A 144179-nucleotide genomic window follows, 5' to 3' on the forward strand; every position below is an offset into this window, starting at 1 on the left:
GATGCTATCTCAAGGAAGCACATTAATGATCGATATTTGAGGATGAAGCACATGCATCTGTACCCATATGTGCATACCCCCCCCACACACACACACACTCACGAAGAGTAGTGTGTTGGTTTGGATGTGAAATATTCCCTGTAGACTGTGTTTCAATGTTTAATCCCCAGGTGGCAGTGTTGTTTGGGAAGTTTGTGGGGTATGTAGGAGGTAGAACCTTGTTGGAGAAGGTGCATCACTGGGGGTCAGTCTTGGTGTCTTATTGTCCAGCCCCACATGGTGCTTTCTACTTCTTCTATGCTGATAGGAAGATGTGATGGCAGCTATCTGCTCCTGCCATGCTTTCCTATCCATGACGGACACTTGTTGTTGCCAAAATAAACCCTTTCCTTCCATAAGCTGCTTCTGGTGGGGTATTTTGTGCCAGCAACAAGAAAGTAACTTATACAAGTAGTAAAGGACAAATAGACCAAAAAGGATATGAGACATATAGAAAACAAAAAGCACAATGGCAAATGGTAAATCCAACTCTATCAAAATAACATTAGCCAGGCATGGTGGCAAACGCCTTTAATCCCAGTACTCGGGAGGCAGAGGTAGGAGGAATGCTGTGAGTTCAAGGCCACCCTGAGAATACAGAGTGAATTCCAGGTCAGCCTAGACTAGAGTGAAACCCTACCTCGAAAAAACAAACAAAAAATCAAAATTAACATTAAATGTGAACTATAAATTCAATCAAAAGGCATTTTATATATTAGACTAGATGTATATAAAACATTCAATTATATAATGTCTACAGAATGTACATTTTATATTCAAAGATAAAAAATGAGTTGAAAGTAAAAGTATGGGAAAATACACATCATATTGTAGTGGCTATACTTATTATCAGGCAAAAGACTTTAAAACAAAGAGTACTAGAGATACAGATATTTGATAATGATTAACATACAGATTTATATTTTGGGAGGTCACAGGAAGAATCATCTGTGATTAAATAGTGACTTTCCTTCCCCCATGTCACTCCCACCTGGGACATCAGGATGTCATCTATTTTGGAAACAGGGCCTGAAAAGATATAATCAGCTGAGTTGGAGTCAAAGTGGATTACAGTGGGCAATAAATCCAGCGGCTGATGCTTTTATAAGGACATGTGAATCTGACAGACAGAAAAGAAGGCTCATGTGACCACAGGAATAGATATTGGCATAGAGTAACTACAAGTCAAAACCTACAAGGAGCCACTGGAAGACAGGAAGCGCCTTCACAGGGTGTGTGCGTTTCTGTTCACATGTTTATTTCAGACTATAAAAGCTGTGAGGGAATGCATTCTGTTGTCTTTAAGGCAAACCATTTGTGTACATGTGTTACAAGAGCTCTAGGAAACAAATACTCCCACCCTGAATTACTGGAATGAATACCTTCTGTAATGAATATATCCATTATTGGAAGTAGGGTATTGAAGTCTCTATTACTGTCAATTTCTCTTTTCAGTTCTATTGATTTTTGCTTCATATATTTTGAGGCTTTGCTATTAGCTCCATAAATGTGTATAATTGTCATTTCTGCATGACAGACTTCCTCTGACCCTTGTATCATTATAAAATGTCTCTATCTCTAAAAACATTTTGCTATAAATTATAATGGAGTCATGTTTGTATAGCACATTGGCTCTCTTCTGATTGCTGTTTATATGGTATATCTTTTGGGAAATATACATCTGGTGGGTGGGGCTGTGAAGTGAACCTAGGTCTTCACATATTCTATGCACACATTCAAACACACTAAGTTATCCCTGGCACTCTTTTTGGTTATTTTTTGGCTTATGTTGTATGTGTTTGAATATGACACATATCTCTACCACATACTTTGTTCTTCAAAATCCAGTCTGACAATGTCTTATTTTTTATTGTTTATTTCAGACAGAGAAAGATGTAGATCGAGAGAGACAGAGAAAGAGAGAGAGAGAGGGAGAGAGAGAATGGGTGTACTAGGGCCTCCAGCCACTGCAAACGAACTCTAGACGTATTTGCTACCTTGTGCATCTGGCTTTATTTGAGTCCTAGAGAATGGTCCTTAGGCATTGCAGGCAAATACCTTAGCCACTAAGCCATCTCTCTAGCACATGACAATGTCTTCTTGTTTGGGCTGTTTACTCATTCTCTAAGACACTTAGATGTTGAGGTTTACTTTTCAATATTTCAATTTTAGAATTTTTTAAGGTTTTTATCTATCATCATTTAATATATTGAAAATCTGGCCAGGCATGGTGGTGCACACTTTTAATCCCAGCACTAAGGAGGCAGAAGTAGGAGGATTGCCATGAATTCGAGGGCACCCTGACACTATATAGTGAATTCCAGGTCAACCTGGTCTAAAGCAAGACATACCTCAAACAAACAAACAAACAAAAAATCTGGAAGGAAGCCAGCTCCCAGCTGGTCAGCCTGCATAGTGCTGGAAAGTGGTACATGAGCTGCTGAGGGAAAATGGCCATCGACACCATGAGAAAGCAGGGACACTGCTATGTGAAAAACAACCAGCCTGACAAGATGCACACTCCTGTGCAATGGTGACACCAAGCCTAAGAGGTTAGCCAATGGCTTTCTGATTGGCTAAGAGATCTGCTCAGTGGAAAGGAACCCATAGATGGAAATGTAAGTCATAGCAAGTCAGAATGCTATGGAGACCAAGATTATGGGCTCCAGTGAGAAGTTCCCACTAGTTTGTGGCCAAAAAAAGAGGTTACATCCATCAAAATCTCTTTACATTGACAATGTTTATCCCCTTGAGCCTATGCTGCTCTCAATCTCCATTGTAGAATCTTTGTTTCTTCTTCAAAAAGCAGAAAGAACTGAGGGCAACCAAAAATCTATCAACAAGACAAGAAAAGATATCTGTCTCCTTGGCAGGAGATGAACCACCCCTAATACATCAGCTAGGGCCCATGTGAAACCACAGAGGAACTGACGTGATGAGCAAGTTGCTGCTTCCATGGTGACCACGCAACCTACACCAGGGTGATGGAGACAGACACTGAGGACACTCAACACATACCAAAGCAGAAATCCAGAAGCTGCTGAGAACTCAGCGCTAAAATAGACTTATAACACACCTAGCATGGCTTAGGAAATTTGTTGAGGAGGGGTGGTAGAGAATATCCAGAGGCATTGCCTCCCCCGTGACTGCCTGCTGCTGTCTCAACTCATCACCCACAACCCCATGGTGAATACCAGCAATCCCACTGAGGAGGGACCTCAGTGGAATGGGGAGAAGGAGGGAAATGATGGTACCAACATATAGTGTAGTCATATAAAGTTTCTACTGAAGCTGGGCATGGTGGCACACACCTTTAATCCCAGCACTCAGGATGCAGAGGTAGGAGAATTACCATGAGTTCGAGGCCACCCTGGGACTACATAGTGAATTCCAGGTCAGCCTGAGCTAGAGTGAAACCCTACCTCCAAAAAGAAAAAAAAAAGTTTTTACTTAATAAACAACAACAAAAGATACCAATAAAAAAATTTAAAGCTGTCAGAAAAAGATAAAAAGCCCAGGAAAGACAGCGTGCATCTGGGAAACATTTTCTTCATGAGAACCTGAGACTGAGAGAGAAAAAAAGAGGGCAATAGAGAACATGGTCAAATTACAGCATGTTCTTATATTAAAGTTCTCATAAAAATGTGTTTACCAAAGGAAAAAAAGGGTTAGAATCAGAACATTTTAAGCACAATGATATGAAAGCGTATATTATTGTACATGGGACAGAGGAATCCCATGTCATTTATCATCTAGAAAACTCCAAAGTGCACTTGTAAGAGAATGAGAGATGTTATCATTGACTAACATTATGAAGAAATTCTAGAATTAAAAATATTTATTATTTATTTGCAAGCAAAGAAAGAGAGAAAGAGAGAGAGGGAGAGGAAACAAGAATAAATAGGCACACCAGGGCCTCCTGCCACTGCAAACTCCAGACGCATGTGCCACCCTGTGCATCTGGCTACATGGGTACTGGGGAATCAAACTTGGGCCATCAGATTTTGAAAGTAAGCACATTCAATCACTCAGCCGTCTCTCCAGCTCCAAATTACAGAAATTTTAACTGCCCATTTCCTTTGTTCTTTTGGGACAGGAGCTATTGGCCTTGGCCTGGCAACCCTCCTGCCTGTCTCCAGCATTCTGGGATTACGGGCAATGCTACTACACCTGGCTCTGTTTGACTTCAACAAACAGATTCTGTTCCTCATCAAAGCCTCTATTTGACTCATTAGTTGACCCTATTTTCAGTCCATCTCTGGTCACACTAATAACTGGGTCATCTGTGGATTTAGTGTTTTGTTCGGTTTTGTTATGAGACAGGGTTTCAACACGTAACCCATGCTGGTCTGGAAATTACTATGTTGCTCAGGTTAGCCTCAAACTCTTGCTCATCCACTGTCAGCTTCCCAAGTGCTGCAATTGAGGCATACACTGCCACACCTAGTTCCGACTGACTTAAACAACCCCAACATGGATTCTCATGAAATCAATCAAACCTATTTTAATGAATTTTTAATGTTTCAACATAGGTTTCGGTATGTCACCCCCACCCCCTTTTCCTTAGGTCCCACCTCAGTAGGGTTATTGGTGTTCACTGCGGGGTCATTAGGGCCTCTATCTCTGGGGGGAGTTGCATCTCAGGGTTTTTCTACCTGCCTTATGACTCCTAGAATCTTCCCACCCACTCTTCCACAACAGTCCCTGAGTCTTGTTAGGTGCGCTATCTGTTGGTGTTTTCTCTGTAGCTTCTGTGTTTCTGTTATGATGTGTTTCAGTTGAGCAGTGTTTGTTGCCGTTTTCCTGGGTGTCGATGTCAGGCTAGCATTGGGAGCTGTTTCTCCGTACTTTCTTCAGGACTTCAGTAAATGTGACAGAGGTGGCACATCTCCTTGGGGGTATTCAGCTGTCTTCTTTTGTTGGTGGATCTTGGATCTGGATCTCTCCAGTATTGTCTGCCACCTGTAAGATAAAACAGATTCTCCGACCAAGGCTGAATCAAACCTATTTTTAATTCCATCTCTAATAAACACTAATAGTTAGGCTCTCTGTGGGTCTGGGTGTTGGTTTTTTGTTTTGTTTTAGGACAGAGTTTGAACATGTAGTCCAGTGTGACCTGGAACCTGCTATGTAGCTCCCATCAACCTGGAACTCTTAATCATTCTGCCTCAACTCCCAAGTCCTAGGACTGCAGGCAGCCACTACTGTGCTGGATTTGCGAATCTATTATAAATGCCCTCATGGTTTTTAGCATTCCAGAAGTTGTGATAGATTTTATACATGCTTTTCTGGAGAGGGTCACTCTATTTCCTAGTGGGAAGAAAGGGTGCTGTAAGGTAGGCTACATTTATCCAGTCAACAATTCAGGATGTCTTGAGCCACACTGCAATTTAAGTTTAATTCACTCTGATTTGTCTCTTTCTATCACCAGACCTCTGTGTTTTTATGTTGTTTCATTTTCTTTTGCTGTTTTAGTGGAGATTGAAGCAAAGGCCTCACACGTGCTAAGCAAGTGCCTTACTGCTAAACTACATGCCTTGGTTCGTATATGAGATCCTGGCATTTGTACTGATGGCTATCTTCTTGAGAGGTCCTCAGAATTTTTACTTGCCCAATACCATGATGCAATAAAAATATCAAAGCCAAAACCGGGCTAGAAAGATAGGCTAGTAGTGATTAAGGCACTTGCCTCTGAAGCCTAAGGACCCAAGTTCGATTCCCCAGTACCCACATAAGTCAGACGTTCAAGGTGGTACATGCATCTGGAGTTCATTTACAGTGGCTGGAGGCCCTGGTGTACCCATTCTCTATTTGCCTCCGTCTCTCTCTGTCAAATAATAAAAAATATTTTTTTCAAAAAGGAAGAGCGACATGAGTTTGAGGCCAGCCTGAGGCTACATAGTGAATTCCAGGTCAGCCTAGGAGACTCTATCTCAAAAAACAAAACAAAACAAAAACATTTGCTCTGGTTTCCTCTTTCCTCTCTCCCTATTTCTCCAAGCTTTCTGCTCTGAGCACTCCATGAACACTAAGAAGAAAACCATTAATGGCAAGCTCACTGAATCTCTGCCTTTCTGAGGTCTTTGCTCTCCCAAGTGCTAGTTGTTTTAGTGGCCTTTCTCTTTTTGTGTGTCCAGCCCTGAGTGGTCACCATAATTTGCTTGCTTCTCTCATTCTTTTCCTGGGCCCTTGCCCTAATTTGTGTCCCCAAACTGGTTGAGTACGTAAAGAAACACACACCTGCAGAATGTGTATTCCTGCCTCTGGGTATCTCTGTACCAGGGGTCCTCAAGACCACGTCGCCATGCCACCTCGGCAGGATACCACGTGCAGCGGGGTTCACAGCTGTGATTTATGATCACAACACCAAATCAGCCAAGGGGAAAGGAAGGTACACAGGTGAGATCTGGAAGAAAGGAGGCATACGCTCCCAATAATCCTTTCCCTGCAGAACCACACAGCCTGTGCTTGACTGCTCCTGCACTGAATTGTGACAGGCTAGACTTACTGTCCAAGGTTTGTATTAGGTCTGGTTGTGGGGTCAGCCTCTGCCTCGCACATATCATAATTCAAGACTCCCCAAAGGAAAGAAGGCATTCAGCACAAGCCACTTTGCTTTATAAAAAGGAAAACACCTTATTTACTCAGGTAATGCTGTGAACATTCCTGTTAGCCAAGTTTTTAAAAATATTTTTTTATTTTTATTTATTTAATAGAGAGAGATATACAGAAATAGGCAGGTAGAGAAAGAGAAAAAATATAGGTATGCCAGGGCCTCTAGCCACTGTAAACTAACTCCAGATGCGTGCGCCCCCTTGTGCATCTGGCTTACTTGAGTCCTGGGGAGTCAAACCTGGGTTTTTCAGCTTTGCAGGCAAATGCCTTAACTGATAAGCCATCTCTCTAGCCCTAAGCCAAGTTTTTAAAGAGGAGCCCAACCTTGCAGATTTGGGCTCATGGAGTCAGCAGTGGCTTCAAACTGAAGTTTTAAGCAATTTGATCAGGTATTGTTTGTGTGAGTGTTGCTCCGCTGTCGTCTCTGGGTTGGTTTTTCCTCTCGGGTGAGCACTGTATTTGAGAAACTCTAGAACTTGATCGTTTAAAATGATGGGCTATGTCTTCCACTCTGCAGAGTACTTGTGTGCTTATTACTAGACACCCAGATGATTACTTCAATACAAATTCGGAAATTGGGATGAGGACGGGCGGGGTTTCATTCAAGTCTTTCTGCGCAGGCCAGGCTGTCTCTGATCTTGCCTCAACCTCCTGAGTGTTGGGGCTACAGCTGTGCACCTCCATACCAGCAACTGAGACGATTTGAGGCTGCACTGAATTTCCTGTATGTCTGTGGGAGCTGTACTTTCAGCACATTTTTGCTTCTGTGGTAGATTTTTTCCCAAGGTCCTAACCCAAGAGTTTCCTCTGCCCTCTCCCATGGCTTGGTAGGCACTGTTATCCAGTTTTCACCTCCTAGGGCAGAAGCACTACTTATGTCCTGAAATGGCACTCCTAGAGTCAAATGCCCAAAGCTTGAGTCCTTTGGTTTTCAGGTCTTAAAAAGTTTTTGTTCAGATTATATGATTGCCAATGGGAAATTTGATGTTAGTTCCATGTTATGCCAATATTTAAAGTGCAATTCTATCTCCACCTTACTCCTCATGCTTGAAAATAAGGCTCTTGAGAACTATTTTGAGAAAACTCTCTATGGCAAATGGAGCTACAACTGCACGTGGAAGATGGCATTCAGGGAAGACAATCTAAACCCACGTTTAGAGTGAAGCCCTATGCCCCTCCATGAGAGATCGGATACACACCAACCTGCTGCTAAGCCACCAGGTCACTTTAGAGGGCAGCATACCATGGTCCGTCCCTGTTGCTGGGAGTGGGAGGTGGGGGGTGGGGGGTAGCTGGCCGGGCAGCCCTGAGGACGGCTTAAATGAAAGGAGGCCCACCTTGCTGGGATCTGGGTGTAGTGCTGACTGTTCCCATGCTGACTGGACAGGATGATGTCCTCAGTCTATCTACCCTGACTAGCTGCTTATTCAGCACCTCCTTTATAAGGCGCCTGTGCTCAGCATCTACGTGGGAGACAATTATTCTTACGATCTGAGCCCATTTCAAGAACTCCAGCTTCACTTCTAGCTGCCAAATTTGATCCCTCACCCTCTAATCCTATTACTTGTATGTGCCCCATCACCTGAATGATGGCTGCCTTTAGAGCATACTTTGAGAAACACTGTTCTCCTCTCTCCACATTAGCAAGCACATATGTATGCTATACATATATACACACACCCATTAATTACTCCACACTTCTATAATGAAAGTAGGAGCATATATAGATTTGCTTTTGTGTTGTTGAGGCAGGATCTCTCTCTAGCCCAGACTAACCTGGGATGCACTCTGTAGCTGGCCTAGAACTCAAGGAGATCCTTCTACCTCTACCTTGAGAGTGTGAACTGTGAATCTGCACACTCAGCTTCACATTCATCCATATGTACAAACTCAGCCACCCCTCTGTAAATGCACATTTAGGTTTCTGGCTTTTTTCCTATTACAAACAATGCCCAAATGAATACATCACATGTTCATGTTTATATATTTGGGCCAAATTTTATGCTGGGTATAGAATGGAGCAGATAGCTAGAAAAGCAGGGTTGCTAGGGTGGAGGGAATGTGTGTAGATCCTGCCGAATTGACCATTAATTCATTTGTACCCACTTTTAGTCCCATCAGCTGTCTCAGAGATGATTTCCTCAGACCAGTGCCAAAACTAGTTCCAGTGTTTTGATCTTTCTCAATCTGACATTCTAAAACAACTTTATTTTAATTTGGATTTTACTGTATTTCAATAGCTGAAGAACCAACATTCTGAAACAATTATCTCACATTCTACTAAACATATCACCATTTTAGAAAACTCTTGATTTTTATTGTATTTTAAAACTTCACTCTATAAGAAGGAATTTCAAATATATGTCTACTTAGCAGTACTTTAGTGTTTTATTTTATTGATTTTAACAACAAAAAAGAGCTGTAGCTGGAGAGATGGCTTAGTGGTTAAGCATTTGCCTGTGAAACCTAAGGACCCTGGTTCGAGGCTTGATTCCCCAGGACCCACATAAGCCAGATGCACAAGGTGGCACATGCATCTGGAGTTCATTTGCAGTGGCTGGAGGCCCTGGTGTGGCCATTCTCTCTCTCTTTTTCTCTCTCTCTTTGCCTCTTTCTATGTCTGTCGCTCTCAAATAAATAAAGAGCTATAATACCTAAACTTAAGGTCTGGCTTTGTCTCCAAGCACTTAGGTAAACTTGGGTAAGTCACCTGACTTGTTGAGAACTTCAGTTTCCTCTTGTAAAATGTACTGAGTGAAAAACTTGAGTGAAAAATACTAGCTATGACTAGCACCACAATAACAATAAAAGAGAAACGCTAAATGACCAACATTATAGCCTTTTATAATTATAAATATGCTTATATTAACAAAATCAGATTCCATTATATGAGCAGACTTTTTATTAGGATCACTGGAGTCATTAGAAGCCTGCATATTTCCGAAGGTCTCATGCTCTGGCTTTTATAAGTCTAAGAGTCATTCAGGAAATATTTACTTAGCTCCTTTAGACTAGATAGAATTATTCAAATATATAATCAACTATCCACCACAACTGTTTTCACATATCTCACAGTGTCTTCTTTCTAAGTATACATAACAATGTGACTTGTGTTATGCCACTGAGGTTTCTTGGGAGCCAAGAAATGAAATTCTAAAAATTTTCTATAAAAGAATACATGGGAAAACTTACCCTACTTTTCTAAAGCCGTCATCAACCTAGCTCCATCATTAACTGCAAAAGCCAGCGCACTGGGGGCCCAATCTCTGTACTCAGAGATGAACCCAGAGTTAAAGGCAAAGAAGCATCCTCTGAACTTGCCTGTGCTTCTGGTGTGGTAAACTAGCCAGTGCGGCTGGACCCAGGAGCTCCTCCTCTGTCGGTGGACACTATCTGATTTCCTAAGTTCCTCAAGTAAATCACAAAGCCAAGAATGATGCCTTGTCCTGTGCTTACCCTTCTATCTCGCCGTGGCTCAACTCACCCAAGTTTTCCTTTTGTATTTGCTCCTCCGTATCGTGATGCTTGCAATTTTTTATAGCATTTTTTAAATGAATGAATGATCTGGAAAAATATTTTTTCAGTTTTTATTTCAATAAAACAAGAGGCAATACTTAATGTATAAAGTATGCATATGGAGAATGAACATTTACACAAAAGTACAAAACTTCAAAAACCTCAACTCCAGTTTAGTTCCACAGTTTAAAAACTTAAGAAACACATTAGATATCTAAAAGTCATGTTTATTCTTCAGGAATGTAAACTCTAGGAATACAATTCGAAACAAGTGCATTTGCTAAGGAAAGGTTAGTATCACTACATGATTATGAGATCAGAGTACACAATACATTCTGAGTGACAGAAAGCAACAATATGTGAAACAGTATCTTGAGTTTTCTAGTAAAAACTTCATATTAATATGCAAGTCCTCTACAGCTCTACTGTAAAAAAAAAAATAAACCACAAAAATAACTTCAAAAAGTTTCACTGTTAGTCTTTTTAGATATGCACAAGTTACAAAGCATGGAAGACAACAAGTTATGCACTCTGATGGAGAGCTTAACAGTGTTATGTAACATAAGTCTGAAATTTCACTATGCAACAAATCTAATTTACATTCATGCTAATTAAAGGACTGGAGTTTAGCTTCTCATTCAAAAAGTGGGAAGACACTATTATACATCAATTTGTATCTACAATGCCTATAATTTAAGTATTCATTAAATTGTTTTTAAGACTTTTTTTCAGGTATGTTATTCAGCATGTATTTGATGTGCTTTCCTTTAATAGAGGTTTACTGTGACTATCCTCTTAGATATTAAGCTGCCTTAATTACTTGTTTAAAATTATATTTCAGAGTAAAGTTTTTCCTCCATAGTTTAGCATTTAACACTTTAGTCATATTCTTGCAAAATAGGAAAAAAATCCCTAAAAACTAGGAATATTATCAACTATTTTGGTGTAAAATATATATCTCCCTTTAACTCAGTGTTAAAAAAAAATGAACATTTGCTGAGCAATAGCTTCACAACTGAAAAAGGGCAATGAAATACTGTCCCTTCAAACAAAGTTTAGCTTGTAGAGAATTTTTGCTCTTCAAGACTACAGAGTACAACTTCAAAGTTTGTGTTGTATACAAGGGGCCTTAAGGTGCTTTCCTGTAGCCTCTGAGAGAGGAAGACACAGGCGCCAAAGCCCCTTCCCCCTTAAAAACTCTACTTGCTCCTCAGATTGCAAGAGGCTAGTGCTGGGTCCAACTTCACCAGAACACCGTGCATTTGGATTTCAAGAGCAAGAAGAAGGCTGGGTGATTTCAAGAATCCCTCGAAGTGTAAACTATGGAATGGAGCTCAAATTCTGCTTAGGTCCTCTGAACTATGGGATGCAAACCCCTGGTTATGTGTAGAATCCTGCTCTTGATGAATGGTTACTATGGATCCACAGTAGGTATGTCACCAAGAGGATCTTTATAGCAAAGTGACCTACAAAGACCCCACCTTTCAAATTTAAAAGGCAAAAGGGGAAAGAATAGTGAGGACAATAACAATTGTTGCCACAGGTAATATCACCTGACTTTTATAACTGTTATAAAAGCCTTCAATGTACAATTCTTATTTGAAATAGAATCAAAAGTACTATAAAAAGATTTTTATTGTTAACATAACTCCACACTCCAGAAAATCAACTGGCCTGAACCATTTGGAGCAAAAATTCAGAATCACTCTGTTTAACCTTTACAGATTTTTTTTTAAAAGAATGGACACATGCAAATTTGTTGTGCATTGTACAACAGTTTGGGTACAAAAAGGGTAACCTTTCCTATTTAAGACTTAGAGCCATCTATAGATGTTTTCATTTACAACTAATAAGAAATACAAAGTGTTATATCTTACTGCAAAAATAAATGAGTATCATTAGGAATTCAGAATTAGAAGACTTAGGAAGTCATGTGTCAATGTTACTACAAAGTTAGCTGTCAAAACAATGAAGATTCTAATGATTTACTATCTAATACATTTGCTCTAGAGTTGTGAGATCACTGAAAGTCTTACATATTAGCCAAGTGATTTGCACTCTGACACTCTCTTCACAAATATTAATGTTATAACAACCATTTGGGGATCTTGTTAACATGCTGGTTTTGATTTGCTAGATCTGTCCTTGAAATTCTACATTTTAAACAAGATGCCAGGTGACACCGAAGGTCTTCACATCACTTGAGTAGCAAAGGTCTTAGTCTAATTTCAAATCAAAAATGGTTCCATCACAGGAGTATATTAAAATCTAATCCATCATTTATGTCAGCTAATCTTTCTTTAAACATACCCTATGCTTAATGTAGCAAGCACCTCAACTTCCTTAATACTGATTTTAAAAATCAGTCCTTAATAATACTAATACTGTTAGTAACTACGCCTAAGGAAAATCCTTTGTTATAGAATTATAAAAAGACAACAGTAAATTCACAGTGACATTTTACAAATAGTTTCAACTATATATGGCATTACTATTAAATTAGTCCAAGACCAACTGTCACTATCTAGTTGCTTTACAGTCTCTGATATCAATTTATGCCAATACATCTTAAGTTCATTCTACTTCTAGAAGTAAAATGTAAAAATGTATTCATGTAAGAACCCACACTATATTCAGGTCTAATAAACAGAACTACTTTACAATTTTTGAAAAGTTAGGTTTAAACGGGTAGGCAAACAGTTTGATCAAAACTGTATAAAATCCAGAGTATAAATGTGTTAGCACTCTTCAACACATGCAGGTTTTTCATAGATTTGAGCTGTGCATGTGCAGGTTCAAGAGGGAAGCATCAGCATGTTCTCCTCCTGAGTATGGTTAGAGACCGTGAATAAGGAAGCCTCAGCGTACTAAAAGTGAAAGGTTCCAAGAAATGAAGAACTTCTTCGGCCTCCCAGCCTCTCCCGGCACCTTACTCTCTAGCCTTACTTTCTCTCTCACTCCAAATTATTACATAAGCATAGTAGCTTTACAGTTACTCAAACAACTGAAAAGACCACCACTAGCAAACACCCATCTAGAGGTCACACAGTTTGCTAGAACTACATGCAGGTTTATCTAGCTTCTGCCTTGTTGCCTTTCTTATTTTAATGCTTTTTATGGAGGGCAAATTAATTATTATTTCTATATCATAACAACCCTTAAAGTAGATCTTCTCACAAATAAGAAATATACTTCACTTTTCTTATGTTAAACAAATGTAAGCAAGCCTAAATTAGTTGATATACAAATGTCCTTTGTCCATATTTCACTCTTTATTTTCTTTCATAACATTTTGTAGTTGAAAATTTATCTAATTTCCTTCATTTGCAGACAAACAATTCACTATTACACAGTTGACATTGGTATCTTGAGAGCTTGCTGCAAAATTTACAACGGCTTCCAATAAGTCTTCAGTGAACTCTAAGAATCCAAACTAATGAGGATTTCCAAGGCTGAGCAGTCCAGTCATTCATTCAGCACTCTGGCAAGCTACACTTCAGAAACTAAAAGGGACTCTCACCTGGTGAATCCAGACTTCACTTCAAATATTATCTACCAGCAATCTCATTTTTGATACACAAATGTTCTCAAAGATACCAACAGAAATTCTCCTAGCCTTTCCCTAGAATTGCACAACATTCTAGGCCACTTCAGGCAACTTCTAGTGCTTTGAACAATTTGTTCTAATCTTGACGATGATCTGGTTACCAGGCACTTTTCATACTCATCATTTTTTGTTTCCTCATATGCCTGTTGCTCAGCATGGCTTCACAGAAGGCCAGCAGAAGAAATGTTCTTCTGCTCCATGCTTTATACAGAGTTCCCTCACACGGAGACTCCCTTGAACTCCCAAGGCATATACACAGCTACTATAATAGGAGGTATTAAAAACAAACTCACAACCTCACAGGAGATATAACCAACTAAATCAGACAAGTGCTAACAATTTACTGTCACACTGACATTCTGAGAGCAACAGTGTCAAGCAAAAACAACAACAACAGACTTGAGCCAATGGCAGGAGAACCAAGAAGTAACAAGACCACATTCAACTGACTGCAAACTGGACATTAGTCCCTTCATGAAGTCAAAGGAGCCCTCAGAAGTTAAAATATCAGGGCTCCTATCAGGACCAGGCATGAAAGACCTGGGGCACTTTCATAAAGAAGCAGTCATACTTCCAGATTCACTGGTAATAGAAGAATAAGTTATAAGTTAATCTGTGGACAGAGTAATGCTAATACTAGGAGGTCTCTGCTGACCTGCTTGATACTTCATTGGAAGTTCCGTCCTTTCTGAAACATAAATAAGCTTTTCTTCTTGGAGACTACAAGCAGAAAACCTATTGGCATCTGTCCCAGTCCCACAGCCAACAGTAGGCGGTGGGTTATGTGGGGCAGTGACACCGCTGACCTGTTCAAAGGACTTACTGAACACAGTGGCCGCAGTCTTAGCCAGACCATGGCTGCTGGGCTTTGGCAGGGACTGGCTGGTGGTTAATGTCAGTCTCTTCAAAGAGAGAAGCTCAAGATTCTCACTTTGGGCTCTCTGAGTTTGTTTTCGAGCAAAGTGATCTTTGCAAGATTCCCCTGCAGTTTCTCTCTCTTTTCCTCCAGTTTTGCTTCCTCCTGACCGTCTCTGGTTCTTCCCTACACTTGTCTTGTTACTACAATTGTGACTACTGTTTGATAAACCCGACTGGCTGGTACTAGACGCAGCCCTGGAATAAAATCCCTCGTCAACTTCAGATATCTCCATCAGTTCTTCAGGACCTGTTAATTCTGTATCTCCTAAACAAAGAGATGATAAAAGATTAATTAACATTAAGTATCTTAAGCACTTTTTAAAGATCAATACCAAAATCAATTCTACTTAAGTCAATTAAATGTTAGCATAATTTCATAAAGCAACTGATTATGGAACAAAATCAAAGGATGAACTGGAATATTTTATAAAATACCAAACTATATGCTACTGTAATTAAATGACAGTAATTGAGAGTATATTAAACAAAAAGCATGCCATAAGCCACATCCCCTGTGTTTTTAAAGAGTTCTCCTATTATGCATGCAGAAAGTCAGAAACCATTAGAAAAAAATATAATACATTAAAAACTAATACTAGTAAAGTGGAATAAAATGAAAGCTCTTACTAAGGAACTTAAAATAAAATATCTTGAAGGCTCTACTCCCCATCCCAGATATTTTACAAATTAAAAAAATCTACACAATAAATATATCACAAGCTCAAAACTTGTTAAAATTCCAAATATATTATGTTTCATATCATAGATAGAAAAGTATTTCAGATGGAAAACATAAGCAGAAAATTACTTTGGAAGCAATTTTCTCCCTCAGTTTCCATAACAATTTGCTCAGAGACAACATAAGTATGACCATTCCAAAGAGCATTAGGAGTCATTGAGAAATTGTGATGCACAAGTCATGCATTTTGATTATTAGATGACATGCAAATTTTGTGTGATTGTGCAACTGTTGCTAAGCATGCATCAGTGGCCCTTTGCCTCGAGATACCTTGGAGTGCAGCTATAAAGTGCTGTGCTAAAACTGCACTCTGCCAGGTGAGGTTATTCCATCCTCCATCATTTTTCTTACAGATTTTTGCCTCCTGATCTCTGGCAAGCCTTTGCTCTCAGTTCTAGGGTCTGTGGCTGTTTCCTGTACACCCTGCATATGCTGGGCATCAATCTCTCCTAGTGCTCTGCCTTTCTCCCCATTCCCGGTTCTTTCTCCGGACACATTTGTGACACTAATCTCAGGAATGACAAGGATGCCCACTTCAGTAGTATCATTATTGTTGTCGGGTTGCTCTAGAATTGAAGATGATAAGACAAAATGATGGCTGAAAGCAAAACAAAATAAAAATGCAAAACAAGAAAAACAAAAGACCCAAAATAAAAGCTGGACATCCGAATGTTATAAATAAAGCCAAGCTGACATTGTAGACGTCTATGGTTTACAACACCGTGACAGCGCTGGACACAACAGCCATGGTCCTTCACTTTAAGTGACAAAGCAAATCACAGACCATCACCTTTTTTTAGATTTTTTTCATACATATTTCACATAGACTATGGAACACATTTTTAAAAGTATCAATAAAATTTAGTTCTTGCCAACAATAGGAACCAAGTCACTTAGAAAGTCCATTGTATGTACTTTTAACATTCCATTTTTTTATTAGACTACATTGAGACTAACTTAATCAACCATGATACTTAGGCAAAATATTGTTCAGTCACGGTTATAATGCCACAGCTACAGCTCTAATTTTTTTTTAAATGTTTTTAATTATTTGAAAGGAGAGAGAGAGAGAAAAAAGTGAGAGAGCACATGACAGAGAATGGGAAACTGGGTGCACCAGGGCCTCTTGCTGCTGCAAATGAACTTCAGATGTGTGTAGCACTTAGTATATATGGCTTTATGTGGATACTGGGGACTTGAACTCCAGTCCACAGGTTTGGTAAACAGTGCCTTTAACCAGTAAGCCATCTCCACAGCCCACAGCTGTAAGTTTGTGTCATGCACCCAGTGGAAGACAGGGTCTTACATGTTAGTCAACATGATGTAGCTATGGGATAATTGAGCAGTTGATGTCTTTAGACTTATCCTGAGCCCATAAATTTAGTATAACTTGTGATAGCTCACTATTACTATGGAAAAAATAGAAAATATATACAGAAAAACAGATTAGCTCAGTAATTTATTATGAGAACAGCCATTATAACTCAAACAAATGAACAAAAATCATGGCTAGTTAGTATCTGTAGACATGATTTTATTATATGTCTTAAATTATAAAGGCATGGTTTTATTTAAAGCTGCCAAGTAGATATCTGTAATACATGGGAAAAAATAATGAATGGACCAATAAGTAAAAATTAAGCTTCAAAACAGCACAAGATGAAAACCAATAGGTACTTTCTAAAAAGGCAGAATACAAATCTGCTTGAGAGACATCATTTTCTGTTTTCAAAACTATTTTTAGTGACTGGCTCCCCAGACCCTCTCTAAGGGTGCTAGCGTCTGAGAAACTGCATCAGGCAGCAGAAGAATGAAGCCAGAGCCATGTATCATGTATTCCTGAAAGTGACCTGGCTTTGCTGCACAGTGGTGTCACCTGGGCATCTTTGAAAACTGTGGGTACTAGGTTCCTGACATTGGTACAAGGCATGACTTCACAGCATTAGGAATTTTGAAAGCTCCCTGGCAACGAATGTGTAGCACTTTGGAAACAATGCTCTGTTCTGATTCTTTCAGACTCTGGAAACTTAAATGTTGTTATGGTTGCCCTCCACCCCGTATCTAGCAGCAAGGTGCACTGCTGCAGGTCCTCCCGGCAGAGCCCCTGCTGCCCTGGGAGGGTAATCCGCTGTGTTGGTATATAATTATTCTCCCTTAATCTCAGACTTCACACACAAATTCTTTAAACAGTTTCTCATTCCTCAATAGGCTACAAAGATCTTGGTGAGATCTTAGTCCCTGCTGCTTCTGAGTGCTTGTCTGAAAAAGCTCAATGATACTAAGATTTTTCAACTAAGCCTATTCCAAGCCACTAACAGTGATCTTCAAAGTGAGGGCAAATGAATTCTTATTAAGATGCCAGAGGTCACTACAACTGAGAGTAAAATCACCATGGGGCTGATGGGTGGCAGCCAGTATTTGATCATTTACATTGCAGAAGGCACTTCACAAAAGAACATTAGCAGGACCTTTAGTCCCAAGAGCAAATAATAAGTGTTGGAAGTTACCCACACATAAAAAAATTAAATTTAGTAAAACTTGAAAATATACACATAGGCATTCTAATAGAACAGAGAATCCTGAATGGCACCAGTTTTATTTCGCTTACTTTTTATGGCACATATTTATTAATTCCCTAAACAGTATGTTGGTGAGCCTCGGAAGTAGGTCAAATCAAAGATTCCCATTTACATAAAAGGAAAATGAAGAGAAGACAATGCTTCAGACAGCACATTTAGCAAGGAAGCTAACCAGTGAAATCTTCTGACTTCAAATGTCCATTCTCACCTGCCATGATTTATTTACTTGCATCAATGTGAGTTAAAATACTCTAACATCTCCCAACAATGTTTATGATATTTGTTTAGATTCTTGGTCATTTCTCAGAAAGCAAATAATTTACTTTTGCTGAACAAAAAGCCAAAGCAAATGGATTTTAGAACTCCTAAAGAGGTCATAATTCAACCTTAGCTTATTTTTTTTATTTTTAATTGGTTTCATTCTTTGAAATATGCCAATAAAAGTAATTAAAGTGGCTCTTCAGTGGTGGAAATGTGAGAAAAATTGTGAAACCACTAGGAGACTGTTATTTAAAGCTACACTAGATAAGTGAATTCTTAATCCTATTGATCAGAGAAGTAGTATAAAGATTTGTAGCTGAAGAAATCACACTTTAAAAATCATGAAATTAAATAGCATGTAGAAAAATGAGATCAAGTGTTTTTCCATGCGAACAAATTCTTGACTAACTAGTTGATGTATGCTATCGCTCATAAGTGGCAACAGAAATTTTAAACTGCTTATTAAACTCATAAAAAGGAAAGCATGAATTTCCGTACAGAACAAGAAAAGATGATTCTCTGACATTAGAGTAAAGAAAGATGATTCTGTAAACCAAACACCTGATGCAGGATCTTCCTCCTTAATCCTTTTCAACTTGTTCCCACTCCACCTCTGTGACTCATATCACCCCAACCTGACTTATTGGCCTCCTGGCAGTTCCCACATGTTGCATGCTTGCCTCAGGTAGCTGAAGGGCCCATCTCCTTACTTCTTTCAGGTCTTTTATCAAAAGCCTTTTTTTTTAAAAAAAAATATTTTAGCTCTGGCCCTGTAATTTTAAAAATATTTTTATTTATTTATGGGGGGGGAGAGATACAGAAATAGGCAGGTAGAGAGAGGGAACAGGAGACAATGAGCATGCCAGGGCCTCCAGCCACTGCAAATGAACTCCAGATACATGTGTCCCCTTGTGCATCTGGTTTACATGGGTCCTGGGGAGTTGAACCTGGGTCCTTTGACTTTTCAGGCAAGTGCCTTAACTTATAAGCCATCTCTCCAGCCCTCAAAAGCCTTTCCAACAGAGCCTTCCTTGACCAACTTATCAAAAGTTTCAATACTCCCTATATTTCATATATCATCTTCCTTATTATTTTCTAGCACTTAGCATTAGTAACCTATAACTATTTATCTTGCTAGCTAGTTGTAAGGTCCATAAGAACAGGGATTTCTGTCTAGTTGCTGCTTCATTCCTGAAAAAGTAGCTTGTGAAGTAGGACATACATACATACATACACACACATACATATACACAAACATACATATATACATATATACATAGTGTATTGAATGAATCACTTACTATGAGATAAAATTATTATTGAAAAAATAAAAGGAAAAAACATACCAAAGACATGAAAAGAGAAAACTTGGAACATGTTACTTTTCCCCTCTCATCCAGTCAAGGAATATGAAACTTTAGGTAAAAATGTGAGGCGCTGAGGATTCAATGACCACAAATATGTTTTACCCTTCCTGCAAAGTAGAAGCTAAGAAAATAAGAAAAACTGAATTGCAGAAAATGCAAAGTAGTAAGAATAGTGGGGTAACAGTGGGCAGGGTTGTAAGAGAGAGGCTGCGGTGGACAGGTGGTTGGGAAAACTGTGGTTTGGGGATTTTTTTAGTTGAGCTGCCATGTGAAGAGAACTCAAACTGATACTTATTCATCTATGAATATATGCAGTGAGCAGTCATTGACAGGTATACATCTAAACTGCTTGCATCTTTTTTTAAAAAAAAATTTTATAGGGCTGGAGAGATATGACTTAGCGGTTAAGGCACTTGCCTGCAAAGCCTAAGAACCCCAGTTCGATTCTTCAGGTCCCACATAAACCAGATGCCCATGATGGCACATGAGTCTGGAGTTCATTTGTAGTGACTAGAGGCCCTGGCATGTCCATTCTCATTCTTTCTCTAATAAATAAATAAATAAATAAGTAAATGCTTAAAAAATATATTTATTTGTGGCAGTATACTGGGCTCCATAGAGAAAGTGCTGGGGCAAGTGAGAGCGGATGTGCAACTAGGTAACTCTTGGGCCTCGTTGAGGAAAAAAAAAAATCAACTAAAGATGGGCAAAGGAGACCCTAAGAAACCAAGAGGCAAAATGTCATATGAATTCTTTGTGCAAACCTGCTGGGAGGAACACAAGAAGCAGCATCCATGTGCTTCTTTCAACTTCTCAGAGTTCTCTAAGAAGTGCTCAGAGAGATGGAAGACCATGTGTGCTAAAGAAAAAGGAAAGTTTGAAGACATGGCCAAGGTGGACAAGGCTTGTTATGAGAAAGAAATGAAAACTTGTAAACCTCCTAAAGGGGAAACAAAAAGAAGTTCAAGGATCCCAACACAGCCAAGAGGCCTCCTTTGGCTTTGTCCTGTTCTGAGTAACACCCAAAATCAAAGAACACCCAGGCCTATCCATTGGTGATGTTGCAAAGAAACTGGGAGAGATGTGGAACAACAGTGCCGCGGATGACAAGCAGCCTTATGCAAAGGAAGCTGCCGAGCTGAGGGAAAAGCATAAAAAGGATATGAAAAGGATAATTCTGCCTACAGAGCTAAAGGAAAACCTGATGCAGCCCCCCCCCCCAAAAAAAGAGTTGTCACAGGTGAAGAGAGCAAAAAGAGAAGGAAGAGGGGGAAGATGAGGAAGGTAAAGAAGACGAGGATGAAGATGATGATGAGTAAGTTGGTTCTACACAGTTTTTTTTTCTTGTCTATAAAGCATTTAACCCCCCGTGTATACAACTCACTCCTTTTAAAGAAAAAATTAAAATGTAAGGATATATAAGATTTGCTTTTAAACTGTTCAGTGTCTTTTTCTTAATAATTAATAAATTAAAATTTAATTTATTAATTTATTAAATTAATAAAACACACTAACGATGTGTCTTAGACAGCCCTGTCCTGGTGGTATTTTCAATAGCCACTAACCTTGCCTGATACAGCATGGGGGTTGTAAATTGGCAAGGAAATTTAAAGCAGGGTCTTGTTGGTGTACTACACAAGTTAGTTATATATGGGGATGGTGGTAGTTTTTGTTTCTTCTTCAGATGTATTTGATGCAGCTTATATGAAATAATTGTTTTCTGCTAAAAGAATAGCCCTCTATAATTACAAAAAAATTGCAGCTGTTTTGTTGACATTCTGAATTTGTCTAAGTACATACAATTTTTTAATTAAAAATTACTTATTTGTGAAATACACACACAACAGAAAGATAGAGAAAATGAATGAATGAAAGAATGAATATGGCCATACCAGGGCTTCCTGCCACTGCAAATGAACTCCAGATACATGCACCACTTTGAGTATCTGGCTATATGTGGGTATTGGGAAATGGAACCAACCAAACCCCAGGCCATCAGGCTTTCTAAGCAAGCACCTTTTACTGCTGAGCCATCTCCTCAGCCCCACTACTTGTATCTTTACTGGCTTCTTTTAAAGTTTAGAAACATTTGATGGTAGAGTATTACAGAGGTTAAGAGAAGGAAAGAAGGCAGGATTCCTGTGCAGCAGGAGGGGTCCCGAGTGGATAATTCCTAGTAGCACTTTTCAGTCACACAAGTCACGCTGTGCAGCACACAACTGCAACATGAAGTGGGTCCCAAGTCAAAAAGAAAAGCACTGTTGCCAAGTTCAACCCTGGCCAGTAATTTGCCAAGCAGATTTGAAGAAATCCAAGCTGCCATGGGAACAGACAAGGAAGTAAAAGGCTATACTCACAAGCAAGGACAAACACCAATGGGAAACATGGGACCTCTGGTTCCCAAAGCTGGCATAGACTTCCCAGGTCAGCAAGAGGCGCCTGAGCCTGGAGCACTCACACCAATGGTCCTGGCAGTTCGTCTACTCACTGGAACTATCACCTGTTTTCTTCAGTATGAATGTTTGTTGTTTACAAAGTAAATGACACAATTCTCATTTTTGAGGTGTATCCAGACATCCTAATAACTTCTTTTTATGTCTAAAGTTAAAAAGCAGACATTGAGTATGGCAGCACATGGATCCTTTGTGATTCTTAAAGATCCCCATGGCCAGAGACGCAGATAAGGTAAGCCAGCCACACCGGCCACAAAACTGTACAGACATTTCTTCCTTAGTACATAGCCGGCAGTAAATCCTCAAACAAGGTAAAGGAGGTCATGTTCAATAATAAAAGATTAAAACTTGCCTAACAACAGTAAGAATTATGTAATTATTCCTACCGAAAGTACATAGAACCATAATTTACAAACACTTGTACTAGCCTCGTAAGAACAATAATTCTGAACTATTTTCCTGTACTGTGTAGAATTTTTATGTTGCTATATCTGGAAACAGAGTAAGATTCTTGTTTTCTTCAAAATTGACTAAGCCAGGTTCTCTACATAGTCTTTTCTCTCTTAGACCTAATGTTCACATGTATCAAAGATACCAAAATATTTTAGTCTTTGGTTAATATATCTTTAAGTCATATAATATTGCCCATGAATATAAAATTTAATATGAAAATGAGTTAAAATTCATGGAATGCATGATCAGAAACACTATTTTGGGTCCAAATGTTTTATTAACTATATTGGGAAAGGAAAATTATTCTTCAAATAGCATCTTAGACTCTGAAAGCATTGGAGCTTTATCAAATGATACTAAAAACATTTTACTCTTTTATAAAGCTGTCAGATTTCTAAATCGCCATAATATGTATAAATAAATATTCAAATAAAACATAAGCCTTCTCCTTCTTCCCTTCTGGACAGGATCTCACAATGTAGTCTAGGCTGACCTACAAGTCACTATGCAGACCAGCTGACTTCAAGCTTCCCCAGTGATACTCCTATGCCAGCCTCCCATGAACTGGATTACAAGAATGAGCCCATATGTCTGGCTGAGCATTACAAATTTCTAATGTTTTTAAAATACTGACACTAATAGTGATGTGTCAGATAATAAATTTAGAGTACTATACTTCAGAGTTACAGAAGTTACAAGAAAATTTATAAACTCACTGTTCATGTTATATAACATGTATACTTTGTCTTTCATAGTACTCATACACCAAACAAGTTTATCTCAAATTAAGAAAACTCGGAGGCTAATCAGATGGCTGTGTAGGCAAAGTGCTTGCTGCTTAAGTATAAGGAACTGAGTTAGGATCCCTAGCACCCACACAAGTGCCAAGCATAGTGGCTCATGCCTGTAACCCAGCACTGGGGATCCCCAGGTTCACTGGCTCGCTACTCTAGCCAAACTGGTCCAGTGAGAGACCTTGTCTCAAAAAACAGAGATATCCTATTTTGACCTCTGTTCCCCCAACATGTGCCCACACACATACAAACATGCATACACACAGGAATACCACACATATGCACAAATAAAATAAAAATAAGAAAATTCAAATTATAAGTCTTATGAAATTACTAATCATTTGAATAGCAAGTTAGCTAATAAATAATTAACAAGAAACAATTATTGTATAGTAAATAAAACAGTTCTTAGTTAATAAAGAATTTGATAGTTCTTAGTTGATAAAAAAACAAAAGTCAGCCAAGATGGGCATGTTGATGTACTCCTTTATAGTCCCAGTACTCTGAAGACTGAGGTGGGAGGATCACAGTAAGTTTAAGGACAGCCTGGGGCTACAGAGTGAGCCCTAGATCATCCTGGGCTGGAGTGAGAGCCTGCCTCACAAAAAAATAATACTATAAATAAAATCAGCCTTGATGTGGTGCTTTTTACTTGTTTCATCACTTCACAAATACACAAGTAGAAAGAATGAAAGGTAGTAATGAACAGTTGGAATTCTAGTGTGTAGGGTTTTTTATTAGAGACAAGTTGGCACATGTTACAAGTATTCATTATTTGTAACCGTATGTTAATCCCCCAACTTAATTAGAGGACTTTTATACAATAACCAGTGTTAGTAACTATTTTTAAAGAATGGAGCTACTTATGTAGTTCCATGTGAAGGTAATTTTTAAAAAGTAGAATGAGTCATAATGGTAGTTGTAGTTGTGAGGTACAACAACAAAAAATAATAGTTAAGGCCGAACATGGAAGCACACACCTTTAATCCCATACTTGGGAGGTTGAGATAGGATGGCCATGAGTTTGAGAGCACCCTGAGACTACAGAGTAAATTCCAGGTCAGCCTGGGCTAGAGCAAGACCCTACTTCAAAACAACAATAAAATAAAATAACAGTTAAATTTGGTCTGGGAGAGGGGTAGAAAAGTCCATGGTAGTAAGTAAGTATAGGTTGTGTAGTAAAATCTTGGTGCACTGGAGACCATTCAGGGACTTGAGAAATGTGGCTCTCAGAGCTGCACAGTACATAACAAAGCCAGCATCTGTCAAGAATGACTACAGGAGTGATTAGATAGCTCACTTGGTACAGTGCTTACCTCACAAGCATGAGGAGCTAAAGTCAATGCTCAGTGCCTGTGTCAAGTGCCAGGTGTGAAGACAAGAACACCCCTGGGGCTTGATGACCAGCTAGACCAGCCTAATTGGCAAGCTCAAGATCAGTGAAAGACGCTGTTGTAGTTACCTTCACATTGCTGGCACAAAGCGCCCAACCAAAACAGCTGATAGAAGGGAAGGATTTATTTTGGCTTCCAGACTCAAGGAGAAGCACCAATGATGGCAGGGGGAAACGATGCCATGAACAGAGGGTGGACATCACTTCCTAGCCAATATCAGGTGGACAACAGCAACAGGACAGTGTGCCAAGCACTGGCAAGGGGAAGCTGGTTATAACACCCATAAGCCTGCCCCCAACAATACATTACCTCTTGTAATTCCCAAATTGCCACCAGCTGGGGACCTCGCATTCAGAACATGAGTTTATAGGGGACACCTGAATCAAATCACCATACATCCTGTCTCACAAAAGGTAGACTGCATTTGTGGGGAACAACACTCAAGGTTGTCCTTTGGCTTCCATATGCATGCACAGACACACACCCACCAAAACATCACTACAGCATTAAAACACAAGCTATTTAGCTATTATGAGTGTTTTTTGGTGTGTGTATGATTTGTGTATGAGTATGGGTGCATGTGAGCCATGGCATGCATGTGGAGGACAGGGGATAACCTCGGTGATGGTCTTCACCTTCCATCCTGTTTGAGGCGGGGGCTCGCTCATTGTCGCTCACCACTATGGCTGCCAGGCCAGTTGGCTTGTGAGTTTCTGGGAGATTCTCTTGAGTCTGCCTCCCATCTTGCTGCAGGTGCACTGGGATTTAGACACCTGCCACAGATTCCAGCTTTGCCATGGGCTCTGGGGATCCAAACTCAACTATTCATGCTTGCATGGCAGGTGCTTTACCACTGACTGAACCACCTCAGCCCCATGGTTATTTCATTTATTTATTTATTTGAGAGAGAGGGAGAGAGGGAGAGAGGGAGGCAGACAGAGACAAAGAGAATAGGTACACCAGGACTTCTAGACAACACTAACTCATTCCAGATGCATCTGGCTTACGTGGGTACTGGGGAATTGAACCTGGGTCCTTAGGCTATGTAGGCAAGAGCCTTAACAACTAAGGCATCTCCAGATCCCCATGATTATTTCTTAAAGGAAATAGATATTTAAGTAATTTTATTATTTGCCTTATCAAATATTTAATATCATATGTTACTTTACCTACTTGTAGCTATTTTTTTTTAAATTTATTTATTTATTTATTTATTTGAGAGCGACAGACACAGAGAGAAAGACAGATAGAGGGAGAGAGAGAGAATGGGCGCGCCAGGGCTTCCAGCCTCTGCAAACGAACTCCAGATGCGTGCGCCCCCTTGTGCATCTGGCTAACGTGGGACCTGGGGAACCGAGCCTCGAACCAGGGTCCTTAGGCTTCACAGGCAAGCGCTTAACCGCTAAGCCATTTCTCCAGCCCTTGTAGCTATTTTTAATTGGAATTTTCACTTTGATTTTTATATGGTCATAATTTATTCCCAGTTTAATGCTTTTCCAAGTTTATTATTTTATAATCTTCCTATACTTGCATTTTACTTTCCAGTGATGACTTGTAGACAGCCCTCAGTTTAAGGCAGCTTGAAAATCCAGTTGAAAGGGGCACATTTGCTTTGAATCATCCACCATTCATAGAATAAACACAATATGATTTAAAAATAACATTCAATAGTTATTATGACATGATGACCCTTCAGAGTCAAAGCAGTATGTCTACATTGTAATTTCAGTTTCCAAACATATGCACCAACATAAGCTTACAGAGTCAGTAAAATTTCCTCAAAGATTTAAATACATTTAAAAATTTTGAAAACAATAACATTGACTTAGGTCATGTCAGTACAATGTTAAAATAATCAAGTGAAAATGGGGAGAATCAGGTGAACATGTTACTAGTGGTCAAACAGAGTTCTCCAAAATAATATCTTTGTTGAACCTACTTATTTTTTTTAACCATTCCATTTAGTTAAAATTAGGAAGAACTACACGGTCATAATCTAAATTCTGGGGCCTCACAAAGGTTCCACTGGTGCAGGTTACAGACGGTAGAGGTGGCTATGAGAGAGAACCACAGCAGACCAGACACCTCTCATACTTCCCACTCAGCTTGCTGTGACCATGAAACTGCTCAAAATAAACCTATGAATTAAAAAATAAAATACATGGCCAAGAAAATAACAGAACTGGTTACTATACACTTCTGGAAGTTTGGGATTTGTGTTCTGTAATGTATGGAAATGTTAAGAAGAAGGATCCATTAGGATACTTTTTATTGAAATATAAGCTGTAGACCGTTCTTTAAGAAAGGAATGCCAAAGCCAGGTTTGGTGGCATAAACCTTTAATCCCAGCACTGGGGAGGCAGAGGTAGGAGGGGTGCCCTGAGTTCAAGGCCACCCTGAGACTACATAGTGAACTCCAGGTCAGCTGGGCTAAAGACCCTACCTCACAAAAACACTAAAAAGGAGAGAGAGAAAGAAAGAAAGGAATGACAGTTCCATGACGCTTCAGAGAATCCTGAAATACATTCTAGAATAGCATAAAAAAAATTTAAAGTTATCAGTAATTAATCCTGTTTAAAATTGTCTGGAGAGATAGTTCAGTGGCTAGGGCACTTGCCAGAGCCTAACAAGCCTACTTCAATTCCCCCATACCCACATAAAGCCAGATGCACAAAGTGACACATGCAGCTGGAGTCCATTTGCAGAGGCTGGAGGCCTTGGGCATACCCATTCTACTTGCCTGTCTCTTTGCTATCTCTCTCTGCTTATAAATAAATAAAGAAGTTTAAAAATTTTTTCAAAATTAATTTTAAAAACACTGGAATACAAATTTGGGCCAAGAAGATAAATCACAGAATTTTCTGGTACTTATAATAGAAAAAATATGATTAATTGTTGAAACTTATGTATTTTTGCTGTATAATAATTTAAAAATATATTTTCTTATGTATTTGCAAGCAGAGAGAAACAGAAGAGAACTAGAGAGAATAGGCACTCCAGGGCCACCAGCTACTACCAATAAACTCCAGACACATGTGCCACTTTGTGCATCTGCCTTTATATAGGCGCTAGGGAATCAAATCCTGGGTTGTTAGGCTTTGTAAACAAGTGCCTAAACTTCTGAGCCATCTCTCCAGCCCATATACAATAATTTTTATGACACATATATAACAAACAAACCAATGTGCTCACATAGTTTACTTGCATATATTCTGTAATAGTGAATGAAGACAGAAAATGAACAGAAAGCCATGCCTGCCTGCCTCAAAGGGAGATGCTCACTTATTCCTCTCCTTCTTTTATCTGGCATAAGGAAAAGAAGGGGGGGCAGGAAAAGCAGTAAGAGAAAATAAAATTTAAAAAGGAAAAAGAAAGAGATTAACAGAAAATAGAAATGCTTTGTTTTGTTTTTTTGTTGTTGGTTTTTATTTTCACAGCTTGGAAAACAGAAAGACAAAAGGGAAGAAGTAGACTACTCCTTAAACTTCTTAGACAAAGTACTAGGTTAGGGTTGCAAATTCTTTGTTCCTACTGTGTAGGGTTTAGGGAGAAATCCCTCCTCCCATGAGGCTTGCTGTGAGAATAGGGAAATGAGTGAAATGAGAATGTATGCAGGGTTCTGTAAAATAGAACAACTGTAAATGTCTTCATGCAGTCATGTACTGAGCTTATACCCTACAATACTGAACTTCATTGTGGTCACCCTGGATCTACCTGTGCCTTAACACTGTTCCTAAAGAAAGGTGTTTATATTTTCTTGAGTTTATGTATAAATATAACACAACATATGTAGTCTTATAAAGCAATAAAATTAAAACCTTTTAATTTGAAAACTGTCTATATATTTAGGAATGACATCAAAGATATCTATCTTCTCCACAGGAAGTCAGGGCTGGCTAGAGAACCCAGAACGAGAATACATCTAAGCAGACAGCAGGGACATGAAGACAGAGAATAGAAAAAGATTGTGTCAGCAGAACATGGTAACTTAATGAAACTACTGCTCTATGTAGTTGGTATGGTTTAGATAGGGTAAAAGTGTGCCCTTCTCAGGGTCTGCATGCTTAGGGTCAAGATATGGGAGGTGGTAGAATCTTTCAGAAATGAGGTCTGATGAGAAGTATTTTGGTATTGGGGGTGCTATCCTTTGCAAATAACTGATGTGGGATCATGGTCAGGAGCTGAGACAATGGGTTGCTAGGAAGTAGGCCACCCACAGAGCTGGTGCCTCATATGGCTATCTTCCTTTCCACTATGCTGTGACCCAGACAATGGGGACCCACAGGAAGCCAGAAACAGATGAAGGTGCCTCATTTTAGGTTTTCTTCCTCTAAAACCTACACTAACTAAACCTTGGTTATTTTTAAGTACTCAGCTTCAAATATTTTTGTTACAGTATCAGAGAACACCAGGACAAAAGGAAAAACAAGACTAGTTTTAAGAAGAAAATTGGAACTTGCTGTAGAGGCAAGTAAGGAGGACTGAACTAGGACTGATTATTGCCCAGTGGGTTGGAGGAGCTCTTAGTGCAGAAGGTCACCTTATTCTGTATTGCTTATGCATATGACTTCTTTCTTTTTATAGTTCATTCTCTTCTGTATCCTCATCTATGACATGTTTGTTATCACAGACAAGAGTTGCTCAAGTGTTAAGAGCTGTGAAAGCTAAATAAACAAGGAAGCAGATCACGAAAGGCTACTTTAGAGAAGCTCTAGCCCTAAGACAGTCCAAACCTGACAAGTGGCAGCCAAACTGGAACTAGAAGACCTGTAAGAATTTCATCAAAACAGTATAGTCAAGTAGCCTTTGCTCATGTCTTGATAACTTTTCTCCAACAATGTATTTCTGGAAAATAGCTTCAATTTTATTACAGGGTACATACTTACTCTCTTCTATTAAATCCACATCTGGACATGCACAGACAGACAGACAGACACACTCACACAGACATGGGAGCTTCCATAGTTTTTTATTTTAAAGTGTAGAGCCTACATTTCCCTCCTAACTCTCAATATGGCCACCTAAACAGTAAGAAGGGAAAGTGGAAATAAGTTAACATTCATCCTTGTATTTTCTGTAGCAGCAGTTTGAGAGTGATCTGTCCGCAGTACCCAATAGCTGGTTTGTTACCTCTGCACCCATTTTCACATGTTAATGTCAAAGCAGACTCACTGTGTGAGTACCACCTTATCCAACTGAAGTACTTTCTATATGAAATCTAGTGTTATTTAACAGCTTGACTTTCACTGAAGAAAGTGAAGTATGTTTAGGCTTTTTATGTTTAAAGACATCTTGAATGTTTGTGTATTTGCCTTGCTAATGACCAGACATCACCACCTCCATTATGCCTTCCTGTTGGACTTTCAGGACTTGTCACACGAGCTTCAAAAAAAGAGTAAGATAGAAACAGAATAACTTCACCCACGTTTCTTTTTTATATATAATTACTAGTATCTCTGAGTGGGGGAATGTCAGCCCTTCTCATCACTGGCCTTCTACTTCATGATCCAATCTCATTCTTCTCACTTTCCCATTTGTTCTATAGGACCCACAGGGACAGCTGATACAATCACAGTATAACAAAAGGAGCTTCCGTTTTCACTTCAGATAGAGAAAATGAAAACATCTAATACATGTTTCACCTAGGTAAAGGAGTAGCTTTTTGCATCCTCCCATCCAAAGGTCACCTTCTGAGGAAGATGATATCAGTCCTCTTCTTAATACTGATTCTGGCCACTACAACTTCAAGATAGGGGGGAAGTTTTAAAAAAGAAGTTAAATAAGAAAAACATTAAAAGAGAAAATATGAGCAATGGGAAAGCACTGATAAGGTATAGTAAATGAAATTAACACTCAACAAGATTTTAAAAGAATAAAACGAAGCAGATAAAAAGGAATATTAACAGAAAAGAAAAAAAATCTTGAAAGAAAATGAGCTTAAAAATGAAATGCCTAGCACTGCATCAATACTATGGCATTCTTTACCAGAGTCTAGACAACATGTTTAAAGCTGCTCTTAGCTCCTCCAAGTCAATGTGCAAGTTTACTGCTAAGCAGCTGACTGAAAAAAATTTTTAAATAAATTTTCATTAATGCATCTAACTTATGTGCTCCATCCATATCTCTTTGTTCTCTTTTGGCCTGGACCATGCATGAGGACTTGAAGGCGACTCAGTAGTCTTTTCTTCCAGGCTGCAATGGTACCACTTACTCCTTATAAGTTCTAGTACGATGATTACAGACAGCCATGGAAGAGCCACCAGTGCTCACATCTGAAGAGTACATATTTCTTACCATGTCTCTTCCATCGGTGACCTCTTATTGACATGCTGGTAACTGCATTTCTTGATATCCTAGAGGAAGTTGGTGTGACTTCAACTTGAATACACCTTGTGCCTTCCTTATTAGATTTCATGGCACCATGAGGCAATGAAGCCTTTATTGCATTAGCAACCTGAAAAAAAAAGTTTAAGATCAATATTCACAGGTGTGTTTCTTTAGTGTTAGACAAAGCAGAGGCTCAGTGCTAATAGGTCTATAAAAAGAACACTCCACAGTATTGTATAAGGTGACACTTAAATCCTCTAGAATAAGGCGTAAGAGGATCAGAAGAAAGCTTATGTTTAAAAACAATATGAAAGGCTCTCTCTCTCTTAAAAAAAAGATGGCTGGAGAGATGGCTTAATGGTTAAGGAGCTTGCCTGTGAAGCCTAAGGACCCATGTTTAACTCTCTAGGCCCCACGTACACCAGACGCACAAGGTGGCACACGTGTCTGGAGTTTGATTGCAGTGGCTGGAGACCCTAGCATGCCAATTCTCTCTCCCTCTCTCTCATTTAATATGTGTGTGTGTGTGTGTGTGTGTGTGTGTGTGTGTGTGTGTATGAATTAAGTTTAAACATTTTCAAAATATTAAGTTAGTTTAATTGTTTTCAAGTTTTATATATACCCTTTTAGTATACAAATTTCCAACATGACAAAGCATGAATTGCTGAGTATTTGTAGCCTATTAATACACTGGAGATGACTACCTTTCAATGTATAGTGCTAAACCAAAAAAAAGGGATATATTTGAAATTTTACATAATGAATTGAAGCACTTACCAGCAGTGGCTCTGGATATAGTTCAAGCTGGGCTCTGTATATAATGTCATCCAGTGCTTTTTGAGCTACATCCCATTCTCCATTATATCTAAAAAATTAAGGGATTTAAATTTTAAAAATTATTTAAAATACTCCTACATAACTAACATAATAATATGAGGAGCTACTTATCTTCCTTAAGGAAAGCAACAGACTACATTAGCACATGCTGAACATTCTATTCCCCATAAAAATGTATTTTTAAATCACTGAATTCCTATTATCTGAAAGCCTATTAATAGCAAAGAAAATTTTATACATGTACATTTATTCTCTAAAGAACATGATTATTTATAGAACAGAAATCAAAAACCTAAGGCAATTTCAAAGCACCTTACACATACAAAGCGAGCCAGAGTATAATAAATTACATACAACAGTGTTCAGAACACTTTATAGTCAAATTACTCTGCAATTCCTGCAGTTTTTAATGAGAACCCATCATGATGACTCAGTATCCTGAGGAGCTATTTCTTTGCATTCTGGTGGCTCTTTAGAAGGGTACACAATGCATATCACAAATAGGAAAAAAGAAATAAGAAAAATCAGGGTGTGTATGTGTGTGTGTGTGTGTGTGTAATGTATGTGCATACTTTTCAAGGACATGCTGAATCCTTCCTAAAAATCACCTGGATGATAAAAGTAATTAGAGGTTAACAAAACAAAGAATTACATCAAGAGTATACTGCCCAACAAGGAAAACATTACTTCCATTCTAAAACTAAGATATCTCAGGTTGTCTTCAAATTCATAATTTTTCATGAAACCAAGGCAACAAACTAGCCTTAACTCTAAAAAAAAAGTGGGATATAAGGTAGCATGTAAGTAGATTTCAGCTGAACTTTTAAAAAGACTCCTAAAACCAAACTGCTAGAAGCCAGCCTCCAGTCCAGCAGGAGAACACACAATTTCTAGGAGCATAAACAGAAAAGAACTTTCCACCACCTCACAGGCTTTTCAAACAACACTTCTGAAAGCATGCACAAGGAATACTGGGAAACAGGGCAGGGGACTACAAAAGGCAGCCCTTGTGATGGAGGCCAGAAGGAGCAGAGTGGACACTCCCATTGGAAAAGAACCCGACCCTATTCTCATGTAAACAAAAGTTTCACCGTTTTTAGGGAGAGAGAAGCAAACCCTATTGTCCCCAAGCATGGGTAAGCACCAATAATGGCTCTCAGAGAAAGAAAAAGAAATACAAAACCTCATTCTGTGCTGAGCTGTCTAAGGGCTGCTTACCATGGGAGGAGGGGCAGGAAAGCGAAGAATCAAGGGACAAGGAGTCTGTCTGCCTAGACCAGAGGAAGAACAGAGAACACTGTCTGCCACCATCACCAACAGTCTAGCGGACAACATTCTACTAAAGAGAAGGGTCTAGAACTTCAGGGGATCAGGCATACAGGGAATGTTCAACCCTGAGAATGGAGCAAGAAGGTGGAGAAAAATCCATCAGCAACCCAGCTCCCACCCTGAATACCAGGTAGCAGGACAGGATTTTGAAGTGGTACCTGAAAGGTAACCATAGCAACAACAAAACTCCACTAGCAGCCCAGAGAAAGAGTCATGCACATTTTCAGGCACAAATCATATTTACATCAGTTTCTACTATCCCACTGTGTACAAGCATCATGAAAAATCAAAAATTACAAGGCATAAGCAACAAGAACCCTGTCTATAGATAAAGTAATTAACAGACCTACACTCAAGGCTGGGGCTATAGCTCAGCGCAGAGTACTTGCCAGCACATGCAAGGCCCGAGTTCTAATCCCTAAATTCAGAGGCAGCCCAGATTTTGAGGTTACCAGGGTAATATATATTAAATATGATTAACAGTTTAAATGCTGTGATGGAAAATATAGACAACCTGTACAAATAGAGGGTTCAGAAGAGACAGGATCTACGAGGGGTGGGGGAGAATCAAGTGAAACCCAGTCATAAAAGAAAACCCCTGCAGAGGCTTCACAGTAGACATCAGTTCTACTAATTCAAGGAAAAAGTGAGTACACATGAGACAGGAGTTTCTCAAAACAAAATGCAATGAAAAATAATAGAACATGCAAGAAATGTGCGACAACATTCATGATCTAACATGAAAGGTCAGAAAAGTTTAAGGGCCTCTATTTTAGCTCTGAGCATGGGGGTGCATGTTCTGGGGAGTAGAAGCCAGAGGATCAGGAGGATAAAGTTGGAAGGCAGCCTGGACTACATGCGACCCTGTCAATAAGGGGGGAAGTGTATTCTGAGCTGTGGAACAGCTCCACAACTACTCAGCTCTGCTACTGCAGCGCAACAGCAGCCGTGGGCAAGGTGTAAACGTGTGAGATGACTGACTGTTTCAGCAAAGCTCAACACAAAACCGGCAGCAGGCCAGACCTGACCCACACCCTATAAAATCTGCCTTTACTCAAGAAGCTTATAATCTTCCAGTGGATAATGTGAAGTACAGTACCATATGTAAGAGAATTACACACTAAAAGCTAGAGCTCAAAAAAAAATATACCAGTACCAATGACACTATTTATGACCAAGTACCAACATTAAAAATTAATAGTAAATTAATAACACTTTCAGGAAACAGATAACAATAGTAATTAGGGGTTTTTAAAACCTATTTTGAGCTAAACAGATTGCTTAGAGGTTAAGGTGCTTGCCTACAATGCCTAAGGACCCAGGTATGATTCCCTAGTACCCACATAAACCAGCTGCACATGGTGGTGCATGTATCGACTTTGTTCATTTGTAGTGGTTAGAGGCCCCGATCTCTCTCTATATATATCTCTCTTTCCCTCCCTTCCTATTTCTGCCTCCTTCTCTTTCTCTCATAAATAAATAACCTATTTGAAAATTACAGCAAAACAAAAACAGTAATGAAGAGTGGGACTATGAATATATTACTGTAAATTGCATTCATTTTCATACTAACCTTGACTTAAAGAAAAAAGGTAAAGTATTTTAATTGGTTTCAAATTCTTCACAATTTTAAAACATATGTTTTAAGTAATAAAACTATCGTCAAAAATTTGATTCTTATGCTCTCAGAAAAGTATGTTGACTGTTTATTGAGGTTTCAACAATAGGTTGACAAACTGCAATATACCAAGAAATAAAAAGTATGCTTTGCATGTGAGATAAACTTACAAGGCAAAATAAATTCCTGTTAACATTTGCACCATAAATCCTGAAGAAACTTGTATCCTGCTACTTATGCCTTTGTATTTTCTTACTTGTTGTCGAGGATATCCACAAACACAGATTCTAGAAAGACCAAAATAAACATATTTGTAAGATTTTAGGTAATTTAATGATTATATACCAACATAAAAATAACAAACCTAGTGTCTATGAAAAAACAACACTTCCAAACAGAACATTTGTCTTTAACATGTCCCTGAATAAATTGAACTGGGAAAAAATTATAAAGCTAGAGGCAACCTGATATATACAGTAAATAAATCAGGCTCATTTACTATAGGTTTACAAATTTTGTCCAATTCAAATTGTCAGTAAATTTTGGAACATTACACAGAACTTGTTATAAACATATCCTTAGTATAAGTTTAATACCTGACTGTGGTAGTTTGAATAGACAGCCCCCAATATATTCAGTGTCTTATTAGTTTGTAGTTTATATTTGTAGCCACCTGCCTGGAAGAGGTGTCACTGGGCAGATCTTAAGGTGTGGTAGTGGGTTTGAAATTCCAATCTAAAGAGATGCAAAGTGCTTAGTTCCACCTGGAGACCCAAAGATGTTTTGGATATACCAGGACTGCAAGGATTACCATGGACAGCACTGTTGGCCTGGGATGGAAGTGTTCCCTGGCTACTCTGCCCAGCTCAAGGGGTGAAATTGGAAAAGCCGGAGACTGTCAGTCTCTGATTATATTGAACCTGAACTGCAGAAGTTTGAGTTTGTTTGATGGTTGAGTTTGCATTGTTTTAGTCTCTCCTTGCTATGCCTTATACCAGTTGAAAATGTTTATTCTGTGCCGTTATATGTTGGAAGTATTTAACTTGTTTGATTTTACAGGACTCACAGCTAAGGAAGAACTTAAATCTCAGAAGAGACTTGAGACTTTGAAACTATCTTAAGTTGGTCAAGACTCTGGGGATCTTTGAAATTGGACTGAATACAATTTACAATGTGTGATAGTTTTGAATCTATTGGATACCAGGAGCAGAATATGGTAGTTTGAATGGATGGTCCTCAATATATTCAGGGTTTTATTAATTTGTAGTTTGGATCTGTAGCCACCTGGCTAGAGGAGGTGTCACTGGGTGGATCTTAAGGTGTGGTGGTAGGTTTGAAATTGCAATCTAAAGATATGCAAAGTGCCTAGATCCACCTGGAGTTCCTGAAGTGTGCTGTGTAGCTTTTGGCTTTGGGCTTGTGGCTTCTCTTTCTATGCTTGGGCCTGTGAAATCAGGGCCAGTTTCTTCTGCCATTATGGAACTTTTCCTGGATCTGTAAGTTTCAATAAATATCCCTTCTTCCATAACTGTGCCTGGTCTGGAAGTTCATCTCAGCAGACCTGAAGCTGTCTACTACACTGACAAAGTTCTTTATATAAACTACAGGATCAAAAACATAACTATTAATTAGGCCCAAACTTCATGTAAAACCTATGATAAATTTAAGATACACTTAAAAACAATGCTAAAAAAGGAATGGAACTAAAATCCAAGTGGGCTGGGGAAATGGCTCAATGGGTAAAGTGCTTGCAAGTGCTCAGACCCAAGTTCAATTCTCAGAACTCTTCTAAAAATGGAAGGCATGGTGGTGTGTACTTCTAAAAATAAATAAAATATAAACAAGTGGTTATATATCTTTATATCCTGATACATGATGCCTGAAGGAAAATACTAAAAAAAAACAAATTTTATTATTTTTTTCAGTGCAACTAACAGAAACAAAATAAAAGCATAAAGAATGCAGCAGTGAAAGTTAAATACAAAATGCATTATACTAACTAGGAAGCCAACTAATAGTCCAAAAGAGGAGACCAATTCTAGCAAACATTTGGAGTACTAGGTTGCAATTAAAACAGTGTACTTTGGGCTGGAGAGATGACTTAGCGGTTAAGCGCTTGCCTGTGAAGCCTAAGGACCCCGGTTCGAGGCTCGGTTCCCCAGGTCCCATGTTAGCCAGATGCACAAGGGGGCGCATGCATCTGGAGTTCGTTTACAGAGGCTGGAAGCCCTGGCGCGCCCATTCTCTCTCTCTCCCTCTATCTGTCTTTCTCTCTGTGTCTGTTGCTCTCAAATAAATAAATAAAATTTAAAAAAAATAAATAAAAAATAAAACAGTGTACTTTATAAGAGCACTTAGGGCTGATGTAGCTTAGTAGCAAATGCTTTCCTAGTATGTGTGAGGCTCTGGGGCCATCCCTAGTACTGGGGCTTTAAGAAGTCATATAGCATAACACATACAATATAATCTCAGGTTGTAAGAAACATATCTATTTCTCAAAGAAAACATATACAAAGTCATAGTTACTTCTGATCTGTGGGAGTATAGACTTGTTTTCATCCTTTATGCTTATATGTATTTCCTAAATTTTCTGATAAACATGAACCACTGCAGTCAGGTTTGTACTGCCGGCAACACCCAACCAAGGTCAGCTAGTGGGGAGGGGAAAAAAAAAAAGGTCATTTTGGCTTGTGGACTCAACGGGAAGCTCCATGATGGCAGGGGAAAACGATGACCTGAGCAGAGGCTGGACATCACCTCCTGGCCAACATCAGATGGATAACAGCAAGGGAACATTGGCTGTAACACTCATAAGCCCACCTCCAACAATACACTGCCTCCAGGAGGCGTTAATTCCCAAATCTCCATCAACTGGGAACCTAGCATTCAGAATATCTAAGCTTATGGGGAACACCTGAATCAAACCACCACATATGTATTTCCTAAATTTTTTGATAAATATGACTTTTTTGTTGTTTCTTTGAGGTAGGGTCTCCCTGTAGCCCAGGCTGCCACTATGTAGTCTCAGACTGCCTTCAAATTTACAATGATCTTCCTACCTCTACCTCCAAAGTGCTGGGATTAAAGTCATGTACCACCATGCCTGGTGTAAACATGAACTTTTAAGATAAGCAACAAATTTCTATTTTTAATTACTCTAGTAGAAAATAGCTGCTTTCTTATAATGTGTTCTGGTTGATAATAACCTTCACTTAATATAGCACTAACCAATGAAATGCAATTATTTAACCGCTCCCCTTCACTACTAGGTACTTAGTATTTATTCCCTCTACTCAATGAATCTAAGCCTCCCCCCGTAAAATGTGTAAGTACCATGGACTGGTTCAAAAATATCTTTCTTGAGAGAGGAGCTTACAAGACCCTACTCCTTCAGGATTAGCCATTGGCAGTGAATGGTTGGTGGGGAGGGGGAGTTGAGAAAATAAAAGGTTTATTGAGAGGGGATAATAGTAATGGGAGTGAATCTGATCAAAATACATTATATTCACGCAAAAATTGCCCCCCAAAATTCTTAAGAAGGCCATGAATTCAAAGCATAAATATAAGCTCGTTTGAGGTTGAGAGGGTCTCAGAATTTTTCAGAACCAAAAACAAAAAGTTGGGAAACTGAGAAAAATTAGTGCACATGAAATAAAACCAACTCTAATTTTGTTTGGCATTACACAGCATAAAGAACAACAAAAAGTTATACCCAAACTAGAATACTCAGCTTACTCTCATTTTCACTGACTTCCTGTTTTATTTTTACCTTTACAGTGAGATGGTAGTAAATACTAGAGAACCACTGTGTGAAAAGTCAGGATTTTTCAATTCATTCATTATTTATTCAGTAAATGTTTGGAGCAGGGATAAAGATGTCCTTCTCACAGGGATTTATAATCTAATCACAGGAATGTGTCCTAAGCAAGTATTTGCAAACAAGTTCCAGAGGAGGGCAAAGGACAGAATGGCACTGGGAACGGGCGTCTCACTACTTTGAAGGGAGCCCTGCCGTTCTCCAGTTCTTGGGAACACAGAGCGAAGGGCAAAGCAGGGAAGGAGCAGCACAGATGAAAACCCAGGAGTGTGGGAGGTTTTAGCAGGAGGAATGAATGCTAGGAGGCTAGGAAGCTGGTTTGGTGAGAAGCACAGGGTGAGGTGAACTATTTGTAGGAAAATGAGAGGCAGCTAAAGGTTTTATCAGGTTCAAGAAAGGAAGTAACTCCATCAAATGTGTACTTGTCAACACCACTGAGGTCAGATGAAGTGCAGGAAACAGAAACTGGAAATGTGCAAGGCTGTTTTGCTCTTGGCTAAAAGTCGGATATGTTCTGGAGCCTGTAAGGGGGGATCCAGCCCTTCCTTATCCCTTTTTCTCTAAAAGGAGTCCTCGCAACTTCCACCTTGCTGGAGGCCAGAAATGTCAAAAGGGTCTGATCTTCCCTAATCTCTTCTTCACCAAAGGAGCTCCCCTTCCCTGGAAACCAGAGGTAAGGATGTGACAGACTGCTAGGTTCCCAGAGAGCAAGATGGGAACTGCACTGACCAGCACACCCCCACATTCAATAGTTATTCCTATTAACAACTAACAAACAAAAAACAGTAAGAGTGGGCTGGAGAGATGGCTTAGCGGTTAAGCACTCGCCTATGAAGCCTAAGGACCCAGGTTCAAGGCTCGATTCCCCAGGTCCCACGTTAGCCAGATGCACAAGGGGGTGCACGCGTCTGGAGTTCGTTTGCAGTGGCTGGAGGCCCTGGCGCGCCCATTCTCTCTCTCTCTATCTGCCTCTTTCTGTCTGTCACTTTCAAATAAATAAAAAAAAAATAAACAAAAAATTAAAAAAAAAAACAAAAAACAGTAAGGGTCACCAGGAGGATTATCCGCTCAAGACTCGTTCTGCTTTACAGGAGCTCTGCCTTCTTTTCTTGTCTTAAGCTCTACAATAAAATCTATCTAAACCAAACCCCACATGATCTTGTGGATTTCTTTCTTCAATTCACAAGAGAAGAACCTGGAGGCCACTGACTGTTTTGTGTGACCATGAGTGTCTGTCACCATAACTCCTGAGTTAAAAGCTCAACCAATAACTCAGGAGGGCTCCATCATGCTTGCAGACACCACGAAGTCCTGTATCTAGTGTACTACTATAGAATACTAATATAGAAAAGATGGTCCTAGCCAAGTGTGGTGGTGTAGAAGGACCATGAGTTAGAGGCCAGCCTGGGCTACACAGTTAATTCCAGCCAGCCTGGACTTAAAAAAAAAAATTTATAAGGGAAAGAAAAAGTAGTCATGGAAGGCTATGGTAAAAAGGCAACATTTGTTTCCTTCCTTCCTTCCTTCCTTTCTTTTTTTTTTAATATGGAATACTTCACGAATTTGTCTCATTCTAGTTCAGACTGGCCTCGAACTCACAGTGATACTCCTATCTGTGCCTCCTGAGTACTGGGATAAGAGGCTTTCATCAGCATGCCCAGAACTAAGAGGCAACATTTAAATTGTAACAGTGTATGATGGCCCTAAAAAGAAATTAGAGTTTCTCCAGGGAACTCTATGCTAGGGACAAGAATAGCCTGAAGCCCTGGCACCAGAGGAGGAATTGTCACAAAGGCCTTTGTTTCATCTTCATTATAAACTACACACTGCTACAGAGCAGGCAGAGAAAGGGAGACTTTCTCTCTCACCAGTTCTGGCCAAAACTATAAATAACTAAATTTCCTTTCACCAATTCCTGTCCGCATTTTTGGTCAAGTGGCAAGCAAAGGGCCTGAGGCTACTGGTGCCAAGGCCAAAGCAGTCCAAGTTTTCTCTGACTGAATATCTTTTTAGCTCATTCCTCATTATTAGAACTTAAAGGTTTTCTGATTTATTTTCCAGTTATGTGATCTCTCTATTCAAGGATATGCTTTTATCATATACCCTTTACTGACTTTAAATAAAATGCAAACAAAAGCATAAACAAGCCAAGTGAAAGCCTTACTCCTGTTTTTTTAATGTTCCCTGCACAAGTTCTGATTCCCCACCCCCACCAAAATAACATACCGATCAGACCTTCCAAGAGATCAGCTGAATGGTATATCCTCATATCAAATTTAATTAGTCAGGTAAATTAATCTTTAACATGGCCTACTTGAACTATAAAGATACCCTTGATAGACTAAAATCAAAAAGAAATCTGTTCATCTATTCAAGCAAGGAAGTGACTGGAAGAGAGGAGAGGAGCAGTTTCACTATAGACACAGAGGAACAAATATTTCTGGAATTCAAATCCAAGTTTGTCAACTAGAACAAACTCAGTGAGTCCAGTATTGGGGGCAAATTCAATGATAGTGAGTACTGTTTCTCCCTCTCTCTCTCTCTCCCTCTCTCCCTCCCTCTCTCCCTCCCTCTCTTCCAAAGTAGGGTTTTATTGTAACCCAGGCTGACCTGGGTTAATTGACTGTGTTGGCTCATGGTGGCCCTGAACTCACAGCGAGCCTCCTACCTCTACCTCCCAAGTGCTAGGATTAAGAGCGTGTGCCATGCATGGCTACAGTTTCATCTTTAATACTTACAGTCTGCATAAAAAGGAAAGATAAGCATGTATTAGATTGATATGAAAATAAAAATGGAAGCTACTTCCTGAACCTTAAAGAACTGTAGTATATACCAGTAAAAGTTATTTGTAGTGCTGATAAATATATCCACTAAGCTATCTCTCCAGCCTGATGATTAATCCTTATTATCAACTGGACTGGACTTAGAATCACCCAGGAAATACATATCTGGGCATGTCTGTGAGGGTGTTTTTCCTAAGGTTTAATTGAGGAGGGAAGATCCACCCTAAATTTGGGCAGTACCATCCCATGGGTTGGAATCCAGGATATGTGCTAAGTGCTAGCATTAATCTTTTCTCCATTTGCTGACTAAGGATGCAATGTGACCAATCACGCTGCTGATAGAAGCCCCTTTCTCTGACATACCTTCCCCACCATGATGAACTTACCTCAAATTGTAAGGCAAGAGAAATCCTTCCCCTCTTTAAATTGCTTTTGCCAGGGATTTTATCACAACAATAAAAATAGTAACTAATACATTCTCCCCTTTGATACGTTTCATTTTAAAAACACTTTCCTCAAATACAAATGTTTCTTGATAGTCTAATTTCCTTCAATTACTTGACTTGTAAAAAGCAACAGTCTGTCTTTACTGCCTTATAAACAAGTAATATAAAGCTAGGCATGGTGGCTTATGCCTTTAATCCCAGCACTCAGGAGGCTGAGGTAGGAGGATCACTGTGAGTTCAAGGCCATCCTGGAAAACAAGGTGATTTCCAGGTGAGCCTGGGCAAGAGTGAGACCATGCTTCATGGGGGGCAGAGGGGGGAGACACAAAACTCTATCTCTTATTTCTTGCCACCAAATAGAGCACAGTAAATATGAATAAATAACAACAAAACCACCACATGTCACTAATTAAAAGGTCATAATCATCCCATCCTTATACCCTATTTAAATGTTACTCAGTTTTATCTTCATCATTTCATGTGTGTGTAGCAGTAGTCATCAGCATCATCATTATAGTATACGTTGTGTGAAATGTGGTGTACACATAGTGTATACACGACACGTGTGCATGCACAGATGTGCACTCCTTGTGTACACACATGTAAGCAAGGGTGAACTTCACTCATTCACACTGTGTCCTTGAAATAGAGTCTTTCACTGAAGCAGTGAGCCAGAGTCTCCTGTCTGTACCTATCATAGGACTGGGGCTGCAATTATGCCCAGCTTTTTACCTGGATGCTGGGGCTCAAACTCAGGCTATCTCAGGCCCTTATGCTTGTGTGGCAAGCACTCTTACCCCTGAGCCATTTCATCATCACACTGTTGTGGCTCTCATTTCTAAGGAGTTTCCATGTGCTAGGTAGGCAGATTTTTATATTATCTTATGTACTGTTTAAACAGATTACGCAAAACAAAAATAACTGAGATATGTAAGAAACTAGTAGTTTTATACTCATGTACGTCAATATTAAAAACATTTAAATTTTAATTTACCTTGAACAAATTTGACACAGTGATTGAAGAGAAACACTGGGCATATAGGTTAAGGCAGCATTGTAACACAACAAAAGGAACGTCAACACTTCAAACCTGAAGACAAACCAAAGGAATGTTAACAAAAGACTACTAACAAATCTTTCAAATTCTAAGAAGCCAACTAGAACAGGGAAGAAAGTCCTAGAAGAAATATTATGCAACAGATCCAGACTTATACATTATAAGCCTAGCAATAAAAACTAAAGGCAAAAGAAGTCTTTGCAAGTAACAGTCATATATCTTAAACACTCAGTGCTCCAGATGACATTTGAAACAAATCTAAATGCATCTGTTTCCTCTACAAATGATTCAATATTCTAATAAATTGTTCCATACAACTCATTAAACATTAGTTTACTGAAATAATTTTCTTATAATCTGTGTGGTAGGATGAGGAGTTATCTGCATGGCATACCTGTTCTGTGCCGTCAGCATCTCCCGTTGAGGATGGGGCCCACTGTATATAACTTTTGACAAACCGTGCTGGGATAGCGCACTCTCAGTGAGAGCCATGGACCCAATGCTGGAAGGCTGAAGAAGACATTTGAATAAAGACAAAGACAAAAATAGATAGTTTTCTGGGAACGTAATAGTCAGAACACATGCAGCACAAGAGTGGTTGCCAGGAACATTATGTATCTTGAGAATATTCAGACTGCCTATCAAATTTTTGCTCTAAGATTTAATAAAAATTATAAGATAAAAGCTAGCTTAATTTCCAAAATTCTACCATGAGAATACACAATCCCCCCCAACATTAATCTAGATTAATCTACACAAATATTAATCTAGACTAACCTACCAGAGAAAAGAAAAATAGTTTCACTAGATTTCTTACTACCAGATTTTAGTTCAGAGCTTAAAATTTTTAACTTCTCATTTCATTCTGAGAACAGTAAACACTTTGTGTGGTGCTTTATTATTTTGGGGGGGTGTATGAATAAATGTATCAATTCTTTGTGCCCAGGTAACTATACCCTAATTTATGGTATATCAGACCTCACCTCAGACCCCAATAAACTTATTCTGATAAAAATTCACTTACTTCATGATACACAGATGGTTTGGACAAAGAAGGAATTGTAAAACTCAGTACTTTGCTATGCCCTTGTTTGTCAACTATTTCCTAAAAAAAGGTGAAAGAAAATATTACTGTTTTATAATAAATTTTAAAAATAAACAATTAGGCTAATTTTTAAAGACTAAAGTACAAAGAAATTTAGTATCAATGAAAAATTATCAAGCCATTATCAATTATTCATATGCATCTTTAGTTCAAATGAACTTTCTTCCACTTTTAAAATAAAAGGAGGCTGGGGTGTAACACAGTGACTGAGTACTTGCTTCTAATCTATGATGCCTGGGTTTCATCCTCAGCAGAACAAAAATCAAAACTAAACACATACTAAATTAAAGCTGACACAGTTTTCAGGATGGTTGAAATATAACTATCTTTTGTTATCTCACTCTGTAGCCCAGGCTGGCTTAGAACTCATGGTGATCTTCCTACCTCTGCCTCCAAGTGCTAGGATTATAGGCAAGAGCCACCAGGCCCAGCTTGATAGAGATATCTTAATCATTGATCTTCAAGTAACAAATTACGTTCAATCAATCAATTAATTCATTAATTAATCAATTAAATCAATTAATAGTTAAATAATTATCTAAACATGAAATACATCCGGAAAATGATTTTAACTTCCTTTTCCATCTTAAAAAGTACAAACCTAGGTATCTAGGATGCCATCTCATAATTCATATATAAACTATCAATATTGCAAACTGAGTGCTAAGTCAACAGGTCCTGCTCTGGGAACAGTCCAGATCTTTCAATACCTTTGTCTGCTTTTCAACTCTCAATCAGCCTATTATATTTATGTAATTACATGTATGCTTTCAATAGCCATAAAAAGCAAAAGAAGTTTCCTGACAAGCATTTGTTTTTATGGAAAATACAAACCAAATTGTAAATGCCTAGAAGAAGAGCTTCAATGCATCCACTGCAGTGCACGTTTCTGCTGGCGGAGACTGCAAGGTAGCACCAAATCAGTTCTGGGAGAAACTGCAGCGTAAACTGCAGCAGCTCTTCCTCTCCACTGCGGTAGAACTCAAACAGCTGGTGGCACACAGGCTCTAGCAACTGGAAGAGATGACATGCTAATTCGAGAACGGGACTGTGTTTTAACGACACCATCATATGACATGTAAAAGGTTTTCTCAAACTGGTAACTCCTGAAATACATGAAAGTTTTTTTTTTTTTTTTCTGAAGGAAAACTATTTATTACTAAGCTATTTTATAAAGCTTTTAAAATTCTGGTGGAAGGACAAATGGTGTGACCCAAGTATGCCTGGAAGCACATGAAGACTGAAGCCACTTTGTAACTCTCTAGTAGTGTTCTTGTTAAAATCCTGTCTTTTCACTTCTTGGCTAAATTGCTATAAATTTCTTCCTTCATGTCCTTTCTTCCTAGCAAACTAGATAGTGACATACAACAGACAGGGCACAAGAACAGGAGTAAGAATCCTGGGCAGCACTGGCACAGCTCTCTCTGGGGAGTAATGGCTGGTGTGTAGGGTGGCGATAGAATATGACACCTATTCATAATGCAACCATACTTGAGAGCGTCTGGGTAATCTGAACACTGCTGTGACTTGATTTTAGACATAATTCAGAATCACCTACAACAGTCCCTCTCCCACCACGCCCCCAATTTCAGTAAGTTAATAGAGCTGGAAGTATCATTATAAGACAATTAAAACTAAGAAAGATGAGGCTGGAGAGATGGCTCAGTGGGTAAAGGTGCTTGTTTACAAAGCCTGACAGCCTGGACTCAACCCCCCGGTACCAATATAAAGCCAGATGCAAAAAGTGGCATATGCTTCTGGAGTTCATTTGCAGTGGCAGGAGGCCCTAGAGTGCCCATTCTCTCAGATGTATCACTCTCTGTGTGTCTCTTTTTCTGTCTCTCCCTCCCTCCCTCCCCCACTTTCTTTCTCTCCATGCAAATAAATAAATAAAACAATCAGAAAGGCAGGCTGAAAGGATAGCTCAGAAGTTAAAGGTGCTTGTCTGCAAAGCCTGAAGGCCTGGGCTCAATTCCCTAGCACCCATGTAAAGCCAGATTCATAAAGTAGTGCATGCATCTGGAGTGCTCTTGTAGTGGCAAGAGGCCCTTCATATGCCCATTCTTATATTCTCTCTCTCTCTCTTTCTCTCTCTCTTATTGCAAATAAAATAAATTAGAAAAGTAGGTTGGAGAGATGGTTCAGCGGTTAAAGGTGCTTGTGTGCAAAGCCTGATGGTCTGGGTTCAATTCCCCAGTACCTACATAAAGCCAGCTGCACAAGCATGTGGAGTTTGTATGCAGTGGCAAGAGGCCTTGGCATGCCCATTCATGCTCATTTTGATGTTCATTGTCATTCTCTTCTTGCAAATAAATAAATAAAAATATTTTTTAAAATATTAGAAAGGTGCTGGGCATGGTGGCACATGCCTTTAATTCTAGAACTCGGGAGGCAGAAGTAGGAGGATTGCCATGAGTTCAAGGCCACCCTGAGACTACATAATGAATTCCAGGTCAGCCTGAACTAGAGTAAGACCCTACCTTGAAAAACCAAATATATATACATATACATACATACGTGTGTGTGTGTATTTCTCAGAAAGGCAAGATGAGTGATTCTCATAATCAAGTATGTCACAAGATTCACAAGCCAGAAGCCAGGTTTGGTGGCACATGCCTTTAATCCCAGCACTCAGGAGGCATAAGTAGGAGGATCACTGTGAGTTCAAGGCCAGCCTGGGACTAGAAAGTGAGCTCCAGATCAGCCCAGGCTACAGTGAGAACCTACCTCGAAAAACAAAACAAAACAAAAGAGATTGATTCACAGACACAGACTTTTCAAGGAAATCAGGCCATTATAATTTTAGTGAATTATATTTAACTAACAATAGATTTAAATCAATTTATCAAACAGGTTTTCTACTAGTAATAATTATAATGAGAAGAAACCAATATATAGTGTATGTTTTATTTAAATAGGCTATGCATGTAAACTAAGTATTAAGTCAACATTATTTATGCAAGATATAATAGTTACAGTCCAATAAACATGGATTAACTCAAACTAGTCCCCCCTGTTGAAAAAAAATGACCTAGCTTCTGGCAGTTGCCCTTTCATAAGGGCTATTTTCCCCCCACATCTCAAAATAGTGTTTGAAGGCAAAGGTGACCACTGTGGCCATGGAAAGAGAACAGAAACTGGAGGCAGCAGGCAGTCACTCCATTCTTAGATGACAGGAGATGATTTTAGATGGGAGCTTGGAAGAACAGGGTTAGGGACATATACAGGTAGAAAGAATCTGGTAGGGGAGTGTTTAGGTTTTGGAATAATTCTTAAAAATTCCTTTGTAAACTAACTTTAATGATCTTAGCCAGTTGTCGTGGTGAATGTCTGTAATTCCAACACCATTTGGAAGGGCTGAGACAAACCCACCACAAGCTTGAAGCCTGCCAAGAGTAGTCTGCATAAAGAGATTGTCTTTAAAAAACTACACTAAACTAAATAATCTTGCATTATAACATAATCCCTGGGCAAGCCCAATTAAATCAATGTAACAAGCTTGGTAAGTCTAACAAACATTTGTAAATTTATAACCCTTTTTAGAAAATTTATTCAAGGCAGTCTGTATGAACACACAATCAATTTTAATCAAAGCATACTCAATAGCTTTATAACCAGTTTCAAATTCTAAATTAAAAGGGCTTTTGCTTAATGAAAGCAGAACCAAATGAAGATGGATTCTAAGGAAAGTAGAAATGACACTGCAAAAAAATAAATAAATAAAGTTGTGCATTTCAAACCAATACAGGCAAGTACAAACATCTATTCAGTGTTTTATAGCTTGTGAAGTAATGTAAGACATATGGGAACCTGCTTGATTCCCACGACACTCTAAGAAGAATACGATTATCCACATTTTCCACCTAAGGAAATGGAGACAAGGCTCTTCAGCAGGCCAGAAAAGAATAAAATAGCATACACAATGTGGGAAATGCAGGCACTGTTTGGCATGTCTAACTTGAATATCTCTAAGGCATGCCACAGAGCATTCGAATATGCTGGGATCCCAAGTGACTGGGCTTCATTTTATGCCCTTGTGGAAGCATTGTCAAACATGGTAACTGGGCTAATACATACTATCAAGAAGACCTGCACCTCAAGTATATTTTTATGTGTTGAATGGTTTTTTTTTTTATGACTCTACTGAGAACTTAATCGGCAAGAATCTTCTATTTTAAAGTATATCCTGAGGGCTGGAGAGATGGTTTACAGGTTAAGGCACTTGGCCTATAAAGCCAAAGGACCTAGGTTTGATTCCCTAGGACCAACATAAGCCAGTTACATAAGGTGGTGCTTGCGTTTGGAGTTCATTTGCAGCAGCTGGAGGCCCTGGTGCACCTATCCTCTCTCTGTCCCCTCTCTTTGCCTCTTTCTCTCAGTCTCAAAATATTTTAAAATTTTGAAAAAAAATAATAAAGTACATCCTGAGTTCTGGTTGGAGCTGTAGCTTAGTAGCAGAGAATTTGCCTAACAGGAGCAGACCCCTGGGTTCAATTTTCAGCATGGGAAAAAAAGACAGCTTTTCAAAATATTAAAAATATTACTACTATATGATCTAGGTATATACCAAAAGGAATAAAAGGCAATACACAGTAGAGATTCCAGTATGCCCATGTTTACCACAATAATTCTCAATAGACCCTATTCATAATTATGGACTCAGGTATCTTATCACCAACAGATAAATGGGTAAAGAAATGTGGTATATATGCAAAATGGAGTTTTATTAAGCCATTAAAAGGAATGAAATTATGCAGGAAATGGATGGACTGAAGATCATGTTAAGTGTGTGTGTGTGTGTGTGTGTGTGTGTGGACAAAAAAGGACATGAAAATAAAAGGGGAACCGTTTGAGGTATAGAAGGAGAAAAGGGAGGGAGGAACAGGTGATAAGGGTAATAGAAGGGGTGAATATGATCAAAGCACATTACTTGCAAATATGAATATATCATCCAGATAATTACTTTGCAAAATTAGTAATAAATATAAATGATAATAAATAAATAAAACATAACTTCAGCTCTGAAGCAATTAAGTTACAAATATGCTTTTACAACATTCTATGAAGTCTGTATACTAAGATTTCTAGTCATAGAAATGTGGCAGAAAAATGCTCTTTTTGGGGGCTGGAGAGATGGCTCAGCGGTTAAGTACTTGCCTGTGAAGTCTAAGGACCCCGGTTCAAGGTTCGATTCCCCAGGACCCACGTTAGCCAGATGCACAAGGGGGCGCACACGTTTGGAGTTCGAATTTTCAGTGGCTGGAGGCCCTGGCGCGCCCATTCTCCCTCTCTCTCTCCCTCTCCCTCTTCCTCTCACTGTCTGTTGCTCTCAAATAAATAAATAAAAATTTTAAAATGTTCTTTTTATGACCAAGCAGAAGAAATGTTCCTAATTAAGCAAAGAAAGGATCAAGTTCATATTTTTAAAATATTATTTATTTATTACAAGACAGAGAGAGACAGACAGACAGACAGACACTGGGTACACCAGAGCCTCCAGCCACTGCAAACGAACTCCAGATGCATGTGCCACTTTGTGCATCTGGCTATATGTGGATCCTGGGGAATCGAACCTGGGTCCTTTGGCTTTGCAGGTAAGCACCTTAACCACTGAGCCACCTCTCCAACTCCAAGCTCATTTTTTTTTATTGAATAGTGACTGATAAGCACAGGTAGAAAAAAAAAAGGACAAAGAACCTGGAAGGATACTATTATGGTACCAGCAGTCAGTAATACTTCTCCTTCTCTGGATTCCTGCCCTAAAAATACCAGAGCAACTCAATGTAGCTCTTTCATAATAGACATGAGCACTGACAGCCAGATTACATGCCTACCTCAAAGTTAGTCACCTAAAGCATCATTTGAGCAAACCACCATACCTATATACACCGCCTGATTGTAAGTTTCTTGAATACAACACACATATCCCCCTCAGCGCCTCTGCTCATACTATTTCTTCCTGGGAAGCTCTTGCCTGTCAGTCCTCTCAGTCTCCACGCTGGCTTCTCATCTTCACCCCACTATCACCTCGTTGGTCCCAGCACACACTTTCTCTACTCTGCCTTATTTTACCCTCATTACTAGTAGTGTCAGTTCAGGTGTTTGTTTAATGTCTGTCTTATCTGCTGGAATATATGTTCGAGTCTATAAGATCAAGAATTTAGACTGTTTTTGATTGCCTCTATTCCCAAGCAGTCCCTAGCATCATGTACATTCAATAAATATTTGTTAAATGAATAAAACTGAGTGGAAAATTAATAAAATCCAAAGATCAAATTCACCAGACTTCAAGTACCAACAGAAAAGGTCCTAAGTTTCAAAAATGCCAAAAAAAATGCTGTCAACTCTGGAAATATTTCCAAATTAAAACACAAAATATTATAAAAAGGGAAGAGAGGAAGTAACAATAAAGTCGATTACACTGATATATTTCACAGAAGCACTTCCAAATATCCTTGAAAGACTAGGTCATCTTTAAGACTACAGGATACAACTGTCTTAACCACAATAATCAGAATGATGGCTGGAAACATGGCTTAACAGTTAAGGTGCTTGCCTGCAAAAAAAGCCAAAGGACTCAGGTTTGATTCCCCAGTACCCACATAAGCCAGATGCACAATGTGGTGTATGTGCCTGGAATTCATTTGCACTGGCTAGAGGCCTTAGCATGCCCATTCTTTCCCTCTCTATCTGCCTCTTCCCCAGACCCCACTCATAAATAAATATATAACTTAAAAAATAATAATCAGAATGAAACCATGAAGCACCACTTGCATGAAAATCTCCTGAGCCAGTGATTCTGAGGACTGAGACTGAACACCATTTTCAATTTGTTCCTTGTCCCCAGTATAAACACAGAAACTGAAAGGCAATATTTAGGAAATAGTTCAGAGCAATTTGAAACTGTTACACAACTGGACAATGACCCACAAACTTACTGAAGAGAGTACAGGGCAGTAAGAGATGATGAATGAAGTTCATGTGGTGCCTCACATCTGTAGAGAGCTGTGTGCTGGGCAGGTTAAATACGCTGACCGAATTTTTTGTTTTATTTTGTGTTGTTTTCTGAGGTAGGGTCTCACTCTAGCTCAGGCTGACCTGGAATTCACTCTGTAGTCTCAGGGTGGCCTCAAACTCACGGTGATCCCCCTACCTCTGTCTCCCGAGTGCTGGGATTAAAAGTGTGTGCCACCATGCCCGGTGAAAATGTTTTTTAAAAAAGTATTTATCCTTGGTCCTCAGAACCATTAGAGCTATATTCAATAAATTCTGAATAAAATAAATGGTTTAACTTAAAATAGCCAAACATAAATTTTCTCTATACACTCTTTTGCAAGTAGCTTGGTTAAAAGACATATCAACAGAGAAATATATTCTAAGCCCTTCAAAACACTAAACAGTAAATGATTAAAAATATTTAATTTGTTCAGAAGTGCATATAGCTATATTTACTTTATTTGGTGAAGTAACTTTAAAGCAAACATGGAAAAATGTAAAAGAGTTTCCACTTTTTGTTTTTCATTTCTGAGACAGGGTCCCACTCTAGCCCAGACTGACCTGAACTCACACTGTAACCCTGCAACCCAGGCTGGCCTCAAAAGCAATAATCCTAACTCGGCCTCCCGACTACTGATATTATAGGGCTGGCTTTTATTTAAGTCAGGGCCTCACTATGTAGCTCAAGCTGGCCATAATCCTCCTGCCTCAGCCTTCCAAGTGCTGGGTGTAAATTACAGTCTATGCTGCCACCACTGTACACCCAAACTTTTTTTTTTTTTATGAATAGCAAAACTCTGAGGCTAGGAAGATGGCTCAGTGGCTAAAGAAGCTGGCTTATAAAGCCTGCCAGCCTGGGTTTAATTCCCAAGCCACCTATGTTGGCTACATGGACACAAATGTCTAGATGGATACAAAACATTGCTCAAGTGTCTGCAATGGCAAGAGTCCCTGATATTCACCTAAATATGGATATACAAATAAATAAAATAAAAAGCAAAACCCTTTAAGGAAATGAATGAGCCATAGCAGCACATTCCTGCAGACTGGCTCTTTGGAGGCTAAAGACTGCTTGAGCAAGGGAAGTTCATGACCAGCCTCAGCAATACAGTGAAACAAAATCATCTCAAAAAATAAAAATAAAAGAAAGAAAAGAGATGACCAATAGCTTATATAAAAATTAAGAAGTTTTGATAAGGAGAAGACAAACCAAATATAATTGTTAAATTCAATTGTTTCACTTAAAGTACATTGCTTTTCAAGAGAACCCCTAATCCCTTGAGCATCTAGGTCTATAATGTACTAGCTAACACATTAAGTTGATGGTAGGCTATTTTATAACCCCTCCAGTGGAGATTAACTGTTCAAATAACAAACAACACTGACTAAGACAATGTCAATGCCAAGGTACATGGATCCATGTAGGACTGTTCTCCCTGGTGTGTGACCTTACCACTGAAAGCAGTAAGTGTATTTAAGCCTGTCGCATCATCCACCATGCTCAAGAACAAAAGGAATTGTGTAACTCATATCCTTGCCTTCTACCCTAGCTCTCTCCATTCTGGTCAGAAGGGGAAAGGTGCCAGCCAGACCAAACCACTTGCCATTCCTAAATTTGCCTTACACTTCCTTGAGCACCCAAATAGGACTCAAGTTCAGGTTCTCAACAGTTCCCTCTTAGGCACTGTGAGCCTCCTACTCTGACTTTCCGCTCTCCAACCTGACTTTCTAAAACAATAATCTGATCAAGACATCTCTTCAGTGAAAAAAAAAAAGTTTTCTTAAAGTTTAAGCTGTTTAAGGTAGAACTTGAAAATGTCATGATTAAGTCAACTTAAACCTGTCTTTCTAGCTTTAGTTCGTACCAGTTTTATCCTCTTTCTGTTAAGTTCCTCACTGTCCTATTTGGCTTTTCCCAAGTGTCTTACATTTTTATTTTTCATGATAATCCCAACCCCTTTCTATGTCTATTATGGTAAGACTTATAAACACAAGAATCTGAAACATATATCGTAACCTTCAAATTAAATTCTCTATCAAAAACAAAAAAAAACCAAAGAGGAGGAGGAAGGGAAAGGCACCAGCCTGACCAAGTTACCTGCCATCTCTTCCTCAGGTTTCCCTATACCACCCAGACTGGCAGAAGTGTCACATTTTTGTTTTTACTTCCTTGTTTATTTCTGTGGGTTTTCTGTTGTTGTTTTTTCGAGGTAGGGTTTCACTATAGTCCAGGCTTACTTGGAATTCACTATGTAGTCTAATGGTGGCCTTGAGCTCATGGCAATCCTCCTACCTTTGCCTCCCGAGTGCTGGGATTAAAGGTGCACCACCATGCCCAGCAGGGTTTTTTTTTTTTTTTTTGAAGGTAGGGTTTCACTGTAGCCTAGGCTGACCTAGAACTCACTCTGTAACCCAGGCTGGCCTCAGACTCAAGGCAATCCTCCTATCTCTGGCTTTCTAGTACTGGGATTAAAAGTGTGTAGCACCATATCTGACTATTTTTATGGTTTTAAATTTTTTTATTTTATTTATTTGAGAGAAAGAGATAGAGAGAGAGCTGCTGGGGCAGAGCTTTCAGCCACTACAAAGAAATTCCAGATGTATGCACCACCTTGTACATCTGGCTTATGTGGGTACTGGAGAATTGAACCTGGGTCCACTGGCTTTGCAGGCAAGTGCCTTAACCACTAAGCCATCTCTCTAGCCCTTGTTTTTGTTTTTATCTTAGAAAACCTGGGCATATCCATGTTCTGTTTTGTGCCCCTATAACAGAACATTACACAATGTAAAATTTATAAAGAACAGACATGTTGCCAGGCCTGGTAGTGCACGTCTTTAATCCCAGCATTTGGGAGGCAGAGGTAGGAGGATTGCTGTGAGTTGGAGACCACCCTGAGACGACATAGTTAATTCCAGGTCAGCCTGACCTAGAGTAAGACCCTACCTCAGAAAACAGACATCCATCTCTTCACAGTTCTTGTGACATTACCCCACAACAAGATAAAGAATGGCACAAGAGCAAAGGTAAAGGAGCCCAATTCACCAACTCCACCAGGGGGGAGTGTTCATAGACTCAGCACCTTTTGAATGTCCCAGTCCCTCCCTCTTCCCTTCCTTCCAGGTGAGGAGTTGAGCCCAGGGCCTACAAGGAGCTATACCACTGAGACATAACCCCAGGTCCCCGTTTCTTTTTTTTAAGATTTTATTATTATGTATTTATTTGACAAAGGGAGAGAGAATGGGTGCACCAGGGTCTTCAGCCACTGCAAACGAATTCCTGATATGTGTGCCCCCTTGTGCATCTGGCTAACTTGGGTCCTGGGGAATAGAACCTGGGTCCTTTGGCTTTGCAGACAAATGCCTTAACTGCTAAGCCATCTTCTTTTTAAAACTTTTTGTTGTTGTTGTTTATTCTTATTTGAGTGCGACAGAGAGAGAACGAGGCAGAGAGAGAGCGAGCAGAGAGAGAAAGAAAGGACATGCCAGGGCCTCCAGCCACTGCAGACGAACTCCAGACACGTGCACTCCCTTGTGCATCTGGCTAACGTGGGTCCTGGGGAATTGAGCCTCGAACCAGGGTCCTTAGGCTTCATAGGCAAGTGCTTAACCGCTAAGCCATCTCTCCAGCCCTAAGCCATCTTCTTAATACTTGTTACAATAGAAATTAGAGGGCACAAAGGGGTGCACGTGTCTGGAGTTCATCTGCAGTGGCTAGAGGCCCTGGCGTGCCCATTCTCTCTCTCTCTCTCTCTCTCTCTCTCTCTGTCTGTTGCTCTCAAATAAAAAAAAACAAAAAAATTAAAAAATAGCAATTAGATTTCAAAATGATGCTTAGAGGTGACAACCATGCAAACCACAGCATCCACAGACTCAGTCATGGCTTTGAGACCACATGGTTACTTATTTTCTTCTACTTTTCTCTTCCAGGATGAGACCATGCGTTGCTAATTTCTGATTCTCTAACGCCTGCTACCGCAATGGCTAGTAGAGACACATAAATATTTGCTGATTGAATAAAATGAATGCAGTGACCTTGACTTTTCAAGGCTACAGAGTAAGGGACACAAAGAAGGAAGAAAAATGTTAAGGAAGATGGCTTTTGAAATATAATATTGATTCTATCTCTTGTTTTAGGGAATGACACACTGAAGTTCACTTTATCATCATTTAAAAATCTTTTTATATGTATAATGTAGTTCATAATTAAATAAAAATCAACTTAGCAGGACTAACACAAAAAATTATAGAGTACTTACCTCACTTTGTGACTCCTGGATAACTTTATAGAGAGATGAAACTAAAGAACTCTTGTCTTTCAAATTTGTGGCATAATTTGATAAAGATGTTTCTGGTAGTGTCTAAACAAATTAAAAAATAAAAGTTATTCTTATTAAATTCTAAAATAAGAAAATTTATAGAGACAGAAAATAGATTCACTTTGGCCAGAGAATGGAAGAGGGAGGGAGAGATTAGAAGGGAATGACTGACACATGTAATTTCTTTGGGGTGACAGAAATGTCCTGAAATTCCAGTGTTTGTGACAACCTGGTAAATATACCTTTTTTTCACCTTACTTAACACAGTAAACTTACACATGATATATCCATATGAAATAAGTCAAAAAATAATAATAATAAAAGATTTTTTAAAAAAACAGCAAGCTTGGCAAGGCTGCTCTACTCTAGGAATTTGGCAGAAAACTTAGGCTGCTCACTCTGGAGAAAAAGGCATCCACACTACCAACAAGCTATGTCTTCTGATGCCACATACAATACAGACAACCAATTACAACTTGTCAGCACCGCATTGTCCACACAGGACACAACAATCAGAGGAGTGGAAAGAGGTGCCTCCAGTAGGAAGTCATATAGCCTGGGGAGATGGGAAGTAGTAGAGAAAACTTTGAAAAAAAATCATTATAACCGGGCATGGTAGCTCACACCTTTAATCCTAGCATTTGGGAGGCAGAGGTAGGAGGATCGCCATGAGTTCGAGGCCACCCTGAGACTACATAGTGAATTTCAGGTCAGCCTGGGCTAGAGTGAGACCCTACCTTGAAAAAAAAAAATTATAACAGTAGTAAAAGCTCTCTTTCTAGATCATAACTCCTCTGTAACAATATTTGTCTCCCAACTCATTTTTTCCACCCAAATTCCTTCAGTAAATCAATACTAACCCTACAGAAGGCATCATGTTTTAAGATATTCCTAACAGTCATTCCAAGACATGCACTGTTTCTTCCCTATCCCATAACCAAGGGTTTCCCAGTTTAAAGCTATGGCTAGTGTACATGGCTTTGTGTAGTTATAAGTAGGCATAGAAAATTAAACTGCATCATTTTATAGGGACATTTGTTTCCTTCATACTTTACTATGGGCTTGAGGGAACCAACTGTCCTACCCTTTCTTTATCCTCATCTCTCAACACAAAGCCTCATCAAACCTTTGCTGAGGAATGCACAGGAAGAGTAAGAAATAAAGACCAGGGCTGGAGAAATGGCTTAGCAGTTAAAGCGCATGCCTACAAAGCCTAAGGACCCAGGTTCGATTCTCCAGGTCCTATGTAAGCCAGATATACTTGGTGGCACATGCATCTGGAATTTGTTTGCAGTGGCTAGAGGCCTTTCTCTCTCTCTCTCTCCTCCCCTCTCTCTAATAAGAAAGAAAGAAGGAAGGAGGGAAGGGAAGAGAAGAAAGAAAGGCCAATACTGTACTTCAGAAGATTCTTTTTTAAAAAAGTTATTTTACACCTAACAATATGTAAGAATAGATCCTTCTAATTTATTACAAGTTTTGTTTACCAGAATAGCAAGTAAATGCGAACATTTGTGAACCTTCCACCATTCTCTAGAACAAAAAAATAGTTTCACTGCATTGCTTACATAAAGAAGAGATTAAGGCATTCTTCAATATTTCAAAAGCAAGTAACAAAAGAGTTCCAGGCAATGTTCCATGTCATTTGATCAAGAGTAACCTAATAATGAGGAAATTTATATAAAAGGGAGTAACAGTCAAATAAACAACAGACTTCTCATCCTCTGAATATAAACAAGCCTAAATTATATATAAGTCTATATAAACACATTGTATAAATGTAAAATATGCATGTATATATATATATGTGTGTATATATATTATATATATACATATGTGTGTGTGTATATATATACATATATATATATATATATATATATATTTTTTTTTTTTTTAAAGAACAAGTAGAACTGGAGAGATTGCTAAGTGGTTAAGGCACTTGCCTGCAAAGCCTAACAATCTGGGTTTGATCCCCAGTACCCATGTAAGCCAGATGCACAAAGTGGTACATGCATCTGGAGTTCATCAACAGTGGCTAGAGGCCCAGGCACACCCCAGACACTCATTCTCTGTCTGCATCTCTCTACATGCAAATAAATAAATAAAATATTTTTTAAAAATAGCAAGGAAAATAAATTACAAATCTTTAAGAAACACTAGAGACTAGAAGGATCATTATAAAATATATGTGTAGGCTAAAACTAGAACATTTAATAAAAACACAAATTATCCCATTTTTAGTGTGTGTGTGTGTATGTGTGTATATATATATATACACATACATACATACACACACACACACATATATACACACCAATTAAGATTTAAAAAGCCTAATGAATTTAAGTACTGTGATAGCAAACATTTTAAAGTTTCTTGAGGGCTGGAGAGATGGCTTAGTGGTTAAGCGCTTGCCTGTGAAGCCTAAGGACCCCGGTTCGAGGCTCGGTTCCCCAGGTCCCACGTTAGCCAGATGCACAAGGGGGCACACGCGTCTGGAGTTCGTTTGCAGAGGCTGGAAGCCCTGGCGCGCCCATTCTCTCTCTCTCCCTCTACCTGTCTTTCTCTCTGTGTCTGTCGCTCTCAAATAAATAAATAAATAAATATTTAAAAAAATAAATAAATAAAGTTTCTTGAGGTATAATAGTTCAAAGGTATTGGCCTTGATAGTTACCAATTAATATTTCTTGTGTCTCAGAAAATAAAAACGGAAATGAAAAGTAATAATCAGAAATTATGCTGAAATTGTTCTTGGCAAATTCTAAAGAAAAGAGATGCTTCATTCTTAACTACCATTTGGCATATTTTAAAAAATGTAGGGAGGTGATATGGGTTGAGTAGAAGAGAATTCATAAAGATGGGTAGATGGGTGAAGAACCAATAAATAAAACAGCATCACACATAAGAATGGATTTGAGTCCCATACTGAGAGAGATTTGATGACAATCAGAAAATTAAAAACTATGAGTCTGGAAATCTTTTAGCTAACATACACATGCCATTCAGAAAAACATAATACAATCTGAATGGTATTTTACAAATAAGCCACTGAAAACAGAGATTAAAATAGTTACTAAATCTTGAAATGTAAACCTACTTTATTGATATATAAAGAAAATACTAATGAGAGGATAGATAGTGCAGAGACTGAATGCTTTTCCAGAGGCAAAAATGATTCTTTTTGATATTTAAAGTTTTAAATATAAGATTTACACAAAGCAAATTACAATGTCTCTGTGTATTTGACTGCTGAGTATGATTATGAGGTTCAAATTGTGACCATGCAGCAGTGACATAATGGTCTCCAAAGACCACCTACTTTAGTTTTCCTGCTGATACTGATTGGGCTATATGGTTTACCCAGCGCCATAAAACCACATACTAGAAGAAATGGGATTCCATGAAAAGGGTTGCTAACTCTTGGCCTACCTAATCAAGCATGGTAAGTTGTGGGGTACAGAACACAGGGTATCCTCCTCATTTTGCTCATCCACCTGTTTTCTCGAAACAGTCTTTCACTCAACCCAGAGTTGGAACCTCTGTCTTCCCCACACTGATCTCCACAGGACTGGGGTTACAAGTGTGTGTGTGACCGTAGCTGCTTGCGTGGGTGCTAGGGAATGTAATTTGGGTGGTCTCAGGCCTGTATGCTTATGAAGCAAGCACTCTTCCTGGTTGACCCACCTACAGAGTCCTAATCATGACACTTTTAATGTTGTTATTATTAAAAAACCAGAGCTTTTTTCTAAAAATATGTACACCACCCCCTGCAAAAAAAAAAATAAGTATGTAATTTAGCATCACAAATAATTTGAAAGGACAAGTTACTCTCAAAAGTACTAAAGAGATTTATTTGCAAGCATTTTCCTATCCCATATTATCTTTGGGATACTGTTGATTTAGTCTGATAACCTTAGCAATCATATAGCTGAATGAAGCTCACATCAACACAAATCAAAGTAACACTCAAAATAATTTTCAGCATGCCTATCAGATTAAGCAAGGGATAGAAAATCCTTTGGAGATAACTTAAATTTAAAATATTTGTGATAGTAAATAAATTGAAAATTGGCATATTTAATCTTGAGGGGGTAGAGAGAAACTAAATCAAATTACTTTTTACTCCATGAGATCTATGACTTCACTCCCTCTTCCTGATGGAAAACAGTCCTCACCTTTATTCAAAATTTAATATTGTGGGGGATGGAGAGATTGCTCAATGGTTAAGGCAAAGGCCTGCAAAGCCTAAGGACCCAAGTTTGATTCCCTAGTACCTAGGTAAGCCAGATCAGCAAGGAGGAGCATGTGTCCGGAGTTTGTTTGCAGTGGCTAGAGGCCCTGGTATGCCGTTTCTTCCTCCCTATCTGCCTCTTACTCTCTTTCTCAAAATAAATAAATAAGAAAGAAAATATTTTAAAAATGAATATTGGACTTCCGGTTAAGATGGTGGTGTAGGTACCACGCCAAAGCAGCCTGGGGGGAAAAAAAGACCAAACAACCTCAGCAAAATACACACTTTTACTAAAAAGTGAGGTGTATAGGAAACTGAAGTGGCAGCGGAGAAGTAGGAGAGATCCAGAGCATCCAGAGCCCGCACAGGCCGGCAAAAGCGGCCCCGGCAGCTCCGCCAACCGCAGCAGCAGCACAACAGAAAGCCGCCAGGCTCCGCTCCAGCTGCAGGAAAAGCCAGGTGCGGACCTTCCCCTCACACCGCACTCTCCGCAACACAGGAAACGTGAGGGGGGAGCGGCAGTGAGCAACAGAGGAGCAGACAGCGAGGTAGATGAACACGTGGAACAGTGAGACAACCAGAGCAGCCGCGGCTCCCTCCCCTCCCCCACCGCCTGAGCCCAGCTCCGGCCAACAGAGCAGCAGCCCGCGGGACCCGGCCACGCCAACTTGAGCCGACAGCGGGACCCAAGCAGGAGCAGAGTTCAGCAGCAACATCAGCAGCTCGGAACTGGTACCAGTGGCCCCAGCAGCAGCAGACCCAGGAGCGGCAGCAGCGGCAGACCCAGGAGCTGCAACAACAGCAGACCCAGAAGCAGCAGCAGTTCCAGCAGCGGGGGTGCTGATCTGCAGGGCTACAGTTGCCAGGCTTGGTTTGCCCCGCAGGAAAAGCCAGTGCCCAGCTCCAGAAATCAGAACAGCAGCCCGATGACCCAGGCAGCAACTTCACTGAGACCAAACTCATCCAAGGTAACTGGGTTTGTACCAGGAAAGGGTCTCACTTGGTCACAAGCTGACTGGCATCCCTCAACAGACCAGAAATCTTAACCTCTGTGTTGATAGAGGATCTGGTTGTTATAATAACTACTCTGGCATACATACTTGGGGCTGTTTTTGACTGAATGGGTACAGTGTTTAGTTAACTTTTAGAATCTACCGGTGTTTTATTCCACTCAGCCTACTTGAATACTCCCATAGCAGGGAAACTCAACCCCTAGGAGCACCTTTGTAGATACTCTCAGAGTCTTAAGAGCCACATCTAACACCTTAAGCTCCTACCCTGAAAATATATAACATCAAATCAATTGATACAGCTAAGAATACCCAGCTAGCTAGAAAATCCAAGCATTAACTTAATCCAAGATTCAAAAATATATTCATTATAACACAAGAAACACTAAAAAGCAAGACGATATAAATCCACCTAAAAATATTAATGCATCAGAAATGACCTCCAGTGAGAATGAGTTAGAGGAAATGCCTGAAAAAGATTTCAAAAGAATGATTGTAAATATGTTCAAAGATGTCAGAGAACAAATCAAAAGAGTCAAAGAGGAACTTAAAGAGGAAATCAAAGGAATCAAAGAAGATGAAGGACACCAATTTCATGAAATAAAGAAAGCAATACAAGACATAAATAAGGAAATAGAAATAATACATAAAAACCAGTCAGAATTACTAGCAATGAAGAACACAGTTAATGAAATAAAAAACTGTAGAAAATCTCACCAGTAGAATGGATGAGGGAGAGGACAGAATATCTAAGCTAGAAGACCAGGTGGCAGATCTAATACAGGCCAACAAAGAGAAAGACAAACTTATAGAAAAGTATGAGTGGGAATTTCAAGATATTCGGGACACTATAAAAAGATCAAATATTAGAATTCAGGGCATAGTAGAAGGAGAATTTCACTCAAAAGGGATAGTAGGTGTCTTCAACAAAATCATAGAAGAAAATTTCCCCCAAAATTGGGAAAGAGGTGCCAATACAGATACAGAAAGCCTTTAGAACCCCAGCCAGACAAAACCTGGAAAGAACCTCTCCTCGCCATATTATAATCAAACTTCCAAACACACACACCAAAGAAAAAATATTGAAAGCAGTTAGAGAGAAAAATCAAGTTACCTACAAAAGTAAGCCCATCAGGATTACAGCAGATTATTCAACACAAACTTTTAAAGCCAGAAGGGCTTGGGGTTATATATTCCAAGTTCTGAAAGATAACAACTATCAACCAAGGTTACTTTATCCTGCAAAGTTATCCATTCAAATAGACGGAGAAATAAGGACATTACATGACAAAAGCAGGTTAAAGGAGTATTTGAAGACAAAACCAGCTCTACAGAAAATACTTGATAGAATCCTCCATGCTGAAGAAAAGGAAAAGCACACATATAAGGAACCTAGAAAAAACAAACAATACTCAAATACTAGTTAACAGAAGAGAGCACGGGTAGAACCAGAACCACAAAAAAAAAAAAAAAAAAAAATGGCAAACATAAATACATACCTTTCAATAATATCTCTTAATATCAACGGCCTCAATGCCCCAACGAAAAGACATAGATTCGCAGACTGGGTTAAAAAGCAGGATCCTACAATTTGTTGTCTCCAAGAAACTCACCTTTCTACAAAGGATAGACATTATCTTAGGCTGAAAGGGTGGAAGACAGTGTTTCAAGCAAATGGGCCTAGAAAACAAGCAGGGGTTGCTATCCTAATATCAGACAGGATAGACTTTAGTCCGACGTTGGTCAAGAAAGATAAGGAAGGTCACTTTTTATTGATTAAGGGCACACTCCAACAGGAGGACATTACAATCCTAAACATATATGCACCTAACATGGGGGCTCCCAAATTCGTCAAACAAACACTATTAGAACTAAGGTCACAGATAACACCAAACATAGTGGTGGTGGGTGACTTTAACACCCCACTCTCATCAATTAACAGGTCATCCGGGGAAAAAATAAACAGAGAGGCATCTGGACTAAATGAAGTCATAGAAGGAATGGACCTAACAGATATATACAGGACATTTCATCCAAAGTCTGCAGAATATACATTCTTATCAGCAGCACATGGAACATTCTCTAAAATAGACCATATATTAGGACACAAAGCAAATCTTAACAAATTCAGGAAAATTGAAATAATTCCTTGCATTCTATCTGACCACAATGGAATTAAACTACAAATCAGTAGCAAGAAAGGCTATAGAGCATACACAAAATCATGGAAACTAAACAATACACTACTAAATGATGAATGGGTCAATGAAGAAATCAAAAAGGAAATCAAAAAATTTATAGAGTCAAATGATAATGAGAACACAACATACCAAAATCTCTGGGACACAATGAAGGCAGTTCTAAGAGGTAAATTTATAGCCTTAAGTGCCTATATTAAGAAATTAGAAAGGTCGCAAGTAAACGACCTAATGCTTTGCCTTAAAGCCTTGGAAAAAGAAGAACAAGGCAAACCAAAAAGTAGTAGACGGGAAGAAATAATAAAGATTAGGGCAGAAATTAATGAAATAGAAACAAAAAGAACAATCCAAAGAATTAATGAAACAAAGAGTTGGTTCTTTGAAAGGATAAACAAGATTGATAAACCCTTAGCAAATCTGACCAAAAGAAAGAGAGAAGAGACACAAATTAATAAAATCAGAGATGAACAAGGTAACATCACAACAGATTCCAGAGAAATTCAAAAAATCATAGGGACATACTATAAAGGCATATACTCCACAAAGTATGAAAATCTGAAAGAAATGGATGATTTCCTTGATCTATATGACCTACCTAAATTAAATCAAAATGAGATTAATCACTTAAATAGACCTATAACAAACATGGAGATCCGAACAGTTATCAATAATCTCCCAACTAAAAAAAGCTCAGGCCCAGATGGATTCACTGCTGAATTTTACCAGACCTTCAAGGAAGAGCTAACACCATTGCTTCTTAAGCTTTTCCAGGAAATAGAAAAAGAAGGAATTCTACCAAACTCCTTCTATGAGGCCAGCATCACCCTGATACCAAAACCAGGCAAAGATAGAACAAAAAAAGAAAATTACAGACCAATCTCCCTCATGAACATAGATGCAAAAATTCTCAACAAAATATTGGCAAACAGAATACAAGAGTATATCAAAAAGATCATTCACCCTGACCAAGTAGGCTTTATCCCAGAGATGCAGGGATGGTTCAACATACGCAAATCTATAAATGTAATACATTACATAAACGGGTTGAAGGACAAAAATCACATGATCATCTCATTAGACAGAGAAAGCATTTGACAAAATCCAACATCCCTTCATGATAAAAGTCCTACAGAGACTGGGAATAGAAGGAACATATCTCAATATAATAAAGGCTATTTATGACAAGCCTACAGCCAACATATTACTAAATGGGGAAAAACTGGAAGCTTTCCCACTAAAATCAGGAACAAGACAAGGGTGTCCACTGTCCCCACTTTTATTTAATATAGTTTTGGAAGTCTTAGCCATAGCAATAAGGCAAGAGACACACATAAAAGGGATACAAATTGGAAAGGAAAAGATCAAGTTTTCATTATTTGCAGATGACATGATTCTATACATAAAGGACCCTAAAGACTCTACTAGCAAACTGTTAGAGCTGATCAAAACCTACAGCAATGTAGCAGGATACAAAATAAATACACAGAAATCAGTAGCCTTCATATATGCTAACAACAAACACACAGAGGATGAAATCAGAGAATCACTCCCATTCACAATTGCATCAAAAAAAATAAAGTACCTTGGAATAAACCTAACCAAGGAAGTAAAGAATCTATACAATGAGAACTTTAAAACACTCAAGCGAGAAATTGCAGAAGACACTAGAAAGTGGAGAAACATCCCTTGTTCCTGGATTGGAAGAATCAATATTGTGAAAATGGCAATCTTACCTAAAGCAATCTACACATTTAATGCAATCCCTATCAAAATTCCAAAGGCTTTCTTCATGGTAATAGAAAAAACTATCCAAAAAATCATTTAGAATCACAAAAAACCTCGAATATCTAAAATAATACTGAGCAACAAAAATGAGGCTGGTGGTATCACCATACCTGATTTTAACCTATACTACAGAGCCATAGTAACAAAAACAGCATGGTACTGGCACAAAAACAGACATGTAGATCAGTGGAACAGAATAGAGGACCCAGATGTAAGCCCAAGTAGCTATAGCCACCTGATATTCGATAAAAATGCCAAAAATACTCATTGGAGAAGAGACAGCCTCTTCAGCAAATGGTGTTTTGAAAACTGGATATATATCTGCAGAAGGATGAAAATAGATTCTTCTCTCTCACCATGCACAAGAATTAAGTCCAAATGGATTAAAGACCTTAACATCAGACCTGAAACTCTGAAACTGCTAGAGGAAAAAGTAGGGGAAACCCTTCAACATATTGGTCTTGGCAAAGACTTTCTGAATACAACCCCAATTGCTCAGGCAATAAAACCACAGATTAATCACTGGGACCTAATGAAATTACAAAGATTTTGCACTGCAAAGGACACAGTGAAAAAAGCAAAGAGGCAACCTACAGAATGGGAAAAAATCTTCTCCAGCTATATATATGATAGAGGATTAATATCTAGGATATACAAAGAACTCAAAAAGTTAAATAATAAGGAATCAAACAAGCCAATCGAAAAATGGGCTATGGAGCTAAATAGAGAGTTCTCAAAGGAAGAAATACGAATGGCATATAAGCATCTAAAAAAATGTTCAATGTCACTAGTCATCAGGGAAATGCAGATTAAAACTACATTGAGATTCCATCTCACTCCTGTCAGATTGGCCACCATCATGAAAACAAATGATCATAAATGTTGGCGGGGATGTGGAAAAAAAGGAACCCTTCTACACTGCTGGTGGGAATACAATCTGGTCCAGCCATTGTGGAAAACAGTGTGGAGGTTCCCAAAACAGCTAAAGATTGATCTACCTTATGACCCAGCTATAGCACTCCTAGGCATATATCCAAAGGACTCATCTCATTTCCTTAGAAGTACATGCTCAACCATGTTTATTGCTGCTCAATTTATAATAGCTGGGAAATGGAACCAGCCTAGATGTCCCTCAACAGATGAGTGGATAATGAAGATGTGGCACATTTATACAAGGGAGTTCTACTCAGCGGTAAAGAAAAATGAAGTTATGAAATGTGCAGAAAAATGGATGGATCTGGAAAGGATTATGCTAAGTGAGGTAACCCAGACCCAGAAAGCCAAGCGCCACATGTTCTCTCTCATATGTGGGTCCTAGCTACAGATGACTGGGCTTCTGCATGAGAATGAAAATACTTAGTAGCAGAGGCCAGTAAGGTAAAAAGGAGACATAAAGCATAGAGAAAGGAAGGGAGGAGGATACTTAATAGGTTGATATTGTATATATGTAATTACAATGATTGTAATGGGAAGGTAATATGATGGAGAATGGAATTTCAAATGGGAAAGTGTGTGGGTGGGAAGGGAGGGAATTACCATGGGCTATATTTCATAATCATGGAAAATGTTAATAAAAATTTTTAAAAAATGAATATTGTTACCCAATAGCAATAATCCAGGTCTTGCTGAGAAATATTACCTAGATAATACTTTCATGTCTCTATTTTCTTCCACTGGGATATAGTATTTAGAAAACAAGACCTGGATACTTGGTGTACTCATTCAACTCAAGTGTCCTTATTTGTTGGGCCTCTGTGAACAATGCTAAGAAATACATGTACGCATATGTGTACTGGACACATTTTTAGAGGCCATGACTCATACTGATTCTTTCAATTCTAACTCTTAGATATCCTACTGACATCTCCATTTTAGGTTAGCAATTCCTTTCTCAGGTTGAGAGAAACCCAACTCTCATATTCATAGTGTATTTATTTTATTTATTCAATGTAACCAATCTGCCAATGCAGCTTCTCTGGCTAGCTCTGCAACCCTTGTGCTCAGCCATTTACTCTCCTCCCCCAGACACCAGGACATGCCACTGCCAATGCTACTGCCCTGCCTTGCTGCATTTCCTAGGTACTGCACACCATGCCCGGAATGGGAAAGAACGGAACAGGTGGGTGTCATGACTTTCAAATGTTTGCCGTTAACAGTTGACCCTTTCCCCATGACCCCTCTTTAAATGTGTCCTCTTTCAACAACTCTTGTCTTAAAGGATAAGGAACTGGTTATATTTGTCCCTGCAAATCTGACTTCACTATTAAATATAAAAATGCCTTAGCAGAAATGGTACTCAACTGCTAAAACAGAAAATTTCTATTGACTCGCCCTCCATGCAAAAGGTGTAGCAAACATAAATCCTCTTGAAGCAAAAAAAGAAAAAAAGAAAAAAGAAGTTTAAAAAACCTTGAATGGTTATTTACAAATATAACAAGTGGCGAGAAAAGCATACAATTTAACAAACTATTAAAATGTATAGAAAACACTATATGCAGTGTACTTTTTTTTTTATTTGAGAGCGACAGACATAGAGAGAAAGACAGATAGAGGGAGAGAATGGGCGCGCCAGGGCTTCCAGCCTCTGCAAACGAACTCCAGATGCGTGTGCCCCCTTGTGCATCTGGCTAACGTGGGACCTGGGGAAGCGAGCCTCGAACCGGGGTCCTTAGGCTTCACAGGCAAGCGCTTAACCGCTAACCATCTCTCCAGCCCATGCAGTGTACTTTTATAAGAACATTCTATATTACTTCATAACGGCTGATAGAATCCATAGAGGGATGCTAAATCCATAAAATAAAAGTTAAGACAGTAAAAAAAAAAAAAAAATCTCTGCAGCCATTCACCAGGATTAGATCACAAAGGCAGCTAAGGCCAACTGCAAAATTAACAAGAAACACTGCTTCTTTCAAGGACATACAGTAACTAAAATGTGTCTCAATGCTTCCTTTTCTAAGTGACTATTTTATATTCTCTCTCTCTCTCTCTCTCTCTCTCTCTCTGTGTGTGTGTGTGTGTGTGTGTGTGTGTGTGTGTGTTTTATGTGCACATGTATATGCATGTTTGTGGGGGGCACATGTGGGCAAAGTGGAGGTTAGAGGTCAACATCATGTGTCTCCTCAATCTTTTTCCACTTTATTTTTTGAGACAGGATCTTTTATTGAACCTGGAGCTCACCACTCCAGAGATCTATTAATATCCTCCTCCCCAGTGCTGGGGTTACAGACATGGATCACCACACTTAGCTTCTATGTGGGTGCTGAAGATCTGAACTTGGGTCCTCATGCTTTCATAGCAAGAACTCTACCCAGTGAGTCATCTCCTCAACCCCAACTATTGCATTCTTACCCATTGAGAAGCCTTGTCTAAAGCCACAGGTGATCCTAAGTGTGGTATCTGAACATACAGCAGAAAGAATAAAGTGTACCCCTTTGCCTGGCAGTTCTAAGTCAGGGACATAGAGGAAGAAGTGAAGAGCTTCATATAAACACGTTCTGAGCAAGTTCCAAATCTGCATTCAGGTTACAGTTTTCAAGACATGGGAATCCTGGGTTCACTCGGAAGTCCACACCAAAAGTTAACCCCATTACATATAACCCTACTTTGGAGTTTGTCTTTTCCTGTGTTTGGTGAGCTACCACTGTTGCTCCTTTGTGTGGCTTCCTCTGCTGCAGCAAGCTGGTGAGCCTGACACCATCAGACTGTAAGTTTGGCCCAGACAAAAATCAAAGTGACGGGCTGGAGAGATGGCTTAGCGGTTAAGCGCTTGCCTGTGAAGCCTAAGGACCCCGGTTCGAGGCTCGGTTCCCCAGGTCCCACGTTAGCCAGATGCACAAGGGGGCGCACGCGTCTGGAGTTCGTTTGCAGTGGCTGGAAGCCCTGGCGCACCCATTCTCTCTCTCTCCCTCTATCTGTCTTTCTCTCTATGTCTGTCGCTCTCAAATAAATAAATAAAAAATGAACAAAAAAAAATTAAAAAAAAAAATCAAAGTGACATTTGCTGCCCAATTTCTTCACATCTGTGGTTTATGAGCTTGCATAATTTTGTGTCACATAAGGACAGAAGAAAGGAATTAACTATTTAAGAAATGAACTTTTAGCTACCATAGAGAAGAGCTGCATACACTTTATTTTCTTCATCAAAGAATCACAGCTTCTACACAGCTTCTAGGATAGCCATATAGAAAGATCCCTTGGCAAAAAGCTAGGTAAATGTGTTGTCATCCTCTCCTTATTACTAAATGTCTAGTGCCATTATCCCCAACTCCTAACAAGGAAAAATACTTTGACAACAAATCACTGACAAGTATTGGGGAGTGACATCAACATTCATATCCATTGTGGTATTGCCATGAAAGGGGGAAATAAACAAATGAATCTTGAGTCACTTGAGAAAAAAGAAGAATTAATTTTCTATAAAAGATTACTATGTGAGCTAGGCAACTAGGCGTGGTGCCTCACACCTTTAATTTCAGCACTAGGAAGACTGAGGTAGGAGGATCCCCATGAGTTCATGGCTACAAAGTGAGTTCCAAGTCAGCCTACTCTAGAGTGAGACTATGCCTCAAAAACAAATGCTAGCCCAGTAGTGGTGCATACCTTTAATTCCAGCACTTGGGAGGCTCAGGTAAGAGGTTCACTGTGAGCTATAGAATAAGTATCAGGTTAGCTTGGGCTGAAGTGAGACCCTGCCTCAAAAAAACAAATGAACAAAAACAAAACCAAATACTGTATATAAACAGCTCCCTATTAAGGTATATAAGAACATACTTTTTCTGCTACTATTTAGCATTCTAGTCGTATAAATTTAAAAAGCTACTAGAATTTAAACCCAGCCAAAATTTCTTTGGAATAAAATTAGTATATTCAAAGAGGACATATTACCTTAAATTCTGATAGCCACTCTTCCACAACTCCTTTCTCTGAAGTGAACATCTTTCCACATTTGTTCCAAACCTTTTACCTGAAAATTAAATAGAAAAATGTTTAAAAAATTATTTATAGTCATAATATCATGTATAGAGTTATTCTATAAAGTTACTTCTTTTTAAAAAATATTAATTTGCAAGCAGAGAGAAATAAAATGCCTTAATGCCTAAGCCATCTCTCTATCCTTTTTTGTAAAATTAGTTTCAGACATAAACTACTACATTAACTTTAAAACCAATGTGCTCAAACAAGCTTTAAGAGTCAAGAATTCTAACAAAAGTATAATATAATAAAATAATATATAACTGGCTCTGCAACTTTTAGTCACATTTCAGGAATGTCAACTACAAAACATACTCAAATTTTCCCTTACTTTTAATTCAATAATTACAAAAGGATCATCTTAAACTTGTGAAACATACTTGGAAACTGAAAATATGAAAATAAACGCACCCAATATTGACTTTACAGAAAGAATAATATACTTAAAATTCAGCTCCTTATCTAGGCAAGCCACTTGGCTTCTTTTTATCTTATTTTTCTTTAACATTTTCATTTGGGAGGGGCCAGGTATCTTTGCCACTACAGAGGAACGCCAGATACATGTGCTTCTTTTTACAGCTGGTCTTACATGGGTGCTAGGAATGTGAACCCAGACCAGAAGGCTTTGGAAACAGGCCTTTGTTGGTTGTTTTTTTGAGGTAGGATCTCAGTTTAGTTCGGGCTGACCTGGAATTCACTATGTAGTCTCAGGGTGGCCTTGAACTCATGGTGATCCTCCTACCTCTGTCTCCCCAGTGCTGGGATTAAAGGTGTGTTCCTGGCTGGAAACAGGCACTTTTAATCACTGAGCATCTCTCCCAGCCACTTGGTGGCTTATTATTTATACATTTTTATAAAAACTGGAAGTGACAATGTCCATCCAAGACAGAGGGCCTACTCAACAATAGTCATTCAGAAGACTGGAGATATATATATATATATATATAGTCTCAACCAAAATTTTTGTTGAAGTATAATTTATCTTGCTTGCCCACCCATCTGTATGGAATTAGATTTAGAAATTTACATGTTGAGGGAAAGCTTTAACTCCATCTAAAATTAATTTCAGCACAAATCCCACAGTAGGTTCTTCTTAGTAATATTAATGTAACAGAATATGAAGCCAAAAACTGAATGCTAATTCTATTGTTTGGGAGTATGACTTTGGATAAGAATTTGCCTTACCATCTCCAACACTGAAAAAGTAACAGTCATAAATCCTATTCCTAAGGGATGCTCGTGGAAAAAAATATTCTTGTTTGTTTGTTTTGTTTTTCAAGGTAGGGTTTCACTCTAGTCCAGGCTGACCTGGAATTCATTATGTAATCTCAGGGTGGCCTCAAACTCACAGTTATCCTCCTACCTCTGCCTCCCAAGTGCTGGGATTAAAGGCATGTGCCACCATGCCTGGATGTGAAAATTAAATTTTAAAGTGCAAATAAAAGCACCCATCTAGCAGTATCATTACTGGGCAAGATTATTATTAAAAATATTATAAGCTCTCTTAGCCTCTGTCTCTCTATTAAAGTATATAGACATGTCATAATAAAAGACACAAGATCCTGCCAAAAAGTATATCACTCATTCAGTCATGATGACTTACAGTGATATGTATCTATTTTTTTAAGTAAAAGGGGAAAGACCCAATATCCTTGAATAATATCAGATTATCAGAAACATCACATTTGTACCATAACATTTTTAAAAATATTTTCTTTCTTTCTCTATCTATTTATTTTTTTTATTTGAGAGAGAGAAACAGATAGAAAGAGAGGATGGGTGTTCCAGGGCCTCTAGCCACTACAAACGAACTCCATATGTATGTGCCCCCTGTGCATCTGGCTTACATGGATCCTGGGGAATCAAACCGGAATCCTAAGGCTTTGCAGGCAAATGCCTTAACCACTAAGCCATTTCTCCAGCCTGTGCCATACTACTGATTTGATAGATTTGTCTGTTTAGATAATGTAAGCTTTGGAATTATGTCCAAACTGTTACCCAAAGTACTGCTAGATCACCTTAAGATCCAACAGATGAAAAAATTCAGGTCCTCGCTTTTCAGTACTAGGAAACACTCTTCTTAAAGTCAGCAGGCTGTTTTTATATGAGTCCTGTGAATATCAACTGATTATATTTGCTTTGATTGCAATAAGTTTATAAGTCAAAGTTTCTGCTTTAACTCTGTCCACAAAAAAGCTTTTTTAGAGCTGGAGAGATGGCTTAGCGGTTAAGCGCTCGCCTATGAAGCCTATGGACCCCGGTTCGAGGCTCGGTTCCCCAGGTCCCACGTTAGCCAGATGCACAAGGGGGCGCACGCATCTGGAGTTCGTTTGCAGAGGCTGGAAGCCCTGGCGCGCCCATTCTCTCTCTCTCCCTCTATCTGTCTTTCTCTCTGTGTCTGTTGCTCTCAAATAAATAAATAAAAAATGAACAAAAAAAAATTTTAAAAAAAAGCTTTTCTACAATATTAGCTATTGATTTTATATTCTTTTTGATGTTTTTTTGTGACTGGGTTGTGTTGTTTTGTTCTGTCCTGGGTTTTCTTATTAGTTTGTTTGTTCTTGAGACAGGTGCTATATAACTCAGTTACCTTCCAACTTACAATGTTTCTGCCTCCGCTTCCCCAGCGCTAGAATTACAGGCAAGCACTGACATGCCCAGCTACTTTTCATTCTATTCTTTTCTTTCTGCTTGGGCCTGTTTCCATCATATCCTTTTGTACATACTTGTGAAGCAAAGTAAATATAAACAACAAGCTTTTGTGTTTATATTCCACTGCTTACTAAATGAAAATAGTTACTACAACAAGAATCATACTACATCATTACAAATAATAGAGATGGTGAATTTTTCTTAAAAAATTCAAAGCAACTCTCCATCTTGCCATAGCAGTGCTGAGATTATAGAAACCCACCATAGATTCTCGTTTTTGTTTTGTTTTTGTTTTTGTTTTTTGAGATAGGGTCTCACTCTAGCCCAGGCTGACCTGGAATTCACTATGCAGTTTCAGGGTGGCCTCGAACTCATGGCGATCCTCCTATCTCTGCCTCCTGAGTGCTATGATTAAAGGCATGTGCCACCACGCCCAGCTTAGATTCTGGCATTTTTAAATGGAGTCTGGGCATCCAAATTCAGATACGCATGCTTATGCAGCAAGCACTTTATCCATGGATCCATTTCTCTAGCCCCATATAACGACACTGTATAAACTTTAAGAGCAGGCCAAAGTATCCAATTGTATTAGATGTGATGATAGTAGCTGCTCTTGTGGGGACTACCTCTTACATTCTGGTACTATTTCACTTCATGACCTAGATGTGTGCATTTGTGGAAATTCACCAAGGATTGCACTCATGATTTGTTTCTTATGTGTTGTTAACTAATAACATGAGTCAACCTCGGGCATCTTCTCTTCCACTTAAATAGAAATCAAATGAAAGCTGTCCTTAAATAACTGAGCTCACACTGAGGCAGGATAGAAAGTCAGGGAACATAAGGGTATGTGGTGGTTTGATTCAGGTGCCCCCCATAAACTTAGGTGTTCTGAATGCTAGGTTCCCAGCTGATAGATATTTGGGAATTAAAGCCTCCTGGAGGGAGTGTATTGTTGGGGGTGGGCTTATGGGTGTTATAGTCAGGTTCCCCATACCAGTGTTTGGCACACTCTCCTATTGCTATTGTACACCTTATGTTGGCCAGGGGGTAATGTCCACCCTCTGCTCATGCCATCGTTTTCCCTGCCATCATGGAGCTTCCCCTCGAGCCTGTAAGCCAAAATTAAACCTCAGAAGCTGCTCTTGGTTGGGTGATTTCTACCAGCAATGCAAACCTGTCTGCAACAGTAAAGTGGTACCGAAGAGTGGGATTGCTGCTAGACACCTGACTATGTGGTTTTAGCCTTTTGGAGCTGATTTTCAAGAGGAATGTGGGAGGATTTGAAACCTTGGCCTAAGAGATGGCTTGCAGTACTGTAAGTACAGCTTGATGGACTGTTCTGGTCTGAGCTGCAAGACTTGAATGCAGTAAGAACTATGGACTATGAGGTTTGGCTTATGAAGGTGAGAAAGAGCTTTGCTTGGACTGGGCTAGCAGTTTGTATGAGAAGCTTGCTCATATGTCCATGTCCTGAGAAATTGGGCAGGGTTGCTTTGCATAGAAATGAACTGGTATAAGCAGAGGGATATGGCACAGAAAGAAAAATCTTTGAGTGAACTGTTGCCCATTCAGGTGCAACTGAAAGATTACAACCTTTGAGACTGGGCTAGCTGACTTGTGCTGGGGCAACAGGAAGAATGTCAACTCTTGAAGGGGCCTGAGTGTTCAAGGAGTGTCCTGTTCAAAGTCTGCTTTATTCCCCCCTGGATTAACAAATTGGCACCCTACCTGGTATTATGGAGTATAAGAAATGCTGGAAAGAGGGTCATTGAGTTTGCAAAACAGTCTTGTGTTTTGGAAATGGCTATGGGCAGTGTGAAGCAAGTTTGCTGGATGCCTGCATGGAGACCCCATACAGCCATGAGGCTTGTGGTGGAGACCCAGTGGAGATGCCAGGACCACGAGATGGCTGCCAAAGAGAGCTGCCGGCCACAACAAAGTTTTCCAGGACTGAGTGTAGCCTAGCTGGGGGCGAAAATGGAATGCCAGAGACTTGTTGCTGGTTAGAATTATTGGACTTGGAGATTTGTCACTGGCTAGAGTTGTTGGACTTGAAGCTACAGAGTTTGATGTTTGCCCTGGTTGTTTTAAATCTTGTATTGGTTGAATGTTTCTTTGATATGCCCAGTGGCATCTTTTGCAGTGTGAATATTTATTCTGTGCCATTCTGGGTTTTTTGAGGGTTTTTTTTTTTTTTTTTTTTTTTGGTATTATGGCTCAGTTAAAAGATCTTGAACTATGGGGATGTTTGAACATCATTGGAATTGATAAAAAAAAAAAACTATGGGGCCTTTTAAAGTTGGACTGAATGCATAGCATTTAAAATCATGTGTGGATATCAGTTTATGTGGGCAAGGAGCAGAATGTGGTGGTTTGATTCAGGTGTCCCCATAAACTTAGGTATTCTGAATGCTAGGTTCCCAGCTGATAGATATTTGGGAATTAAAGCCTCCTGGAGGGAGTGTATTGTTGGGGGCAGGCTTATGGGTGTTATAGCCAGTTTCCCCATGCCAGTGTTTGGCACACTCTCCTGTTACTATTGTCACACCTTATGTTGGCCAGGGGGTGATGTCCACCCTCTGCTCATGCCATCGTTTTCCCTGCCACCATGGAGATTCCCCTTGAGCCTGTAAGCCAAAATAAACCTCTTTTTCCCAGAAGCTGCTCTTGGCTGGGTGATTTGTACCAGCAATGGAAACCAGACTGCAACAGGGGATATAAGAATGAAAAAGAAGCCCCTCACTCTGAAATCTGGTTGAAGCCTCCTCCCAGTTGAGAACCACGAATTACAGCACAATTCACATTTACTTAAGGCCTTTCTCCCTTCCCTACTATAAAACTATGTTTCTAGAAATCTCACTAGAAACTCCCTTTATAGTAAAAGCCATGTCCTAAACCCCTTGTGTAGCCCTAGTGACTTCTGGTTTTACCTTCAGATTACAATCCCATCAAAGGTACCTCCACAGCCATTCTATGATCTCATCAGAAATAAAGAGGAAAAAAAGGTTTAAAATATAATTTGAGAGCCTCAAAATGGTATCTATGGCTAATGCTAAGACACTTAATTGTGACTCTCTCTTGGAGAAGCCTATATCCATGTTCTGGGTGTATTGTATTTTTCTTTTGGGAACTTCTTTATGCTTTACTATACCCTCCTTCATGCTTAAAACCTACTTTAAAAATGTATTTGGGCTGAAGAGATGGCTTAGTGGTTAAGGCACTTGCCTACAAAGCCAAAGGACCAAGGTTTGATTCCCCAGGACCACATAAAGCCAGATGCACAAGGTGGTGCATGCATCTGGAGTTTGTCTGCAGTGGCTAGAGGCCCTAGCACACCCATTCTCTCTATATATCTATCTACCTACCTACCTACCTATCTATCTCAAATAAAAAAAAATATTTTTTAATGTCTTTTCAGGGGGCTTGGGAGAGGACTCAGTAAAGTACTTGCTCTACAAGGACAAGGACCTGAATTCAGATCCCCAGCACCCACACAAAAACCAGACACAGCAGCCCACTAAGTCCAGCACTAGGGAAGCAGAGATGGGGAATCCTGAAGGCTCATTGGCTAGTTAATCTGGACCATTTGGTGAGCTCCAGTTTCAACAAGAGACCCTGTTTCAAAAATAAGGTGGAACAATTGAGGAACACAGTGATATCAACCTCTGACCTCCATGCACCATGCACAAGCACCCATACACAGGGCACTCACACATGTACAACATGGTGCACACATGCATGTATACTGTACACACTACACATGCAAAAAATGGTCTTCTGTACTTTTATTTATTTATATGCAGGCAGAAGAGAGAGCAGGGGTAGGGAGGACAGAATGGGTGTTCCTGGGCCTCTAGCCACTGCAAACAAACTACAGATGCATGTGCCACCTTGTGCATCTGGCATTGCATGTGCACTGGGGAATTGTATCTGGATTGTTAGGCTTTGCAAGCAAGTGCCTTAACTGTTGAGCCATCTCTCCAGCACCCCCCACCAACAAAAAAATGTCTTTTAATACCTGACTCTCCTATAAGAAGTTCATACCCATCTTCTGTGGGGGCTATATCTTACTTTCCTTTTGAGTGCTTCACTTTTGCTTACAATCTATGTTAGAACTGTCTTAATAGACCATGACTCTTCTTTGAGAAGCATACAGCCAGTATGCTCTTCAATGTGCTTTGATTCTCTTCTTGACACCTTCCTATGTTTTAAATAAAGCCCTAATTCTGCTTCATGCTGGCTCATCCTGAAATTCTTTTCTGCACTAAAGCCCTGGGTCCTGGGTTTGCCAGAGTCGAGGTTCCTAAATATTACTAAGGGATCCTTCAGGTTGCTGAGGGTAACAATGAGGAGCTATGCTTCTGTCCCCTGACCACTGACAATATAAGCACACATTCACGTTCACAACAAATTGCCCTTCCCCATACTTGTCTCCTTTTACCAAGCTCAAAAAGGAAAACCTCCTAACCTGCACACTGACACAGTCTCATCTCCACAATCTGTATTAGGACCACCGAACTAAAGTCCTAATTCCCTTCATCCTTGTTGATGAAGAGCTACAATCCCAAGTTGTGCTTATCTCCCTGACACAAATCTGACATTGCACATGCTACCTGACCCCGTCCTAATTTTGGAAGGAGGAAATGCCTCTGGAGTTAATGGACAGTAAAATACTCTGCATCATCCCCAGTTCTCTGAATGTGGATTTCTTCTTTCCAGAAATTACTACCATCCTGCATACAATCTTCTTTTAAATGACTGTTTTCCAAGTTATCAAAAATTTCCCAACTAAAGAAAGTCCAGGTCCAGATGGATTCACTGGTGAATTTTATCAGACCTTCATGGAAGAACTAAAACCAATGCTGCTTAAAACTTTTCCATAAAATACAAAAAGAAGGAATCCTACCAAACGCCTTCTACAAAGCCAGCATCACCCTGATACCAAAACCAGACAAAGACAGAACAAAAAAAGAAAATTAAATACCAATCTCCCTCCTGAACATAGATGCAAAAATATTTATGCCCTTATATTAACACTACTCTCACTTTGGGTAGAGAATCTTCTCTTTTCAGATGGCAGTGACCTTGGGATGACTCAGAAGGTATCATAGTGCTGGAAAGAAGTGACTGGAGTACTGAGTAACATCTCGATCACACCTTCCAAGGCTCAGGGTCTAATGCGGAAGAGGTAGCAGAAAGAATGTAAGAGCCAAAGGAAGGGTAGGACTCTTTACAACGTGCTCCCTCCAGACATTAAATGGCCTGGATATCCATGACCTCATAGTGCCTGACACTACCTACACAAGACCATCATAAGAGGAGGAAAAGATCATGACATCAAAATAAAAGAGAGACTGATTGAGATGGGGAGGGGATATGATGGAGAATGGAATTTCAAAGGGGAAAGTAGGGGGAGGGAAGAGAGAGTATTACCATGGGATATTTTTTATAATCATGGTAAATGTTAGTAAAAATTGAGAAAAAAATTCTCAACAAAATATTGGCAAACAGACTACAAAAAAAATCAGAAAGATAATTCACCAAAATCAAGTAGGCTTTATCCCAGAGATGCAGGGATGGTTCACCATATGCAAATTGTACAGGTAATATATTACATAAATGGACTGAAGGACAAGAATCGCATGATCATCTCATTAGATGCAGAAAAAGCATTAGACAAAATCCAACATCTCTTCATGATAAAAGTCCTACAGAGACTGGGAATAGAAGGAACATATCTCAACATAATAAAGGCTATTTATGACAAACCTACAGCCAACATAATACTAAATGGGGAAAAACTTGAAGCTTTTCCACTAAAATCAGGAACAAGACAAGGATTCCATTGCCCCCACTTTTATTCAATATAGTTTTGAAAGTCTTAGCCAGAGCAACAAGGCAAGAGACACACATAAAAGGGATACAAATTGGAAAGGAAGAGATCAAGTAATCATTACTTGCAGATGATATGATTCTATACATAAAGGACCCTAAAGACTCTACCAGCAAACTGTTAGAGCTGATAAACATCTACAGCTATGTAGCAGGATACAAAATAAACACACAGAAATCAGTAGCCTTCCTATATGCTAACAACAAACACACAGAGGATGAAATCAAGACAATCACTCCCATTCACAATTGCATCAAAAATAAGTAAGTAAATAAAGTACCTTGGAATAAACCAAACCAAGGAAGTGAAGGATCCCTACAATGAAAACTTTAAAACACTCAGGCAAGGAATTGCAGAAGACACTGGGAAATGGAAAGTCATCTCCTGTTCTTGGATTGGAAGAATCAATATTGTGAAAATGGCAATCTTACCAAAAGCAATCTATACATTTAATGCAATCCCTATCAAAATTCCAATGGTATTCTTCATAAAAAAAAATCCAAAAAATCATTTGTAAGCACAAAAAACCCTCAAATATCTAAAACAATTTTAAGCAATAAAAATAAGGCTGGTGGTATCACCATACCTGATTTTAACCTATATTACAGAACCACAGTAACAAAACCAGCACGGTACTGGCACAAAAACAGACATGTAGATCAATAGAACACAATAGAGGACACAGATGTAAGTCCAAGTAGCTATAGCCACCTGATCTTCAACAAAAATGCCAAAAATACTCATTGGAGAAAAGACAGTCTCTTCAGCAAATGGTGCTGGGTAACTGGATATGTATCTATAAAAGAATAAAAATAGATCCTTATCTCTTTCCATGCACAAGAATTAAGTCCAAATGGGTCAAAGACTTTGATATTAGACCTGAAACAAATTGCTACAGGAAAAAGTAGGGGAAACCCTCCAACATATTGGTATTGGCAAAGACTTTCTGACTATAACTCCAATTGCTCAGGAAATAAAACCACAGATCAACCACTGGTACCTCATGAAATTACAAAACTTTTGTATGGCAAAGGACACTGTGAATAGAGCAAAGAGGCAACCTACAGAATGAGAGAAAATCTTTGCCAGCTGTACATCTGATAGAGGATTAATATCTAAGATATGCAAAGAACTCAAAAAAGTAAATAATAAGAAATCAAACAACCCAATTAAAAAATGGGTTATGGCCGGGCGTGGTGGCGCACGCCTTTAATCCCAGCACTCGGGAGGCAGAGGTAGGAGGATCACCATGAGTGCAAGGCTACCCTGAGACTACAGAGTTAATTCCAGGTCAGCCTGGACCAGAGTGAGACCCTACCTCGAAAAGCCAAAAAAAAAAGGGGGGGGGTTATGGAACTGGGCTGGAGAGATGGCTTAGTGGTTAAGCATTTGCCTGTGAAGCCTAAGGACCCCGGTTCAAGGCTCGATTCCTCAGGACCCACATTAGCCAGACACACAAGGGGGCGCACGCATCTGGATTTCGTTTGCAGTGGCTAGAGGCCCTGGTGCGCCCATTCTCTCCCTCCCCCCCCCCCCCTCTCTCTCTCTCTCTCTCTCTCTCTGCCTTTCTCACTCTGTCTGTCACTCTCAAATAAATAAATAAATAATGAACAGAAAAAAGGGCTATGTAACTAAACAGAGAGTTCTCAAAAGAATAAATACAGAGGCATATAAACATCTAAAAAATTGTTCTACACCCCTAGTGATCAGGAAAATGCAGATTAAAAATACATTGAGATTCCATCTCACTCCTGTCAGATTGGCTACCATCATGAAAACAAATGACCATAAATGCTGGCAAGGACATGGAAAAAGAAGAACCCATCTATGCTATTGGTGGGAATGCAAGGACATGGAAAAAGAAGAACCCATCTATGCTATTGGTGGGAATGCAATCTGGTCCAGCCATTGTGGAAATCAATGTGGAGGTTCCTAAGACAACTAAAAATAGATCTACCATATGACCCAGCTATAGTACTCCTAGGCATATATCCTCAGGACTCGTCACACTACCTTAGAGATACTTGCTCAACCATGTCTATTGCCACTCCATTCACAATAGCTAGGAGATGGAACCAGCCTAGATGTCCCTCAATTGATGAGTGGATAATGAAGATATGGCACATTTACACAATGGAGTTTTACTCAGTGGTAAAGAAAAATGGAAGTTACGAAATTTGCAGAAGATGGACAGATCTGTAAAGTATTACATTTAGTGAGGTAACCCAGGCCCAGAAAGCCAAATGTTACATGTTCTCTCTCGTATGTGGATCCTAGCTACAAATGATTGGACTTCTGTGTGAGTAGGCAGAAAACTCAGTAGCAGAGGACAGTAAGCTAGAAAGAAGATATAAAATGAATAGAAAGAGAGGGAGGGAGGACTTAATAGGATGGTATTATATATATGTAAGTAGAAGAACAGATTAATGGGGGGAAGGCCTAAGTGAGGTCAGGGAAAGAGATTGAGTAAAGGAAAGGTGGAAGGAGGGTTAATCAAAATTTAAGAGGATATAAATAAGCCATATGGAAACCTACTTTTTTGGACAATAGAACACCCAAAAGCCACAGATTGTTACTAGAAAATTTTCAGTGCCAGGGATGGGATACCTTCCACTGAGTTACTGGCCAGGGAGGTCCCTGATGCCCCCAAAATATTACAGGCCATTGCCAAGGCCCTTGGTTTCCTAACAGGAATAGATGGTAAGACTCTATTGTGGAAGACTCCACATACTTGGGTTGCAAAGTCACTGAGAAATCCTGCTGGAGCTGAGCTGAAAACCTCCTCCATGTAGACCAGCTGACAGAAAGCTGGAAAAAGCCATGCTGCTCACAGTTCAATGGGAGAGAGAGAAATCACCAGTGAAGATACTCAACAGTGGACACTGTAAGCCTTAAATTTGGCTAGCCAGTCCAAATGAGCCAGTGTGTGCAATAGTGGGGGAAATCAACTGCCCTCTAGTTTGACTGGAGGCCCATTCCATGAGAAGGAAAACATCCCTGAAAACCTACAATAGGGGAATTCATGAGCCCTAGGGGTGTAATGTCTGCTGGTATCTGGCTAAATGTATATACTGTGCTCACCAAACTGCCCAGTAAGCACTTCTCTTAATGTTCATACCCATATATTAGTGCTACTCACTTTTGGTTAGAGAAGCTTCTCTTTTCAGATGGCAGTGACCTTGGGATGACTCAGAAGGCACCATGGTGCTGAGAAGTGACAAAGGAGTGCTTAGCACTAAAACATCTCTATCACAATTTCCAAGGCTCAGGGTCCATTGCAGAAGAGGTAGCAGAAAGAATGTAAGAGCCAAAGGAAGGGGAGGACTCCTTACACCGTGCTCCTCCAGACACAAAATGACCTGGATATCCATGACCTCGCAGTGCCTGACACTACCTACACAAGACTATCATAATAGGAGAAAAAGATCATGACATCAAAATAAAAGAGAGACTGAGAGGGGAAGGGGATATGCTGGAGAGTGGAGTTTCAAAGGGGAAAGTGGGGAGGGGGAGGAGGGAATTACCATGGGATATTGTCTACAATTATGGAAGTTGTCAATAAAAAAACAAAAAATTTAAAAAAATGACTGCTTTTCCTCACATATCCCTGGAAGAAAACACTGGCCTTCCATCTTACCATAGCAGATCATTCTGCTGCCACTTAAACCATCTAACCACCCAATGTTGCTTGGACACTCAAGTTATTATCCAGTCTGCCTCCACATCCTGACCACTCACGCCTCTCCATCATTTCTAAGGGGCCTCACTCCTGTTCACTATCACTCTTAAACTACTCCTACCTAAGTTCTTGGTGGGTATTTTTCCTTATCCTAAAACTAATTATTCTCAGAACTCTCCTTCAATAATATTGTCTGCCCAGCTGTCTCAGGTATTCAAGCCTATAATCATAGCCTAGCATGCAAGCACCTTTAACTACTGAGTGATCCTCACAGCCCATATATGATCATAACCTAGTTGAGCTGTTCTCAAACATTCTCATCACAGGGGCTTTACAATATTGAGCCAACCCAATCAAACATCCACTGGTCAAAGCTGCAACAATTTCAACACAAGTATAAAATAAACACAGATGAGGTCACACTAATAGAAATAAGTACTTAAATAAGTAAGAGACTTCTTCCTTGGAAAAGACTGATGAATAACAATGTTATACTGTCACCCCAGAAGGCAGAATATAGGCTGGACAAGGCAATGCACATTCCAAGAAAACCATGCAGAAGTAGGACAGCAACTCTGCAGTGGAGTCAACTGGTAGACACTGCTTTGATGAAGGTTGTTAACATCAGCTGTGATGTCCTGTGACTATCACTTATGATGTTTTATGATATATGACATATAGAGCTGGGGAAATGGCTCACTGGGTAAAAGCAGTTGATGCACAAGCATAAAGACCTGAGTTCAATCCTCAGCACTGACAAAAAGATCTGGGCATGGCCACATACGCTTGTGACCCCAGTGCTGAAGAGGGCAAAGACACAACGGTTATTGGGGCTCTCTGGCCCAGTCAATCTACTTGAAAAACAGTGTGAGCTCCAGGTTCATTGAGAGGCACTGTGTCAAGGAATGAGACTCTGTCTCAAGGAAACAAGGCAGAAGAATGATAGAGGAACAAAACCAGCGTGGTCCTCTGACCTCCACATGCATGTGCACAGATAGCACACATCTGTACACAAAGGTGCATATATCATGCATGTACACACTCCATACACACTACACACAAAAAAGCATGTGACAAATGATGTGATAAAAGGGGCATGTACCCCTATGACAGTCTCTCCAAAAGCACATGAAGCCAGTATGACCCTAAGAAAAGTTAAAGGAAGCTTAATGTGAGGGATGTACTACAAGATAGCTAGCCAGCACTGCTAACAATCAACAAGGTCTGACAAACAAGAAAGATGAAAAAAATATCACAAACTGAAGGAAACTAAGAGGAAAGGACGAGTAAGTGCAATATGCTATCCTGGACTGGATTCAGGAATACAAAAAGAACAAAAGAAAGAAAGAAAGAAAGACAGAGGGAGGGAGGAGGAGGGAGAGAGAGAAAGAAAAAGAAACTAGTGAGGGAGGACCTAATGAAGCCTGGAGTTTAGTTAATAATGTGAGAGCAATGAGAGCATTGGGAAGGCAAAGGCAGCGTGGGCCATGAAGATATTCCTTGTACAATCTGGGTGGAGTGATGCATGCCTATAGTCCTACCTATTTAGAAGGCTGATGTGGGAGGATCTCTGGAGCACATTAGTTTCAGGACCAGCCTGGACAAGATCCTAACAGCCCATCTTTACCTGTTCCCTGACCAAAAAAAAAAATAAAAATAAAAATAAATCCTTATACTATTTTTGCAACTTTTTTTCAACTGAGATTTCAAAGGAGCTTTGTATTAATATATGTAACTATTTGCCATGCCATAAGACTTTTAAGAACTGAAAATTTTCAAATGGTCCCAGTACAAATTTTGTCTTGTTTGGTGTTTTTGTTATTATTGTTGCTTGAGATATTTGTAATGAGTTCTTGCTATGTAGCCCAGAGTGTCCTTGAATCACTATGTAGGTCAGGCTAGCCTCAAATTTGTAGTAATCCTACTGCCTCAGCCTCTAACATACTGGGATTATAGACGTGTGTATCACACCTGCACCCATATACTTCTGAATTAGCCAGTCATGTCAGTTCCTGGAGAACAATATACTAAGTAAATTAAGCCAAAGACAAATATACATGATCTCACTGATGTGTAAAAATCTAAAAAATAAAATAAAAAATTATCCTCAAAGGCAGAAACAGAGAGTAGAATGATGGTTGCCATTGGTTGGGGTCTGGGGAAAGATCCTGGTTAAAGGGTACAAAGTTTTAATTGGACAGAATGAGTAAGTAAGTTCTGGTGATGTATAGACATGAAAGTCAACAAATAAGTAAATGTTTAAAAATTCTCATCACACACATAAAAAGATAAGTTTGTGAGGTGATGGGTATGCTAATAATTTGAATAAATGACTTCACAATATATAATGCATCAAAACATAATGTTGATTGGGCATGGTGGTCCAAACTATAAAAACCAGAACTTGGGAGCTAGAGAGATGGTTTGGTGGTGAAGATACTTGCCTACAAAGTCTAAGGACCCAGGTTTGATTCCCTAGTACCCATGTAACCCAGATACACAAGGTGGCACATGTGTCTGGAGTTCATTTGCAGTGGCTACAGGCCCTAGCATGTTCATTCTCTCTACTTATCTGCTTCTCTGTCTCTGTCTCTCTCTCTCAAATAAATAAAAATATTTTTTAATAAACACTTAGGGGCTGGAGAGATGGCTTAGCAGTTAAGGTGTTTGCCTGTGAAGCCTAAGGACCCAGGTTCGATACTCCAACTCCCACATAAGCCAGATGTACAAAAGTGGTGCACACATCTGGAGCTCATTTACAGTGGCTCGAGGCCCTGGCACGCCCATTCTCACATTCGCTCTCTCACTCTATCCCTCTCTCAGTCTCAAATAAATAAGTAAAATAGATAAATAAAATGTTAAAAAGAACACTTGGGAGGCTGAGGTGAAAGGATTACCACAAGTCCAGTCTGGGATACATAGCAAGATCTTGTAACAACAAAAAGAAAAAACATTATGGTATACATCATAAACATGCAATTTTTTGTTGGTTTTTTTGTTGTTGTTTTAGAAGGATTATTGCAAGTTCAAGGCCAGCCTGGGGCTACAAAGTGAGATCTAGGTCAGCCTGGGCTAGAGTGAGACCCTACCTCAGGAAAAAAAATGAAAGAGAAGAAGAACTGACCAGCCAGGCAAGGTGTGCCCACTGGTGCAATAGTTACAGGCAATGGGGGTATCCAACTGTCCTGATTGGATTTAAGTCCTATTCCACAGAAGAATTCATGCCTAAAGAAAAGCCTATGGCTAGGAAGGCCACAGGCCCTAGCAGAAGGAAAAGCTAATACTATTTAGTTAAATGTATATACTGTACCCATCAAGTTGCCCTCTAAATGCTTATGTTTATGTCCATAGGTAAGTGCTATTCTCATCTTTGGTAAAGAAACTTCTGTTTGCAAATGGCAGTGACTACTGGGGAAGACTCAAAATTCACTAAAATAATGAAAAAAGTGAGTATTGTTCAGCACTAAATGAAACATCTCTATCACACCCTCCCAAGCTCAGTGAACACTGCAAAAGAGGGCACAGAAAAAATGTGAGAGCCACAGGATGGAGAGGAGTGATTTGGATCACTGTATTCTGCAGTCAAATGCTTTACCACTTGCACTATAACCCCCGAAACACTGTATTCTGAACAAGAAATAGCCACTGCATTTATGACTCCACAGTGACTGTCATTACCTACACAAGACCTGCATAATATCGGCACATCAACATGTCACAAAGGCTGGTGGAGAGGGGAGGGAGGAAATGACATCAAAAAGAAGAGGTACTAGTTGGAAGAAAGTGTTCAGTGGGAAGGGAAGGGGATCACGGGCTAGAAGGAACAAAAAAAAATAATAATGGGAGGGAATTATAATCAAAATACATTATATAAGCATATGAAAATGTCAATCAAGTTTCTAAAAGTTAAAAAAAAAACAAATGGAAGAGGAAAAGTTACTTTCTTTGTCCTCACCACACATCATAACATTATGTTTTTTAAGAAAAAATTTTTCCACATGCCCCAGGCTCTGGAATGAATAACAGTTATGAGTAAAGGCATCACTGAAGATTAGGCAGGACAAAAAGTAAAATAATCACAAAATAGAAACAGATGTTAAAGACTGTCTGCCAGACAGCACTAGCAAGAGACCTTCCATACTTGCTCCCCACCCCTACACTTCATACCAAATGTGGAACCCACTGACACTATGTCAAAACCCTGACTACTTAAGTTTGTAGGTTTTATACACTTCGTTGTATATATTGAGGGATTTTCAAAACATACTCTCGCATTTTAAAAATTATTTGTGCTTCTCAAAGGTAAAAGGAACAAAATTAAAAGAGAAGTTTCCTGCTGTGTAACTTCCTGTTTCTCTCAAATGTGTTCTAGAGCAGAGAAAGTAAAATTATAGTAGGAAGATTGAAAAGATCATGATTCCATAAACTGAATGAGCCTATTCATTTTTGTATTTCTAACAGAGAATGAATCCTTTCTAAATCTAGAATTTTCATTCTTATACTATGTATGTTTAAAAGTTGTTTTTGTAATTTCATGCGTGTAGTTTGACTTTATCCAGCCTCCTATGGCTCTCTTTTGTCTCTGTTCCATTCCTGCTGAACTTCCTCTTCCCAGCTAATTCCCCTCTTGCTTTTTTCTTTTCTTTTTTGTTTGTTTTGTTTTTTATTTTTTGGATCCAATGAATTTAACTGACTTAGGGTTACTTGCATTAGTATGGGAGTGGTTATTTACCACAGCATAGGAAACTAAACAGTGGCTATGCCACTAAAGAAAAGTATCTCCCGCTGGGTGTGGTGGCGCACGCCTTTAATCCCAGCACTTGGGAGGCAGAGGTAGGAGAATCGCTGTGAGTTCGAGGCCACCCTGAGACTCCATAGTGAATTCCAGGTCAGCCTGGGCTAGAGTGAAACCCTACCTTGAAAACCCAAAAAAAAAAAAAAAAAGAAAAGTATCTCCCTCCTTCACCAATCATTAACTGCCAATAGATCCTCAGGGAAGGATGGAATGTTGTAAGGCCCACCCTGATCCAGGACTTATGTTAACAAGGACTCAATTTTGTGCATAGCTTGTACAGGTAACCACAGCTGCTCTGAGCTCATGAGTACAAGGACCATTCCATGTATAGAACACAGTGTTTCAAAATGTTCCTCCCTGTCCTCTAGCTCTTATATTCTTTTCACCCCTTTTCCCATGGTGTTTCTTGAATCCCAAAGGGGGTGAAGGAAATACACTCAACAGTCACTTATTCTCATAACTCTGATCAGTTATATGTCTCTGCAGTAACTGCTGACTACTACAAAAAGAAGCTTCTCTGACCCACAGCCAAGAGCAGCACTTATCTATGGTATAACATGCCCATTTAGCAAAACATCAACTTCCCACAAATACCTATGACCTCCCCAGCCATGAGCTTTGACCACGTTTACCATACCAGGCATGCATTCCCTCCTGTGGAATGGGCCTCAAGTTCAATAAGAAAGTGGATAATCGCCCCCTAACAAGCATCTACTATTACACCAGAGGGCACATCAGGCTGGCAGTAAGTATAGCATGCCGATTCCCATACTATATTCTTATCTTGGCACTAAGTTGGTCACCAAATTTCATCTGTTAAGTATTCTCACCAGAAACTTATAACATTAGGACTGAAATTAGCCAACTGAGAATAATATTTAAAAAAATACTTGGACTGTAAAACTAGTATCTTCCTTATTCTTATTCACATCATCTCCTTCATCAAGAGGTATTATCTATAAAGGCTCCCAACAATGTTTATATCTACTTGTCTTGTATCTCTTATGAAAATCAAGTTTCTATACATATCTCAACCAAATTTCTAAAATTTTTTGTGCTGGGAGTAGAAACAATGTACACACCTCATATAAACATTGCTTTTTTAATTTATTTATTTATTTATTTATTTAAGACAGAAAGAAGGACAGAGAGAAATAGAGAATGAGAATGGGCACACCAGGGCCTTTAGCCACTGCAAATGAACTCCAGATGCATGCACCACTATGTGCATCTGGCTTACATGGGACCTGGAGAATCATACCTGTGTCCTTAGGCTTCACAGGCAAGTGTCTTATCCGCTAAGCCAGCTCTCCAGCCCTCAACCAAATTTCTATACATGGGTTGCAACACATTATAAGATTTTTTGGTGTGTATTTGTGTGTCTCTGTGTGTGTTATGCATCCATATGTATATGCATTTTTGTATGTGTATGTGAACAACATGGGTACACATGCATGCAGAGGCCAGAAATTGGTATCAAGCACTCTCCTCAATTGCAATCCATCTTACTTTTTTTTTTTTTCTTTTTTTTTTTATTGATTTTAATTGAGAGTGACAGACATAGAGAGAAAGACAGATAGAGGGAGAGAGAGAGAGAATGGGCACGCCAGGGCTTCCAGCCTCTGCAAACGAACTCCAGACGCGTGTGCCCCCTTGTGCATCTGGCTAACGTGGGACCTGGGGAACCGAGCCTCGAACCGGGGTCCTTAGGCTTCACAGGCAAGTGCTTAACCGCTAAGCCATCTCTCCAGCCCCATCTTACTTTTTTTTTTCTGAAAAAAAACATTGTTTTATTAATTTTTTTTAAATTTCCCATCTTACTTTTGAGACGAGTCATTCATTGGACCTAAGCTTACAGATTCTGCTAGCCAGTGAGCTCTAAGAATCCTTCTGTCTCAGCTTCCTTAACACTGGGATTAAAGGCACCTGACATTTTGACCTGGGTGTTGGGAATCCAAAATCTTTTCCTCATGCTTGCTCGTTAAGCACTTACCCACTGAGCTAGCTTGACAAACTTCTTTCCTATGCAAAATGCCCATGGTAGTAGCTAAATTGACTGCTACCAAAGGATTATCACAGTTCTTAGGTAAAATTCAGAGAAGTAGAATCAAAAGAAATGTTTAAATTATGTCAGAATAAAACTGATACCATCTTGGGATTTTACCACTTAGAAATTGGCAATGAAGAGTCATTGAGAAGTCAGGGGATAAAGTACTGCTGGTGCCTTGCTGCATAGTCCCCAAGTGAGTGAGAAACAGTGTCGCTCAAGAAGGAATGTAACTGAAAGGACCAGTGGGAAACATGTGGGAAGTCTTTCCAAAAGCTTGGCACAGGGCTGGAGGAGTGGTTCAGTGGTAAAAGGCACTTGCTTGTAAGCCTGACAGCCAGGGATCAATTCGGCAGTACCCACATAAAGCCAGATAAAATAAGTGGCCTATGTATCTGAAGTTTGTTTGCAGTGGCAGGAAGCCCTGGCATGCCCATAACTAATAATCTGTCTGCCTCTTTCTCTCTAAATAAGTGAATAAATAAATAAAATATTTTAAAGCCTATTATATATGCCTGCTTTCTCTACAAATCATAAAACAAGTATCTGGTTACTGAAAATCTAGCATAGTTCTTTTGTGTGTTTTACCCAAGGAAGTATTTTTTGACTCAAGTAGCATTTTCCTAGCCCATGGACAAATAAAAACATGTGATGTCAGAGTGACATGGCACCTGGCCTGGGGTATTTCTGTTGAGAAAGCTAGGACAAAGGAAGGAAAGAGAGCAAGTCTCTTCTCATTTCTCACTTCCCTTTTCCAATTCTTCTCAAATTTACAAATTCGGAAAAATATTTTGTTCGGGAAGAGGCTATCTGACTTGGACAATAGAAAAGATACGTTAGAAGTAGTTTCACTACTCATGTTGGTTTCTGGACTAGTCCTATGACTCCTCTGACCGAAACAACAGTAAACACATGCCAGAAGACCAGAGAGGCCAGGTCTGAAGACATCTACAGCTTCCACTGCCATACATTTGTAATGCCCTCCCTCTTGGAACCCATCTGTTACAAGTTAGGAAGCCCAAACCACCATGGATGTCTACATGGAGAAGAACTGAGACCCCCACAGAGCCATCTTAGATGTCCTAGCCAAGTCAGGCCTCCAGAAAGATGTGCCATCTGCTACCAATATGGATCAGATCGACCTGGCCAAGTCACTAAATTTGATAATGGTTTAATCGGCAATCATAGATAAAACACTATTTCTCCCCTCTCCTCTTTTTGCCTTTTTCCCTTCTTTCCCCTTTCTCTCTCCCTCTTTATCTCTCATACACACATACGTTATTTTTATGTAGCCTAAGCTGGCCTCAAGCAGGCAATCTTTGGTAACAGTCAATTTAGCTACTACCATGGGCATAACCCAAAACACTATCTTACTCAAACATTTACATTATGTTAATTCTTACTGGAAAATATTAGGTTGACCAAAGATATGAACCCTGCCATCTAGGAATTAGATTGTTCTCTGAATACTTGTAATAAAACTCCTTAAACTGTCAAATTAAGATGATTATATTCCACTTCTAAATACTTTTTAGCTTGATCCTTATTGTTAATAATGAATGACATGGTGAAATGGCTAGGTAGAATTCAAAGTTTGGAGAAAGTCCATGGCCACAAAACAAAACTCACTGACTAATAACCACCTTATCATAAATGCCACACTTAATCAATAGAGCAAATACCACAATTGCCACTATCTTATGTTTTATATGAATGGTTTTATTTTTGAAGGGCAAGCAAAGTTAACTGAGAAGCAAAATTAAAGTAACAGCTCCCTGCAACATGACAGGGTCTCAAAAGGGGTTGCGATAGGATTTTATCCTTTAAGTATAAACAACTTCACTGCATATACATCAACCTGATGTCAACTATCAGTTTTCCTGAGATGTCCAATTATTTTGTTTAAGTTTTCTGTTAAGAAAAAAATGTTTTATACTTATTTTCCTATATTAAATTATTTAAACTTTTAATATAATTAGCTTTTTTGTAACATTCTGGGTGTGTGTATGTATGTGTGCAGGCATGTGCATGCCACATGGCTCACATGTGGAAGTCAGAGGTTAGCTGATCCTTTCCCTCCACCTTGTTTGTGGTTGAATCTCTCGTTCATATTGTAAGGATAGCTAGCTGGTGAGCTTCCAGGAAATCCTCATGTCTGCCTCCTATCTCACTGTAGGTGTACTGGGATTACGAAGCCTGACACCACTTCTGGCTTTTACATGGGGTTGCTTTCAGGGCAAGCACTTTATCCACTGAGCCATCTCCCAAGTTTATAATTAGCATTAAAAAGTCAATACAGTAAAAAATTAAAGCTTGAGAGAAAAAAAAAATTTAAAGTTCTGGGGCTGGAGAGATGGTTTAGTGGTTAGGCACTTGCCTGTGAAGCCTAAGGACTCAGGTTCGATTCCCTAGGACCCATGTAAGCCAGATGTACAAGGTGGCGCATGCATCTGGAGTTCGTTGGCAGTGGCTAGAGGCCTTGGTGCACCTATTCTCTGTCTGCTTCTTTCTCTCCTTGTCTGTCACTCTCAAATAAATAAATAAAAATAAACAAAAAAATTTTTTTTAATTTCAAAGTTCTTTAATACTGTGATAGATTTTTATCTGTCTAGCATTAAGTAACACTAGTAAAAATTAGGGGGTAAGCTAGATTTTAGAGTCCCTCCATAACCTTACATAAATTATTTAAAAGCAAGACTAAAATTTGCAATGCAAAATAAAAATTTTTTACACTGTTAGGCATTTTCAAACAATGTAATACCTTAACTTTTCAATAAGGACATGAAGACCAGAAAATCAATATATCCAATACCCATGCTGCCTCAAAACATAGGATGAAGATAGATTGCTTTCATAGTTGTTATCTATAAAAGGGATAATTTTTATTAATTTGGTGACAAAATGCAGAGCACAATTTATATGTGCAACATCTTCAAGTTAACTCTATATTTGAGGATCCTACAAAGTCTTACACAAAAATAACACACAACAGATTTGATAACTACATAATAAAACTACCAAGAACACAAGTTTATCCATCAGACAACCACAAATCATCACACCCGTAGTATTAGATAGAAAGCTTTTTAAAACAAATGCTTCTGGAAAATTCTGAAGCATATGTTATTTTAATATCAACAGGAAGTACTCATCTCATCATCCATGTTCTTATTAGAAGAAATTTAATGTGTCAAGAAATTGTATGTGATTTTAGAAGGGCTGCCTGAACGCTAACTCAAAGAGAATATTTGCTAAGAATCTTACAGAAATCCAAGGGCCAGAACAGAAGCTGAAGGAAATGGAACCTATAAAGCTAGAAACCAGACCTTAGATCTCTGCTTCCTGAAGACAGACACTTTGTCTGTTGCATTTGCTCATTGGTTTCATAGCTTACCATGCTAAGGCCCAAGATGGTCGTTCTATTGTGATGCTCTGCCCCAAACCTCTATGTCCCAACACTAAATTCTTTAAATAAACCTGCTTGCCCCTAATTTTCCTTTTTTTGAGCATGACTACAATTGATTGGTTGGCCACCCTAGGCTATCCTTGGAACAGACATCTTCCCTTGGTTCAACAATTAAGACCAAGAATATAGACCCAGATGGATACAAGTTTATTTAGGAGAGGTTTTTCTTGGGCAGAAGTGGTAAACATATTCTATGTAGGTATAATAACCCACATGAAATCTCACAAGAAAACATACTAATGGAAAAGAAATCTAACAAACTTTCAGGATACAACACTTCTATGAGGAAAGCCTAAAATTTCGTACCTTATTTCATATCCAGAGTCCATATTAAGCCAGGAATCAGCAAAAAAAAAAAAAACCTCAAGAATTTTTTCAAAAAAGAGTTTCCTGGGTTGGGGAAATAGCTCAGCAAGTAAAAGTGCTTGTAACGTAAGCATAAGAGCCTGAGTTCAGTCCCCAGAAACCACATGAAAAGCTGGGCAGGGCCAACTAACCCCAGTCCTGAGACAGGCAGAGATGGAAGATTGCTCAAATTCTGGTCAGCCAATCTGACAAAAATAAATAAATAAAAATAAAAAGAGCAGCTCTAGATTCAGTGGAGACTGTCTCAAGGAAACAACATTGAAAAGTGACAGAGGACACCGAAGTACTCCTCTGAGCTCCACACGCATGCACATGGGGCATACATATGTAGATACCCAATGTATGCACACATCACACCACACCACACATAATTCATACACGCATGCCCTCCCTGCCAAAACAGCAGCTTCAGAGTAAGATCACTCTTTCCCTATACTCAATGAGCGCGCATACATCTTTTCTAGTTTGTACCCTAAACTACATTTCTAGCTTTTGTTTGTTTGCTTGTTTTTTTAAAATATATTTTTATTTAGTTGGGAGCATAGAGAAAGAGAAAACAGGCATTCCAGGACCTAATGAACTCCAGATGCATGTATCACTTTGAGTTTCTGGTTTTATGTGTGTTGCAGTCAGGTTCACATTGCTGGCAGAAATCACCCAACTAAGAGCAGCTTGTGGGAAAAAGAGGTTTGGCTTACAGACTTGAGGGGAAGCTCCACAAGGGCAGGGAAAATGATGGCATAAGCACAGGATGAACATCACCCCCTGGCCAACATAAGGTAGACCATAGCAACAGGAGAGTGTGCCAAACACTGGAATGGGGAAACTGGCTATAACACCCATAAGCCCACCCCCAACAATACACCACCTCCAGGAGACTTTAATTTCCAATTGCCATCAGCTGGGAAACCTAGCCTCCAGAACACCTAAGTTTATGGGGGACACCTGAATCAAACTACCACAGTGTGTGTGCTGAGGAACTAAATCTGGGCCAGCAGGCTTTACAAGCCTTTAACTGCATCCTTGGTTGTGTTTGTTTGTTTGTTTGTTTGTTTGTTTGTTTGTTTGTTTTGAGGTAGGGTCTCACTACAGATCAGGCTGACCTGGAATTAACTATGTACTCTCAGGGTGGCCTTGAACTCACACCAATCCTCCGACCTCTGCCTCCCCAGAGCTGGGATTAAAGGTGTGCGCCACCACACCTGGCTGGTTGGGTTTTTTTGAGGCAACTTCTCACTCTAGCTCAGACTGATCTGGATCTCACCCTGTAGCCCAGGCTGGCCTCAAACTCATAGCAATCCTCCTACCTCCTCAGCTTCCCAATCACTGGGACTAAAGATGTGAGCCACCATACCCAGTTCCATTCCTAGTTTTAATATTAGCATTGATCTCATTAATTCTCTGTTGTAGTTATCTTCTTGATGCTGGGACAAAACACCCAACCCGAAGCATTATGAGAGGGAAGGGTTTATTTTAGGCTGACAGTTTAGGGGGCGTTTCATCATGTCCAGGGAAGCATGGCATGAGCAGTAAGCTGTCACATATCTGAGTAGTCTAAGTACTAGTCTTAGAGGTGGGCTAATAAACCTCAAGATTCACCCACAGTGACACACCAGCAAGGTTCCACCTCCCAAACTGCCATCAGCTTGGCACTGAGCATAAAGCTTAAATACAAACACATGAGGCTATGGTGGACAATTCACATTCAAACTACCACCCTCTCCAAGGTAGGTGACATCATATACAATAGAACTCATCCTAAAAACAACTTGTTTTGTACTAAAAAGTAGGGAGTCTGAGCTAGAGACATGTCATAAAGCCATCCATGTGTAAGTGTTGGTGTAATAAACAATAAATATCTCTTCCTAAACTGGACATAGTCTAAGGAGCCTCAAACTGAGTAAATAGCTATAGTAAAAATCCATATATTAGTATATTTAGCATAGGAAAGGACTAGGGCCCTATGCTGCTCAAGGTTTCAGCAAGATAATAAAATAGAAGGCTGGAGAAATGGCTTAATGGTTAAGGCATCTGCCTGCAAAGCCAAAGGATCCTAGTTCGATTCTCCAGGACCCACGTAAGCCAGATGCACAAGGGGGTGCGTCATCTGGAGTTCGTTTGCAGTGGCTGGAGACCCTAGAGCGCCCATTCTCCCCCCCACAAATAAATAAATAAAATATATTTTTTTAAAGTAATAAAATAGAAACATCTGAACAAGATAAAAAGAGAAATATCAAAGGGGAAAACATTAAATGTTTATAAGAATTAATTACCAAAAGGATCTAATGGCACCAAGAAGACAATGTAGAAAACAAAATAATTTCAATGAAATGAAATCACTGGAAGTCATGTTTTCACTGAGATCTAATGGAGGGAAAAATGAACCAATGATACAGGCAATGTATTTACAATTAAGGTAAGAAGAAAATATTATTTGTTCCTGCTGTAAACAAAGACAATACCACCAAGGGCAGAATGTTCATGTTTAACTTTCTCATCAACAAACTAAGAGATATATTATTTATAACCTAATGGCTTGCACTTCCATGGCTTCACTCTGCCCTTACGTTTATATTCCAACACACAAATGATTATATATTAATCGGCATTACTTAAGAAAAACATTACTTTGTAAGAATAGTTAATGTGGTTCTTTCAATGGATTCATGCATATTTTACATTCTTGGCATTAAATAGAGAAAATGACTTTGAACTTAAGAGTACTTTGCAGTTTCTTTTAAACTATCTAACAACATAATTTAAGTACTGTGTAATGTAGACAGCATGTTTACAAAATGCTGAAAATTATGAGACTGAGTGGTAGGAAAAATAGTTGACATTGCAAGACTGTAAAGAAATAAGTGTTTTGTACTAGTATATTCTTACCCATTCAAGATAACAAATGTATGTTTTCCCTAAAAATAAGGTTCTAAGCTGGGTATGGTTGCATATGCCTTTAATCCCAGAACTCGGGAGGCAGAGGTAGTAGGATCACCATGAGTTTGAGGCCACCCTGAGGCTACATAGTAAATTCCAGTTTAGCCTGAGCTAGAGTAAGACCCTACCTCGAAAAACCAAAAAATAAAAATAAAAAAATAAAAAACAGATAAAGTTCTGGGGCTGGAGAGATGGCTTAGCAGTTAAAATGCTTGCCTGCAAAGCCTAAGGGCTCATGTTTGATCTCTTTCCAGGTCCCACCTGAGCCAGATGCACAAAGGTGAAGCAAGTGCAAGGTTACAGATGCCCACTATGTGGCACAAGTGTTTGGAGTTACGTGTACTGGCTGAGGCCCTGGCATGCCAATTCTCTCTCTCTCTTGTTCTCTCTAAAATATGAAAAATAAAAAATTAATGAAGTTGTCTGGCTAGGGATGTGGCTTAGTTTGTAGAATGCTTTCCTAGCATGTATGAGGCCTGGGTTCAACCCCCAATAACATAAAATAAAATAAATTTTTGAATTAAAAATAAAACTCTGTTGGGCTGGAGGGATGCTTAGCAGTTAAGGTGCTTGCCTGCAAAGCCAAAGGACCCAGATTTGATTCCCCAGGATCAACGTAAGCCAGATGCACAAGGTGGTGAATGTACATGGAGTTCATTTGCACCAGGTAGAGAGACTGGTATGCCAATTCTCTCTCTCTCTTGTTCTCTTTCTCTCTCAAATAAATTAAAAAAATATATTAAGCTCTGTCAAGCAGCTGAGCACTTAGCTCAGTGGTGGAGTGTCTGCCTAACATGCACAAGGACTTGAATTTGACTCAAGAGAAAAAAAAAAAAAGGAAAACAAAGCTCTAGCCAAGAAATTTCCATTTTCTTCATGAACATGTACTCTCTCACACACAAATGAACACACAAAATAAACAATAAAAATGGGAACTTCCATTTTCTTACCAGAGACCCTTACATATGTGACTACGTAGCTGCATTTCAATTTGTTAATCAAATAAACCATAAAATAGCTGGGGAAACTAAGGAAAGATGTTTCCTTCTTATTTTTGAAAGAGAACAGAATTTAAAAGCACAAATATTTTCTCTAGAAAATATTAATAATTTTACTACCTGTACTTTTATTTTACCTTTACTTGTAAGTTTTTTTTTTGAGACAGTGTCTCACGTAATGCAAGTTGTTCTCAAACTCTCAATGATTCTCTTATCTCAGTCTCCCCAATGCTGAGACTACAGGTGTGCACCACCATACCCAGCTCCCAATCTTAAAGTTTATTTTTTGAAGTCTTTATGTTTTTAATTTTTTTCAAGCAGGGTCTCACTTTATCCCAGGCTGACCCAGAACTCACTCTATAGCCCAGGCGGGCCTCTAACTCATGGAAATCCTTCTACCTCAGCCTCCCAAGTGCTGGAATTAAAAGCATGAACCACCATGGCCAAAGAAGTCATATTTTAGAACTAAAAATTATATAATAACTTTGAGCTGGGTATATAGTTCAGTAGAGTACTTGCTTAGCATGTACTAGGTCCCAGATTTGATTCCCAACACCGAAAAATAAAAATAAATTTAAAAAATTATATAACAATTTTAAAGCTTAAAATTTGGTTAGGAATTATAGCCCAAATTCAGTTCAGATAGTATTAGCAAAAATGCATATAGTATCTAATAAATATCCACTGAATAAAGGAATGAATTTCCCCTGTCACAATGCCTGTTAATTTACCATCTGCTCTCCATCTCCACAGCAACTCCGACTCCGGGCTTTATTGCCTCTGCACAAGCTGCTGGCACAGCTTCCTGATCCCAGACGCCTCCTTTCTGCAGCACACCTTCCATGCTCCTGCCATGCGGATCTTTCTGAAACATCATGCTTCCCCTGAACATACAGTTAGTTCCATCAGGCCTTCCATATCAAACCCCCCTATAAAACATTCATAGTTCGCCTGTCTAAACTTCCCTTAGCATATTCTCTCAAATATGCCAAGCAACTCCAACCTCTATGTGTTTGTCTTCCTTCTCTTCTCTTCTATGTCTTCCTTTGACTCCTCAGTGTTTTACAATCTGCCCAGAAGAAATTCAAGCCTCATGTTCATGAGGTGTGTGGATTGCCAAGGGAAAATGTTGGGAAAGACCAGGGAACTGTATCTGTGAGCCACCACAGCGTCACCTGAGGGTTTCAAACACTGACTGAATGAGTAATATAGATTACCACTTAGAAAATCTCTTACTGGAAATGAATCCACCAATTTATGTGTCTCATTCAGTATAACAGAAATGAATAATTCCAAATTTAATACTGAATAGGAATCTATAAGAGCAATTATTGGTTAAAATAGGATTTTCAAAAATGCTTGTATCATCTTTACAAAATATAATTACAGTACACATTACTTTAGGAAATCAAAGTCCTCATGACAAAGACACAAAACCTGTAGGTCTATGTTGACACATTTTTAAGAGATTACTGTAAAATTTTTCAACTATAAAAATTACCTCGGAGCCGGGCGTGGTGGCACTCGCCTTTAATCCCAGCACTCGGGAGGCAGAGGTAGGAAGATTGCCATGAGTTCGAGGCCACCCTGAGACTCCATAGTGAATTCCAGGTCAGCCTGGGCTAGAGTGAGACCCTACCTCGAAAAATCAAAAAACAAAAAACAACAACAAAAAAAATTACCTCGGGCCTGGCCCAGCTTAGCAGTTAAGGCATTTGCCTGTAAAACCTAAGGACCAAGGTTCAATTCCCCAATATCCATGTAAGGTGATGCATGCATCTAGAGTTCACTTGCAGCAGCTGAAGGCCCTGGCACACCGTCTTTTTCTATCTGCCGTTCACTCTCTCAAAATAATAAAATTTAAAAAATAAAAAAATTATCTCCAGAGTATTCATTGACATAATTATTATACAAATGCATAGCAAGTAGCACAGTGATCAGGAACGGCTTTTACATATTCACTAGGCCAACATCTCAAATTGACAGATTTGTTATTCAATCTCTGTCAGGCTTACAACTTATCTAAACCAGAGTAAGAATAAAGAGACTAGGGCTGGAGAGATGGCTTAGCGGTTAAGCGCTTGCCTGTGAAGCCTAAGGACCCCGGTTCGAGGCTCGGTTCCCCAGGTCCCACGTTAGCCAGATGCACAAGGGGGTGCACGCATCTGGAGTTCGTTTGCAGAGGCTGGAAGCCCTGGCGCACCCATTCTCTCTCTCTCTCCCTCTGTCTTTCTCTCTGTGTCTATCGCTCTCAAATAAATAAATAAAAAATTAAAAAAAAAAAAAAGAAAGAGACTAGGAGTAAGCAAAAATAGGCCTAGACTGGGAAGTCATGTAAAAGGATAATGCATTCAGTATTTTTTACATGCAAAAAGTCAATATTGCTGCATATTCAAATTTTAATAATTCAATAAGTCCTTGAGTGCTTACTGATATAACATGAATTCTTTAAGACAAGGTCTTAGTATATAGATCTGGCTGGCCTTGTATAATTTAAAGTTACTTTGCATTACTGGCAGAACAATAGTGGAATCTGGTCTGTGTCACATAACCCAGATAGCAAAAAAGGTGAGGGACATAAAGGAAGAGAAACATTAATCAAGATAGCACCAGATAGTCTGTGGAAGACTAATTACAAGTGCTAGATCATGATAAAATTATGAGATATTAACAAAACCAGTCATTTAAAACAAGAAGTCTACTGGCTATGCTGCTACAAGACAGGATATCTACCTATTAAGAAAGAAAATAAATAGGGATACACATACACACACACACACACACACACACACACACACACACACATGTATTTGGTTTTTCAAGGTAGGTTTTCACTGTAGCCCAAGCTGACCTGGAATTCACTATGTAGTCTCAGGGTGACCTCGAACTCATGGTGATCCTACCTCTGCCTCCCAAGTGCTGGGATTAAAGGCATGCACCACCACTACTGACTCTTAAAATATTTTTCATTTATTCACATGCAGAGAGAAATGGAAAGAAGGGAGACACAGAGAATGGGCATGTCAGGTCCTCCAGCTGCTAGAAACAAACTCCAGATGTACATGCCACTTTGTGCATCTGGCTTTACATGGATACTGGGAAATCAAACCTGGGTCATTAGGCTTTGTAGCAAGTGCTTTAACTGCTGCGCCAGCTCTCCAGCCCTAATGTTTTTCTTTACTAAAGGAGTTTTGTAATTGCTACACTTAAATCTCTTCCACATGTTCACTCTTGCTTTGCCATTCTTCAAAAATTAGAAGAGACACCACAGGCTGCAGTCACAGAACATCAGAATATCATAGTGGGAGGAAAACCAGACCCCTCCTGACTAGCCCTCATAGTGCTGGAAAGCCCTATGGGAACTGCTGGAGGACAATGACCACCAGCAGCATGAATAAGCAGACTACAAAATCAACCAGCCAGACAAGAAGTACACACTTGTGCAATAGTGGCACACCTCTATGGGTAACCAACTGTTCTCTGATGGGACATGAGGTGCACTCAGTGGGAGAGAACCCATATCTGGTACTGGAAACCAAGCAGACTCCCATGGTAAGGAAACAGACTTCAGAAAGAAGTCCCAACTGCTCTCAAATAATTTTACATACCCCTTTAACACAGCTGCTCTCATTCTTGGTTGAAGAATCTTTTTTTTTTTTTTTTTTTTTTTGCAGATGGCAGAGTTAAAACAGAGGAGAACCTGGCTGGAGAGGTGGTTTAGTGGTTAAGGTGTTTGCCTGCAAAGCCAAAGGATCCTGGTTTGATTCTCCAGGACCCACATAAGCCAATTTGCAGTGGCTGGAGGCCCTGGCGTGCCCATTCCCTCTGCCTCTCTCTTTGTCTTCTCCTTTCTCTCTCTCTCAAATAAATAAAATATATTTTTTAAAAAAAACAGAGAACCAAGATGCATCAGTAAGACAAGAAGAGACTAGTTGAGAGGGGGAGAGGTATGACAGAGAGTAGAGTTCTGAAGGGGAAAGTGGGAGCCAGGGAATTAGCATGGTTTATTGTCTATAATTATGGAAGTTGTCAATAATAAAAAAGAAAATAGATAAATAAAGTGCTTGCTGTTCCAAAAAAAACCAAAAGACATGAAGATAGCCAACTGCCCACCATGAGATGTGCCACCACTACCACATCTGCCAAGGCCTGGGAGAAATTGCAGAGGAAGCCGTCACATGCATACTGCTCTCACTGCTAACCAGATAACCCGTTCCAGGGCAAGGATGACAGAGTGATTGTGGTAGTTTGATGCAAGTGTCCCCCATAGACAGGTATTCTGAATGCTACGTTCCCAGCTGATGGCAATTTGGGAATTAACACCTCCTAGAGGCAGTGTATTGTTGGGGGTGGTCTTGTGGGTGTTATAACCAGTTTTCCCTTGCCAGTGTTTGACACACTCTCCTGTTGCTGTTGTCCACCTGATGTTGGCGAGGAGGTGATATCCACCCTCTGTTCATGCCATCATTTTCCCCTGCCATCATGGAGCTTCCCCTTGAGTCCCACAAGCTGCTCTTGGTTGGGTGTTTTCTGCCAGTAATGCGAAACTGGCTGTAACACTAATCAAAACCTATCACACCAGAAATCCAGAGACTACAGAGAGCTTAACACTAAATCAGACTGCCAACAGGTGTGCCATGGCTCATTGTGCCATGGAACATTATAGAAGAAGGAGCAGAAAGATTTTAAGATCCACAAAGTCAGTAGGAATATTCTGAGGCACAGTCCCCTCCACTATGCCACAGGGACTGTCCTTCATGACCCCACAGTGAATAGCATAACCCCATTGAGAAGGGCCCCCAGCGTAAGAACAGAAGAAGGGGATAAAAGAGTATAAGCTATTATACCATATCTAAAATAAAAAGTGAAAAAAGTTAATTGTGCACCATTTCAAACTTTTCTATACAATATAAAGATCAGTTCTAAAAATTTACTCTCAAATTTTCTGTGCCAGGCATGGTACACATTATAGGTACACATCGGTAATTCCAGTGCTCAGGAAACTGAGGCAAAAGGATGGAGAATTCAAGGACAGCTAGATCTATGTAGTGAGATCTTCTCCTAAAATAAAAAAGGTTAGTCTGCACTTATTTTATTTGCTTGTCAACAGGATGAATATGATCAAAATATAATATATACATGTATTAAAATATCATAATGAAGCCCATTATTATGTATAATTAATATATGCTAACTAAAAATGATTTTATAAGATTGTTGAAAACTCCAAAGAGTGGTTATACTAACTTTTGTGTCAATTTTTTGTTTGTTTGTTTTGTTTTGGGGGGGGGGGCAGGGTCTCACTCTAGTCCAGGCTGACCTGAAATTCACTCTATAGTCTCAGGGTGACCCGACCTCACAGTGATCCTCCTACCTCTGCCTCCCGAGTGCTGGGATTAAAGGCACGCCCCAACACACCTGGCTCAATTTTTATATTTAGAATTTTCAAAGGCAAACTTTGAAATATTCATCCTTTTAAAAAAAGGTACAGTGGTAGATCTATTGTATGCCAGCCTAGTATTCTTATTAAAATTAACAACGTTCCAGATGGCTCAGTGGTTAAGAGTACTTGCTGTTTAAGCTTGCAGCTCAGGCAAGAGACCACCAAATTTCAATTTCCCCAGAGCCCACGTAAAAATCTGGGCATGGTCACACATGTCTGGAATGCCAGTCGATGACAGACAGAGACTGGAGAGTAGCTGGAGCTGGACAATGGATAGCGGTTCTCAAGAGAGATACACCACCTCAAGCAGTATGTGGAGAAACAATTGGAGAAGGGCACCAATGTTCTCTTCTGGCCTCTGATACAACCACATGGGCACATGCCTCTGCACACACATGTGCACACACCAAACTATACACAACACTTGTCTAAACAAAAAATAGTACTGAGCTGGGCGTGGTGGCGCACGCTTTCAATCCCAGCACTTGGGAGACAGAGGTAGGAAGATTGCCGTGAGTTCGAGGCCAGCCTGAGACCACATAGTGAATTCCAGATCAGCCTGAACTAGAGTGGGACCCTACCTCAAAAAAAAAAACAAAAAAGAAGAAAGTAATATTGAGAAAGACCTAAGAAAATGCATCATTGGTAAATCATGTGTTTAGAATGTATTAGATACTGAGGTTAAACCCCAGCATCCTCCTAAAAAGGTTATCACTAGTTTTACCACATTGCCCACATATCAGTAATAAGGGTGCTTCAAAACTGTCCAGCTGTAATTGAAATTTGTTTAATATTTTCTTTATTTATTAGAGAGAGAGAGAGCATGAGAGCATACCAGGGCCTCAAGCCACTGCAAACAAACTCCAGATGCATGCACCACCTTGTATACCTGGCTTTACATGGGTATGGGGAATTAAACCTGGGTACTTTGGCTTTGCTGGCAAGCACCTTAACCACTAAGACATCTCTCCAGCCCTGTAACTGAACATTAAAAGCCAAATTTGATGGAAATTCTTATTTACTCATATGTACAAGTTGGTTATCTCTTTTGACAATTTGAGTTTTGCCTTCCTGTGGGTCTGAAACATTTATTCCATTCTGTAGAGAGCTTAGTTTCCCCTGCTTTCAAAACTCTAGCAAACTGCCTCCCACTGGCATAAGAACAAGTGCTTCCCTCTTGTACATATTCAAAACCTGCTTCTCAAAAAAGAATTTCAAAAACACTGAACACTACACTATTTGATATATGACTTAATTTCACAGCAATAAAAAGAAATGAATGGTAAGAACTTGCACATATATTTAGCATGTGGCTAAAGCAGGTAATGAAAAAGTGCTAGGACCTCAACATGGGTACTGCTCAGAGGATATGGAACTATCAAAGTTAACAGGCATGGGCCAGAAGACAACTGTGTGACCCCTGCTAACTATAACGGGGACCGAATATTGCAGCTGATGTTATGAACGAGCAATTAGTTCAAATTAACAGCACGCTAAAAACTATCTTATCCAGTCTTCCTCTGCTGGCCAAAGCTCTTGAACATGTAAGAACACAAATGTCCACAAACATTTTTTACTTGCCAGACCAAACTCAGTTCAATTAAAACTTTGCCAGCTACTTGGAGTGGCTGTACTGGGAAGATGGTAGAAGTAGCAAGTAGTATGACGCTCCACTAAGCTATCCAAATTTCACTCTTTTTTCTTGCCTAAAGGAAACCTAAAATGTTTTGAGGTCTTGGCATTAAGCTTGGAAATCTGTTTCTTGAGAATAGGCAAATTAAGGGTATTTGATAATTTTTGGTGCATTTGAGCATACACACACCATTTATGTTGTTATGCTAGGATTTGAGTAACCAAGTACTACAGAGTATGTGGCTTCTACACAGAACATGTATTCACAGCTCCCCAGCTAGGAGCCTGAGCCCCAGATGTCTGCAGAGCTGGTTCCTACTAAGAGCTAGGCAAAAGGACTTTTCCTTGACAGGTAGATAGCTGCTTTCTCCCTGTGTCTTCATATTGTCTTCCCTCTGTATCAGTCTTGTCCAAATCGCCTGTTCTTTCAAGGGTCCCAGTCATAGTAGATCAGGGCCCATCCTAATGACCTCATTTTAACTTAATTACCTCTATAAAGATCCTGACACCAAATACAGTTACATTCTCAGGTACTAGAGGTTAGGACTTCAACATGTATCTTGAAGGGGGCATGAGTCAGCCCATAACAACAATGAAACTACAATCCAGCAGTCAATCCACCTCCTCTTGTCCTAAACATGTCTCAATAACACCTGATTATTCATAAACCACTAAATGTCCACTATGTCCTCGATGCTACATTTACAAGAGTATGACACAGTAGCTGACTTAAGAGATTCATAGTCTGTTAGGGAAGGCAAGTAAACCTAAAACAAAGCAGAAGTGAGTGTCCCTTAATCCCCTTTGAACTAAATCAGGATAAATCAACATCTGAGCCTTCAGATAATAAAATGCCGTGAGCAAAATGATAATGTAAAAGAAAGCACAAAGCCAACATTATGTTTTCATCATGTTGCTATCATTCACCCCTTTCTTCTCTTTCCCAAACATAAAAGTATATAAGAATAGGCTTCGCAAAGCACAGCTCTACTTGAATTCCTTAAAGCTTTTTGTATTCTAAGTGGCACTTTTTACTGCTGCCATGTTGGGGACAAAGGAAGAGAGAAATGTCAAGAGAACCAAATTCCACTTACTTGTGGGCTGATGTTTTAGCATGAGTCACTGCCCTTTAGCAACTTGGAATGAAACTAAACCATTAAAGAAGTCTGCCAATAGAGACCCAGATGTTCAATGGAAAAGGGTAGGCAATAAGGGAGGTACAATAAGAAAATATAAGTAAGCAGTATTAATGATGGCAATGCCTACTAACAAGACATAACTTTTTTAAAGACAACAGACTTGGGCTGGTAATGTAGCTCAGTGGTAGAGACTTTCCCTGGATTCAATCTGCATTCTAGGGATTAAAAAAAAAAAAAACAACTGATCTTGATTGTTTAAAGTTCTATTAAATTCTTTTCTCCAGTCAGAAACTTGGTGGATCTCATTAATACAGCTATTCTTTTTTATAAAGAGTTACAGGGATGGAGAGATGGCTTAGCAGGTAAAACGTTTGCCTGCAAAGCCTCAGGACCTCAATTCAATTTCCCAGGACCCATGCAAGCCATGGACAAGGGATGCATGCATCTGAAGTTCGTTTACAGTGGCTAGAAGCCTTGGTGTACCCATTCTCTCCCTCCCCCCACTTCTCTCTCTCCCTCTCAAATTAATTAATTAATTAAAATTTAAAACAATTACAGCAATCAAAGCACAAATAGTTCAATCTGACCACATTGACTTATATTAACTGGCATAAAAGTCCATCTGGTTTAGCAGAAGCTGAATTATGAATTTATTCATAAAATCAAGTTTTTTATAATATTATCTTACACTAATATGACAAAATATACCTCACATGTTGTTTTATAGCTGATTATGAAACTAGAATTGGCACAGCAAAAATTGTTATCTTGGTTGCACCCAAAGTACTTTAAAAAAGTCCAATAAGAAATGTCAATCTCTAAAATATTTTAAACATTTCTTTTTCAACTATGCATTGTTTTTGAAGAAAGTGTTTATTATTTTTGAAAAATCTGCTTGGTCCCTTTCACCAATAACTAATTTTTTGTGGAGCTGCAGTTTGATAAATTACATTATGTTATAATAAACTGTTTGGAGCTTTATAACCTAGTGACACGAAGAGGATCTGCCCTGGCTGCCACCTTATAAGCTCAGTATTATCTCTATGAGGAGGTTGGCCTTGCTATCCAAAACTGTAGAAGTATTTGTAGTTCTCATAGTCAGAATTACAAGCTTTACTCTTGTTTTTTGTGGTGAGATCTTTCTTGGCCTATCTTTTCTCTCTTTTAAACTACTGTTATTATGATAAAAAAGATGTTTAATTGACAAATCATGGCTGCTGTTAACAATCAAATATCATTAATATGATGGGAGAGTATGCCTTTATAGAACAGTTAAACAGGAACTATAATTAGCATGAATTCAACAAGAATAATTAAAATTTAACTTCCATTCTTTTGTTAGAAGAGGAAGCATACCTTATATTCCCCCTGAAACACCCACCACAGTGTTGAACATACTTCAATAAATACACAAAGCAACATGCACAAGAAAGAGTGAGGGCTCTTGATATCAAAAACCTCATGACCTTTTTCCAGCAAGTTCCTTAAACTTCAGACCTCAGCTTCCTCGACTATGAAAAATGGGTAATATCTACCACACGAATGCTTTCAGAATTAAACATAATGTGAATAAAGCACTAGCAGTGTTCAGTGAAAAGTAGTTCTAACAAGAACTTTACCATTTGGACAACTGAGAATGCATTTCAGAATTTATAGCTCCCAAAAAGAGAGTGAGGCCAGAGGTATAATCAAATTCTAATCTCTTCCAGCTCACTTTTTACAGTATAAATGTAATTCTCATTCTATCCCCTCTACAACCTTCAAAATAGCAAATCTGTCATGTATTTCTATAGGTTCATCCTCTAACTTTGCAGCAAAACCCTACTTTTTTTGCATGTGCTCACGAGTGTGTGTGTGTGTGTGTGTGTGTACGCGCGCACGCGTGTGTGGGGAGGACACGCCAGGGTCTCTTCTCACTGCAAATGAACACCAGACAATTGTACCACTTTTTGCATCCAGCTTACATGGGAGGCTTAGAAATTGAGCCTGGGCTGCAGGCTTTGCAAGCAATTGCCTTTAACCATTGAGCCCCTAAAACTTGATGTCTTGATCTCACTGACTTCAATACTCAGGTTCTATCATCCATGTAGCTATTTTCCATGCTTTCTATGCATCTTACTCCACCCATTTCTAAACTACTATCACCTTCGTCCATATTCCCTTATCAGAACCCACCTGAAGTTCCATAAATTCCCAAAATAAACTCTCCCTCTTCTATACTTGATTACAGTCAAAAGCCAAAAAGTGACACTCTCTCCTTAAATTACTAAAGTAATTAGCACTGCTTTGGGGACTTTGTTATTCTGTCTGACACTATAACATCTATTGACTAACAAATCAGCAGAAACCTTGAAATTTAGGTCAAAAGAATAAATAATACATCAAGGAAGTTCAATGTGGTCAGAATGGCAGCTTTTGCCATTTCTGCTAGAAGGAGGCGGGCAGTGCAGTCTGTGTACATTGATTAGAACAAATACTAAGTTTTAAACTTATGTTTTGTAGGGAAGAAGGGGTTTAAACAGATAAAAATAAGAGTAATCCCTTACCCAACTTAAGCACTTTTAATGATTATTATCTTAAATTCCCTACCTATACAGAACATAATTCTATTATTTTGGGTAGATGCATTTTGCATCTTGAGACAGGGTCTCAGTATGTTGTTTCAACTCCAACTTATGGGCTCACGTTGTGCTCACATCTCAGCCTCTAGAGGAGCGAGGACTGACTGCAGGCATGTGCACAGCGCCTAGCCTTTACAAACACAGAAACAAGAGTAAATGTAAATCTTCTAACAGCCAAAACCTAAAATGATTTTCATAATACAAATTTGAGGAAACCCCCCACACACAGTTTCATTAAGTCAAATACAAATGACTGAATGGATTCTAATGCATTGGTATGAGAAAGCAGCTAATGTCCATCAACTTACAAAAAGACCCTTTGTTCAAGAAAGCACACAAACAAATATCACTCACATTGACTACTAAAATGCTACCCTAATACAAGGCTCAAAAATATTTAACTACATTGGAAAAGTACTAAGTTTCCAAAACTTCTACATTGCTTACAGGTAGTAGATTTAGCATAACATTCTTTACAACATGAAACAGAAGTCAGGAATGCCAACTAATCTTGAAGACTCAACAAATTAAACTGTAAATTAATTAAGTATATTATATAATCATTAATTTTAACTTCCACATGTTTCACCCCACTCCATGATCATCTACCATAACCACAAAGGGCTACGCTTATTAAAGTAGCAGAAGGTATGACATTTACACAGAAGAAACCAGTAATAATTACAATAGGGGTATCAAAATTGAAAATTATACAAGGAAAAATACTCAAGAAGATGTTTTAAAAGATTATATTTAGGGCTGAAGAGATGGCTTAATGGTTAAGGTGCTTGCCTATAAAGCTAAAAGACCTAGGTTTGATTCCCCAGGACCCATGTAAGCCAGATGCACAAGGTGGCATACACATCTGGAACTTGTCTGCAATAGCTGAAGGCCCTGGCATGCCCATTCTCTACTTGCCTCTTTATCTCTTTCTCAAATAAAAAAATAGTTTTTAAAAGATTATATTTATTTTTCAGTAACAGGAAGAGGGAAGAGCATCTTAACTGGGAAAATATTAGGGAACTTATTTTAAAATACTGGTTATGATATCATATGAGAACTGAATTTCAACTCTACCACGAAGCATGATGTTGCTCTGGAATGAGACTTAATCTGAGTCCCAGTTTCCCTAACAGGACAATAGGAATGATAGTCCTTATTTCAAAGAGTTGTATAATTAAATAAAATTAACTATGCAAAATACTGAGAAAATACCTAAGCACAAATTAAGATCTCAAGAAACTTCACTGAAAAACAAGACATTTTTACAGCCAACATATTTCTAACCTGCCAAGGAAGACATGGCCAGAGACAGAGACAAAAAATAAAATTAAGATTTTCCTTTCTCCCTCTCCACGTATCCAGTTGTTCAAATAATATTATAAGTAAATATAATAGGCCAAAAGGAGCATTATGACATCATTGTCATATACCTCAAAGAGATAAGCTATTATCATATCAAGTTGTTTTTATCCCAAAAAGAGCAATGTTTGGTGAAATCTACTAAATCTAATACAATTTGCCCTTCACAAGGTACAAATAGAAAAAAAAAACTGCATTGCCATTTCAATGTACATTCTGAGGGCACATAATCAAATTTATTATTCCAGCTCAAAAAAAAAAATTCTGAAGACCTCTTTCTTGACATATAAATAAAAAATTGGAATATACAACTGTAAAATGCCCACTAGTTACTATACTTTCAACATTATTCTAGACGTTCTGATGAATATAATTTTTTTAAATTTGCCAGGAAGTCAAATTATCATTTACAAATGATGTAACTGAGTTGTTACAAAAACTAAATAAAAACTATTACAGTTAAGAATTTCATAAGATGAACAGTGAGCAAAGAATATATGAAAATCATAACTTTTCTGTTTCATCAGGTATATATAATCATCTTCATAATATAATGAAAAGATTTCATTCATAATTGAATCAACAAGTTCTAAAATACCAAAAATATTACTTTAAAAGGGGCCAGAACCCACACGAAGAAAAGTCAAAACCAAGTCAATCATAAAAGATGATTGAAAAATTATAGTAACTTGTGAAAACAATACATCTATCACTAAAAAATTAAGTTAGCTATTCCAGTGGGATTATTCTGGGACCTTAATATGTTGAATTAAAGGTAACCTTAAAAAAGAACTATATAAAAATGCTGAAAATGTTTTGAAAAAGACAGTGACAAGTAACCATTCACCAGTCTGGAACCACTGGATCAAAAGGAAACATCCAGCCAGGGTGGTGACTCATACCTTTAGTCCTGGCACACAGCAAACTGAAGGAGGAGAGTCAGGAGTTCAAGGCCATCCTGAGCTATACAGTGAGCACAAGGACAATGAGGGTCACATGATGAGACCATCTCAAAAAACAAGAAAACAGACCAGTGGAACAAAACAGAAACCTAGAAAAGCCAATTAATTATATCCATAATAGATTATATACACATGTTTTGGTATATGAGACCTCTGGGAAAAGATAATTGCTAAATAAATAGTATTGAAAGAATTGTTACTGGTCATGGTAGTATATACCTGTAATTCCAGCACTCAGGAGACTGTGGCAAGAGGATCACAAATTAGAAACACCATTGAACACAGTCAAAGAAAGAGAGGGAGAAAGAGAGAAGGGGAGAGAAGAAAAGAAAGAAATACAATATTTATGACAATGAAAATAATTTATAGAAGATACAACCTCCATGTTAAAATGGCAGCTAACTGCCGGGCATGGTGGTGCACACCATTAATCCCAGCACTCATGAGGCAGAGGTAGGAGGTTCGCTGTAAATTCAAGACCACCCTGGCACTACATAGTAAGTTCTAGGTCAGGCTGAGCTACAGTGAGACCCTATCTCGAAAAACAAAACAACAAAAAAGCAGCTAACTGCTAGTACTCAATATGAAGAGCTCACATTCTCACGTACAAAGATGAATAATAACTAAACCTTTCTGAAAGACAAGCTACTAAGATCTATTAAAATCACTAAAATATGCATGCCATATGACTTCAGGTCTATCCTAAGGAAATAAAGGCAGTTACTAATTCATCAATATGCTAACTGCTGTGCATTCATATGCCAGAATATTAGACACACATTTAAAATGATGTTATGTTGGACTGAGGAGATGACTCATTATTCAAAGCACTTGCTACTAAGGGTATGAGAGCCTTTTGAGTCAGAAACCAGAGATCACTAAGTTTGACTCCCTAGGTATAAAGCTAGGAGTGGCCATGAGCAGATCCCTAGTGGGTGGGGGAGACTGGTGAAAACTGGAGAATCATTGCAACTCCTTGATGAATGGGAGCTCCAGACTGAGGGAGAGACCATAGCTCAAGGAAATAGGCAGATGAGTGATAAAAGGACACCACTGTTCTCCTCTGGCCTCAGTACTCACACATACACACACACACACACACACACACACACACACACGCATACCCCTCACATATATATACTCTACACACATTCCAAAACAATGATGCTATGAAGAATAATGTTTTATTAATTTGGTTAAATATTCACAATCTTTCAAGTTAAAATAACCAAAAATACAAGTTTGTGCTAAAAAAAGAAGAGGAATGAGCCAGGCATGGTGGCACACGACTTTAATCCCAGCACTCGGGAGACAGAGGTAGGAGGATTGCGGTGAGTTCGAGGCCAGCCTGAGACTACACAGTGAATTCCAGGTCAGCCTGGACTACTGTGAAACCCTACCTCTTTAAAAAAAAAAAAAAGTGTATATACCTAGGGCTAGAGAGATAGGTCAGCAGTTAAAGGTACTTGCTCACAAAGCCTGACAGCCTAAATTTGACTCCCCAGTACCCACATAAAGCCAAATACATGCATCTAGAGTTTATTTGCCACAAGCCCATACTCATAGTCTTCTCCAATGCCCCCCATCACGTAAATAAATAAAATACTTTTAAAATTTTTAAAGAAGGGTGGAGAAATGGCTTAGCAGTTAAGGTGCTTGCCTCAGAAGCCTAAGCACCCAGGTTTGATTCCCCAGAACCCGGGTAAATCAGATGCACAAGGTGGCACATGTGTCTGGAATATGTCTGCAGTGGCTAGAAGATCTGGTATACCCATTTTCTTTCTTTCTTTCTTTCTCCCTCCATCCCCCCCTTCTCTCTCTCTCTCTCCCCTTCTCTCAAATAAATAAAAAATCAAGTATTAAAAAATTTTAAAGGTATATACCCATTTAAAAGTCCTATAAATGGGCTGGGGAGATGGCTTAGCAGTTAAGTGCTTGCCTATGAAGCCTAAGGGCCCCGGTTCGAGGCTCGACTCCCCAGGACCCACGTTAGCCAGATGCACAAGGGGGTGCATGCGTCTGGAATTCGGTTGCAGTGGCTGCAGGCCCTGGCGTGCCCATTCTCTCTCCCTCTCTCTATCTGCCTCTTTCTCTCTCTGTTGCTCTCAAATAAATAAAATTTTTTTAAAAGTCCTATAAAGATATTAGCGCAGCTGGCCAGGGTGGCTCACACCTTTGATCCAGCACTCAGGAAGCTGAGGCATGAGTATCACTGAGTTCAAGGCCTGGGCTACAATGAGACCCTGCCTCAAAAACAAAAAAGAGAAAGAAAGAAAGAAAGAAAGAAAGAAAGAAAGAAAGAAAGAAAGAAAGAAAGAAAGAAAGAAAGAAAGAAAGAAAAGAAATCCAAATGTTTGCAAGCATCATATTTGTCATTCATGCATTCCTGAGTTTACCAAAGTTCCAAAAATAGCTAGATATTATATTAGCAATTAAGAAAATGTATAATGCAACCGGGCGTGGTGGCGCACGCCTTTAATCCCAGCACTCGGGAGGCAGAGGTAGGAGGATTGCCGTGAGTTCGAGGCCACCCTGAGACTCTATAGTGAATTCCAGGTCAGCCTGGGCTAGAGTGAGACCCTACCTCGAAAAAACCAAAAAAAAAAAAAGGAAAATGTATAATGTTGATAACATTGTGGTCACTAGAGTAATAACAATAACAACACCTAAGATTACATGTTTAGTCTGCACCAAAGTTAAGAATGTCTTCACTCTCTAGGGAGGATCATACTTCCCATCAATGACAATGAAGGATTTTTTTCAATGCTCTAATCAAATATAATGTTCCCCTCCTCCTTTATAAATGGTAAAACACAATGACAATCAACATTCACCTATCAGCCCTTCTGTTTTCAACCCTCTACCAAACATTAAACTCAAGAGAAACAAGCCCTGAACCTTTGAGCCAACACAACTCAGATCTTATCTATCTCCAAACCCTGGGCCAGATATTTTAAATAAAAAGTGGGTTGTGGGTGTAGGTTATAGGTATTACCTTTCTCAGGACAGGAAGTACGAGCTTTGACTACTTCCACTCACAACTCTTCTCTGTCTCATTCTGGAGACAGAGGGATGAGTTTTCTCCTCTAGTGGTTTATAAGGTACTGTCTAAAGGGCAAACAGAAAATTTTCTAAACAAAGATGCCTTAAACAGGGATGACCAAAAAGACACTGACAGCACTTGGCTTTCAAACAATGAGCAATAGAAAAACTGTTGGTTCCATCTGCTCCCCTCCAAAAGAGAAAAATAGAAAAAAGATGACAAAGCATTACATGTGGTGCTAGGGGGTCTCGGACTCCATAATAAGGTGTCTGTTCTGGGGGAATCCATTTTCACAATACAACATGCTCTCTTTTTGAGTACCCTAAAGGTACTTCAGAGAACCAACACTGAAACTGCATAACACTGACAATAATAACAGAGAAATTAATACCACATTCTTTGCCTTTCTTTCATACCGGTCAAAGCTCAGAACACCTTTTACATCAACCTCAAGGACTAAGTGTGAATAATGATACCATCTTTCCTGAATCTCTTACCTCCCCTGGTCAATTCTCACTTTCCACATCCAATCAAATAAACAAAAAAGTCCTTTAACTCTTCTGCAGACGTTTTCCACTATGCCTTCATATTGAAATTATCTAGTGAACTTAAAAAAATAAAAAAGGCAATGTGTGGTGGTTTGATTCAGGTGTCCCCCATAAACTTAGGTGTTCTAAATGCTAGGTTCCCCAGTTGATGGCAATTGGAAATTAAAGGCTCATGGAAGCAGTATATTGTTTGGGGAGGACTTATGGGTGTTATACCCAGTTTCCCCATGCCAGTGTTTGGCATACTCCCCTGCTATTGTCCACCTTATGTTGACCAGGGGCTGAAGTCCACCCTCTGCTCATGCCATCCTTTTCCCCTGCCATGATGGAGCTTTCCCTCAAGCCACAAGCTACTCTTGGTTGGGTGATTTCTACCAGCAATGTGAACCTGACTACAACAGTAGTATTGGTACCAGGAGTAGGGTCATTTGCTGCTAGACACCTAACAAAAGGCTTTGGCCTTTTGGAGCTGATTTTCAAGAGGAATGTGGAAGAATTTAAAACCTTGGCCTAAGAGATGCCTTGCAGTGCTGTTAAGTACAGCTTGATGGACTATTCTCGTCAGAGTTGAAATACCTGAATGCAATAAGAACTATGGACTGTGAGGTTTGGCTTATGAGGGTGAGAAAGAGGTTTGCTTGGACTGGGCTACAGTTTGTGTGAGAAGCTTGCTGTTATGCCTGTGTCCTGAGAAGTTGTGCAGGGTTGCTTTGCGTAGAAATGAACTGGTGTGAACAGAGGAACATGGCACAGAAAAACACATCTTCGAGTGAACTGCTAGCTGCAATTAAGAGATTACAACCTTTGAGATTGGGTCAGCTGACCTGCACTAGGGTATCAGGAAGAATGTAGACTCTTCTGAAAGGGACTAAGTGCTCAAGGAGTATCCTGTTCTTCAAAGTCTGCTTTATTCCCCCCTGGATTAACAAACTAGTACCTGGTATGTGGAGTATAAGAAATGCAGGAAAAAGAGGGTCAATGAGTTTGCAACAGTCTTGTGTTTTGGAAATGGCCATGGGCACTATGAAGCAGTTTTGCTGGATGCCTACATGAAGGCCCCATGAGGCCATGAAGATTAACCATGGATTGCAGTGGAGACCCAGTGGAGATGCCAGGACCACGAGATGGCTACCAAGGAGAGCTGCCTAGCCTCAGATACAGTATTCCAGGACTGTGAGTAGTCTAGCTGAAGGGGCGGAATTGAACTCCAGAGACTAATTGCTGGTTAGAATTATCAGACTTGGAGATTTGTCACTGACTAGAGTGTTGGACTTGAAGCTACAGAGTTTGATGTTTGCCTTGACTGTTTTAAATCTTGTATTGGCTGAATATTTCTTTGCTGTGCCCAATGCCATCTTTTGCAGTGTGAATGTTTATTCTGTGCCATAATGGGTTTTGGGGGGAGGAATTTTTGGTATTATGGCTCAATTAAAAGATCTTGTATTATGGGGATGTTTGAACATCATTAGGATTAATAAAAACTATGGGGACTTCCAAAGCTGGATGAATGCATTGCATTTTACATCATGTATGGTTATCAGTTAATGGGGGCCAGGGGCAGAATGTGGCAGGCTTATGGGTGTTATAGCCAGTGTCCCCTTGCCAGTGTTTGGCACACTCTCCTGTTGCTATTGTCCACCTTATGTTAGCCAGGGGGTGATGTCCACCCTCTGCTCATGTGTTCGTTTCCCCTGCCATGATGGAGCTTCCCCTTGAGTCTTAAGCCAAAATAAACCTCTCCCCCCGCCCCGGGTGATTTCTACCAGCAGTGCAAACCGGACTACAACACAACGCAAATAGCCTATACTGACATAAAACAGGTAGATCAGTGGCAGTGGTTTCCTAGGAATAAGGAAACATTACAGAAGACACAGGCAAGCCTTAGGAGGTAATGAATGTGTTCATTACTTTAATTGTGGTAATGGTTTTAACAAGTATAAACATACGTCAAACATTAAGTCACATAATTAAAATAAAAGTTACATGCCAGTTATACTTTAGGAGGCTCTTACATAAATAAGTACTGATATCTGGGTCGTATCCTACCCCTAAAGGAATAAAGTTGGGAGCCTTCTGAAAGTTTAAAGAAAAATAACTTCCATAGATTATAAATGTATACCCAAGATTGAGAACTGTTGATTTGTAGCCATCACTGTCTCCCTTCCTAACTTCAGTTTGGAAAAGCCTCACTCACACTCATCTACTGGCATTGAATTCTGATGACTGGCTGAGCCTCCACTCCGCTAAACTGTGCTGGAATACCTCACCTACAGCCTTCTGACAAAGTCACTGGATACCGGGGTCCTCTCCTGACTTACACTTTGCAGCCTTCAAAATCATTGACCTTCATCTGCAGCTCTTCTGATGTTCCTACACCCTTTCTGTCACTCCTCTGTCATTCAGACTATTATTCCATCTATTTCAGCAATTTGTCAGTCTGTTCTGACTACTTATACAGCCACAGACTTTCCCTGGCTCATTTTTACAGAACCAAATCAATACAGCTTCAAGTGAACCCCCAAATTTCTCTCTTCTACTGATTCCTTTACACATTCCACATCCATAGATTCAAACATCATCTGAGTGTTCCACTGATTCCTTACATCAAACAATGAAATTTACCATCTCAGTTCAATGTATGTGTACCCATTCCAATCAATGGAACTAAGTCAAATACTTAGTCTCCCTTCCTCATTTCTTCCCATAGGTCATTAGAAACCATCAGATTCTACCTCCCTCTGCCACAGTGAGAGTCTAAAATACAAAACTAACAAATGGCCCTTCATTCATCACCTTCCAATCCAATCCTTTCAGCAGTGGGTAGAAGGCCTGGTACGGCTCTCTTCCCACCCTCACTACACTGCATCAAGCCATGTCAAAGTCAATGCTATCAGCTGTCAACTGACTTAGCAGTGAATTCTGTCAGGGTTTTGTGGACCTTCTTGCCATCTCCTTTATTAATATCTCTTGGAAAGTTCTTCACTTACCTCTTGTACCTACCAACTCCACTGTACCCAATGTAAGTTGGCCATCTTCTACTCTAAGCTCCCTGGCTATGTAGACATATCTCTAGTCACACCTATTACATTGGTATTACAGATGTTACTCTCCACCAATAAGAATGACTAGCACTTTGCACGTTACACAGTGAATTCCTCAAGAAGGAAAAAGACATTCGTTTCTATATCCCTAGTAGCTATTTAGCCTGGGGCAATGTAAAGTAATTTTGTTCAAAACAATTTCGATTACTTACAAAATTGTGAATACTGGGCTGGAGAGATGGTGTAGTGGTTAAGCGCTTGCCTGTGATGCCTAAGGACCCCGGTTCGAGGCTCGGTTCCCCAGGTCCCATGTTAGCCAGATGCACAAGGGAGTGCACGCGTCTGGAGTTCGTTTGCAGAGGCTGGAAGCCCTGGCGCGCCCATTCTCTCTCTCTCCCTCTATCTGTCTTTCTCTCTGTGTCTGTCGCTCTCAAATAAATAAATAAATAAATAAATAAATAAATAAATTTTTTTAAAAAATTGTGAATACTAAGATTTTTAAAATAGATTTCTTAAAGGGATGAGGAGATGGCTCAACAGTTCAACAGTTAAAGGCGCTTGCTTGCAAAGCCTGCCAGCCAGAGTTCAAGCCCCCAAACACCCACATAAAGCTAGTATTTGCAGTAGCAAATGACCCTGACATGCACATGCGTGTTTACCACACGTGTGCACACACATACACGTACAAGAAAATAAAAATTTTAAGTGATTTCTTGGGATTCATTATAAAATCAGTATTAGCCAATAGATGATGAATAAGACAGCTGACTAAAAAGATAGTTTCAAATTTATTGTCAAAATGATACTACTTAAAAAAAAAAAAAAGAAAGCAGCCACAAGCAGGTTTCATAAAACAAATACAACAAGGAGCAAGAACAGCACACACTCCGCCCTATCCCATCCTCACAAGCATCCATCCATATCCGGGGACCGCTAGTGTTGATGACCAGCAAAGCTTTTAATCCCTCTTAGCAGTAATTTAATAAATCAAATGAGTATACGATGAACCAAGTGCAGAAATCTGTTTTCTGAATGTTTCTCTCTGGCCACTCCGTTTAAACGCGTATATGAATGTCTGACGTTGATGCTACTCTTAACCACGCAGCTCGTAAAGATGCTTTTTTTTTCTCCCTCCCTGTCTTTCTCTACACTTCAAAAATTGAAAACCTTGTAAGTAGGGGGCCGATGGGTTGGGGGCGGTAAGGGATGCTTACAACGGATGGCTGGAGGGGCTGTGGATGTTAGCAGCAGACCTTTCTTTGAAAAAACACCCCTTCCAGGACTATCACATTCACTCAAGGTTACACCAATGTTTATGACTTTATGTAGATAAAGAGTTTTAAAACTGAAAACCCCAAACTGCGAAGTCGTGCATGACCCACAGAGATGGCACACCTGCTCCAAAGCCTACTGTGCATGACTTTTGCAAAAAGCCGCCTGTAGTAGTCTAGGAGGAAAGTAGTAGCCGCCAGCGAGCACACTCGCGGACTTGAGCAGCGGCTTGGCTGCCCGGGGTCGTCGGCGTGTGCCGAGGAGTCTTTCTCCCAGGACCGGATGCTGAGCAGCGCAGAGCCACAGGGGCAAAATTAAAAATCTTCCGGGGATGTCTTAAACTCTGGAGACGCCAAGCGCACGTGTGTGTGTGCTCGCCGCAGGGCAGACAGCGGGTCCCCACCACCACCACCACCCCACGCCGAAGCGTGCGCATCTGGGGGTGCTTCCGTGCACGAACGTGCAGCCGAGAGACCCCGACGGCTCTCCAGCGTGGAGGAGGAAGCACCGGAGGGGGCGCGGGCAGCAGAGGAGACCTTGAGGGCTGGAGCTTTGTTCGCTTCTCCGCGCCTCTCCGCCCCGCGCGGGACCCGGGGAGCCGCTGCGAGGAACGGGTTTCACCGAGACCCTGGCGGCGGTCCTCCCAGCCCAGCCGTGGCCTCGCCCGACAGAGGCCGGGCGCGTGGGCTCCCGCCCTAGGCCCACCCCGGCGTGTCCTGGGGGGCTCGGGGCCGCGCGCACCGAGCCGCCTCCGGGGAGCGGGCGGGCTGCGCCCAACTTCTGCACGAGCGGCGGCCCTCCGCAGCCCCCCGCGCCGGAGCCGTTACCCCCGCAACGGGGCCGCCAAGCACCCCCCCTCTCCCAGCCCAGGACAAAGTCCCATCCGCTCCCCGCGGCTCCTCCCTGACCAAAAAAAAAGTTGTGTGTCGCCGGCCGGCCGGCCGCCCCCGGGGCCCGGCGTGGGTCCCCGGGCTGCACTCACCCGAGCAGCTCGGCGAGCTCCCGCGATCACAGCCTTCCTTTTCCCCGGCTCCTGCGGCTGGCGAGCCCCCCGCGACGGCGCCGCCCCACCCGGCCTCTCTCGCTCGCTCGCTGGCTCCTTAGCGTTCACGGGTCCCGAAGAGCCATCTTCCCCCTCCTCTTCACCGACTGACAAGCCGGCCCCCGACAGCCGCCACTGCCGCCACACACTCTGACAGGCACGGCTAGGGACCCGTCCCCGCGCGGCCAACCACCACCGCCCCACGCCCGTGCAGCCTATCGCCGTCCTCCAGGGGTGGGACCAGGACAACTTCTTCACCAATGAGAGTCTTCCACTGCTGGACCTGGGGGCTTTCAGGGGCGGAGTCACGAAGGTTGGGCGGGAGGGAGCGGCGAGTGGGCGTGGTCATGGAGGGGGAGGGAGAGCGGTGGGCGTGGTCGGGGCTCCGGGGAAGATGATTGGCTGTGCTGGGTTTGCGGTGGCCCGCTAGGAGATAGTGATCAGAGAGAGGTTTCTTAAGACACTGAGCCCTTTAGATTTTTAAGGAAAATAATAATAGTAATAAGCCTTAGCAGATGACACGAAACGCAACCAGAAAAGAAAAACTAGTTGATGTATTTAATTTACTAGACAGGAGAATTGATTTCTCAAGTAATTCAATTTACAAGGATCTATCAAAATCTTATGACTTACCCCTGAGGGGAGTAAATGTATAGTTTCAACATGGTAATAAAAAATTCTCCTTTATTATATTACTGCCTTTGGCTCAGCTTTGAAAAGTTCAAATATATTTCCCCAATTTTTCTTTTTCATGAGCTGTTTTTCTTCAACTTCCTTCCTTCCTTTCTCCCAAACATGGACTAAATATTGTGTATAAGGACTGGAACCTGACCCCATCTGAACCAGCTGCTGCGAACAACCCATCATGTTTGACTTGCAACACACTCTCTCCCAACCATACCTCCCTCAACTCCAGTCTGGATTAATTAGAATAAAAAACACATTCAGCTTGGAAGACAGAAAGGCATTCTAGCTTAACACTAGAATGGGAAGAATTTCTTCCAAAGTACTGTGATCTTTTAAACATGTCAAACAAATAACAAGCCCATAATATATGTGTATTCCTTGATATCAAAAGATATCAGGCAAACAAGTTTAGGTGATCATTAGGGCAGATTGCTAAAACAGAACCCTCCCTCCATCAGATATATAAGAAAATAATGAGAGGGCTGAAAAGATGGCTTAGTGGTTAATGGGTTTGTCTGCAAAGCCAAAGTACCTCTGTTTGATTCCTCAGGATCCAGGGAAGCCAGATGCACAAGGTGGCACATGCGTCTGGAGTTTGTGTGCAGTGGGTGGAGGCCCTGGCTCACCCATTCTCTTTCTTTCTTTCTCTCTCTCTCTTTCCCTCCCACTTTCTCTCAAATAAATAAATATTTTTTTAAAAAGAAGATAATGAGAAAATATGGTGTTAAGGACAGTGGAGTTCAGTGAGCAAAGAGAATGCTGGACAAGAAATGATTGTGTTTAGGAGAACCAGGGATGTTTGAGTTGTATCTGAAAAGACTAATAGAGACAGAGTGGAGGCACATGCCTATAATTACAGCTATTTGAAGGAGTAAGACAGTAGGGTCACAAGTTTGAGGCCAGCCTAGACAACTTAACAAGACCCTCTGTCAAAATAAAATTTAAGAGGGACTGAAATTTGGTCATAAAGTACTTACTACTGTGTGCTATGTCCCAAGTTCATTTCCTATTACCCACCCTCCAATATTAAAGGGCACTTCAGGAAGAGAGAACACTGTGTTCAAAGACACAGAGCTGTGAAGGGCAGAGTGAATAGGGACACGGATGAGCAGCAGTCAAAAACTGCGGTCTAAAGCAAAGATTGAGATAAAGCGATGAAGTCCCTTGGGCTGGTGTAAGATATTTAGACCAGCACCATCCAGAGTGCTTTCGACAGTGTTGGAAATGTTTACTGTGTTGTCCAAAATGAAAGCAGCTAGCTACATGTGGCAAGTACAGCATGACGGAGGAACTAAAGTTTAATTTTAATACCCCCCTTATTGGACAGCTCAGGTTTAAATTTTCTTCTGCAGGCAATGAGGGGCCAACAGAAGTTGAGGTGGAAGGTAGCCTTGAACTCACAACCCTCTTGCCACAGCCTCCAGAAATGCACCACCATTTTCAGTTCAACAGAAGTTCTTATTCATGTGGCCAACATAATCTGATTTCTTTTACAAGGCGAGAGAATTCTAAGGCAGAGTAGACAGTATCTGTTCCCTTTACAGGAAATCTTGAAAGGTTAGATTTGGGTACTGTTGGTGCACTGATATGGGAATTTTGGTTCCCTGGGCCAGAACCTAGTCATTGGTAGTATTTAACCCAAAAGAATAGGGACAGGAAAATCCCAAGAGTAGATTACACTCTGAAGTTTTAGAGAACATAAACACTCAAACCCTGAAGATAAATTCTACTTTCAAGTGCCAGAGAGCTGGGGGGTGAAAGACCAGCGAAGTGTGTAAGGCTAGAGAGATGGCTTAGCAGTGAAAGTGCTTGCCCATGAAGCCTAAGGACCCATGTCCCATCTCTCTCCAGATCCCACATAAGCCAGATGCACAAAAGTGACTCAAGCACAAGGTCACACATGCACACTAGGTGGCACAAGTGTCTGAGTTTGATTGCAGTATCTGAAGTTGGGTTTCAGTGGCTGCGGCCCTGGTGCATCAATTTTCTCTCTGTCTATCTGGCTCTCTCTTTCTCTCTCTAAAAAAGGAAGAAAGAAAGAAAGAGAGAGAGAGAGGGAGGGAGGGAGGGAGGGAGGGAGGGAGAAAGAAAGGAGAAAAATAAACAGTGGAATAGGAGTGAATATATGCAATCAGTTCTACTGGCCAATGGCCATATGGACCACTGATGTGTTAGCCTGACTTACAGAGCCAGGGTGTCTAGTAGCAGGACAATCAGGACTAGGCCAAGACCCCAGAGATGAACCACACCTGTAGAAGTGAGGATGGAAGGCAGGAAGAAATATCAATCCCCTGCACTATGCAGGTGTTTAGTTTGTCACAGATAAATTTGAATGGTAGAAACTTATAGCACAGCAGCTGGATAACAGATGAAAAAAAGTCAAGCAAAAAAAAAAAATCATGCAGTGCAACAGTAGAACAGATGAACAAAGCAGTACATAATGGATTCATTGTACAAATGACTTTCTAGCAGAAGAGTAAGCCAAGGGTGGTCAGGGAAGTCGTCATGGAGAAGGTACAAATTGAATTGGGTCTTGAAAAATGAGGAATTTAATTTTTTTTTTTAATGTGAGGGGAGGAAACTCCTGGAATGCCTGTGAAAATAACCCAGGGGGAAGAACAAGCAATGTGCAGAGGGCACGGGAGGCAATTGGGCCGTAGATAGATTAAAGAATGCCTTGAGCACAGGCACAGATGTTCAGGAAGAAAACAGTGTTTCCTTGTGGCTCTCTGCTCATTAGACTCACCCAGGATGCTTTCCAAATATATTAACTTCCAGACCCTACCCCGAACCAAAGAAATCAGCAAATTGGGGCATGGGGCTCGAATACCCAGGGTTGATGTCAAGGGAATGACATTACAGTATTTTTGTAAAGCTAAATCAGGACTGTGCATAGGGTGGGTTAACTGGAGAGACACTGAAATCTGCCCAAGTATGCTTATAGATAATTTGTTGCCCATCTCACAAGAAGACAGGAAGCAGTTTATTGCCTGACTTCACTTCCTGTTTTGCAGTGGTAAGCTAATGTAAAAGTCAACTTAGAAGTCTTCCTCTAAGAGTGAAACCAAAGTACAAATTTATGTTTGCAGTCTACTTTCCATCACAATTTGTGCATGTAAAAATAATTTTCCACAGTAAGTCTGAAGTTAACTGTTACACATAACCATTTATATTTTAGTAGCAAAACACCAGGAAAAAGTCTAGAAGAACATTCTGTTTTAAAAGAAAAATGCTTTTAACCTACTTTATAAGTGAACATCTTCCAGAACTTTCCTAGCCATTTTTGCTAATCTCTGCTATCTGTAAGCACATCTATATTAACTATTAAAGTGCATTTACCTTTTTGAACTTAAGCTTATGAAAAGGCCAGTTGAATATTATACAGCATGAATATTTTCCAAATGATATGAAAATGCAAAAACTTTAAGAAAAAATGTAGCTGAAAGATGCTTCTATTAAACTCAGCTAGAAACAACAAAATCATGACTTTTTAATAAAACAAGGGAATGAATTTTATCTTTAAAAAATGTGAGAACCAGGCACAACAGTGCACACTTATAATCTCAGCATGAGGGAGGCAAAGGCAGAAGGATTGACAAGTTCAAGACCACCCTAGGCTATAAAGCATGTGTCATGCCAGCAAGGACTACATATTGTCTCAAAAGAAAAACCAAAACAAACAACAACAAAAAGAATGGTTAAAAATATATGAAAGGGCTGGAGAAATGGGTTGGCGGTTGGGGCACTTGCCTGCGAAGCCCAAGAATGCACGTTTGAATTTCCAGGTCCCGCGTAGCCAGATGCAGTGACGCAAGCGCTCAATGTTGCACATGCACCACAAGGGGGCACACGTGTCTGGAATTTGTTCACAGTGGCTGAAAGGCCCTGGTGTGCCTATTCTCTCTCTCTCTTTCTCTCTCTCTCACACACACTTAAAAATAAAAGAAATATGTGAAAGTGTTGCTTTTAAACATATTAATAGTTAAAACAAGAGTGTGTCTAATATATTCAGTGGCTTGTTGTACCTTCACAGAACACATAACTTGAGGGCATCCAAGCTTAAAAGTGACCAGATAGAAACACTCCACACTCCACCATTGATGACAGTGACTGGCTACACTCATGGTCTTGTAAGAATGTGAATTGAGGGCTGGAGAGATGGCTTAGCGGTTAAGCGCTTGCCTGTGAAGCCTAAGGACCCCGGTTCGAGGCTCGGTTCCCCAGGTCCCACGTTAGCCAGATGCACAAGGGGGCGCACGCGTCTGGAGTTCATTTGCAGAGGCTGGAGGCCCTGGCGCGCCCATTCTCTCTCTCTCCTTCTGTCTTTCTCTCTGTGTCTGTCACTCGCAAATAAAATTAAAAAAAAAAAAAAAAGAATGTGAATTGATGACTGGAAGAAAGAATCAATTGTCCAGCAAGAGCTGAAGTAAAATGGAGTAGAAAGCAAACACCTAAGAAGCCTTGAGGGACATGTGAGTGAGTGAAGTGAAGCTCCTGGAGAGACGAGACACCACTGAAGGATGAAAGGGTCCCTAGCAAAGGTGCAGGAGAAGCAGGATCAGAGGAGAACCAAGAATTATCATAAATATGGAAGCCAGGCCGGGTGGCACTCGCCTTTAATCCCAGCACCAGGGAGGCTGAGGTAGGAGGATCACCATGAGTTTGAAGCCAGCCTGGGGCTACCAAGTGAGTTCTAGGTCAACCTATGCTATTGTAAGACCTTGCAAAAGAACAAAAATGAATGAATGAAATAAAGATAGAGGCATAAAAGTCCTGTAGTCCAGGGGCAATGAGACAGTTGGCTTCCTGCAGGTGCTCTGGATGGCTCCAGATCCCAGTGAGTGTACCTTGTTTCTGTGAAGTCCAGCTGCAGCTGTTCCCAGCGTGCCATATGATTCCCATCTCTATTTCTTAAGAAGTTCAGCATGACTCGTCATGTCTTTCATCCCTGTAGAAACCAATACACAGATGTCCAGAACTGTGGACTGTGATATGATGATACATATTTTGGGCTTTGTCCATGTTCCTGGCTCATAAACACCCATAACCCTGTGTATTTTCCAAACAACTAGAACAGACAATAAAATGAAATATTTGGCGTTTGACTTTGGTTACTAAGACAGATTTGGGACAGTTTCAGAGGGATAAAGGTGAAAGTCTGTCTCTTGTTATAACACTGGGCACTCTAGGCCTCTGATGCAGGCCACAGAAAGCAAAATCTCTGATCTCCTCCTGACTGTCTTTTTCTGGCTCCTTTTTCTCCACAGCCAGGCCACATGAATTAGAAACATGATCTTCCTCTGCCTTTCCATCTTAGACATGGCAATAAGGAAGATCTCCTACCTGCCTTGTTGAATAGCAGATCTTAGACCCCCATCTCAGAAGGGATTCTGTCCCACGCCCCAAAGAGAAAGGAATGCTGCCCACAGAAGCTAGCAAGAATCAGAACAGACAGGTCCTGCTGGGTTCCCCACTCAGTCTGTTAGTATTAAATCATTCTTTTTGTCCAATCACATTTTTACATGATTGTCCATGCATCAATCACGCTTATGCAACAAAATCCCCATAAAACCCCAAAAGGACAGAGTTCAGAGAGCTCTGGGCAGCTGAGCATGTGGAGGCTTGCAGAAAAGTGAACAAGAACTCACACACATGCAGGAGGGTGATACACCCCAGCTGCACCAAACAAAAGCTCCTGCATTAGGGACCCTTCCAGACTCCACACCTTTCAGCTCTTCATCTGCCTGCTTATTTGTATATTTTCATATCCAGTGCACTGATAGACATAGTAGTATTTCCCTGAGTTCGGTGAGACCTTTTTTTGTATATAGCAAATTGGAAGCCCTAAGTTAAAGCCAGTCATATGGAAATTCTGGATGGCTGGATTTATGACTGGCATCTGAGCCCTCGACCTATGGGATTTGATCTATCTCCAGGTAGAGTCAGAATTAAATTGGATTAACAGGTGCCCAGCTAGAATCGATTGCTGGCTTGCTGGTGGGTAAAGCCTCACACTTTGGTGACAGAAATGTCCTATGTTATCTGTGTACATGAGGAAAAGCAGTTTATTTTTCCTCTATTAACTCAGACAGATCAAGTGAAAGAAGCTAGATGAAATACATTTTTGCCAAGAGAATTTTACCCTCCAATGTTGGTTATGGAGTTTTTCTAGAAATAACATCCCAGTAAGGAAAAAAGCAATTTCTATATCTTAACCAAAAAAATTTTGCCAGGTATACTACTCAGGAGGCTGAGATAGGAGGACCACTGTGAGTTCAAGGCCAGCCTGAGACTACAGAGTGAATTCTAGGTCAGCCTGAGCTAGAGCAAAACTCTACCTTGAAAAACAAAAACAACAACAACAACAACAAAAAAGTTGGGATGGGGAGAATTTCTAGGGCTATAGCTGAAGCAGAGTAGTATCAGTTCTAGTATGCATGAGGCCCTGGGTTCAATGCCCAGGACCACAGCAAGTCATAAATTAAAACCTTACTACAGGTATTTGAAGGAGAAAAAAAAGTGCTTTTTCTTGTCTTTTAATAACATAGCCAACCTGACTTATATTTATCAGTGAGCCACAGAGATAGAGGTAGTCTACCTGCTTCCCTCAAGTAATCGGAAGTGAAAAATATTCACATATCTACTGACATTTTATTAACTGCTATCTTCTAGATGAATTATTACAGAGGGAGAGTTATGGTCTGGAATAAAAAGACTTTTCATCACATTAGGCAGATATAAAGCTACATGAATAGCAAGGTCACAGTTTCACAAAAGGATATGTCAGTCAACATTATATAAATAAAGAGAAACCATAGATAAACCTTGCTTGTATGCTCTTTTAATTTAACAAGTGTTATACAATAAGAGTTAATTTTATAACCAAATAAAAGGAAGTGCTCACTATTTTTAAGATGAAGAGAGAACCAACTGGACATTGCTTATTAATTCTGCCTAAGTGAGCCACCATTAAACAGTTTTGCTTTCACTTAATGCATTATTCAAAGTCCTTTAAAATGTACTCCTAAGTCCCACAGAAAAGCTCCCCTGGTTGCATATATGCAAAAATCCTCACTAGAGAGTGGTTAGTGTAGAAACATAAACTTGCATATAAATTTTCTCTGCCAGATGAGGACCTAGGGAACAGAAAATATGTTGTAAATGTGATAAACAATGACTTCCCCAGAGGAAGTTGAGCCATGGTTTGTCAGCTCTGGGTCCTCTGCAGTAGTGAAATGCTTGGGGGAACTTTAGAAGCACAAAAGCAGTGCGTGATGGCAGTTTTCTTCTCCCACCTCAGTTTGGATTATAATTTCTTTTCAAATCGCTGACCTATTTCAGCATCGATGGCACCAATACTGAAGACTGTGGAGCCTTCCCTTCCTCACTGTGCGCTTTTGCTGTGCTCAGTTTCGCAGCTCCCTACTGTGTCAGTTTGAATATTTCCAAGTTCATTTCCCATTTTCCATTTTAAAGGAGTTTGACTTCTCTGTCAGAGAGCAGAGGCAGCCCCACACTTCCTTGGTTTCCTTGCTGAAAGCTATGTAACTCCCAAAGCAATCCAACAAGCAGGGACGCTGGATGAAAGGTAAATGAGTGTGAGAGCAGAGGTCCGGCCGCAGAGGGACGAAAGGAGTGACGAGAAGAGGCAGTCCCCCATCACTCCCGCCAGCCCGCTCTTTCTGGTTTCTAAGGGCCAAGGGAGTCCACCATATGAATAATACTTCCATTTTCCAACTTTGTTCTCATCTGCTTAGTCATCATCGCCACACCCTAATATTTATGCCAAAAAGTGCCCATGAGAGAGAGCACAGTATCATCAAATGTTCATGCCTGACTCCATTTCTTCTGCCAACATGCAGAAGTGACGCTGCCAATCGTGCCCTATGTGCTGGCAAAGCCAACACACATATTCTTACCTTAGCACAGCCATGTTCCAGCCAGCTACCCAGCATCATCTAAAGGTTGTCATCCTCAAAACCTCTGCCCTATGGGCTGGACCGTCCATACTAAGCCTTAAAGTCACTCAGAGATTTTTTTTTTCCCCAAAGGTGGATTCATCAGCCGAGAAAAGCCACGGCAGCCATCCAAGCCTTAGCAAAGATTTTTTTTTCTTTTTTTTTTTTTATTAACATTTTCCAAATATGATGGAGAATGGAATGTCAAAGGGGAAAGGGGGGGGAGGGTATTACCATGGGATTTTTTTTTATAATCATGGAAAATGTTTTTTTAAATTAATTAAATTATTTAAAATGTTAATAAAAATTAAGTTAAAAATAAATAATTTAATTAATTTAAAAAAACATTTTCCATGATTATAAAAAAAAATCCCATGGTAATACCCTCCCCCCCCCTTTCCCCTTTGACATTCCATTCTCCATCATATTACCTCCCCATCACAATCATTGTACTTACATATATACAATACCAACTTATTAAGTACCCTCCTCCCTTCCTTTCTCTTCCCTTTATATCTCCTTTTTAACTTACTGGCCTCTGCTAGTAAGTATTTTCCTTCTCACGCAGAAGCCCAATCATCTGTAGCTAGGATCCACATATGAGGGAGAACATGTGGCACTTCCAAGCCTTAGCAAAGATTTATCAGTCAGTCCTTAAGAAAGAGCAAGGTTCTATGACCGAAAATCGGGAGGGAAGAAGGAATAAATGTAGTTGTGTAAGATCAGGAGCGTACCTAAGAGAACTCAAGTTCTGCAGACAGCAGGGGAAGATACTACTGGGTCTGAGAAGAACCAAGGTGGCTGTTAGAGGAAATTAAATGAAACAAAAGAACCAAGGAGAGGCCCAGTGGATGGACCTGAGATAGTTCTGCCAGCTGTGCAATTGTAACATTTTAAACTGGATTACAGTGGTCCTCTGTACTCCACCAGCAGTGCCTGGGGGAGGTTGTATGCCAAGATCCCTAGGAATGCCAGAATATAGTGAATATAATATCCAACCCTGTATACAAATTAAGAGATGAAAAACAACCGCATATTAAGATGGAATAATCATGACAATAGGCTGTAACGCATCACGCATGTGGATTTTGGACCTTCATTAAATAAAATAAGGGATGCTTCAACACAAGCACTGTAACATGCGACCGCCTAGCTGATGGCTACTCAGGGGCTAATAGGCAGGTAGCATGTACCTCACTGGACGAAGGCATGATTCACGTCCTGGGCAGGACAGGACAAGACTGCATCATGCTGTTCAGAATGGCTCACAACTTAAATTTCCTGAGTTATTTATCACTAGAAATTTCAATGTAATATTTTTAGACTGCTGTTGACCACATACAAGTGAAATAATATAAAGCAAAACTGATGATGGGTGCACTATGATATCACATTTACATAGAAAATAGAAAAAACAAAAGCCGGGCGTGGTGGCGCACGCCTTTAATCCCAGCACTCAGGAGGCAGAGGTAGGAGGATCGCCATGAGTTCGAGGCCACCCTGAGACTACAGAGTTAATTCCAGGTCAGCCTGGACCAGAGTGAGACCCTACCTCGAAAAACCAAAAAAATAAAATAAAATAAAATAGAAAAAACAAAAATACAATTCATTCAATGTATTGTCACAGGCATATTCTGCAATGGGGTCAATAAAAATAACATCGGCTCAATGTACCAGCCCTGTTAGACCCACTCCCAATCACTACCTCCATTTTTCTCCCCAAAGAGTACGTGTTTTTGTTTTGACTCCCAGTGCTTTAATTAATCTCTGCCTGTTAAATTTCATTGAGTGGAATCATATGGAATGTGTATTTTCATGTCTGACTTTCAGTATTGTGTTTTCAGAGTCTGTGTGTTTCTTGTTTTAATTCTAGTTTCATTTTCATTGCTGCATGCTGTTTTACTAAATGAATATGTTGTGATTTATTTGACTATTCTCCAGCTGAGGGATATTTGAGTGGCTTCCAGTCATTGGAGGTGGGGACTATTACAAGAATATTTGTGTGAGCATGCCTGTGTATGTCTCCCAGTGATATCTGTCCAGGAGTAGAATTGCTGAATATAGGGTCAGCACATTCTCTCCTTTATATGACACTGCAAAATCATTTTCCCATGTGCTTATACATCTTACACCCACCAGCAGGATATGAGAATTCCAGTTACTCCACGTGCTTGCCAATATTTGAGTTATCAGTCTTTTAAATTCTAGCTATCCCAGTGGGTGTGTAGCACTATCTCATTGTGGTTTTAATTTGTATTTCCCTGATGACTAATGCAGGCCTTTTCGTGCTCTGCTGTTTCAAATAACCTCCACATGTCTGTTTCACTGCAAACCACTGCTCAGCCATGTTTAGATGCAGAAGCAACAATCATTAATGAGGTCTCGATGGTGAGTCAGAGTCTACATGTGTTGGACGGCTCCCCATATTCAATGCCCCCGCCCCAGCACTCTCTCCTGGACTGTGCAGTTCCTCATCAGTCTTGATGCTTTAGTGCCAGGCTGTATTATGGCACTGTGGCGGGAGCTCTTCCAGATGGAGAACATCCCAGCAGGAGCACTCACGGGTGGGAGTAGGTTGAGTGCTGAAGGGAAAACCAGCTGGCTTTTCAAACACTGCAGTTTGAAAAAGTTTGACCTGTTAACCACGGAATAGGACAGAATAGGACTGTAATAGTGTGAGGTAACACCAGCTCGCATAAGCAAGAGAAAGGTGAACTGATACTGGGTGGTATTGTGAAGTAACAGTTACCCAGGAAGATCTTTCTCTAACTGACTCATAGAACAGGCTCTCTGAAAGCGTGGGTGAACTTCTGATAGCATGATGTGCTTTGAGGGCCGAACCTAAGTTTACTTGGCCTCAACTTCCACCTGACTGTTGTTGTTTTGGTTTAGTTTTTTTTTTTTTTTTTCATTTTTCTTTTTGACAATTTTGTACATGTATATACTTCATTTTGGATATATTTCCCCCCCACCCCCTATTTCCCTCACTTATCCCCCCCCACTTCCACTGAACTGCTTCTTCCGATGAATTACCAGGGGCTACACCACAGAAGAGAATGTCTCTTCCCACCGCCCCCCACCCCAGCCATTTACTGCCTGAGCTCCTCAGGAAGGGGTGCTGCCTCAGGAAGAGCCCCTCCTCTCTCTAGGTCTGTTCACGTGCCCTGTCTTGTGTGGTACAGCGTTTTGTCTACAGGTTAGGAGAAAGGCTGAGAGACTTACTCAGTTTTAGAGAAGGAGGCTCTGAAGCCCTTTCCTGTGCATCGGGGCTGAGAGGTGGTCCCAGCAGGACCTGCCAGCACTGCTCTATTACAGGCCGACTGGAATGTCTGAATATTCCACCCAAGGTCAGTTGATCAGACTGAGATGTTATCCATGTGGAAAGAATGTCCAGGGATGAGAACACAGAGCGAGGACCTCGGGAAAGGCAACCCAGCACTGTGGATAGCAACCCAGGGCAGCTAGCCACACCTTTGTTTAGCAGAGCCCCAGTTGAAATCTCACTGAGGAGAACCCTAAAGAACAGGTAAGCCTTGATGGAGCACAAAGAGAGCCAAGGAGAACTGGAGGTGTGAGGCCACATTCAAAGAGGAAGGAGAGTCGCTCCAGCCTGGGATAGGGACCAGCTGGAAGGGAAACATGGAATCTTGGAAGGAGATCTGAGCATGAAGTCATCTACAAAGATGAACCGTCTCCCAATTTTTCTTAAAGCCAGCCTTCATTCCTTAGGCAGCCAAAGCTACCAGTGGGCTTCCTTCGGCACTCACTCCAATTGCACATCTGCGGGGCACTTAGATGGGCCTAGTTGGTGGCTGCTGATGAACCAGTTCTTCACATGCAGCTTGGCCAGAGACAGCTAGCTGGGCTTTGGTGTAGACCATGTTAGCATTGTAGCACTAAAATGAGCACTAAACACAAGCTGTGTAAGAAACAAATGGGGTTAGTTGAGCTCACAGATCCAGCGCTTTGAAGTCCAGATGGCATAGTACAGGCTGATGGGAGCTGGCCCTTGGCTGCGTCACTTCATGGTGCACATGGTAGCTACAAGCGCAGGCTCCAGAGCAATCACTGACCTCTCAAACCTTTGGGACATAGGAATGACATCCCAGCCTTGTTCCTTTCATATGCCAACTCTTTCATGTCAACTTTCGGAACTCGTATTCAAAATAACCCAACAATCTCTCACTAAGCCCCACATCTTAAAGGTCCCCAATAGCGCCACCTTGGGGACCAAGTCTTTGCATAGAAACATTTGGAAGGAAATCCTAACCAAACTTTGATATGTTAGTTACTTTCATCACTGCTGTGACCAAATACCTGACCCGAAGCAATGAAAGGAAGGAAAAGATTTAATTCAGCTCACAGTCCCAGGGGTGTACAGTCCATCGTGGGGGGACAGCATGGTGTCGCAGTGTCACATTTCAGTCAGAAAGCAGTGAATGAACAGGAAGTAGGGCCATGCTATAAAAAAAAGGTCTGCCCTCAGTGCCTTACCTCCTCCAGCAATTTGTAAACTTATACATCCTTCCTAGAGAGGAACCAGGGGTTCAAATGCATGAGCCCATGGGGAGCATTTTATACTCAAGAAAATGTACCACAGCAGCAGGAACATTTTGATTTCTGGGCAACTTGCACCTTGTGTTTGCAGGAACGGAGGATGTCTTCCTTATTCTGACCAATAGCTAGCTCAGTGTCAGTGGTATACATCTGCTCGGAGAGGAAATCGTCACCCCTCTTTTTCCTTCAGTAGATGCAGGAGATCTGGGACGCTGAATTTTGAAGCGTGGGTAAGGTCATGGGGAGACCCAGAGGCGTGGTGAAAGACACAGGGTGAGAGAGTGGAGTAAACTGAAACAGGACTGAGCTGCAATCTCACATTACTCCTATAAGATTCAGTCTTGTCATTTATAAAAGCAAAGAACTGGACTCTCATGTGAAAGTGAAATACCTGTTTGACTGACAGATACAGCACATGGTGGTTAGAAGTATAGCCAAGGAGACCTGGTGGAGTTCCCTTCCGCCTCAGACCCTGCTTTGTTTGGCCCCAGTGAGGGTTCTCTCCTCCACACTCTGCATCTCTTGGGTTCCCTTGCTTACACCTCTGTCTGGCTTTGGCCAATGAGAGACCCATGAAGGAGAACTGAGGACTGACTGCAGGAAAGGGAGAGACAACAGGAGTTTTGTTGAGAATGTCTGTATCCCTTCTAAACTTCACTGGTTCAAACTTAGTCCCTAATGTGGTCTGAATAAGAGGTAATAATTAAGTCACAAGATCTCTCATGTACTCTCTGCCCTTCTACCTTCTACCACATGAAAATACAGCATTCAAGACATCACTTTGGGGTCTAAATCACTGAACTTGCCTGACCTTCACAGCCTACAGAACTGTGAGCCACAGAGTTCTGTCCATTATAGATTTTCTAATCAGTGGTACTCTATTAGAGAACAAATGGATTTGGTGTATGACAACTACAAGCTTGGCTTCTACGAGGCAGCCTCTTCCATCTGGTGACACCTTTACTCCCCTTGAGTAGCAGCCTCTGCCTCCCAGCAGCAATGACCTTCCAACTGCTGCCTGACCTTGGGTATCTCAGCATCCTTGCCAATGCCCTTAACTATGCCTTCTCCCCCATAAGTAGTCTAGAGAGATATGTATGTCATCACCCCAAGTGTCCATCCACAGATGAAGGACTAGAAACACACACACACACCCATACACGAATGGAGTCTTGTCATTTGCAACAATATGGATGAACTTGGACACTGTTATGTAAAATAAGTCCAGAATAATAAAAAAAATACTACATGATTTCTCTTACATGTGTTATCTAAAAAAATAAATACTCTCATAGAATTTGAGAGTAATTGTGCTGGTTACCAGAAGTTGAACAAGTGGAAAGGAGGAGTGAATGGGAAAAGGTTGGTCAATGGCTACAATGTTATAGTTAGGTAGGAGTCTGTTAGATGTTCTATGACACAATAGGGTGACTATAGTTAATAATACATCATATATTTCAAAATAACCAGAAGACTTTGAGTGTTTAGCTACAAAGAAGTGATGAATGTTTAGTGACTGATATAGTAATTACATTGATTTAATATACATTGTGTAAATGCATCAAATTATCACCCTGCACACCATAAATATCTACAATTAATGCAATCAAGTGAGGAACTTGGTTTCCCACCATGAGTCTCATTGACACAAAAATTCTTCAAAAAGAAAACTGTGTTTCGCAGAGCTACACAACTCCCACCACACACACACACACACACACACACACACACACACGTGCACACACTTACTCTTTTTCACATTTCCAGAGAGTGATGAGGTCTAATGGGTTGTAATTACTTGGAGAGAAAGGCATACAAAATTAAAGACTTTCCTTTTTCTCTTACTTACACTTTTATTTCTCAACTGGAGTTTATTAGGGCAGCAACTGACACAATCCACAGTTTCATGCTGACACAAATAAGTCCAGGAGAGGAGAGGGCTGAGTTAATTACCTAACACAAAAGGCCAAACTGTGTGATCCAGGTTCTAAAGACTGTTCATTCCCTCCCTCTCCACACCTCTTCTGGCCAGAACTATCAGACGTGACTTAGAAAGGAAACCAGATTAACCAGGCAGTTTCCAAGTTCTCCCTTCCACTTTGCATCCTAAGATAGACATGATCCATGACTTTAATCAGAGTACATTTTGGTTTCAGTCAGGAGTTGGCAGTTTTTCAGAAGGGCTGTGCCAAGTTTTCGTTTCTTTACTAAAATTTACATTTTCCATTTCTGCTTATAACTTCCTTCTTATGCCCTCTTGCTCGGCCCCCGTCCCAGCTCCCGCCACACTGGCCCCATCCAGTCACTGCAGATCAGGGTCACTACAGCATCCAGGAGCCGAGGAATTTAAGAAGCTAAATATCAATTACAGATATCCCACGTTTGACCAGAAATACCTGGTGAGGTCTGAAACTACAAGGACTGAAGTTGTCAAAGAACTGATGGGGAGTATGCACCCATGGGTGAGTGAGGATGAGACTTAGAGCTTTCATGGCAGTAGAGAACTTACAAGTGATAGGAGGAACAAACAAACAAACATAGAAAACTTATATGTATTGCAGAGATGGTTTAGCAGTTAAGGTGCTTACCTGCAAAGCCTAAGGACTTGGGTTTGATCCTCCAGCACCCACCTAGACCAGATGCACAAGGTGGTGCGTGAGTCTGGAATTCGTTTACAGTGGCCCAAGGCCCTGGTCCACCCATTTTCTCTCTCTCTCTCTCTCTCTCTCTCTCTCTCTCTCTCTCTCTCTCTCTCTCCCTCCCTCCCCTCTCTCTCTTTTCTCAAATAAATAAATAAAAATAAATAAAACCACCTAGAGCCAGAGCCAGGCATGCTGATGCATGCCTATAATTTCAGCATTTGAGGGGCTGAGGCAAGAAGATTATTACAAGTCTAAAGACAGCCTGGGCTAACCAGTGAATTCCAGACCATCTTGGGAGACAGAGAAAAATGCTGATTCAAATACCACATACCCACCCCCCAATGAATTACAAAAATGTCTAAGGGCAGGGGAGACTGTCAGCAGGTAACAGCACTTGTCATGCAAGGCTCATGAAGACCTGAGAGGTCTGCTTTGCCCCTGAGTTCAGTTAACAGCCAGAGTGGCCATGCACAACGGGAACCTCACGCCTGTGGATAGGGAAGACCAGAGAATCAACTCGGGGATGCGCACATCGGACAGAACCTGGCAACTCTGGGTTCAGTGACTCTCTCTAAAGGAAACATGAGGAAAAGTGATAGACGAGGACACTTAATATTCTCCTCTCACTTCTGCACACAAACACACAAATGCACACATCACACCACAAACATACCAAAAATACAAAATAAGACCAGGTATGGTGGCGCATGCCTTTAATCCCAGTACTCAGGAGGCAGAGGTAGGAGGATCACCATGAGTTCAAGGCCACCCTGAGACTACCTAGTGAATTCCAGGTCAGCCTGGGCTAGAGTGAGACCCTGCCTTGAAAAACCAAAAATAATAACAATAATGATAAATATATATATAATAATTTTTTAAAGTGTTTAAAGGAGATATAGTTTGGATCAGTCTTTCCTGGTAGTGTGTCATAGAACTCTAATAATCTCGGGCCCTCCTATGGGGCTCTGAGGGGGAGAGGGTTGGAGTCAACTGTGGGAAACAATGCAAAATACAGATCTTTCTTAGGCAGCCCCCCAAAAACGTTAAAGGCACCAAGAAATCCACTATTCAAGAATCCTTTTTTGAAAAAGTGCACTTTTTGAAGCCAGAGAGATGGCTTGGCAGTTAAGTGACTGCCTGTGAAGCCTAAAAACCCAGTTCGAGGCTCGATTCCCCACGACCCACGTAGGTCAGATGCACAAGGTGGCACATGCATCTGGAGTTTGTTTACAGTGGCTGGAGACCCTGGTGCACCCATTCTCTCTCTGTCTAATCTGCCTCTTTCTCTCTGTGTCTGTCTGTCACCTCAAATAAATAAATAAATAGATAACAAGAAAATTTTTAGTTGTATTGTTTATTTATTTAGTTAGTTATTAGAGACAAAGGAGGAGAAAGAGAGAAAGTAGGCATGCTAGAGATTCAAGCCACTGAAAAGTAACTCCAGATGCATGTGCCACATTGTGCATCTGGCTTATGTGGGTCCTGGAGAATCAAACCTGGGTCCTTAGGCTTCACAGGCAAGTGCCTTAGCCACTAAGCCATCTCTCCATCCCTAAAGAATCCTTTTAAAGCTGTGATGATGCATGCCTGCAATCCCAGCATTCTGGAAGTGGAGGCAGGAGGAGCAAGAGAGCTCAATGCCAACCTGGGCTACATATCAAATAACAAACAAACAAACAAAAAGGTGACTCCCTTTAATGGTCAAATACCCATGTTTGTCCCTAACATATTTAGTTATGACAACTTTGGGGGTTATGTATATATATGTGTGGTGTGCATGCATGTGTGTGTATTCATGTAGACACACACATGTGTGTGAGCATGGGTGTGGGGGCCAGAGAGTGACATCAAATGTCTTCCTCAATGACTCTCTACTTTGTTTACTGAGAAGAGTCTCTCACTTGAACCCCGAGCTCACCCATTTGGCTAGTTCAACTAGCAAACTTGCCGCTGTAGTCCCTGTCTCAACCTCCCAAACACTTGCATTATAGACAGGCTACCACACCCAGCAGGCATTTATGTGTGTGCTGGGGATTTGAGCTCTGGTCTTCATGCTTATACAACAAGCACTTTATTCACTGAGCCATCTCCTCAGCCCAAGCCATGATAACAGCTAGTAATCAGTATCTGACTAAAATTTCAGGAAACACACTTTGAAAAACATGTCTCACATGGGAAGCAGAAACTCAGTGGGAACATGATCCTCTCCACCATTGCTCTCCTGGGCAATGTGGAATCCAAACTCAGACTACTGCTCCACTCCAGCCTAGTGAACGTTCTAGCAGGAAATGTTGTATAGCAAGCACCACACTAACAAATGTCCCTGAGTGAATTAACAATTAAATTAAATGGAAAACACTGGGAAGCATCCAGCACAATGCCTGAAACAGCAAAGCAACAATCAATACTATTCTCATTGCTCATCAGGGACTTTGGTTTAGAAGAAACAGAAAAACCTCAAACCTGCTGTTGATCCCTTTGCAAATGACTTAAAGACACAGGCTCTGTCCTTGGGTAACGTACATTTTTCTGAGATATCTAAATGATTGAGCCACAACAAAATAACCTTTAACAGAGAAGGCTTACATCAGAATCAAGACAAGCATGTTGTTTGCTTACAGTCATAAACAATAAGCATCAGGTTTCTATAAGAAAGAAAGAAACTGGGCAACCGTATGCCATTCCAAGTCTATCGTAGAAAGCAGCTCTGATGTGCTATCTGAGAGTTTGTCTGTGTTCTTTTTCATATCCTTATCATAGTTGTAGGTATCTATAGTCACAAGATATAAGCATAAAGCAGCTGAGGTGGTTCACGTTGCTCTCACCTGGACTTATAAAACCAAAGAGAAACGTGAACAAGCCTGCAGTAGTTAACATGATGCATTCAACTTCCTTAGAAGGAATGTGTCTTGTCTGAGAATTTCAAGTGTTTCCTAATTTAGTAATGTGCTTGGGTATGTTTCTCACTGACATCTAACTAATCACACTGAATCTTTTGAAATACTTGTTTTCCCTGCCCACAGTATTTCAAGGAGGCATTAAGAATGGGCTGTGCCATTATTGAGCACTTTGTTTTGATTTAAGGCATAGGAATGGCTTTGTATTCATATATATTTTATCTCGTTAATGAAAATGAAGTTGCCAATTACTTGGGAGGGAAAGAACTGTCACTGCATTTAAAATGTTACTTATTTTGACTACATGGATTTTCCTTAGGCTTAGCTTTAGGAAGTTACCTGACTTTCAGTGGTTATGTGTTGCTTAGGTCACAAAAGTTCTGAGATGAGCTGGTCAAACAAGGGTGTTTGTGCAATAGGGCACAAGCAGGTACAAAGGAAGATGAGGCCCCGGCTGGGCTGGTTCAGGGCTCAGTGCTATTATCTAAGGCCTGGCTTTGTCGACCTCTCTGCTCTGTCTCTGACAGGACAGACTTATTACTCAAAACTCATTCTTCCTTGTGGTAGTAAGCTGGCCACCAGCAAACACCAGTGCAATGCTATTTGTTACTCATCCACTGCAAGACAGAGCAAATCCTGCAGGCAGGAAATAGGAACTCTTGCTTTAGCCTGACTGAATCAAGTTACTACACTAGCTCATCCCCAGAACAGGGGAATAACAGTGTCCCACATCCATGATCCTCAAAGGATGGCCCTCAGACCAGCAGTATGAGCTGCCAGAACCCTGAAAACGTGTTGGAAGTGTAAGTTCTTGGGACCCACTCAAGATCTACTGAATCAGAAATGCCAGGCATTGGGTCCATTAAACTGAGTTGTCCCAAACCTTCCATGTTTTCTAAAGTTTGAGAATGACTGTTGTAGACTAAACAGGAGCTGCCCCTGAAGCTGGGAAAGAGGTGTTAGCTTCTATTAGAAAGAAAAGGAGAGCTGGAGAGATGGCTTAGCAGTTAAGACACTTGCCTGAAAAGCTTAAGGACCCTGGTTCAACTCCCCAGTATCCACATAAGGCCAGATGCACATGGTGGTACATGCATCTGGAGTTGGCTTGCAGTGGCTAGAGGGCCTGGTGTGCTCACTCTCTCTCTCTCTCTCTCTCTCTTTCCCTCTCTCTCTCAAATCAACAAATAAAAATAATTTTTTGTTATTAGAAGGTTTTTATTTTCTGGCAATGCTGGACTAGAACCCAGGGTCTTGTGCACGCTAGACAAATGCCATACCACTGAGCCGTACTCCCAGCCCAACAGCCTTATTATTGTTTGTTTGTTTGTTTGTTTGTTTTTCCAGGTAGGGTCTCACTCTGGTCCAGACTGACCTGGAATTAACTATGTAGTCTCAGGGTGGCCTCGAACTCATGGTGTTTCTGATTGTGTAAATAATGCACTAGTTGGTAAAAAAACAAAACAAAACAAACAAACAAAAAACAACCCAAAACAAAATGACACTACTTGAAAGTGTAAAAAAGGATAAATAAGGGCTGGAGAGATGGCTTAGCGGTTAAGCGCTTGCCTGTGAAGCCTAAGGACCCCGGTTCGAGGCTCGGTTCCCCAGGTCCCACGTTAGCCAGATGCACAAGGGGGCGCACGCATCTGGAGTTCATTTGCAGAGGCTGGAAGCCCTGGCGCGCCCATTCTCTCTTCCTCTATCTGTCTTTCTCTCTGTGTCTGTCGCTCTCAAATAAATAAATTAATTAATTAATTTAAAAAAAAAGGATAAATAAGAAACCCACAGGCTATTTTGTGACATTTGGCAAGTATCCTAAAAAGCAGGGGTCCTGCAAGCAAGGCGCTCATTCTCACTCTTGTCCACACTGTCACCCTGGCGCCAGGAGCATCAGAATGACCACGAGGGAAAATAAAATATTTTGAAGAAAGAAGAAAGAAAGGAAGAAAGGAAGGAAGGAAGGAAGGAAAGAAAGAAAGAAAGAAAGAAAGAAAGAAAGAAAGAAAGAAAGAAAGAAAGAAAGAAAGAAAGAAAAAAGAACAGGAAGAAGTTTATGCCTGTTGAGCTGCTAACAGTGCCCACATCCTGGATTCTTCAACAATAGTATTAGTTTCAAATATTCTGCTCCATTATGGTTTATAAAACATGGTTCAGTTAAAACCACTATCTCAAAAACTATCTTGAAATCATCTTGTAAAGCTCAATGTCTTGCAGAGATGCTGTGAATATGCCAGAATTACTGAGTTCCAATTCCAGCTCTATCATTAATTAATACTGTGTCCCTGAGAAATTGACCTACATTCTTTGGACCTCAGATATTACTTCCATGGTGTCTATGCTTAAATTCCTAAAAATGAGCTGGGCATGGGGGCACATGCCTTTAATCCCAGCACTTGGGAGGCAGAGGTAGGAGGATCGCCGTGAGTTCAAGGTCAGCCTGAGACTACATACTGAATTCCAGGTCAGCCTTGACGAGAGTGAAACCTTACCTTGAACCCCCCAACCGCACAAAAAATTCCTAAAAATGAAAACAATTATAGCCACCATTCATTGTGTACTTATACGCAAGGGTCCCAAGGATTTTTCTTATCACAATATCATTTAATACTTGTAGTAGTCCTTGAGATGCCGAGTGAAGGACTTGAGTTTGAAGTATGTCTGAGGCCACAGTTCATTTGCTCAGCCACTATGCTATTTGACACCCTCGACCTCTATGAGATTAACTCTTCACAATTCTGTCATTCATTTGGTTTTCAGGGGATTTCGCTCACTCTATTTTTTAATTTTTATTGTTTATTTATTTATTTAAGATAAAGAGGGAGAGAATGAGAGACAGAGAGGAAGATGCAGATAGAGAATAGGCACTCCAGGGTCTCCAGCCACTGCAAATGAACTCGACACATGCACCACCTGGTTTATGTGTTTATGTGTTTATGCATCTGGTTTATGTGGGTACTGGGGAATTGAAGCTGGATCCTTAGGCTTCATAGGCATGTGCCTTAACCACTAAGCCATTTCTCCAGCCCTCACTCTACTTTTTTTTTTTTTTTTTTTTTTTTTTGAGGTAGGGTCTCACTCTGGGCCAGGCTGACCTGGAACTCACTATGTAGTCTCAGGGTGGCCTCCAACTCAGGGCAATCCTCCTACCTGTGTCTCCCAAGTGCTGGTATTAAAGGTGTGTGCCACCACGCCTGGCTTTCACTCTACTTTTTGACATAAAGGCAGTGTGGTATAATGGAAAGAATGAAGACTTTGAATTTAGACCACAATTTGAATCTTAGCTTCACTACTGATGTATGATTTAAGGTATATTACCTAGCTACTGTGACATTAATTTATAATTTAGTTTAAAAGTACATGCTATCTGTAAGAATTAAAAGAGGATCTAGGGCTGGAGGGATGGCTTAATGGTTAAGGCATTTGCCTGCAAAGCCAAAGGACCTCTGTTCGATTCCTCAGGATCCACGTTAGCCAGCTGCACAAGGTGACACATGAATCTGGAGTTCGTTTACAGTGGCTGGAAGCCCTGGCATGTCCACTCTCTCTCTCTTTCTCTCTCTCTCTCTCTCTCTCTCTGCCTCTCTCTCCCCTCTTTCCCTCTCTCAAATAAATAAATAAAAATATTTTTTTAAAAAGAGGATCTGTAAGTAAATATTAAAGGAGATATTACATATAAAAGTGTTTCTCACCATGCCCATACTATACAGGCATTCAATTAATGTTTCTTTCTTCCCCATCTTTGCATTATGGGAAATATTATCTGCTGTGTGAAGGAAGTATTTGGAACATTTATTTATTTCCCAAAATAAATATTTCCATTCATAAGTGACCTTGTGAAGTACGTTCAGGAATGGGGAAAAAAAAATCTTGTGACTTCTTGGCTGGAACTATTCCAGACCTGAAACCCCAGACAGAAGAACTTGTCCAGACAAGGACAGCCCTGGAGCCTTCTATCCATCTCCCCATGTCTTCCAGCCACGCTCCCTAGAGTCTCCTTCAAGTAGAGCTGCAAGGCGCACAGTGAACTTTAGAACACCACTTTCAATAATCTTCACTCATATCTCCTCTTGTGTTAACTTCAAAATCACACAGTCTCTGTGGGGTAAAAAGGTTGCTATTTCCTTTCATAGACCCACTGCAATGGAAGGGTCCCAGCAGCAACAGTTGATTTGGGGGGAAGGTATCTGGCTCACTGCAATGTCGTGAAGGCCACCCCTTTTGAGCAGCTGCATCAAGGAGAAGAGATTCTTACCCATGAGCTCAGGAGGGTGTGAGCTGAAAGGATAGCATGCCATGATTCACTTCCAGGCTGTCAGAGGATTGCTCAGGACAGCTCTTTGCTGGCTTTATCATCATTTATTTATGAGAGAGAAAAAAAACAGAATCAGGAACCATTGTCTTCAAATGCTTGAAAAGTCAGGAGCCTGTATGTTGGCTTTAAACTTCAGTGTTGAAAGTTGGTTGTGGGTTGCTTAATTTTGTCATTTTAATGAATAACAGACACTTGGGAGTGAATTTGTCATTAGCGACTTCTGAAGTGATTCAATGCTTATATTTTCTTCACCATTACTTGAGCAGAGAGGACATTTATGGCTTTGTGTTTTCCAAGGTCATGGCCAACCAATCACCCTTATAGTCAAGCTTGAAGCAAATATTTACATTAGGCAATAATCTAGCATGTAACCATAAAATATTCTTTATTATAATCAAGGGAAAGTAACAGATCATGGCAATGAATGACTATTATTATTCCCCTGGCTCATAGAGAAGCACAAAATTATTTTTTAAAAAATGGTCTGCCCTCTTTAACGCAATCTCGGGAAAGCCAATGGCCATGTACTTTATGTCCTTTTTAAAATAAACTTAAAAAATTATTCTTTATGTATTTGAGAGAGAGAAAGAGGTAGATAAAAGAAAAAGAGAATGGGCACACCAGAGCTTCTAGCTACCGCAAATAAATTCCAGACACATGCTCCACCTTGTGCATCTTGCTTATGTAGGTCTTGGGGAATTGAATCTGGGCCCTTTGACTTTGCAGGCAAATGCCTTAACCACTAAGCAATCTCTCCATCCCTACCTTATGTCTTAACAAGCAAAGGAGATTATAAAATTGAGAAAATACTTAAGAATGTCATGTTTGTACTCACTCTTAATCATTCTATCCTGTAATTGTACTGCTATATATATTTATTTATTTTGTATGCTTGTTTGTCTAGCATATAATTATTCTAATGCTACTGTGTTTTTAATTACTAAAACTAGAACTGGCTTAATACCTAGGTTCTTGAGACTTTGTGAAGGGAAGTCCAGGGACATTAACATTGTTTTCAAGTTCCCACAGGTGACTAAAGTTTCTAGACAAGACTGAACATCATTCATCTAAAAAAACCCTACCAACCACACTTGACTTCATCTATCTATCTATCTATCTATCTATCTATCTATCTATCTATCTATCTATCTCTCCATTGGTTTTTTGAGGTAGGGTTTCACCCTAGCTCAGTCTGACTTGGAATTCACTATGTGCTCTTAGGATGACCTTGAACACACGATGATCCTCCTACCTCTCTGCCTCCTGAGTGCTGGGTTCAAAGGCATGTACCACTGCACCCAGCTTGAATTCACATAATTTTAACTTTACTGGGAAAGCATTCACAAAATATATAGTAATAGAGTATCAATGTACAGCAAGTTCAAGAGCCTTGCTATCTGTTCCATGATCTCTTTCTGGAACAAAATACCCAAGACTGTGTGTGTGTGTGTGTGTGTGTGTGTGTGTGTGTGTGTGTGTGTAGGAAAGCTTTTTATACTGATTTCAAGTGAAATTAATTTCAGATTTAAATTAAAGGCACTGAACAAAGAAGAGCCATTGGGGATGAACAGGGTGACTGAAGAGCTTCAGCCTGTCCTGGCTTCTGTCCCTTCTCTGTCATCATCAAACCTTGAACTTCCCAACACACCATTTAGAAATCTGCCTCTCAGACCCAAAACAACCTCATTGTGTCTCCTAGTGGCTTATTTCACATGCGACAGGTAAGTCCAGACCAATCAGCTGAAGTCATCCAATAAGGAAGTTCTAGACCTGCCAATTACTGGATATTCAAAAGTGTTCTTTGGGCTGGAGAGATGGCTTAATGGTTAAGGCATTTGCCTGCAAAACCAAAGGACCCATATTTGATCCCTCAGGACCCATGTAAGCCAGATGCACAAGGCAGTGCATGCATCTAGAGTTCATGAGCAGTGGCTAGAAGCCCTGGTGCACCCATTCTCTCTCTCTCCCTCCCTCCCTCTCTCTCTCTCTCTCTCTCTCTCTCTCCCTCCCTCCCTCCCTCCCTCCCTTCCTCTTTCTTTCTCTCTCTCAAATAGAAATAAATTTTAAAATATTTTTAAATATATATATGTGTGTGTGTGTGTGTGTGTGTGTGTGTGTGTGTGTTCTTTAGCTTCTTACAGACAGGATCTGTTGTTGTTTGTGTTTAGGATTGTTTATTTTCTTGGCAATGCCAGAGATTGAACCCAGGGTCTTGCTCATGTTAGTCAAGTGCTCTGCCACTAATCTACAGTTCTGGACAAGTTGTTTTGTGCTGTTTTGTTTTGTTTAACAGCACTTCTCTATGAAGCCCAGGCTAGCCCATTAGATCTTCCTGCCTCAGACTCCTGGGTGTGTGTGTCACCATCCCAGGCCTGTCTGGGCAGTGGTAAACACAGCTTCCTCTAATGGGTGGAAGAATAAAGCAAGCAATGCTGCATGCTCCCCTTCCTCTTAGCTGCTGCCCCAGTGCCTCTAAATCAGGTCTCAGAGGGCAGCCCAAAGGACTTGGAAAAGGAAGCGCACTGGGAAACGGTGATGTCCAGCTTGAAAGGAGTGTGTGAAACAAGGAAGCACCTTTCTTCAGTGATTTGGAGAAGTGGCAGCGGGTTGCTAACATATGGATCTTG

The 144179-nt window shown here is 40.1% G+C and overlaps 1 protein-coding gene and 1 pseudogene across 2 annotated transcripts; one reads left to right on the plus strand and one right to left on the minus strand.

Moving 5' to 3' along the window:
* Nucleotides 1-10227: 10227 nt before the first annotated feature.
* Fam126a (family with sequence similarity 126 member A) lies at nt 10228-118612 on the minus strand. Of its 2 annotated transcripts, XM_045135758.1 has the most exons (12): nt 118440-118612; nt 69472-69550; nt 55307-55408; nt 44889-45068; nt 43974-44054; nt 43344-43459; nt 42887-42982; nt 35017-35133; nt 31840-31927; nt 31030-31189; nt 15705-16000; nt 14824-14960 (listed from the first exon to the last, which is right to left on the minus strand). In XM_045135758.1, the coding sequence occupies exons 2-11, from the start codon at nt 69520-69522 to the stop codon at nt 15732-15734; spliced, it is 1260 nt and encodes a 419-aa protein (XP_044991693.1). In that variant the 5' UTR covers nt 69523-69550; nt 118440-118612; the 3' UTR covers nt 14824-14960; nt 15705-15731. The 2 variants fall into 2 exon arrangements, with proteins under 2 accessions (XP_004652878.1, XP_044991693.1); XM_004652821.2 differs by lacking the exon at nt 15705-16000 and having other exon boundaries at nt 10228-14960; nt 118440-118609.
* Nucleotides 20344-20960, plus strand: LOC105943678 (annotated as a pseudogene).
* Nucleotides 118613-144179: the final 25567 nt, after the last annotated feature.

This window comes from Jaculus jaculus, chromosome 16 (genome assembly GCF_020740685.1).
Source record: "Jaculus jaculus isolate mJacJac1 chromosome 16, mJacJac1.mat.Y.cur, whole genome shotgun sequence".
NCBI lineage: Eukaryota > Metazoa > Chordata > Mammalia > Rodentia > Dipodidae > Jaculus > Jaculus jaculus.

Coding starts and splice junctions, on each gene's coding strand:
- Fam126a (XM_004652821.2), bottom strand. CDS start 69,522: ATGTTCACTTCAGAGAAAGGAGTTGTGGAAGAGTGGCTATCAGAATTT. Junction 35,134..42,886: donor CTGTGTCAAATTTGTTCAAG/GTAAATTAAAAT, acceptor TGGTCTTTCTAG/AATCTGTGTTTGTGGATATC. Junction 31,190..31,839: donor TATATCCAGAGCCACTGCTG/GTAAGTGCTTCA, acceptor TTTTTTTTTCAG/GTTGCTAATGCAATAAAGGC.